Source organism: Panthera tigris, chromosome B4 (genome assembly GCF_018350195.1).
Source record: "Panthera tigris isolate Pti1 chromosome B4, P.tigris_Pti1_mat1.1, whole genome shotgun sequence".
Lineage (NCBI taxonomy): Eukaryota > Metazoa > Chordata > Mammalia > Carnivora > Felidae > Panthera > Panthera tigris.
Window position 1 is genome coordinate 28,717,859 of NC_056666.1, and position 144,179 is coordinate 28,862,037.

General features: G+C 38.8%; 1 protein-coding gene, 1 non-coding gene and 1 pseudogene across 2 annotated transcripts; 1 reads left to right on the forward strand and 2 right to left on the reverse strand.

Annotated features, from left to right (window-relative positions):
• The first annotated feature begins 1,879 nt into the window (after positions 1 to 1,879).
• LOC102972516 lies at positions 1,880 to 13,951 on the forward strand (annotated as a pseudogene).
• An 898-nt stretch (positions 13,952 to 14,849) lies between these two features.
• On the reverse strand, positions 14,850 to 14,951 carry LOC122240629. Its single transcript, XR_006220408.1, has one exon. It is a non-coding gene; the product is annotated as a U6 spliceosomal RNA (small nuclear RNA).
• A 10,260-nt stretch (positions 14,952 to 25,211) lies between these two features.
• On the reverse strand, positions 25,212 to 73,735 carry KIF5B (kinesin family member 5B). Its single transcript, XM_007092757.2, has 26 exons — positions 73,163 to 73,735; positions 65,758 to 65,845; positions 56,915 to 56,988; positions 55,648 to 55,752; positions 55,009 to 55,057; positions 54,397 to 54,452; positions 54,017 to 54,104; positions 53,730 to 53,854; positions 52,530 to 52,634; positions 52,082 to 52,227; positions 51,233 to 51,381; positions 50,596 to 50,789; positions 46,934 to 47,002; positions 44,589 to 44,795; positions 41,978 to 42,121; positions 37,459 to 37,647; positions 36,808 to 36,925; positions 36,215 to 36,276; positions 36,009 to 36,118; positions 35,147 to 35,248; positions 33,720 to 33,780; positions 33,537 to 33,608; positions 33,260 to 33,364; positions 31,754 to 31,970; positions 30,867 to 31,017; positions 25,212 to 27,435 (listed from the first exon to the last, which is right to left on the reverse strand). Exons 1-25 carry the CDS (start codon positions 73,286 to 73,288, stop codon positions 30,887 to 30,889), a joined length of 2,892 nt encoding a protein of 963 aa, XP_007092819.2. The 5' UTR covers positions 73,289 to 73,735; the 3' UTR covers positions 25,212 to 27,435; positions 30,867 to 30,886.
• Positions 73,736 to 144,179: the final 70,444 nt, after the last annotated feature.

The following is a 144,179-nucleotide window of genomic DNA, read 5'->3' on the forward strand; positions in this document are numbered from 1 at the left end:
ACACTAGCTGGTGCCTCCATCCCCAAAGAATGTCTCAACTCATCCCTGGCCCCTCTGGCAGATGCTTTAAGGTTAGCAAATGAGCGTCCTTCACATGTAATCCAGTCACCTCTCAAATTTCTATCTTTGTGCTGGTTCCTGGGATGAGTAAGTCTGCATGTGAGCCCCTCATAGGAAATATCTCAGATTCCCACAGCCCCCCAGTTTCCCCGGATATAAGCCTCTTTGATTTTCAGAGTCAATGTTTTGGGGGTCTTATCTCTCTGGTGCAGATCCTTAGGGTTGGAGTGCTTGATATGGGGCATAAACCTCTCACTTCTCAGGGAGAGACTCCAGACCTGTGAGATCCCTCCCTATTGTGTATGGGTTGCTGCATGTTGTGTGGGGAATGAAGTTTTTGGTGAGATTGTATTTCTGCCTCTCCTTCCTTTCTCAGTGTGGCCCCTTTATCCTTCATTATGGAGAGAACTGTTCAGCTAGATTTCTGTTCTCTTTTAGAGGGAATTATCCCTTTTGTAGCTATAGATTTGGTATCTGTGGGGGAAGTTGAGTTCAGTCATGGTCTTCCTTGGCCACCATCTTCAGGCTCCAGGTTTTCTCTTACAGGACAGGAAGCAGGGCCCTTTACTTGGAATTCATTGGAATTCAGTGAATACCTGGAATTCACTGTTTGTTACCAGTTAACTCATTGTATGGTACAAATTCATTCATCCTAAGCAATTCTCACTCATGTGCATAGAAAATTCCGTTTTCACACATTACATTTGGTTGAGTTTTTTTTCCTCTTCCTTATTTAACTTTCCACTCTTATAGAGAATTGTTTTAATGCTAGTTTTTATTGTTGTTGTTCAGTCCTTTGAGCTTTATAAGGAAAATTGTATGAATATACACGTGTACATACAGACATCCCTTCTCATTTCCTACAGTGCTAAAAAAAATCAACTGAGTAAGTTTAAAGATCTAATTGGCTTTTTTCAATGATTCATGAATCCCATTTAGCAAATAGAAAGGACCTCCAAGGAGCTCTACAATATGGAAGGCTTTTATAGGCAGAAGGGGGAAAAGAATGGATTGTTTCAAGCAAAGTCAAAGTCACTAGGATTACCTCACTAGTGCTGATTTGGACATTTCAGACTGACTGGTTAAGATTACATCCTAGGAGGGGCTGAAACTGCACTTAGTTTAGGTATTAACCTCTCTTGGCTTGCTGATGTGGGGTTTAGCACAAGTGGCTCCATTTTGGAAATCCTAATGTTTCTTTTTTAACATACCCAAAGTTATTGATTCCAAGGAACTGAAGTAGTGCTTGTGATGATAGATGCTCTTTGGAGAGCATATAACCAGTCTGTAGGATCTGGAGAGGAAACAAAACTGATACTCCCATCTTCTCTTCCAGAGTAGAGAACTTTGACATCCCAGGCCCTTGAGTGGGTTAGATTGCCCTGGAGCAGTTTCAAAGCTAATCTCATGCCATTACATGGAAATAGAGGGATTCTGTGCACCACCAGCTTGATTTTGCGTTGGAAAGCCAGAGTTTTTATTCTATATCCAGATAATTCCATCAAGAAATGGTTATCATATATGATTATTAGCCTACTTAAAGTAGAAAAGACTTTTATGCATAACAGCAAAGAAAGAAAACATAAAGGGGAAGACAGATTTTGCTACAAAAAAGGGAACATATTTACAAGTAAAAAATACTGTAAATAAAACTAAAAGGCAAATAAAAATATTGGAAGGTATTTGCAAACTATATGACAAAGGATGACAGAGGATTAGGGCTAATGTTTTTAAGACATGGAGAGTTCTTTCCAACTTCTATAAATAAAATTAGGTTTCTGTTTTTTCCCTTTTAGGGATAGTATCTAGAGGCATTCAAATGGTCCAGCATTTGACATACCATTGTAGGCGATTTTACAAATACAACCTCTAGCAAAACTAGGCTGCCCTGAGCCCCTGGTATTAGAATTGTTTCTCTTTAAAACAAGAAGAGTGGGGACAGTACACAAAATCCACATGTGGCATGTGCCCAGGCCAACTTCAAGGGGTTTGTGCAATGAGATCTAAAGTTTTTATGAGACTGTCTAAAACCAAAAAAACATGTCCTCCAGGCCTGTGGTGCTTCCGTGGTTGCTAAATGTCTCCAGGACAGGATCAAGAGTGCTTTTCTGATCGAGGAGCAGAAAATCATTATGAAAGTGTTGAAGGCACAAACACAGAATCAGAAAGCTAAATTAAAAAATGGACCTTTTCTGGGGCTCCTGGGTGGCTCAGTCGGTTAAGCAAACAACTTCAGCTCAGGTCATGATCTCATGGTTGGTGAGTTCAAACCCCATGTCAGGCTCTGTGCTGACAGCTCAAAGCCTGGAGCCTGCTTCAGATTCTGTCTCCATCTCTCTGCCCCTTCCTGCTCCTGCTTTGTCTCTCTGTCAAATATAAAGAAAACATTAAAAAAATTTTTTTAAATAATAAAAAATGGACCTTTTCTAAATAATAAAAAAAAGCAAAAGACTTCTAAAAAATTAAGTTTCCATTACTACTTCATGGAAAGCGGATGGGCATATTTTCACCAAGTTTGGAATGATTTCAGGGTGATTCGACCTAAAATACAGCTCATGTATTGTACAAGGAATCCATTTGGGGAAAGACCGAGGGAGATGGGCAGTCCTACTTTAGAACAGCTGAACCTGAGGTTCAAAGCAAGGCATTGGCAGTTCCTACTGCATCAGACATACTAGTGAAAGTATTAATGGTGTCAATACTAGCTAAAGCATAGAGTGTTATGAGATTGAGATAACCCACATAAAGTGCTAAACTCAATGCCTGGCACATTCCCTTATTTATTCTACTCTGAAAATGTTTATCACGTGACTGCTGTGTCCCAAGCACTCTGTTAGGTGCTGGGGATACAGCAATAAACAAAACAGACATAATCTTTACCTTCTTGGGGCTTACATTTGACTGACACATAGTAAAACATCATAAATCATAGGTAGCATTATCATATAATACAAAACGTGCAAAATTTAAAAACCAAGGTACCTTTTTTCCTACCAGGTAGATTCACAAAGGTTCTCTAATAAAGGTAATACCTAGCAGGTATTCCATCTAGGCCCTTCCCCAGAGTGTGGGAAAATAGGCCCTTTAATTGATTTCTGGGGTTGTATAAAATTGGTGCTCTTAGGAGAGCAGCTCATAATATGTATCAAAGGCCTTTACTCCCTCAATGCCACTTCTCTTGATTTATCTATTATCCTAAGGAACTATTTGTGGATTATCCAACAACTGCTACATAAGAAGGAACTTAAGAAGTTCAGAGCCTGAGCTATATGTAGCTTTGCAGGCTGGTTCTGCTTCTGCTGGCTGTGTGACCTTCACATCAATTAGTGTCCCTCAGTGTCCGTGTCATTTTAGGCACATTCTTTATAGATTCTAAGCAGCATGTTCCTCATCTGGAAAATGGTGATAATAATAGGATTTACCACACAGGGCATTGTGGGGAGTAAACGAGGAAATGCACACGAAGCACCTTAGCATATTACCTGATATATAGTAAGCCTTCAACATACTTAAGCAAAAGAGAAAAAAAAAAGTGTATGTTCAGCTCAGCATTATTTACAATAGTAAAAGGTAAAGTAAAAATTGCCTAAGTGATTAAAATACATACAGAGAAGAAATACTATGCCAACACTGAAAACCAATTGAAAAGCAGATGAATAGTTTAATGACATGGAAAATAATCACAATGTGTTGGGAGAAAAAAGTTGGTTATAAATAGTACATTCAATATAATTCCAATTTTAGAAAAAAAAAATATAGAAAGAAAATACTATAGGGGCGCCTGGGTGGCTCAGTGGGTTGAGCATCTGATTCCTGATTTCAGCTCAGGTCATGATCTCACAGTTCATGAAATAGAGCCTCACTTTGGGCTCTAGGCTGACCCCGAGGGGCCTGCTTGGGATTCTCTTTCTCTCTCTCTCTCTCTCTCTCTCTCTCTCTCTGCCCCTCCCCTGCTCACGCACGCTTTCTCTCTCAAATAAACATTAAAAAACCAATACTATATATTCCCACAATGAACATGCATTATTTCATAATGTAAACAAGTCTTACACATTATTTATAGCAGATGTATAGAGGGTTTTGGATGCCCAACATCATCCTATTTCCTTATAACATCCCAGTTTTCTTATGGGAAATAGTATTTCTTCCTCAGTGAGGGATCTCAGCAGAAGGGGAAATTTCAGCTTGCCCATCTCACATCCACCTCTCTCTTACAGAAGCCAGGAGGACTCTGACCCAGGAGGCCGTGCTACAAGAATGGTAGATCCTTTGGAGGACAGTCTCCCTGCGGTGGTAGCACTGTAGGTGCGGAAGTGGGTGGGGCTGGGACTTCTTTGACCCCCGCCCTTTCCCAAGCCTGGAACTCCTCCCCCTAGTGTGTTCATGAGCCCCTATTAGTCTTCCAATAAATCCTTTTCTGCTTACATTAGCCAGAATGTGTTTCTGTTGTTTGCAACCAAGAACCCTTACTAATGAGTTATTGTTTATAACTGGAAAAGGAATAAAGCAAGCTGCACATTAATGTAACAGCAGCTGCAGGGCTATTCTTTGCAGGAATAGTCTAAACGCAGGTGAGTTTGATAGGGATAGGAGGAAATGCTAAATGACCTGGCTGTGGTCACAGGATGCCAAATATCTGGTTGGAAACTGGAAAAACGAATTTAAAAATTTAGATGTTCCCAAATATCCAATTGTTTGACATCATGTGACAGCTGATGATTATTATTCATGGATCTTTGTGATTTGGATTGACTTAGAATTTAGAGCACTATGAGTGAAATGTTCAACTTCACTGAACAAAGAACTTAACCATGGTGATATTAACCACATGCACGAGTAGGAATGAAAGCTATCCTCTACACTGCTTTAGGAAACCATAGGCCTTTAGCTAACACGCTTTTAAAACCTGCCCCCAGAGAATGCGATGAATTACAGTTTTGTTGTTATACTTTAACAATAGCAAACACCTGCATATGTTCATCTGCATTTCATTTTGGTAGCATGACACCATCTGTTTTTAAAAGTTTTAAGCCACCTGCTATTAAAATGATTACTGCCCTTGACATGAGTAAGTTTGCTAGACAGTCACACATCCTCAGTCCTCATCTTTACAACATTTCAGGAATCTTGGCTTCTAAAATCTTTTGACTTGCCTCGATTATTTAGCCAGTTTTCTCCATCTCTCATGGAGAAAATACCCTCCAACTGTGAGTCAGACCCATGATCTGGACAAGTTTTAACACCTAGAGAACACAGTACGTTTAACAGAGAACAGTTATCTAGCTTTCTGGAAATAATTACTGTAAATACAATTTTAACTCAGTATGAAGTTTTTCATAATTTGCAATCAGTGTTGTTAAAGGCAGTAGGAGAATTACATGTCACACAATTTTACTTTAAATCAATACTTCTTGGGGTGCCTGGTGGCTCAGTTGGTTGAGTGCCAACTCTTGATTTCAGCTCAGGTCATGATCTCACAGTGCCTGGGCTCGAGCCCCACATTGGGCTCTAGACTGTCAACTCAGATTCTCTCCCTCTCTCTCTGCCCCTCCCTTGATTGCATTCTCTCTCTTTTCTCTCTCTCCCTCTGTTTCTGTCTAAATAAAAACTTTTAAAAAATCAATACTTCCCACGTTTTAGTATATGTGCTGCCAAAGCGAGCACAATACTTCCCACATTTGAAATGTGCATATGAATTATTGAAGGTTGTGTTAAGATGCAGATACAGATTCAGTGGGTGTTCTCGTTATCTGTTGGACAGCAGATCATCCCAAATTAGTGGCTTAAAACAGCCATTAAGTGATTACTCATTTATTTTGCTCACAAACCTGCAATTTGAACAGGGCCTGGTAGGGAAAGCTTGTCCCCATACATGCTTAGATGGGAAAGTTGGATACTGAGGATAACTTAACAGCTGGGAACTGAAATCATCTGAATATTTACTCACACCGTCTAGTGGTTGATGCTGTCTGTTGAATGAGACCCTAGATGAGGCTCTTGACCAGAAGCTCACATGTATCCCTTCCAAGTGTATGCGTGGCTCCCTTCGGCATAGTGGCTGGGTTTCACCAAGTGGCCCAAGAAAGCAAGGTGGAAGTGCATGGCATTTTTATGATGTAATCTCAGAAGTCACCTAGTGTCACTTCTACCATAATCTATTGGTTGAGTCAGTCCAAAAGGTATTCCCATTTTTAAGGGGAAGAGACTTTGCCCCCATCACTTGATGGGAGAAGGGTCAACTTCACAACATGTGGAATGGAACATATTGTACGGCTATATTTGGAAAACATCATCTGCACAGTAGGTCTGGTGGGGCCTGAGACTCTTCATTTCTAACTTCCAGGAAATACCAGAGCTTTTATGAATATTCTTAAAAGATGCCATGTACCTTTTTCTTATTTTGTTTTCATCTTTTTCTTACAACATTCTTTTAGCCTAATCTCATTTACTCTTCTTTCTGCTTACTTCCTGTAAAGAAGGAAGAATTCCTTCATAAAGCATTGGTTAGATAGACCTCATATGTAGAATTTTGTACCACATATTTCTTAAAGGGTACTTGACATTGTATTATATTGTATTTTATTTAATGTTTATGGCAATAAATATTTATTATTGAAAGTCACAATCTGTTTCTTAAGGGCAAAATTTGTGAATTTTAAAGCTAGTTAGTTTTAAATTAATTTATCTTTATGACATCAATTTTTTAAATCCTGGGGAAATAATTTATGTAGTCTCAAGTCATGTAGAACCATGAGCCATCCCTGTAGGGTGATAAGATAACTTTATGGGATGCCTCTCTTAAAGAATCACTGAGGTGCATTCATTGAACTAGTGACTATTGAGTACTGTTCTAGGTTCAAGGGATTGAAGATGAACAATGTTCCCGCTCCTGTGAAGCTGACTTTCTGGAGGGTAGGATTGGGAAGAACAAACTATCAACAAGTAAATAAATAAATCACTTCTCAAAGTATGGTCCATGGACTTTTGAGAATCCCCAAGACCCTTTCAGGTGTCTGTAAGATCAGTATTACACTTGGGTGAAATATCCACCCAAAGTACAAATGAACAATGTGTTTTAATATAATGGAGTGCAGAGAGTTTATTGATATGGTTTCAGATTCCATGTTGCAGTTAACCTTTCAGAAACTAATACTTGTCAAGTTTTGGTGCAGTATCAAAGAAGAATATCCAGGTATCTGAAAATGCTATGTCTGCTTTTTCCAATTGCACATCTGCAGCCAGATTATCTTCATGAACTTAAACCAAAATGAGATACTGCAACAGGGACACCTGTTAAGCTTCCGACTTCAGTTAAGCTTCCGACTTCGGCTCAGGTCATGATCTCACAGTCTGTGGGTTCGAGCCCCACATTGGGCTCTGTGCCGACAGCTCAGAGCCTGGAGCCTGCTTCGGATTCTGTGTCTCCCTCTCTCTGCCCCTCCCCTGCTCATGCTCTGTCTCTCTCTGTCTCAAAATAAAAGCATTGAAAAAAAATTTTTTGAATAATAATAAAGTAAGATACTGCAACAGATTGAATGCAGAAGCAGATATGAGAATTGAGCTTTCTGATAAGAGACCTGCTAAAGTGTAAAGCAATACCACTCTTCTTGCTTAATTTTTTTGTTCTGGAAAATATATTTTGTTTTCATATAAAATATGCTATTTATGTTTGCATACAATGAGTGTTTGCTGATGTTTAAAATCAATTAATAAATAAATGTTTTTTCACTTTTAATTTCTAATATGATAAATGTGGAGAGATGTAAGCCATATGAAGAAAAGCTTTTTGAAATACTCAGTAAAGGCAAAAGTCTCCCAGGGGGTGTTAACTCCCACATTTCCATGTTACCTCACCTGTCCTCTTGTGTGGCCACTTAGGATGTCAGAGCCCATGCCCTGTCATGTGGTCTCATCCAAGGGCAGAAGTAGCAGGAGCAGGTAAACTCTGGGCAAGTGTTTGGCCTGTTTATGTAGAGGCAGCAAGAGGATACAGCCTTGCTCTCCCAGGCCCAGGGATTGGGCCCATGTGTTGGGCCCAGATAGATGGTAGAACCACGTGCTGAGGTGAAGAGGAAGCTGAGGGTCTGAGAGGAGGCTGGTGCAGAGGGAACTCAGAAGGTGTACATCCATGTGTCCCATGTAAGTATATTGTGGCTGCCTTTTCGTGGCAGTACGTATAGGTCTACTCATTCTTTAAAACAGACGTATGACTTTATATTATTAAGGATGAATGATAAATTTTTAAACTAGTTCCCACTGCCAGGCATTTGGGTTGTTTCCAACTTTTGCTTTATAAATGATGCCAAAATGACCAGCCAATAAAATAAGCATTGAAAAAATGAACAAGACGATTGCAGTGGTGATTAGCACCTTGTAGACAGTCACCAGAATAGAAGTCTCATAAGGGTAGGGATTTTAGTGTTTTGTCCACCCTATACCCCCAGCAGTTAGAATAGGGCCTGTCATGTAGTAGATGCTTAAGAAACATTTGTGAAATGTCTGATACAAGTGATTGGGAGCAGCACTCAGGAAACACCTATATTTAAGCTCAGACCTGAATGAGGGGGAGAGAGCCAGCCTTGGGAAGGGTTGGGGTTTCTAGAGGTTTCCAGGCAGAGGGAAGAGGCTGTGCAAAGGCTGAGAGGTGGAAACGCCTTGGCATGTTTGAAAAACAGGAAGGGGGGCATCTGGGCGGTTCAGTCGGTTAAGCTTCTGACTGTGGCTCAGGTCATGATCTCATGGTCCGAGAGTTCGAGCCCGGGGTCGGGCTCTGTGCTGACATCTCAGAGCCTGGAGCCTGCTTCGGATTCTGTGTCTCCTTCTCTCTCTGCCCCTCCCCCACTTGTGCTCTGCCTCTTTCTGTCTCTCAAAAATAAATAAACATTGGTAATAATAATAATAATAATAAACCAGAAAGTTCATGGGCTGGAGGATAGTGAGCGAGGGGAGAGTGTAGGAGAGGAGGTTGGAGAAGAGGATGGGGCCAGATCCACAGGGCCTTCTCAGCACTCATGACAAGGAGTTTCACTTTTACAAGATAGCTGAAAGGCATTGTAGTTTTACCAGGAAAATGGCATGATCTGGTTTATGTTTTTAAAAGATTACTCTGACCACCTCACACTTATTAGGAATTTATAAATATATAACAAGTATTGGTGAAAATGTGGAGAAATTGAGACCCTTGTGCGCTGTCAGTGCGAATGTAAAATGGTACAGACACTATGGAAAACAGTATGACTGTTCCTCAAAAATTTAAAAATAGAATTACAGTAGGATCCAGCAATTCCACTCCTGGGTGTCTGCCCCAAAATATTGAAAGCAGGGACTTGAACACCTATTTGTAGGCCCATGTTCATAATAGCATTATTTACAATAACCGAAAGGTGGAAATAACCCAACTGCCCATCACCAGGATGGATAAACTAAGTATATGTGCATAAATGGAATATTCTTCAGCTTTGAAAAAGAAGGAAATTCTGACACATGTTACAGCGTGGATGAACCTGGAGGACATTACGCTAAGTGACATAAGTTAGGTGTAAATGGACAAATGCTGTGCGATTCCACTTATACGAGGTACTCAGAGTCATGAAACTCTTAGAGACAAAAAGTGGAGTGGTGGCTGTCAGGTGCCAGGGGAAACGGGGAATGGAGGGTTGCTTAATGGGGACAGAGTTTCAGTTTTGCAAGATGAAGAGTTCTGTGGATGGGTGGTGGGGACAGTTGCACAACAGTGGGAGTGTACTTGATGCCTGTATGCTTAAAAATGGTTAAAATGGAAAAGTGCATGTTGTGCGTATTTAACCACAATTGGGAAACAGAAACAAACAACCAAACCTTGTTCTCGATGTGTTCTGGAGAAAAGTTTGTAGAGGGGCGTGGCTGGTTGTCGTCTCCTCTTCCTGACAGAATCTATTTTCTCCTCTCTCCTTCCCAACACAGTGTGACTTAGTTTACATATCCACCCATTCTCCTAACAGCCCTAGGCCCTAGTGATCTACCCCCTTCTCCAGGGGTGGGCCTCCCTTCAGGGGAGAGCTTCCTAAAATGCAGCCAGAGTCCCTGGGGTTTCTGAGATCCTTTTCGAGGGTCTGTTGAGTTTCTCCCATTTCCGGCTACATATCTGAATGAGCCTGGATTCTTATTTATTTATTTTTAATGTTTATTTATTTTTGAGAGAAAGACAGAGAGAGAGAGAGAGAGAGAATGCAAGTGGGGGGATGGGCAGAGGGAGACACAGAATTTGAGGCAGGCTCCAGGCTCTGAGCTGTCACCCAGGTGCCCCTGAATGAGCCTGGATTTTTAAAAAATACTTCTACTGAGGCGTCTGGGTGACTCAATCGGTTAAGAGTCTGACTTCAGTTCATCTCATGATCTCACAATTTGTGAGTTGGAGCCCTACATCAGGCTTTCTGCTGTCAGAACAGAGCCTGCTTCGGATCCTCTGTCTCCCTCTCTCTCCTCTCTGTCTTCCTCTCTCTCTCAAAAATAAATATACATTTAAAAAAAAACCACTACTACTAATAGATTCCAACAGATTGAATGAATACAAAAGCATGTATGAGAATCGAGCTGTCTTATACTAAACCAAATATTAAGGTGCTTTGCAAAGATGGAAAGCAAGGCCACTGTTCTCATCAAATATGTTTACTATATGGCTAAAAGCAACTACCATATGATCCAGAAATCCCTCTTCTGGGTATAACCCACCCACCCCCGGCCTCCCCCACACACAAAATGAAATTGTCATTTCAAAGAGATACCTGCACTCCCATGTTCATGCAGCATTATTCACAAAAGCCAAGATATGGAAACAACCTCAGTGTTTATTGACAGATGAATTGATAAAGAAATGGTGATATGTACACACAATGGAATATTATTCAGCCTTAAAAAAGAAGGAAATCCTGCCACTTGTGACAACATGTATGAACTTGGAGGACACTATGCCAAGTGAAATAATCCAGACACAGAAGAAACAAAAACAAAACAAAACAAAAACAAACTATAACAAAAAAAAAAAAAAAACAAAAAACTCCTGCATGATCTCATTTGTATGTTGACTCTAAAAGAGGCAAATACATAGAAGCAGAGAGTAGAAAGGTGGTTTCTAGGGCCTAGAGGTAAGGGAAATGGGGAGATGTTGGCCAAAGGGTACAAGGTTGCAGGTATGTAGGATAAGTAAGTCTAGAGATCTAACATACAGCATGATGATTGCAGTTAATAATATTGTCTTGAATACTGGAAATTTGCTGAGAGAATAGATTTCAGGTGCTCTCATCACACACACAAATGGTAACTATGAGAGGACAAGTTTATTAATTAGCTTGATTGTAGTAATCATTTCACCACTTATATGTATGTCAAATCATCCTGTTGTACACCTTAAATACTTACAATTTTTATTTTAACAATGCTTTTGCTTTGGGGGTGCCTGGTTGGCTCAGTCGGTTAAGCATCTGGCTCTTGATTTTGGGCTCAGGTCATAGTCTCACAGTTCATGGGTCTAGGCTCTGTGTCGGGCTCTGTGCACGGCTCAGAGCCTGGAGTCTGCTTCAGATTCTGTGTGTCCCTATCTCTCTGCCCCTCCCCTCTCATGCTCTGTCTTTCTCTCAAAAATGAACATTAAAAAAATGCTTTTGCTTTGGAAAATATAACTATGTTAACTTATATTAACATTTAACGGGTTTATTGTTGCTATTTTCTTTTTAATTTTTTGTTTGGGAGAGAGCGCGACCAGGGGAGATAAATTTTTTTGAGCATCTGGGTTGGTCCCAAGATAAAAAAGTTTGAGAACCACTGGCCTGGAAGAATGCCATTCTCTTTGCTGTGGATTGGTATGGGAATGTTCATGGACTGCAGAAATGTCCAATGAGACAAGAGAAAAGTCTACTGGGAAGCTTCTAGGAAAAGCTTTTCTACTCCTAAATGTGAGCCCCAGGAAGATATTCTCTTCTTCCCCTAGGGAAATGATGTTTCCAAATTTCATGATTACAGTGATTTGATGAACATCTTTCTATGTAAAATATATTTGTTTGAGTCTTTTGGTGGAATAAATTCTTAGAACTGGAGGTACTGGATATCAGCATATACACATTTAAAATTTTAATAAATATCAATTATTGAAAACTTGTCTTCCCAAAAGTTTTTACCAATAAAAATGTCTACCAATATTTATTTAATAAGCGCTTATGTAAAGCTTTCTATGTGCTAGGCAACTATTCTAAGGCTTTTACAAATATAAGCTCACTAATAGTATATGTAAGTGCCTGTTTCTCTACCTTTGCTAAATTATTTTTTTTAATGTTTATTTATTTATTTTGAGAGAGAAAGCACGAGCAGGGGAGGGACAGAGAGAAGGGGAGAGAGAATCCCACGTAGGCTGCATGCTGTCAGCGCAGAGCCTGACGTGGAGCTTGATTCCATGAACTGTGAGATCATCACCTGAGCTGAAACCAAGAGTTGGACACTTAACTGACTGAGCCACCCAGGTTCCCTGCTAAGTTATTTATTTTTTGTCTCTGCTTATCTGATAAACAGAAAATAATTTACTATTTCAGGTTTCATATCTTTGCAGCTTATACTTAGTATGGTCAAACATTTAAAAAATATTGTCTTTAAACAGTCTACTTGTGTCCTTCATCCAGTTTCCTTTTAGGTTTCATCTTTGTTTTACTTATTGATTTCTAAGGGCTCTGTGTATATTAGGGACATTAGCCCTTTAATATCATATATGGAACAAATAAGGTTGAATCACTTATTCACAATTCCAACATCTGAAAAGCTCTGAAGTTTTTAGTAAACTTGGTGCAAACTCATTTGATAACAAAATGCAACCTCTGCTGACATAAGACTACTTTTAGCCTTTGTAAATTCCGCTTAATGGGAGTAGTGGTACATTTTGCTGAAGAAAAAAACTGATTATAAGATACTGGTCTAGACCTCACTGGTGGTGGTATTTATATACTGTGTATTATTATCTTTTCTAAATTCGTGAAACTCAAAATTCCATAAAATGTTTGTCCCCAAGGATTTCAACTAAGAGATTGTGGAGTTTATTTACACACATAATGCTTGGGGGATTTTTAGTGCCTGTGAGGTCTTCAAGTGTATATGGCCTGCCTGCTGTTGACATATGAGTTAGAAATTTAAGGGAGAGCTTAGGGTTAGAGAAGCAGATTTTGGATTTATCGACATATAGATAATGGTTGCATTAGAATCATGAAAGCCCGTAACAGAATCCATGCATTGCCAGAAGAGCAATGGGAACATCAGTGTTTAAGGGATGGATCAAGAAATGTGGAGAAGAAAGCTTGATATTGGACGGAGTAGAGGGTGTGATCATTCTGGACCGTGACCACTAGCAGTGGCCAAGCACAGCACACTTTTCTGGCTTCCTAGTTCTCAGTGGAGTTATTGTCAGATGTCAGAGTGAACTTAGACTTTTGGAGCACGTGTGTGGAGGATGGGGTAGGAAGGGCTCACGGTTGCCTCTGCGTCCAGGCTCAGGGATCTGACCTCCACATTCCTGGTAACCAAGCATCTTTCCATCAGCTTTCTTGAGAAGGATTATACATGCTTCTTCTCCCATAAAAGTTCAAGGGTCTGCTGCAGTTTTCCAGTCCCATCAGCTCTCTGTTGAGCTCAATCCTCTAGCAAGTTACTCAGACCCCAAAATGAGCAAGGTATTGCAATACTGGGTATAGGAAGAAGTTGGTCCTGGACACAGATACTGGGCCAGAGGAGACCAGAAAGGAGACCAGGCTTGTTCCTGTGTATTCTTTCAGATAGGCCACGTTGGGAACCTTGGCAGGAGCAGTTAGAAAACACTTGCTGGTGGACAGCCACTGTCAAAGATAGGACAGTTCGAAGACCTCTGGTCTGCCTCTAACCTGCCCACTGCAAAACAATCCGTAAATCATTTGCATCTGGTGTCCTGTCTAATGAGAGAAAAATCTGTTTTTCCTTTTCAGTTGAATGTTCTCAGCCTTCAAATGTGTGCCTTTTGTTCATTCTAACTCGCCTACATCTGCATAAAACAAAAGTTCATTTTCAGAGCAGTGTGGAGGGGGACTGTGCACAATTCCAGTTATTGTATAGAAAAGCTGTGTGCCTAACTTTTTATTCAGCGAGAAAATAATATATCCAAGATGTTAATGTGGGTGTTTTCTGTAGCTCACACTGGTGATGTCTTGTCTATCTCTCCAGAAACAATGAGCATTTATTTGGGATTGCTTAGATTTAGTTACGCTACTTTATTTTTTATTTCAAATGGCTGTCAACTGTTAAGTGGGTGAAAAAATGAATTAATTTCTTGGATATTTTAAATAGTTGTCATAGGTTCTAATCTTAGCTTCAGTGGACACATTTGAAAGTTCGTAATGTTAACATTAATTCATTAAGCTAATATGAAGAGCATTAAATATTCTGGTATAGATCATGACACAAATAATTCTAGTCCTGAGCTAATATCCGTGTACATTTTTCTTTAGAAAGCACTTCTTTTCCAACACTACTGAATTGTACACTTAACAATTATTAAAATGGTAAATTTTATTTTATGTGCATTTTACCACAATTTTAAAAAATTCCCTTCTAAATTTTCAAACTTTAGAAACATTTATTTCATAAAGAAGTAATTTCAATAACTTTCCATTTCAGAGAACTTGTGGATTTGTTTTTGCACATCGTCAGTGATTATAAAGGCTTAATTTAAAATGAACCCTTCAGATGTGAGATATATATATTTATCTTATATATATATTTGAACTCAGACAAACATTTTACTTAAAAATACGGAATGCTTCAAATTTTCATGTCATCTTTACACAGGGGTCATGTTCATCTTGTCTGTATTATTCCAATTTTTAGTATATGTGCTGCTGAAGCACATATAGTTGCTATATTTATATCTCCAGGAAAGGTTAGTTGGCATCAAAGAATTATAGAGCAACAAGAGATCTAAGAGTCACCTTGCGGTTTTCAAATGACAATTCTTTGTTCTACAAATGAACAAGTTAAAGTCTGTTAGGTCAAGAACCTGGGGCTAGCATCCAAAGCCATCTTCACAGCAGAGCTGTTGATGACAGAATACAGAGCTGAGCCCTGAAAAGTCAAACGTGCTGTAGAAAACTTTTTCAAAAACAGTGGTTTCCCCCCCAATCAAAATAAACAAAACTAAAAAGTGGTCCCCTGCCCCACCTCACCTCTTTCCCACTCTCCAGAAGCAGCCTTTTTCATTTTTTTCATCTCCAAATCCCTGCTACTTCTTGATTATTCATGGTTAAGCATCATCAGTTATCACTATGGAAGATGAAGAATGAACCCTTTTCATTACTACACACATACACACACACACACACACACACGCACACCCCTCCCACCACACACAAATACACCCCTCCCACCCACCCCACACTCCCCACACCCCCCACACACCCCACATACACAAACACACCCCACACCCCCACACACACATACACACCACACCCTTAACCCCTCTTCTTCTCAATAAGGTCATATCATGAATTTAATAATTCATGTTTATGAATTTAATAATCAGTGTTTATATACTGTGACAATGAAATATGCCACTCACAGCTGAGCCATGTTAAATATTATGGCAACTTTTCCTTTCTCAGGGTTCCTTTTTGAATCAGTAATTTACCTTCTTTCATGGTTCTATGTACCAATCATTTGGTTAACCTTACTCTTCAGTTATATAAATTTCCTCTCCAAATCTTTAAACGCATCAATTAATCTGTTTTATTTTGGAAACATATCTCTGGTAGCTTTCTAACTGGCCCTAATCTGGACTGGTTGCTCTTTATGTGTCACCTTGATGATTCCCTTCTTTTGTTGAACCCTTCTTTTGCATGTCCCACACCTTCTTTCTTAGTTTAATCCCTCATTTTGGTTAGCAATAGTTTCCCAGTAAAGGGTTCTAAGAAGTAAAATTTTGAGAACTTGTGTGTCTGGAAATCTTTTACTTCCTTTATATGAATTGAGATCATTTTCCCTGAGAATTTTGACGGTAGTAATACATTTTCTTGTAATTTCCAGTGTTGGTTGATGCATTCAGATTCTCAGCCCTTTGTATGAAATCTGTTGTTTTTTTAAGGTCTTCTTTGTACTGAGATATAACAATGATGTACCTTAGTGTGGGTCTATTTTTACCCATTGTGCTGTACATTAGAAACTGATGACCTTTCGTTAAACTTTCTTGAATTATTTCATTATTTCCTCTGTTCTATCTTTGTGGGATGCTTAATTATTCCCATGTGGATCTTTTTGTTCTAGTCTTCTAATTTCTTTTTTCCCCCTATTTTCCAACATTTTTGGGTACTATTTTGGTAGCAGTTTCCTCAACTTCATCTTCTAACCCTTCTATTGAGTTTTTCACTTCTATTTTCTATTTTCTTTTTTAATTTTTTAAAAATGTTATTTATTTATTTATTTTTGAGACAGAGAGAGACAGAGCATGAGCAGGGGAGGGGCAGAGAGAGAGGGAGACACAGAATCTGAAGCAGGCTCCAGGTTCTGAGCTGTCAGCACAGAGCCCGATGCGGGGCTCAAACTCATGGACTGTGAGATCATGACCTGAGCCGAAGTCGGACGTTTAACCAACTGAGCCACCCAGGCACCCCTCTTTTATTTTTTTAAACATTTTTATTTATTTTTGAGAGACAGAGCGTGAGTGGAGGAGGGGCAGAGAGAGAGGGACACACAGAATCCCAAGCAGGCTCCAGGCTCTGAGCTGTCAGCACAGAGCCTAATATGGGGCTCGAACCCACAAACCGTGAGATCATGACCTTAACCGACTGAGCCACCCATGTGCCCCTTCATTTCTATTTTCAAGATATTTTGTTTTCTGAATATTTCTTTTTTATGGTCCCTTGGTTTTTAATTTCTTTTTTAGTGGAGACAAACTTTTTTACTATTTTAAAACCTGAGAATATTAGTGGCATTTCTTTAAAATATTCTCTTCTCCCTTCATAGAGCCACTCTTTGTCATAATATTTATTTTTATTTTAATTCAATATAATTTATTGTCAAATTGGTTTCCATTCAACACCCAGTGCTCATGCCAACAGATGCTCTCCTCAATGCGCATCACCCACTTTCCCCTCTCTCCCACCCTCCATCAACCCTCAGTTTGTTCTCAGTATTTGAGTCTCTTATAGTTTGCCTCCCTCCCTGTCATAATATATTTTTTTTTTAATTCTGTTTGTTTTGATTCTTTCACCTTTTAAGGGCTTTCCTCAAATGTCTGATGATCCTTGACTGTACATATTTAAGATGGGGACGCAAAGAAGCTGACTGGAAGCAATTGGTTTGTATGAATAGGATTTGCCTGCATTTCTGAAATTGCTTCCTTGGGTACCCCCAGTATTGGCTGTCAAATGTTTCACAGAGCAATCTTCTTTTTTTTTTTTTCAATATATGAAATTTATTGTCAAATTGGTTTCCATACAACACCCAGTGCTCATCCCAAAAGGTGCTCTCCTCAATACCCATCCCCCACCCTCCCCTCCCTCCCACCCCCCATCAACCCTCAGTTTGTTCTCAGTTTTTAACAGTCTCTTATGCTTTGGCTCTCTCCCACTCTAACCTCTTTTTTTCTTTTTCCTTCCCCTCCCCCATGGGTTTCTGTTAAGTTTCTCAGGATCCACATAAGAGTGAAACCATATGGTATCTGTCTTTCTCTGTATGGCTTATTTCACTTAGCATCACACTCTCCAGTTCCATCCACGTTGCTACAAAGGGCCATATTTCATTCTTTCTCATTGCCACGTAGTATTCCATTGTGTATATAAACCACGATTTCTTTATCCATTCATCAGTTGATGGACAGTTAGGCTCTTTCCATAATTTGGCTATTGTTGAGAGTGCTGCTATAAACATTGGGGTACAAGTGCCCCTATGCATCAGTACTCCTGTATCCCTTGGGTAAATTCCTAGCAGTGCTATTGCTGGGTCATAGGGTAGGTCTATTTTGAATTTTCTGAGGAACCTCCACACTGCTTTCCAGAGTGGCTGCACCAGTTTGCATTCCCACCAACAGTGCAAGAGGGTTCCCGTTTCTCCACATCCTCTCCAGCATCTATAGTCTCCTGATTTGTTCATTTTGGCCACTCTCACAGAGCAATCTTCTAATCTCCTGGATGGAGAGTCTAAGCCTGGCTGCCAGCATTCAGGTAGCCAAGTGAGGGAATAAAGGGCTGAGGTTCTAAATACTCACATTATAAACTTTCATATTACTCTCTATATCAGTCATGGTCCAAGGGGATTAAGTATAAATGGGTACAGATAACTTTTATTTTTATTTTTTTCCAATATATGAAGTTTATTGTCAAATTGGTTTCCATACAAGACCAAGTGCTCATCCCAAAAGGTGCCCTCCTCAATACTCATCACCCGCCCTCCCCTCCCTCCCACCCCCCCATCAACCCTCAGTTTGTTCTCAGTTTTTAAGAGTCTCTTATGCTTTGGCTCTCTTCCACTCTAACCTCTTTTTTTTCCTTCCCCTCCCCCATGGGTTTGGGTACAGAGAACTTTAAAGAACAGTCTAGGGCTAAGGGAAAGTACCCAAGAATGGAACAAACTTAGAAGGGGGCTCCCTTTCCCCATGTCTGGGATTCAGATTTAATTGGTGAAGGTGATTGCAGCCCACTGAATGGTGAAGTTTGCTAGGGTTCTCAGGCTAGAACTGGACCACAGTCGCCAGGCAAGCAAGAACCATCCCTCTGGGTTGCAGTCAGGCCAAGGTTGGCAAGCGGGGAACCATGACTGGAACTGGGAAAAAGGAAACACCTCACTGGGATACAACAGGGTTGAGGCTAGCACATCCCTCCAGAGTACAGGTGAGCAGGAAATGCCTCTCCACGAGGCTGAAGGGTAGGCTCAGAGGGACTCAGGACTTTGGAAGTCTATTTGCCATCCAGAGAGGTGGTCACATGCTGCAGGGCTGCAAGCTCGCTTAGAGACTTTGTACCCTGGGGTTGAGAGCCACTGGATGTCTCCATCCAAAACCACAAACACACCACCAAAAACTGGATAGTGTTAACAAGAAAAGCAAATGAAAGCATGCCAGCTAAGAAATGAGAAAAGGAAAAATGCTTGAGGGTCCAACTCAATATTGTAGTGTAGCCAATTGTAGTAGTTTGCTAGGGCTGCCGTAATCAAGTACCACAGCCTAGTTAACTTCACAGAAACTTATGGTCTCACAGCTGTGGAGGCTGGAAGTTCAAAATCAGGGTGTTGGCAGGGTTGACTTCTTCTAAGGGCTTAGGGAGGAATCTGTGCCAGACCTCTCCTTGGCTTGTAGATCGCTGTTCCCCATGTCTCCTCACATCATCTTCCCTGTGTATCAAATTTGTCTTTTACAAGGACCCCAGCCATATTGGGTTAGAGCTACTCTGGTGACCTTTAACTTGATTACCTCTGAAAAGACCCCCATCTTCAAGTAAGGTCACATTCTAAGGTACTAGGGGTTAGGACTTTATTATAGGAATTTGGGCGGGCAGGGGGAGGAGCACAATTCAACTTCTATTAGCAATGAAGGGTGAGTTTGGGGATAAGAGGCAATAAATTGATAATTGTCATGCTCCTTACTCTTTGTTTTCAGTATGTTACCCTCCCCTCAACTCTTTGTGGTGTTTCCTAGTATAGAGACCTTGTTTTACCCCTCTAAATAAACACACAGGCTTATGCTGGGATGCTGTTGCCAAGCTGTATAGTATTGAAGAGCCCATCTGGGGATCAAACTGAAAGTCCTAAATACTTTCAACGCATCCTATATTCAAGCTCCTTCTACTGGTACCTGATGTCATATTCATGAACATTTGGGAGTTCTACAGGAGGCGAGATATTGGGTTGCTTCTTAGTAATCTTTTCACTGTTGACTTCAATGTCAGGTTTCTGGAGTCTGCTTTAGTTTCCAGAATGTTACTGCTGTATCTCTGTTTCTTACTGCTTTATAAATTATTAAACCTTTTCTCTTGGAATAATCTTAGATTTACAAAGTTGTAAAGTAATATAGGGAATTCCCTTATACCCTTTACTCAGTTTCTCCCGATGTTAACATCTTTCATCACCAATGCTTCAAAATTAAGAAACTAAGTGATACGTTACTTATTCACCAGGTTTTCCACTGATGACTTTTTGTTCCAGGATCCAATCTAGGATACCATACTGCATTTGGTTGTCAAGAATCCATAGTCTCCTGTGATTTGTTAGTTTGTCTTTCCTTGTTTTTCATGACCTTGTCACTTTGGAAAAGTACCAGTCAGGCATTCTGTAGAATGATCTTCTATTTGGTTTGATGTTTTTCTCATGATCAGATTGGGGTTAGGAGTTTTGGCGGAGAATAACAGGAAAGTGCTCTCATTACATATCAAGGGTACAGGATATCCACATGTATCATTGGTGATCACTTGGTTAAGGTAAAAAGTTCAGCGGTGACTTTCTTCTGTATGGTAGGGCCCGATGCCTGATGGTAAATGAGGCTGTTATAGAACAAGATTCACTGGGGTGGCTGGGTGGCTCAGTTGGTTGAGCCCTCCTACTTTGGCTTAGGTCATGATCTTGTGGTTTGGGGAGTATGAGCCCCACAGGGGCTCTGCTGTCAGCATGGAGCCTGCCTTGGAACCTCTGTCTCCCTCTCTCTTACTCTTCCCCTGCTTGCGTGCATGCTCTTTCTCTCAAAAATAAACATTAAAAAAGCTAAAAAAAAACCCCCAAAAACAAAAAACAAAAAACAAAACAAAACCCCACTAGAATTACTGATAGCGGTGGCGATGACAAAATTCTCCCTACCCTCTCCAATATAAAGACCAGGTGGTGATACCTAACTACCAGAAGACAGAAGGATATAATTATCATACTGTGTAGCAGGGCTGACCTGGCAGCTTAGAGGCCTGGATTCACAATTATGGATATGGCTAATAGAACACAGTATGTCTAAGGGCAACATATATGGGCAGCAAATAAGGATACTATTCAGTTTTTACCATCAGAATATTAATGATGGAAGACAACAAGGAAGCTAAGGGCAGTTGCCCTAATAAAGCCACAATACCTTTCCCAGTTAACCCAAGCCAGTTTTTCAACCCAGAACACAAAATGAACAGGTTTGGTACCCAGGAGGAAGGACCTGGCAACAACACAGCATGCACAGACTAAAACAATTCCCTATCTGACCCCAAACGGAATTCTGGCCATTTACTTAGAACTGTACACTGGAGAGAGGGATAGATATATCCAATGTTTTGAGGGGAGGCTGTTGGACACAGTCTGGGTTGGCACTGACACTCAGGGGTCTGAAGCATCATCATGGTGGGGAGAGGGGGAGGAGAACATGTACAGGCACAGTAATAAACACCAGTGTTGATCAAATTATAAATGTATGTGTTAAGTGCTCTTATACTGCATACATTCATGGACTGGAAGAACAAGTATTGTTATATCTATGCTACCCAAAGCAATCTACAAATGTAATGCAATCACTATCAAAATGCCAACAGGATTCTTCACAGAGGTAGAATAATCCTGAAATTTGTATGGAACCACAAAAGACCTTGAATAGCCAAAGCAATCTTGAAAAAACAAAACTGTTAGTAACACAATTCCAGACTTCAAATTATATTACAAAGCTGCAGTAATCAAAAGAGTATGGTACTGGCACAAAAACAGATGCACAGATCAATGGAACAAAATAGAAAACCCAGAAATAAACCCACAATTATATGGTCAATTAATCTTCAACAAAGAGGTATGCAATAGGAAAAAGACAGTCTCTTCAACAAATGGGAGTTGGGAAAATTGCAGTTACATGCAAAAGAATGAAACTGGACACAAAAATAAACTCAAAATGGATTAAGAATGTAAATGTGAGACAGGAAACCATAAAAATCCTAGAGAGAAATCCTCAGTAATTTTTCTGACATCGGCTGTAGCAACATCTTTCTAGATATGTCTCCTGAGGCAAGGGAAACAAAAACAAAAATAAACTATTGGCAACTACACCAAAATAAAAAGCTTCTGCACAGCAAAGAAAATAGTCAACAAAACTATAAGACGATCTACTGAATGGAAGAAGATATTTGTAAACGACGTATCTGATAACCAGTATCTATAAAGAACTGATACAATGCAATACTCAAAAAACAAAAAATCCAAATAAAAAAATGGGTGGAAGAAATGAACAGACATTTCTCCAAAGACTCCTATGGCCAACAGACAACACATGAAAATTTGCTCAACATCATTCATCATCAAGGAAAATGCAAATCAAAGCCACCATGAGAGATCATCTCACACCTGTCAGGATGGCTAAAATAAAAAACACAAGCAACAGGTATTGGTGGGAATGTGGAGACAAAGGAACCCTCTTGCATGGTTCATGGGAATGCAAACTATTACAGCCACTCTGGAAGACAGTATGGAGGTTCCTCAAAAAGTTAAAAATAGAACTGTCCTATGATCAGCAATTGCACTAACTGGGTATTTACTTCCAAAACACAAAAACATTCATTCAAAGGGATACATGCATCCCTGTGTTTACCGCAGCATTATTTACAATGCTCACATTATGAAAGCAGCCCAAGTGTCCAATGATAGGTGAATGGATAAAGATGTGGCACATATATATAAAAGTATATTATTCAGCCATAAAAAAGAATGAAATCTTGCCATTTGCAACATGGATGGAGCTACAGAGCATAATGCTAAGCAAAATCAGAGAAAGACAATATCATATGATTTCACTCATATGTGGACCTTAAGAAACAAAACAAACCAAGGAAAAATAAAAAAGAGCAAGAGAGACAAACCAAGAAAACAAACTCTTAACTACAGAGAAGAAACAGATGGTTACCAGAGGGGAGGTGGGTGGGGGACAGATGAAAGAGGTGATGGGATTAACGAGTACACTTATCATGATGAGCACTGGGTAATGTATAGAATTGTTTTTAAAAAAATTGTATATACTGTGGACTCAGCTTATAGGTCATTTCCTTATCTCTCCATGTGTAACCAGAATTGACATAATAAATGGCAGGGCGCCCCACATGCATCTTTGGCCTGTAGGACACAGGCTATCCCAGAGGCCAAACAGAAGCCTTTGAAACTGCTGTGCCCTCCCTTCCCACACCCACTGGCCAAAACAGTATATAACGTGCTCCTTTCAGATTATAAGCAGTTCACATTCATATGTAGCAGACAACATTCATGTACAATTTTGCTCCAGGGCCATGTTAACTCTCCTGACCTCTGTCAAATTTGAGAGTTCTGGACATCTGGTCACTCCACAGAACATATATCAACACCTTTAAGCTTATCGAAATAAATGCAACAGAAGTGGCTAGCACAGTGGAGTCCCTAAGACACACTGTACCAGTGTCCAGTGTGGGAGAGAATACGTAAGAATCGGTTTCCATTTCAATTCCTCCACAGAAGGGAAAAATGATTTGGAGGCTCACAGAGCACACTTAAAAGAAAACCAAGTAACAAAAACAAGGGAAAAGCACTACTGGTCACCACTGGAAGATAGTAGTGACATGACTGACTTTGAAACTTGCAAGGAATCATTTATCCTGTTTTTCCTCTGCAGTTCTCTACTGCAACTAACAAATGAAAGCATCATCACATATTACTGCTATTCTGTAACCCCTAATAATTGGTGGATAAAGGCACTGATCATTAATGGCAAATAATAATCCAGGAAGAGAACAGACATTATGTGCCACCTGATGGAAGAATATCAGCATCTATGAAGCAATGCTGCACCTCTCTCAACAGAAAAGCTAAACCTGATGAAGTCTGTGGATCCAGGATAAATTTATAGGAAATATAAAGGACCAAGGAGTTAGTATCAAAGGAATGTGAACAGCAAAATCTGGTAAACTACCAAACAAAGAACCTGCTTTCCTTATAAACTAATTACAGTGGGAAAAATGAGAAAGAGAAATGAAGTGGATGCTACTGCAATATATGGATTTTAATTGGATCTTGAGTCAAACAAATTGTTTATAAAATTGAATTTGTTTAGGGAATTATTCGTTTTTTTGGTGATAATGGTATCTGGTATTGTATGTTTTAAGGAGTATATACTTGAGAGAGTGTGGAAAATGGGAGAGGCAAAGAGAGAGAATCCCAAGCAGGCTCCACGTTCAGTCCAGAGCCCCATGCAGGGCTCGTTCTCATGACTGCGAGATCACGACCTGAGCCAGTATCAAGTCAGATGCTTAACAGACTGAACCAACCAGGCACCGCTTAACGAGCATGTATTTTAATATGCATAATATACTGAAATTTTATGAAGAAATGCATATATCCAGGATTGCTTTAATGTATATATGGGGGAGGGGGCACATGAGTGGGGGTTATGGATTAAACAAAATTAGCCCTGAGTTGAAAATTGTTGAGGTACTTGGACGTTCATTATTTACTGTATGCTTTTATATGTAATTAAACATTTCTATTAAAGAATTTAATATTATACACCCCGACACCCCCCCCCCCCCAACAAAAAGCCAAATCACCACTAGAACTTAAGAACAGTCTTTCTTTAGTTTTCTCCAGCTAGGCTTGAATGATCACTGAGGACCACCGAGTAAGCATTGAAAAACAAACACTTCTTACACAGGTTAATAAAACAATCAGGCTCAGATGAACAGAACCATGTAGGTAGGCTAAAGTAAAATAACATGGGTGAGACTGATTTCATTTCTGGCTCTGAAGTTTTCAGCCTACATATTTAATACCCACTGTCCAAAGAGTAAGTAATACATTAGGAAACAGAATATACATGAATATAATGACACATTAGTCACTATTCTGTCAAGACAAAAGGCCTCTTAGTCATATAAAATCAACCTAATACTTCATCAACTAAGTTTTAAGAAAGTTATTACATTTCAAAAAAATTTTCCTCTTTATTTAAACATAAAACACATTTACAGCATGCAGGTTAACTTAAAATTATATGGCGTCTTCCCAAACCAATGATCTTTGAGTGTATCTTCAAACACTGAAAATAAACCCACATACTCCACAGGTATACTCAAGACTCTTTTCTGTCACCTCATATCAAATTGAAAGTTACAAATAGTAGTTTAAGTTAGGCAAATAATTTAATTGCTCACCATGAATAAATATTATTCTTTTATTTCACTGAGTTTCTCTTCTGAACCATTTATCAATACCATTCAGAGGAACTTTGATATTGTCAAAAAAAAAAAAAAAAAAAAGACACCGCAAATTGAAATAAGCGTCAATGTTCCAGATGATCAGAAATTTTCATTTGTAAGAGTAAATGCTGTTTAATGACCTACCGTAGCAAATAGAGTTCACTGAAAACTAATTTATGAAATTCTTTGTACACTTTGTGAAAGTTTGAAATTATAAATAGAAAAGAACCATTTCAATATTAAAAAACCCTAACATTGTGTATTCTGAACCACATGCTAGTTACAATTGTTTGTTACACAGCACCAATACCCGTGATACATCTAACAAGAGTGAAACTACCATGTTCAGATAAAAGAGAAAAAAAAAATCTGCTTCATTTAAGAGTACTGCCAAAGAAGCAAGCTTTCTTTTGAAAACAAAATATAAATGTCTATGTGAATGCAGCCAAATATTTCTCCATTTAGAAAACTATCATCATAAATAGGCTATAGCACTTTTTTTTTTTTTTTTTTTTTTTTAAAGTTAACTGTATTACTTCAATCTTGCTGCACACCAAGGTTTCATCTCAATTTCTGGAGTGTTTCTTTGATCAAAAGCAACACAATCATTTTGAAGGTCGCATACTATAACAGCAAGGATTTTTGACTGTTAAAAAAATAAATAAATAAATTTATCTTTTAAATCAAAGCTATTATAAAAGTGGAAATTACAATAGTTAAATAGAAAAATAAGCCAATTATGATCTGAGTCTTCTGACTATGGCTCCAAATTTAATACAAATATCTGTGTATAAAACTTTTTCAAAAAGTTAATTCTGCCAGCCAGATCCTAACACAGAACTCTCCAACTTTCTTTACTGACTGAATAACCTTAAATCCTCATCCTCTGCAAATTTCTGCTAATATAGCTGTAGTCACCCCACGCACAGATGAAGCAAATATTGAAACCTCTTTCCTTATTACTTTTATAGCTTCTGAAAATAAACTTGACGTCGCCTAATCAGCTGAGAAGAGTGGCAAAAACAGGTACACTTAGTACTAATTACAAAATTAGGGGCTATAGCCAACACAATAATTTGAGGATTAGTGACTTGCAATTTATTATTTCTAGACTAAACAAGAAATAAATTATAGTGTATGACTTGGTGTTAACAGATTAAAAACACCTCAAGGATTTCAGACCAAAATTAATCAACGTGTTTGTAAGTCCACCATATACTTGTCCTGTTCTTCCATACTTTTTTTCAATTTTCACAGGCTATAAATTTAGAATAATTGATACAGCACTAACAATATAAAATGCTGTTTGATCGTGTAGTATCTTAATTCATTTCACTATATTAAGATGATAAATTAATCTATCCAATTCTTATATTAATTAGCCAGGCTCACCAGAATGAAGCAGGGTATTTTCATTCCATCAGGCCATATTGATTACAGAACTGGGAAGAGTCTCCAAACTCTCTTTCTTAAAGTGAGACTGCTTTTGATATAAAATATTTCTATTCAAGATAATTTAGCAACAGACATTTCATGAGAGAATTAAGTAGCATTGCTCAGTCTCAAATGCCTACTTATGCAGTTTTAAGGTTTCAGTGCTCAAACAGTAGTTTTCAGAAGCAAACTTCAGAGACGATACAAATAATTTTAACTCTGAAATCATTTCAAGGGATTTTAAAGTACAGTACTGACTGGATATATTTTGTGGGCATGTAGTGTTTTAAGTGGTAAAATTTAAGACATTTAATCTAAATGTTCCATTTTCCCTAAATAAGGAAGACATCGTAATAAGAAAAGCAAAATAAAAAGCAGTAGCAGCTAGGTAACTTAAACTGAGATTAAAAAATAAACACACACACAAAAAAAGTACAAAAAGCACAATCCTATATGGTACAGTTAGCTTGGCACAGTGAAGACTAAATTTAAGACACAAAAGACAAACTGTGTAATAAATAGGACCACAGTTGTAAACTGTCATTTTTTTCTCTCCTAAGACGCCAAAATTGCACTCTAGTTGTGTTGGGAAGCAGCAGAGTTTACAAGAAGAGTGGGTAGGAAACAGCTGTACAAGCCAGGTATAATTTATACATTAAAAAAAAGCTATAATTCTACAATTCCCAGGGGGTAGTCACTGAAAGACTCTGCTTGATATTATGTCCTCTTCATATTCAATTGCTTTCAATGCCTGAAAATAGATGAAAAACAAAATATTTTTATTTATACAAAACTTGTTTCCAAACAATCATGAAAAAGATGGAAGTAAGTTCATAAAATACACAATAGTTTAAAAACATTTTAGCCAACGGCTTAGACCACTTTCCCCCAAATTAAAAAGACTGGCAATATTAAATGATTTTATTCCTTTTCCTTTTACTTAAGTTTTAAACAGGGTAGTTTATAAGCAGTATAGTGCTTAAAAAGTCAGCCCTTTATTCTCCACAAGAGAGTTATGAATGAGCAAATGAAGGAATTACATTTTTTGGTAAAAAGAAACAAATGGTTAATAAAATGGGAGTAGACGATATCCATGACATTTTTAAGCCAAGGATCATGAACTAGCAAAGTTTTATACATGGTAGCTGGAAAAGAAAAACAAAAAGTGGGGGTTGGGGACAGGAATAGGGATATACAAGAGATACATGGAGTGGGAAAAGTGACCTTAAAATAAACAATTCCAACTGCTGTTACCTGGAGGCATCTTGTATTAAACTACCTCTTTACCTATGTGTTTAGGAAAACTCAACTTGTCGAAAGTATTATGCAAACTACAAGACCAGCCACGTAAAACTGGGTTCTAAAAGAATCACTATTAATACACTGTTGTCTTTCCCAGAAATAAATCCAGTGTCTCAAAATGTTTCTTAATAATTAAAAATTTCTCTACATATTATTTGATTTTTCAACACTTTATCACTTATGAGGCTTCTATACTCCTCAATCATGGTTTAAGACGGCAAGGCTTTAAAAATTAACAACCACTATCCTCTGGCTCAGCAATGAAACAAACCTGCAAATGACTACACTTTTCAAGTAACTTCAAGTCTTGAAACCTCATCTGGACAGGTTAGCTATCTCCCTCATGTGCTAAACTGCTGTCATTACACTGGGATCACCATTCTACTTTCAAGCTAAAACTTAGTTATATTTAAGTAAGGCCACGGTCTATCTTGTCTATGAATGATAGTGCAAAGTTTACACATGAATTCTGACAATACCCAAAAAGAATAAACTTTTATCTGTATGTATATATATGCTTTGAAAATCCCTTTGCCTACCTACACTTCCAGAAAAGGCAACTTGCATCTACTGTACAACTGTTGTGTACTAGGTAACACTTTAACTTGTAGAATTCTCAAGCATGACTTTCATTCTTGTGGCAAAGGGGCTTCAACAAGTTAATTACTCCAAATGGAGAAAAACAGAGGCCACCTCTAATTGGCAGGAAAACCACTGTTTTACTGATGCAATACGATATTAATATTAAATTAATGCAATACAATATTAATATTAAACACATTATTACTTTATGTGGTAGTCTCATTAAGAATGGTTACTTATGCCCAATCTAATAAATGCTTTCATTACAACGAATAGAGGAACAAAGCTACTTACTATACATAGAAACAAACACACCCAGAGGTGGCATATGCTCAAGAGAACTAGCCTAGTCTCTTCAGTAAATCAATGTCATTAAAAAAGGGGAGAATTTTTCTAGATTAAAAGAGACTAAGGAGGTCTAACTGAATGTAAACAGCAGTCATGGATTATACCCTGGTTTAGATAAACCAGCTATAAAAGGACTTAGGAAAAAAATAACAATTAGAGAAATATGAATATGGACTGGTATTAGACAATGTTTAAAAATATTGTTAGGTGTGATACTGTTGTGATTATAGAAAAAATGTTATGTTTACAGATACATTAGTTTTAGATCATAAACACATAATTTATTTTCATACTTAAGAAATTTAAAAGGAGTCAAAACAAGAAAGAAATTATATACAAATAAAGTAACTTGTTCAAGTTCCTAAAAGTAGAAAACTCAGGATTCAAACTTAGATGGAACTCCAATGTCTGTACTCTTCACTACGTTACTCTCTTTTAAATCCTATACTTTGTGGACAAAAAATTTTTATGAGTTATTGGGATATTTGAATCCTTCAGACTATTGCTTAATTCTCTACTCAAACTGAGAGCCATTCTTATCCAATGTGTCAAAGTAAAAATAAGCAAGATGCAAATAAGTGGACTTTAGTATTTGTCAGAAAGTGTTAATAGGTAACGTAATAATTTTAGTATTTTTAGTACCCAAAGCGTTTATACATCTGGGACTTTCTAAACAACAAAAATCTGTGTTTCTGCTAGATGATGACATACTAGGCAGCTTATTAACTAGTCAATCATGTTGTAGAAGAAAATGTTCAGAACACATTGCCAAGTTAAAGAAGGCTACAAAGAAACATGTACTAGAATAGGAGCAGTATGTTATTAGAGTATTTATCAACAGTTAGAAATTTTTAATCTAAAAACTAAAATATGTGGGCACCTGGTGGCTCAGTCAGTTTGACTTCAGCTCAGGCATGATCTCATGATTAGTGAGTTCAAGCCCCCCATTGGGCTGTCTGGTCTCAGCACAGAGCCCACTTCAAATCCTCTGTCTCCCTGTCTCTGACCATCCCCTGTTCATGCTTTTTCTCTCTCTCAAAAATAAATATTAAAAGAAAATTATAATATGTAAAGAAAACACCAGAAAGATACACACAATAAATTGTGTGGTATCTCTGGATGAAATGTATCTTCTACTTTGTGAGAATTCTTTACTCTCCTATAAGGAACAGACATTACCTGTACAACTAGAAACAAATAAAAATCACTTGCAATAGGTAAATGGAAAAGGATACAGGAATAACTCAAAAAAAAAGGGAAATATAAATGAGCCTGTAAATATATGAAAAAAATCCAACTTCTTAATAAATCAATGAGATGCTTATATTAAAACAGAAGTTTAAAAACTATTAATATTCAATACTGGCAAAGATGGAACAAAATAGACAGTATCCCTGGCTATGACGCAATTTGGCCTAGTCCTTCTAGACAGCAATGTACTAGTATGTATCAAGAACTTTAAAAATATTCATGCTTTCTTATAATTCCACTTCTGGGAATCTTCTGAAAATAATCTAAAAGGTAAGAGAACACAAAAAGATATTTCACACTTGAAATTTTCCAAACTGAAATTTCCGTATATGAAATTCGAAATGTGAGACATCTTTTTATAGTAAATATAGAAAAAGAATTAGCATGCTTAATTTAATTAAATGTCCCATAAAGGGAATAGTTATAAGCCATGGTATATCCATTAGACAAAATACAAGAGCTTTTAAAAATATTCCAGTATGTAAGGTTAAAGACGTTAGGAACACAAACTTGAATATAAAGTATGAGATCTAAACTATGATAAAAGACTAGAAGGAATTATGCCGTTACTTTTATAATCACATACATTAAAAAAAAAAAACAACCCAATATGGATATCCAAAAAAGCAGTATTTAACAACCAATGGCTGAATATTTCCATGTAGAGCTGTGACTCAAAGCCAGATATAAACTACAAACCTGTGGGTAATGTGTAGAGGTTACACTTGTTTGCCTCCTCCACCTCGAACTGCTACTGGCTGGCTGTTCTGAACAAATGCACCTCCTCCACGAATTGCACTTGGATGAGTTGGAGAAGCTGCTGGATGTTGCCCAGGACGAATAGGTTTAGCTAGTGTGAAAAACAAAAGCTGACTTTAGCATAAATCTTAACACATGACTCTTCTCTTTATTCACAACAATTCCCAAATGTGGTTTTTGTTTGCCTTTTTGTTCCTCAGAGAATTCTTCCTTTTTTTCAGTTATAGCCTTTTCTCCAGGACCTATACAATCCCTAGTCTCTTAAGAACCCAATTCCTGTATCAATAATTATTCTAAAACATGTAACATTGTTGCTAAAAGATTGCATATTCCTGCAAGTCTCTCTGCTTTAAAAATGCTCTCTACACAGGGGCGCTCAGCTGGTTAAGCTGAGGTCTCAGGTCATGATCTTGTGGTTTCTAAGTTCGAGCTCCGGGTCAGGCTCTGTGCGGACAGCTTAGAGCATGAAGCCTGCTTGGGATTCTGTGTCTCCCCCTCTCTCTGCTCCTCCCTTGCTTACACTCTGTGCCTCTCTCTCTCTCTCAAAAATAAATAAACATTAAAAAAAAAAAAATGCTCTTTTTATAGCTTCACCTCCTCCTGACCGTTTTTGCATGCTAGTCTAGTTCTTATTTATCTTTTTTTCCTGTGAATGTGGCTATTCCTCAGTTTGCTCTTCATTCTCAACAATGCCACTCTTAGGTAAGTTAGAAATAAAGACAAGTACAACCATGACAACACAGAATCTGTCAATCAGATTACGTTTTCAAGTAAATAAAAACACTCAAAGTAAGCAAGGTTAAAAGGTTTTAATGTGTTCTACTAACCAATTTGTGCAGAATGTCCTCTTCTAGCCATATTCTTTGACCTGACTGCTTCCTTTATACGATCTACTTCTTGCTGATAGCGTTTGCGATCACGAGATGCATTTTCTTTGGCTTCTTTCAGTGCTGACTCCAAAGCTTTTACCCTCTCAGCTGTAGCTCTAAGTCGCTTTTCCAACTTAGGAAGTTCACAGCGAAGATCTGCATTATCACGTACCAACTAAAAGTACATAAAGAAAATAAGGATTTTAGCTTTAACAAGATGAATTGAAGAAATATGAATGTTTCATAACTTCTCGTTGGAAAAGAAAACTACATTTTATATTAATGTTTCCATTTATCTAACAACTTAGGCAGCAATAAGCAAAGAATACATACATCCATACAGATCCATATGTGTGTCTCACAAAATATAACTTCATTTAATTTTGGGAGGGGTTGAGGGAAAGGGTTCTTTCTCCCCACTAGCCAATGACGGGAAATTGTAACATCTGGTAAATACCATGTTAAGTGTTAAAATCAAGTTTTGAAAGCAAAAAAAGGCTAAAATTCCCTTAACTTTACTCTGGTGCAAACATCAGGTCTACAATAATGAAATGTACAATTGAGTGCACTAAGAAACTTTAAAAATAATTAAGTCACATATCAAGGCACAGAAAGCAAAACAATAAAAACCCACATAGTTTAGGTAATGTGAAAGCATTATTTAAAAAAAAAAAATGAACTGCCTCATTATTTTATTTATTTCACACTCTGGGGCATTAAATGTAAAAAGACAAAAGACAAAAAAAATGTATTTGTAACTACAAAGACCTATTGAAGATTTTTAAATTACCATGGGGGTGCCTAGGGGGCTCAGTTTACTTAAGTGGCTCTTGATTTTGGCTCAGGTCATGATCTCAGTTTGTGAGTTTGAGCCCTGCATCAGGCTCTGTACTGACAGTGAAAAGCCTGCTTGGAATTCCTTCTTTTTGCCCCTCCCCTGCTCGTGCACTAAGAAAATAATAAAACACCAAAAAAAAAAATTTAAGGGGCACCTGGGTGGCTTGGTTAAGCATCTGACTTCGGCTCAGGTCATGATCTTGCAGTTCATGGATTTGAGCCTCGTATCAGGCTCTGTGCTGATAGCTCAGAGCCTGGAGCCTGCCTAGGATTCTGTGTCTCCCTCTCTCTTTGCCCCTCTCCCATTCATGCTCTCTCTCTCTCAAAAATAAACATTAAAAAAAATTTATAAAAAAATGTTTCTTAATTACCATGAATAACTGAGAAAAACTGACAAGACTTAAAATCCTAGAAAAGAAATAATACTAACCATTTTCAATGGCCTCTTGATAAAAGGGTTGTTAAAAATATTAAGTTCCCTAAAAACTACTAGTGATTTATTTATATAATTGCTTGATTAAAATAATGGAACAGCTCAGGGTATGAAAACTCCTTAGTGCTCTGAAATATATAAACACTCCTCAATTTTTTTAATTTGCAGCTACGAGAAAATACACTCTCTATTACCTGTTTGTGCACTTTAGTGAGTTGTTCAAGATTATTTTCAAGAAAGGAGATCTTCTGCTTTTGAGCAGCACTGCCTCCAGTGTCATCAGAATCAATCTCGGCACTCTAAGAAAAGAAGGTCAATGAATACTACAAAAACATTAAAGATTAAAAAAAAAAATCTAACCTTAACTACACAGAAATTGTTTTGATAATATAAAATTATTTCACTTATGAACATAAATAATCATAGTAAACACCACTTATATAAATACCCACCTCAGCATTATTTTATTACCTTTTTAACTCTGGTGGCCAAGTCCTGAACAAAGAGCTTACGCAGGTTGTGTAAAGTCTGAAGTTCTTTTGCCTTGAATTAAGAACAGCAATGTTTTTGGAATTTGGTCTTTAACTTTAGTCATAAGCCAGGGGAAACCCATTAAACATCCCACTATCTTATTTATTTTCAAGTTTTTCTTACCACTGTCTCTTCCAAACCTTTCAAGTCTTGTCTTGCTTGTTCTCGTCTATCTTGCATGACTCTAACAGAAGAATATACATAATTTTCAAGTTGAATTTCGTAAAGTCATAGTTTTATTTTCAAATAAATTTTTATGCCTTATAATTTCCTTCTAAATCTATAGTTTATTAGGAAAAAAACCCCTCTTATAGCAGAAGAGATGAAATAAAATGCAGAATTCAAAGAATAAGGAGTGGTTCTGATAGTTTAGTGCCACATAGAACACACTGCTATTTATCCAAAATAATTCCTATTAAGTGGGAATTAGAGATTATAAATTATTGAAGACTAAAACATTTTATGTATTTTATATTAGAATTATTCTAAACAAAATTATGGTTGAGATTTGCTAGTTTTTATAAAACCAACTCTTGAGTTGATCCTGATCTGTGACCATCCTAATAACAGCAGTTCCACTTACAAATCGTCTTTCATAAATTCAAGATAGGAAAAGTTATAATCATGTGTTTTGTACCTGCTCAGATTCTAGAAAAATAAGTACAGACTATATTTTTTTAGTATGTTAGGAAAAAAGTAAATGGTGAAAACCTCTGTTCAAGAGGCAAGGCTGAAACAATAATCGTCTTTTATGCAAAATCAAATCTGACAAAAATTCAATTTTTTTGGCAGACCCTGAAATCTTTGAAATGACTTAATGTCATATAAGGTATATTTTTACAATGGATCTTCAACTAATATGGTAGCACAGAAATCTGAATCTTGACTATGAGTGAAAAATACAGTATCTTGCCTTTGCTAAACTACAATAACATATGTATATTACTGCCAAGTTTTAAGGTATAAATCAATCCAAATCAGAGGTTTAAGAAAAATACCCTTTAACCTATACAAACTGAAAAATGTATTCATTGGATATAGCAAGAATAATATCTGCAATCCTCTAATTTAGTTTTTATTTTTAAAAAGTTTTTAAGTTTTAAAATTTATTTTGAGAGACAGCGTGCATACAGGGGAGGGGCAGAGAGAGGATCGATCCCAAACAGGCTCCATGCTGTCAGCACAGAGCCTAACTTGGAGTTTGATTTTACAAACTATGAGATCATGACCTGAGCTGAAATAGAGTCAGACACTTAACCAACTGAGCCACCCAGATATCCCTCTAGTTTTCATCTTATTTTATTTTTTTTAATGTTTATTTATTTTTGAGAGAGAGAGCACGCAAGCAGGGGAGGGGCAGAGAGAGAGGGAGACACAGAATCCGAAGCAGGCTTCAGGCTCTGAGCTGTTGGCACAGAGCCCGATGCGGGGCTCGAACTCATGAGCTGTGAGATCATGACCTGAGCCAAAGTTAGCCACTTAACCGACTTGACCCACCCAGGCGCCCCTCTAGTTTTTATTTTTAAACTTGAATTAAAACATTTACTCACGTAAGTTCATGTAGTTTTCTGCTCTTTTCCTGATCTGTAGCTTTCAATTTCTCATGCTCTACCCTCAGACGTTCCTGTTCTAACATCATTTTCTGGTTTTGGCTGACAAAAAAACAAACATAACACAGTATCAACAGCATTGTTTTCTGAATGGCACCATTAAAATGTTTTCATCAAATTCTTTAGTTCTATAATCTCATCACTGAAATACTCAAGACTACCTGTTATCCTGTCCTCACAGCAAAGAGAAAAGAAAGGAAGAGCACGTGGCTACTACTTTCAGTCATATAATATTTTTCATATTTTGGTTTGAAATCATGACTCTCATTCTATATTCATCAATTCCCTGAACCCTTGTCCCTAAATCAATTAGGTATTAAGATCCACATGTCAAAATTTATCATTTTTTGTTAGTCACCTCTGGTTCTTACTCAAATCATGATTTGGTTGCAGACCTCCAATTTCTATAAATTCTAGGCTATATATGCATATGGCTATGGAAATAGGGAAAACCTCTTCTAGAAAAACTAAGATGACAACAACTATTAAAAAAAACTTCTTGAATTAAAATAAAATAAAAACTTAAAAACTTCTAAACCTCACAATTTCCAATAAAGTTTTTTCTCTGTTAACAAATTTTCAAAGAGGAAGTTAATTTTTAAAAATTTCATCTGGAACTTAGAAGTTATGCTCATGAACTAAAAAAAATCTTTATCTTCAAGTCAAAATGACAGTATCAATGAAAAATGCAGGTTTCTAAAATGGACATACTGTCCATCAATAATTTATTATTGCCTCTTGCTAAACAGTCCATCTTTCTGTGTTACTTCTAATATCTTAGAGGGAAGAAAAGTTTACTTACTCTTGAAGATCAGTAATAAGTTTTTCTTTTGCCTCAACTTCATCTCTCAAACTACTAATTTGTTTTTGATGTGTTTCTCTGTGGCTCTGGATCTGCTGTTCAACAGCTTGCTAAAATTATTGGGGGAAAAGGATGTTAAGGTAAGATTAATCAACACAAGAATAACGAGTTCAAGTCATTAGAATCTAATGCTACATCAAACTTGCCTTAACTTCATTTGCAGTCTGAACTTTATTTAAGTGCTCCTTTTCCATTTCATGCACTTTCTCTGTTTGGGTAGAGAGAGAAAACAGGAGAAGAAATAAGCCTTAAAGTTCTTCCTATAAACCAAGGAGCAAATAGGTTTAATGAGGGATCTGTTGCTTAACACTACTTGACTTTATCCAAATGCCATACAGTAAATCTTGCTCTTGAAGTTCAGAACATTTTGACTCTTAGTTATATCCACTGTGTTAGTATTATGGTTACAGTTTCTTTTATTTTCTTTGCCTAATCCTGGAACAGATGGGTTAGGGAATGGTAGGGAATGAGATAGCTTTCCACCACATCCCCTATATTATGATTTATACATATATATACAACCTCATGACTTTGTGGGAAATTCCTAGATTGACCACTTCCACATTCAAACACAGTTTTGCAAAAATATGCATCAAAGCCACATTAAAAGGTATTATTTGTTTCCTATTGCAAATTACCCATATTCCTACTATTTTCTATCAGTTTGAATATAAGTTTACTACAATTATACTAAGGGAAGAATATAGACAAGAAGTCATAAAACACTGAAAGCTAATACCTTGTGCACGAAGTTGGACTAGTTCTTCACTGAGGGAATCGACAGATTCCTCTAGCTGTCTTTTCTTTTGCTCCACATTTTGAAGGTATTCAGTCAATGATTTGATTTTGGCTTCATGCTTTTGGGAAAAAATATACTGATATGAATGAAGTGCAAAAAAATCTTACACACACATTTTACAGATAAAGTTAACAGAAAGCAAGGTTTTATCTATGTATCTAAATATATATTGCAACAATAAAGAATTTAATCATTGAAATGGTCACCTGTTTAACTTATAACATTTGCACATTAAGGTACTGAAAGCTGACATATGAGATAATATTCTTACTATTCTCTCCATCTAATACTACTCTCTTTCCCTCCTTACATAATTCCTATCTTGGTGAAGGACCTCATCCATTCAGTTGCCAAAGCCAGAAAACGGATCTTGCAGTTTTGTCTACCCTAGAATTCTTCAATAGTCAAATCAGTTACAGCTTTCTAATAAATTTCTATACATGTCAGTAAACATAACCCAGTTAAATTCATTCATGTTGCTCTACTGCAGCGAACCTAGGAAAAAACTACTTGCATTACCCTTTTAATTGTTACCCAAAATAACCTATAGAAGGTCATTTTCCTTAAACTTTGTTCTATAATAATACATACTTGAGAGATACGAAGCTGGCATGCTGCTAACTCCTTTTCATTTTCTTCCATTTTTTTGTTGCTCTCAGTTTGCGTGCTTTCTAACTGTTTGCAGCGTTTTACCATTGTTTTTACTTCTGATTTCATTTTGCTAATGTAGAGCCTTGCAACAGTGAACTCTTCATCTATCATGCCAGTTCCCTCAGGCTGCTGTCAGAAGAAAAAAGAAAAATTAAAAACAATAATGGTTTTTAATGCTTGCTTGCTTGCTTTATTTATTTATTTATTTAATTAATTAATTTATTTATTTTTGAGAGATAAGAGTGAGAGCAGGAGCAAGGGAGGGGCAAAGAAAGGAGACACAGAACCAAAGCAGCCTCCAGGCTCTGAAGCAAGCAAGCAGTCAGCACAGAGCCTGATGCGGGGCTTGAACCCATGAACTGTGAGATCATGACCTGAACCAAAGTCAGATGCTCAACTGACTGAGCCACCCAGGCGCACCTAACGTTTATTTATTTTTGAGAAAGAAAGAGAGAGAGAGAGAGAGAGAGAGACAGAGAGGGAGGGAGGGAGGGAAGGAGGGAAAGAGAATGAGACTCGGAGGGAGGGGCAGAAAGAGAAAGAGACACAAAATCTGAAACAGGCTCCAGGCTCCGAGCTGTCAGCACAGAACTCCACACGGGGCTCAAACCCACAAACTGAGAGATCATGACCTATGCCAAAGACAGACGCTTAACTGAGCCACCCAGACGCCTCGCCTTCCTTATTTTGTTTTTTTAAAAAATGTTTTTAATGTTTATTCATTTTTGAGAGAGAGAGAAAGAGACAGAGACAGAGGGTGAGCAGGGGAGGGGCGGAGAGGGAGACACAGAATCCAAAGCAGCCCCAGGCTCTGAGCTGTCAGCATGGAGCCTGACGTAGGGCTCAAACCCACAGACTGTGAGATCATGACCTGAGCCAAAGTCAGAGACTTAACCAACTGAGCCTCCCAAGGAGTCCCTTGCCTTCCTTATTTTCTAAAACTTAATGTTAATACATGCTTGCAAGAGAAAAAAAAAAAAAAAATGCAACCTAAAAACAAACAAAACTGATGACACTTGCTTCTATTTTTGATTTCCTCTTCATTCCTAATCATATGTGAGTCCAAATTAAAACTTTACAAATACTGATGTGTAGGCGGCAGAGGAAAGATGACTCTTAAGCTCACCAAAAGAACTGTGGTAACTGTACATTCCTTAAGTTTCATTACAAAATTCCAGTACAATATTCAGTGTCAAAATTAAGTGGAGCTTGAAAAGGAAGAAATTAAGACTGTCTTTGTTTGCAGATAGGATTGTTTAAAAAAAAAACTCCTAAAATAAACTACCATAGTAACATTGCAGAATACACGATTAACATACCAAAGTCACTTTCCTATATACCAGCAATGAACAAGGGAACTTGAAATTAAAAACACAGTGGCACTGACATTGTAATAAAAAGAAAAAAAGAATTATTTAGGCATAAATGTAATAGAATAGGTATAAAATCAATAGGACAAAAGAAATCAATGTAGAACTGAATAAATGGAAGATATTCTATATTCATGGAAAGACTCAAGATGTCCATTCTTCCTAACTTGATCTATAGATTTAACATAATCTTCATCAAAATTCCTGCAAGTTATTTTATGGCTATCAACAAATTTGACTCTAAAGTTTAAAGGGAAAGGCAAAAGACCTTGAATTGCCAACACAACACTAAAGAACAACAAAATCAAAGAACTGACACTATCTAACCTAAAGACTTACTAAAACTACAGTAATCAAGACGGTGGGGGTACTGACAAAAGGACAGGTAACTAAAACAGAAGAGAGCCCAGGAATAGACGCACACAAATACAGTCAATTGATCTCTGACAAAGGGGCAAAGGCAATTCAATGGAGATTTTTTTTTTGAGAGCGTCAGTGAGAACACAAGAGAACAAATGCACACACATGCGTGAGAGAGAGATAATCTTAAGCAGGCTCCACACTCAGTGCAGAGCCCACATCTCTAGACCATAAGATCATGACCTGAGCCAAAATCAAGAGTCAGATACTTAACCGAATGAGCCACCCAGGTAACCTGGAGATAGATCTTCAAGACTCAGTCCTAGAAAAACTATCCATCCACATGTAATACAATGAAGCTGGACAGACCCTTTTTATCTCACAGAAAAATTAATTCTAAATGGATCATAGACCTAAATGTAAGTATAAAACCAAAAAACCTCCAGAACATAGGAGAAAATCTAGATGACCTTGGGTTTGGAGATGAGTTTTTAGATACAATACCAGAAACACAATCCTGAAAGAAAAAATTTTCAAGTTGAACGTCATTAAAATTAAAGGGAATGAAAAGATAAAGCCAGACTTGGAGAAATATTTGCAAAACACATATCTGATAAAGGACTGTTACCCAAAATATACAAAGAACTCAAGATAAGAAAACATCCCAAATGCAAATTAAAACAACACTATACATCTCAAACCAAAAAACCAATACTTGTGACACCAATACTTGTGAGGGTGTGAAGTAACAAGAACTCTCTCACTCACTGCTGGTTGGAATACAAAATGCTGTAGCCACCTTAGGAGTCTCTTACAAAGCTAACACTATCTTAACATATGATCTAGCAATCATGCTCCTAGGTATTACCCAACTGAATTGAAAAATTATGCCCACAGGAAAACGTGTACACAAGTTTATAGCAGCTTTATGTATAAGTGCCAAAGACTGGAAGTAACCCTAACAGATGAATGGATAAACAAACTAGTACGTCTATACAATGGAATATTTGGTGATATAAGAAATGAGCTATCACGTCACAAAACGACACGGAAGAACCTTAAATGCACATTGCTAAGAAAAATAAGCCAGTTTGAAAAGGACATTTACTGTCTAATTCCAACTATGTGATATTTTGGAAACAGCAAAACTGCACACATAGTGAAAAGATCACTGGCTGCTAGAGGTTCAGGGCTGAGGCATGAATAGGGTAAAAAGCACAAGGGATTTGTTAGGTAATCTACATTATTATATTGTAATGGTGGATCTGAATTATGTGTTGTCAAAATGCACAAAATTGTACAACACGAGTGAACCATAACGTAAAAAACACAAGCAGTACTTACTGGTGATGTTAAGAGGAAAAGAATTACATACAAATGACAAAAATATTGAGAATCCATACATTAAAAAAAAAAAGAAGCTATTTGCAAGGCTGACTTGTTTTCAAAATGCTATAATGGTATAGTGAAAAAAGCAGTCTGGGAGTAAGGGAACCTGTATTCTATCACTGGCTCTACCACTGAGCATAAGCCGAAATTTCTACTCTTATTTTCCCTATCTTTACCACCTTTTCATGTAAGATTAGTTGAACACAAAATGGGAAGATTTTTCTAAAAAGAAGCTGCAAATCTACAAAGCAAAATTTGAACACCATTCTAGTGTTTAGTGATATTAAGTAAATTTACTTTTCCATCCCAAAAGATTCCCACAGCTCTATCATCTCACATTAGATCACCCTAATGAATGACAGAAGCGAGTGATGAAGTGAGTGAAAAGACAAGCGAGTGAAGAGAGAGAACAAGTCAAGTCATCCAGTATTTAACAATAACATTTTTCCTCTGTTTCAATGGCATGACAATGTTAACCAATAATATATGAGGAGAATGAATCCCTGCCTCCATCAACAAACAGCAAATTTGAATAACAATTGACAAAAGGAATGTGTGTTCCATATTGCAAACTTACTCATTTCAAGCTCTTGTTAAACTGGGCTTCTTATCCTTAGTAGGCTGTCACTATCAACCCTAGTTTGTTCTCTTTGTTACAAAATTAAGCTTTAATCAAGAAGATAAAATCCAAACAAATACCTAGCGCAACATACAAATCTTGCATATTATGTGCATGTGCTTGCAGCTAAGAGTCCTAGTGTGCTTTTCTGGTCTAAGTTTTAAAACCAGGTCACTAAACGTTTTTTTTTTTACCACATGCCTAGTGCTAACATAACCAATGTTAGTACCCTAAAAAAGATTATCAGAAAAAAGGCATAAATAAAATAGGTGTGGCAAATTTTTGATAATAACTCTGAGGTTCACAGTATTATTCTCTCTACTGTTTAAAATTTTTTATAATAAAACTTAAAAAAATTAATAAGCATATCCATCTTTTATCTTTTCAAACATTTAAAACAAACCACAGGCCAATTCATTTACAAGTTTACTCCCTGAGCTAATCTTCACTGTTGTCCCAGTGACATACTTTCAAGTACTGTAACTAACATAATTCCTAAATGCAAACATACATAGTAAAGAACCAAACATGGGGTCCAAATACTTACTGAATACACTTTCTGAGTGCCCCTTATTCTTTTCTCACCTATTACCATCTACTATGCATTGCTGTTGTGCATGAGATAATGGGTATGAAAAGAAATTTACAAAAAGTTAGTAGTAAACATAAGTATGAGTGGTGTACAAATAATTATGCTTAATATTTGGTTATTATTACTTACCTTTACATCATTATTTCCTACAGCAATTCCTATTTCTGCAAGGTCTTTTAGTAAAGATGCCATCATCTCAGCTGCTCGTTTTTTTTGGTGGTTGGTCATTTCCTTAAGTTTCTGAAGTTCAGCATCTATACTTGCTAAAGTTGCCTAACATAATCCAAACAAAAGACACAGTTAAATCTATTCAATGAAATATTACTTCAAATATTGACACATCCCAAGTTTTCACCCGGTACTTACAAAAGCATTATTTTCTAGTTCCGACTTTTTTTAAGACTTTAATTTTAAGTATTCTCTACGCCCAACGTGAGGCTCAAACTCACAACAATGAGATCGAGAGTCACACACTCCACCAGCTGAGCCAGCCAGGTGCCCCTCTACTTTCAGTTTTTTGAACTAACTATTCTACTGAGTTCTGGGACAGCTCTCAGTTCAAACTTACAAAATATTTCAGACCTAATAGACTACATAAAATAGCCATATTATGCTCCATTACGAGCAGGTAGTTTGTATCATTTCACTAATTTTTGAGACTGGTAATATTTTCTGCCTAGAAATGGGAAATTTCCATATTAATTAGATTGAATTTTCTTTTACTTCCACAGTATAGCTTATATTTGGAAACAGAGTCTGAGCAAATTAATGTTAGAACTGAATTTTCTAGATGGTTTGTAGGTTTTCTTTATATACTTTCTACATACACAGTCACTGGAAAGAATCCACCTGATAATTACTACTACTACATGATATAAAGTTATTTAGGAGATAGTGATAAAATAGTATTACTGAATTTAATTACTTTAAGTTTAAAATAATAGCTAGTTTATCAACAAGAAAGTCACCACAGCTTTGAAAAGTCCAACCATTTTGGCCACTTTAAAACTAATCATTATAGCACAAGTCAGATACTGACTAAAAGTAAGTTGCACTAAAAATAAATGAGTAAAGATGCCATCATTTCAGTTTTTTGTTTCTTATGGTCATTTCCTTAAGTTTCTGAATATCAGTAGTGTACTCACCAAATTTAATATAAAATACCAGGTATCTTTCTCATAAGGTAATATGCTTTATTTTTTAATTTTTTTAATGTTTATTTATTTCTGAGAGAGAGAGAGAGAGCATGCGTGGGGGGAGGGGCAGAGAGAGAGAGACACACACACACAGAATCAGAAGCAGGCTCCAGGCTCTGACCTGTCAGCACAGAGCCTGACGTGGGGCTTGAACTCACAAACCGTGAGACCATGACCTGAGCCGAAGTCGGTCGCTCAACTGACTGAGCCACCCAGGAGCCCCAGGTAGTAAGCTTTAATGTCTAAATCACCAGGTATTTTCTCTAACAACTGAGCAGGAATATTGTATGCATATACAAAGATGCAGAATGCTATAAGGTTTCTAACTCCTATTACCAATACAGTGCTGACAGATTCAGCTTCGTAACTGGGACACAGACACAAATGTCTTAAAGACTGAAATAGGTGACCAAAGACCAACTTACAGCTTATAGAGATGTAAGAAATTCCTACTGCTCTTCCAAACGGTAATTAGGTTTGCTAATAATGCAACTCAATAAGAGCTATAAAGGCACCTTGGTTTCCATGCTGTGAAATTGTAACTTCCAGCTTAACTTTGGAGATTAGAAAGGGAAAATGAATTTATCAGGGGTATGAAAACTTTAGAAATAGTGTTGACTGCGCTCCTTTAGATAGATGAACATGGACAGGGAAGTAAGCAGTGAACACTGATCCTGAGTCCAACTCTAGATGTGGTTTCTAGACAAGAAGTTAGCATTAGCAATAATAAATCCTTAATGAGAAAGCTCATCCACGGTGATGCTGGAAGTATAGCAGTCATTATCACAGCTATCTATTATCTTCAGCATCACTCCAGGAGGGTGCCAAATCCTGTTCTATAGCAATGATGACAAACAAAGATTCTTATCTACTGTGGAATCACAAGGAAGATGTGCCAGGTGGGCTCTGCTCCAGGGGCTGGATTTGTAACAGTGAACAAAACCCAAATTATATGAAGTTATATATTTTTCTTTTTCTCAATTTACAGTTTGAACAATCATCTAATAACTTTACTAGAAGTTATTCTAGCAACTAGAAGCTAACTTATTTCCCCTTTAACATCAGAATATTAAGAATAGTCAGCAAGTCTTAAAATGGCATTTTAATTACCCATTAATAGACTTTCAGGAACTAAAAAAACAGCCTTCTTCCTTTACCTCTAAGGCTTCATATAAAGGAGGAAGTGAAGTTGAGACCCGGAATTCCTTAAGAATTGATACCATCAGTCCTGGGCTTACATAGAAAGAAGTTACTGAGATAATTTCAATTAAGAATACTTGTATTAGGGGCGCCTGGGAGACTCAGCTGGTTAAGCATCTGACTCTTTATTTCGGCTCAGGTCATGATCTCATGGTTCTTGAGACTGGCCCCCTTGCCGGGCTCCGTGCTACAGTGTGGAGCCTACTTGGGATTTATTCTCTCTCTCTCTCTCTCTCACTCTCTCTTCCCCCACCCTTCCCATGCATGCATGTTTTCTCACTCTCAAAATAACAAGCATTAAAAAAATAATAATAAAGTATTAACAAAACAAAATCATAGTTTACCGATTTCTGGTTTAGTTCATCACTAAGCAATTCATATTCCTTAGTTTTATCTTCGACTTCCTGAGACTTCTGATCATAATTGACAGCAAGCTCCTCTAAGGCTTGTAAAACTTCTTTTACTTCTTCTTTAGAGGCATCATTTTCTGCTTGAAGGCGATTCAGTTCAGCCTGCATATTATCTTGATCTCTTCTGGTCGATGCCAGAAGCTACATGGAAGAGTAAAAGTATACAGGTTTAAAAAAATCTATTTGCTTCATCATATGCTATATACAGTGAATAAAATATGGATGCAATTAGCTGTTAGTATTTATTCATTTAACAGATTTACTAACTACTATGTGCAGGCAATGTGCTAGACACTGTGGGAGACAGCAAGGAAATCAAATAACGACTCTGTCTTTGAGGAATCTAGTAGAAGAAACACAGGTACATAAATAAACGCATAAGATAGAATGTTAAGTAAGAGCCATAAAAGAGGCAACAGGACATAACACATAACAAAGTACTTGGTAGTATTTAAAACAGGAGGGTAGGTATTTCTGTAGGTTATTCACGAAGAAGGAGGCTAGAACAGGCATTTAAAAACTTTTTTTTTAATGTTTATTTTTTGAAAGCGTGCATGTGCATGCAAGTGAGGGAGCGGCAGAGAGAGAAGGAGACACAAACTGAAGCAGGCTCCAGGCTCTGAGCTGTCAGCACAGAACCAGACATGGAGCTCGAACTCACGAACCGTGAGATCATGACCTGAGCCGAAGTTGTAGGTTTAACCCACTGAGCCACCCAGATGCCCCTAGAATAGGTATCTTAGTCATGTGTAAATGAATGTAATAGAAAGGAACAGGCATATTAGATTCATGAATGGTGAGCATAGAAAAACAAGGAAATTAGTAGATGTTTAGAAGATTTCAGATTTTCTTTGGGCAACCAGGGGTGACACCTAAATTATGCCCCAGGAAAATTTAGTATCAACAAATAAAATTTGAACTGGAGAGAAATCAAGACACTAGACTGGAGAACACTGTAATCATCCAGGGTCAGTGGCTTTAAAGAAGGGGTATTTGGAAATGTGTAGGAGTATTTCTAATGGGGCAGAATGCTAATGGCACTTAGAAGTAGGGACCAGGGGTACTAAATGTCCTATAACATACAAAACAGAATAATATAATGAAAAATTATGCAAATTACTAGTGCCCCTTTTGAGAAAACATGCTATAATTTAAATAAGTGCAAAGATGACGTGACCAGGATTAAGTTGGTAGACAGTTGCTATCTTTTCCTTATTGAAGCTATACAGTTTTTCCCCACATTTCCAAAACAAACCTTACATGATGTACCATTTTTCAATTATCCTCCTGCTCTCCCAGGTAAGATAAATTGACGGTCCAAACTAGGTGACAAACTAGAGAAGAGAAACTTGAAAGAAGGCAGAAATGAATGGGTTCAATGAGGGTAGACATGGTGAGAGAGGAGTCCCAAAGGATTTCATTCACTGATATTCTCATTCCCACAATAAGTCATACCTCAAATTATGCAATTATTAAAGACAGGTCAAAGTAATTCAGAAATCAGTATTTTCCTTCTTTAATCATCCCTTTAAACTCTGTGTGTTTAAGTGACTGATAATAAAACATGCTGTTTTTTTATATTCTTTCCTTCATTTCCTTGGGGAAATACTTTCCATGAAGGGAAGGAGAGTCTGAAGTTATCCCAGTCCAGTGTAGTAAGTCTTTCTCAAAAATCAGTAAGAAATGTTTTGGGGAGAATAAGGAGATAAAACAGCACCATATTTTAAGCAAGAAAAGAAGACAGAGTTAAAAAGTCCATTAGAAATATGTTAAAGAATAATACTGAAAACTGTTATCTTCTCCCCTCCAGTTAGAACTCTAACTTAAAAAAAACCAAAAAACAAAAAACAAATTCCTAGGGGTGTCTGGGTGGCTCAGTTGGTTAAGTGTCCAATTTCAGCTCAGGTCATGATCTCAAGGTTCACAAATTCGAGCCCTGCGTTGGGCTCTGTGCTGACAGCTTGGAGCCTGGAACCTGCTTCAGATTCTGTGTCTCCCTCTCTCTCTGCCCCTCCCCCCTCACACTGTGTCTCTCTCCTTTTCAAAAATAAACATTAAAAAAAAATAATAAAAAACAAATACTTTAAGAGGAAATCAATCTTTGCTTCAACCCATATGACAGCACAGAGAGCACAACCCACAGAGAACCAGTCACATTCAAAACATTTTTAAATGGACTCTAGTATATTTTGAGATCTGTAGGTTCATCTTTTATGTTCAAATAATAATGACAAATTATAAAGCTCTCCTGAAAGCAATATGTAAAGTATTCAACTTACCTCTTCTTGATCCAACATTTGTGTCTTTAGTTTCTCTACCAACTGGCTCTGTTGATTAATTTCTTCATCCTAGAATTTTAAAGTACCAAGTTAACAAAGTAGCTCACAATCTGATTCTAATTATTTTCTAATACGAATTATAAGGTTACTATTCCCCCAATCAAGGTATTTCAAAACTGTTTCTCCAAGTCCAACATTGCTTATTTCAATCTCCTAAAAAATGTTGAAAGAGATGGAATGTCTTTCAATTAATAACACTTACCATGCAATTAAAAAAGCTTAAGCTTATACAAGTTATTCATTAAATACTTTAAATGCTAAAAAATAATAAACACGTTTAAATTTATTATTGAAAATAATGGCCATTCACTAAAAAGGAGAATTATGGGCCAGCATCACTGATGAACATGGATGCAAAAATTCTCAACAAGATATTAGCAAATCGAACTCAACTGTACATCAAAAGATTATTCACCGTGATCAAGTGGGATTTATTTCTGGGCTGCAGGGTTGGTTCAGTATTCTCAAATCAATCAATGTGATAAAAAAAAAGGATAAGAACCATATGATCCTTTCCACAGATGCAGAAAAAGCATTTGACAAAATACAGCATCTTGATAAAAACTCTCAAAAGAATAGGGAAAGAAGGAACATACTTTAACATCATAAGAGCCACATATGAAAGGCCCATAGCTAATAGCATTCTCAATGGGGAAAAACTAAGAGCTTTCCCCCTAAGATCAGGAACACAACAGGGGTGCCCACTCTCAGCAGTGTTGTTCAACACAGTACTGGAAGTCCTAGCCTCAGCAATCAGACACCAAAAAGAACAAAAGGTATCCAAATTGGCAAGGAAGAAGTCGAACTCTTACTCTTCACAGAGGACATGATAGTCTACATGGAAAACCTGAAAGACTCCACCAAAAAACTGCTAGAGTTGATACACAAATTCAGCAGTCACAGGATATAAAACCAATATATAGAAAATCTGGTGCATTTCTATACACCAGTAATGAAGCAGCAGCAAAGAGCTATCAAGAAATCAATCCCATTTACAACTGCACGAAAAACCGTAAAATACTTAGGAATAAACCTAACCATAGAGGTAAAAGATCTGTACACTGAAAACTATTTTCCACACTCACAGAAAGAAGAACAAATACTGTTAAAATGCCAATACTGCCCAAAGCAAGACACAATCAATGCAATCCCCATCAAAATAACACCAGCATTCTTCACAGAGCTAGAACAAACAATCCTAAAATTTGTATAGAACCAGAAAAGACCCCGAATAGCTGAAGTACCCTTGAAAAAGAAAACCAAAGCTGGAGGCATCAAAATCCCAGACTTTAAGCTGTATTACAAAGCTGTCATCAAGACAGTATGGTATTGGCACAAAAACAAACACAGACCAATGGAACAGAGAACCCAGAAATGGGCCCACAAATATATGGCCAACTAATCTTCAACAAAACAAGAAAGACCATCCAATGGAAAAAAGACAATCTCTTCAGCAAATGGTGCTGGATAAACTGGAGAGCAAAATGCAAAAGAATGAAACTGGACCACTTTCTTACACAATACACAAAAATAAACTCAAAATGGATGAAAGACCTAAATAAATGTAAGACAGGAAACCATCAAAATCCTACAGGAGAAAACAGGCAACAACCTCTTTGACCTCGGCCGGAGCAACTTCTTACCTGACATGTCTCTGGAGGCAAGGGAAATAAAAGCAAACATGAACTATTGGGATGTCATGAAGATAAAAAAGCTTCTGCACAGTGAAGGAAATAATCAACAAAACTAAAAGGCAAGGTATTTGCAAATGACACACTGGATAAAGGGTTAATATCTAAAATCTATAAACAACTTATCAAACTCAACACTCAAAATACAAATAATCCAGGGAAGAAATGGGCAGAAGATATGAACAGACATTTTCCCAAAGCAGACATGGAGATGGCTAAGAAACACACGAAAAGATGCTCAACATCACTGATCATCAGGGAAATACAAATCCAAACCACACTGAGATACCACCTCAACAGTCAGAGTGGCTAAAATTAACAACTCAGGAATGTTGGCAAGGATGTGGAGAAAGGGGAACCCTTTTGCACTGTCGGTTGAAATGCAAACTGGTGCAGCCACTCTGGAAAACAGTATGGAGGTTCTTCAAAAAAGTAAAAATACAACTACTCTACAACCAAACAATTGCACTACTTAGTATTTATCCAAAGGATACAAAAATGCTGATTCGAAGGAGCACATACACCTCCACACCCCCATGTTTACAGCAGTACTATCAACAATAGTCAAATTATGGAAAGAGCCCAAATGTTCACCAACTGATGAATGGATAAAGATGTGGTACACACACACACACACACACACACACACACACAATGGAATACTACTTGGTGATGAAAAAGAATGAAATTTTGCCATTTGCAACAAACTGGATAGGACTGGAGGGTATTATGCTAAGCAAAATCCATCAGTCAGAGATAGACAGATTTATGATTTCACTCGTATGTGGAATCTGACAAACTCAACAGAGGAACACAGGGGAAGGGAAAGAAAAATAGATAAAAACAGAGAGGGAGGAAAGCCATAAGAGACTCTTAAACACAGAACAAACAGAAGGCTGTTGGAGGGGAGGTGGATGGGTTAAATGGGTGATGGGCATTAAGCAGGGCACTTGTTGGGATAAGCATCAGGTGTTATATTAAGTGATGAATCATTGGGTTTTACTCCTAAACCAAGACTACACTATATGTTAACTAACTTGAATTTAAATAAGAAAGAAGGAAAGATAGATAGAAAGGCCATTCAGCTACTTCAAACTTGCCATATCTGCCTACAACACATATAAAATCCCACCTAAAAACAAAACCAGAACTACTTTCTTCTAGTCTCTTCACTGTTCTCGTTTTCCCTTTCCTATTTGCTTTGTAATTTGTTATTCTTCACACTTCTAATGGATATAATCAAAGCAGGAAAACACTATTACCACTTTATTCTGTTCCCTCTCTAATCTCTTGCATCACCTTTATTATTGAGTCCTTAGACCCCTGATTCTAAGATATCATTTCATTAAGGCTCTCCAATGACCCAATGTTCAATTTCCTTCAGAAAATTAAAGAAGAGGGGGAAAAAATTAGGTCTCATACATAGTTTCTGCACAGAAACAGAAATTGTGATTTTATATTTTTTATTAAAACAGATGACCCTCAAACAATACAAGGGTTAGGGGTGCTGACCCCTCTATGGAGTTGAAGATCCACATGTAACCTCTGACTTCCCCAAAACTTAAACTATTGGTAGTCTGCTGTTGAATACAAGGTTTACCAATAACATAGACAATTAACATATTTTTTATGTTATATGTATTATATATAGTATTTAAAGAAAATGTTATTAAAATCATAAAGAAAATACATTTATATTACTGTACTGTATCAAAAAAACCCACATCTAAGTGGACCCATGCAGTTCAAACCAGTGTTGTCTGAGCGTCAACTTTACGATTTTCAAAAGGTTAACAAATCAAGGAAAGATGTATACACAGGTCACCTGGACCCACAATATTAAAATTAGATAATAAAAATACCTGTATGTCATAACATTCTAAAACAAAATAGAATGTGAATAATACATACCTTGTCATCAAGTTGTTTGTACAATTTAGCAATTTCTTCCTCACACTTTCTTCTCTCAGCATCAGTAAAGTTTCCAGTAACTCCAATCGTAGCTGCGGGTTTATCATTGGTGATGGTAATATCCTTATCCACTGCAAAAGCTTCCAAGTTGGCTTTCTCTTTGTCAAACTGTTCATCAATAGGCACTGTCTCTCCTAAAATAAGACAACAGATAGTTAATAAACATCCACCTGTCTAAAACTAATGACAATTTTATTCAATTTCAGCAGCTCTCACCAACTTTATCTGCTCAGTCTGAGATTTAAAAAACTACAATTACTTTTCACTCACCCCCATCTTCTAAATCCAGTCACCAAATCTTGTAATTCTTATTGCTGCCACCCTAATCTAGGAAACTTGCCATCTGTGCCTTGATTGCTATAGCTCCCAAGATGGCCTTTATGCCTCTATTTATTATTTCAGGTAAAATCAGAATTTAAAAGACTAGTCATTTTTATTTGATGATCTCTAATGCTTAAAAAATAAAAATGGATACGCTTTGCTATTTTTATTTATATTCGTGTCAGTCTCAAATTTATAAAATAGTTTTACATTCATATTCAACAAACTCAAAATGACAGATTTTATAAATTATTACCATTACGCCACCGGTTGAGTTCATTTTCAAGCCACTGAATGGTGTTCCGCAGGGTCTTATTTTTTTCCTTTTCTCTTTCATACTTCTTTTTCCACTGTTCTGCAGTTAATTCTACATTTACACAAACTGTGTTCTTAATTGTTTTGGCCCTAAAAGAAGTAATTGCAGGAAAAAAGTGTGACTAAAATTAACTATTTTCAATTACTATCTATAGATCTCTGTTTTTTATATATATATGTATGGCATATATGGCTGAGTAATTTGACTGTTTAATTATCTTTAGACTAAATACAAAGACCCATAATTACTACAGTGCTTCTTCAACAAGCTAAATAAATTTGGGTCAGTCCCCAAATCTGTGAATAGCTTAAAGACAAAAAAAATTAACCACCAGAGGAGGATAAAAAAAAAAAGGGCCCATATTTTCCTAATTCTTTTGCAAGGCTGAATAAAAAAAAATTATTGTTGAAGGTCAAAAATAAAATCATCACTACTGACTTTCCTAGGTTAACCAATTCATATTATCTCATTATTTGAACCTGTCAACAGACTAACACAGAATTAGATTTGTCAAGCTTTTCTGTCATCTGACTCAAATATTTATTTTCTTTAATGTTTAAAGTTTCTCCTATAAATTTGACTGAATTTAACATTTGATTTCAATATGTACTAAAACTTAATTCAAATCTAAGCAGTTTTAAAAATGGACCTTGCTTGTATTATCTCTCAATTAAAAAGTTGTGTCATATTATCAATATGCACTGATTTGAATATCTACCTATATTTTCCTAGACTTAATAAACAAAAGACCTATCTACACTTAGACTTTGTATTTTCTTAACAACAAACCTTTGACCAAACAGGAGTGTAGATTTTGTTTCAGATTCATTGTACGATGATGGAGAGCAGCAAATTACGATAGTGGTTCTACAGTTCCCACCTAATGAATCTTGAAGAATTCTTGTCATTTTACTATCGCGATATGGAACATACGTCTACGATACAAAAACAAAAGAAACAAAGACCAATGGGTTTCTACAGAATAAAATCTGTTTATAAATACTCTAAGTAAATTACAAAGGGATTTTGGCTATTTTAACTGATAATATTATGATGGGAACTGGAACATACATACTACTATAAATTCCTAAAGACAACTAATTTACACATACTGACTTAAAAACACCAGATGCCCGCTCCACCCTGGCCCCACAAACATCCGTGCATATACATACATTGATATTTAAGTAATTCCCCATAAGATAACCATAGGGAAAGAGAAGACGTGTGTACTCACACTTCCCTCTGCCAAAGCAGAAATGACATTTCCAAGAGCAGAAAGTGACTTGTTGATGTTCTTAGCTTCATCCAGCACAGCACCTTCAGCTCCAGTTTTACTAACCTATGCATAAGATTTCAAAAGAATGAAAACAAAACTGTAAGTTTAAGAATTATTTTCTTTGAATTTTCTAAAAAGTTCAGAGGTCATCAATAACCAGCAAACAACAAAATGAAAAGCTTCATGATTTTGTCAATTATTTACTCTAAGCTATCACTACTTGAGTATTGGTCTTCTGACAAGTGTAGGTCCATGACAAGAATGTGATTAAGGAGATCCCAAATTTTATTTTTAGTTTGTGCTCTTGAAAATAACAAATTTTCAGGTACATTTCCAATTTACTATTTGTTAATCCCCTTTGCTCCATTAAAGAGGAACCTTTTAAAATTTGCTAAATCATAAGGTTGATATTCTGTTATGTACTGAATTTAAATATATAAGCAAACCTGCTTTTAAAAAAGATATAAAATACATATGTTAAAGATAGGATAAAATAGTAGATTAGCAATGTCGGCTGAAGAAACAGCCTCTCAGAATTCACAAAATTAAAGACAGGCTTTGAAGGATATGTTTAAGGCTTGAGTAAAAGGGAGTAGGTATGTCATTTTAATCAGAAGAATCAAATTAGTGAAACAGCAAAAATGGTTGCAGAGATCAATATTAAAATATTTGAACTTATTTTGATTTTCACATAAATTATAATCAGATGATAGTCCACAGCAGAGTCTGTAATAATTAAATAATCATCCAAAGGAAAGAAAATAGGTACAACCAAACCAGAAAAGACTAATGGATAGTTATCAGTTTTCACAGGGAGCCCACTGCCAATATGGATAAAATAGATACCAAAATTAGGAAAAGAATAATAAAATTGATAACAATATATGCTGAACTAATTCTCAATAAAAACATATACCCTAAGTAAAAGGTAACACCTATTGGTTGAACTGGACTATGGCACAAATGATAGTAACTTGCAACTGATTTTTCAGTTTAAGTAGTCATTGGCAATGCATCAGTGCTTTTAAACTCTCAAAAATACTACCAAATCCAATTTGATAAGTTTTCAAGATGTTAACAATGAATAATGCCTAAGTCCAAATTCAAGCTAAAGTTTATAAAAATGCTTAAATATCTACCAGAATATAAAGATTTTACCTTTTCACTACCAGCTAAATCAACCAGATAAAGTTTTCCACTCAGCTTTTGTTCCGTTTGCGTGTTCTCTTGTTTTACATTAATAAGAAATATACTGTGACTCCTAGAGCTATGTTCATTCATATCTGCAATGAAATTACACAAACAACTATAAACAAACATGGCTTTCCCTTAGTAATAATTTCTAAAGCATCACTTTACATAAAAATCTTACAATTAACCAACTTGATAAAGATATTTTAAGGCAGCTCTGTACCTTAACTCCTGTTAATAAACATTCTACTTACTTGTAACTGCTACATGTCTGTTGGATTTTCCTTCATCAATGGTATCCATAACTTCATCTGGACTACATACAAAACGCTCTGTGCATCCCTATAAAATAATTTTTTTTAATATGTCATAACCTTAAAAAATTTTCTTACAGGGTTTTTCTTAAAAAAAAAATTTTTTTTAATGTTTATTTATTTTTGAGGCAGAGAGAGGAAGACAGAATCTGAAGCAGGCACCAGGCTCTGAGCTGTCAGCAGAGCCCAACGCAGGACTTAAACTCATGAACTTTGAAATCATGACCTGAGCCGAATCAGACGCTTAACCAACTGAGCCACCTAGGCGCCCCTATTACAGGATTTTTCTAAACAAGCATTCTGTATTATTTTATAAGTACCTTTACATAGGGAACTCGGTTTTTATCTTCATGAACGGAAAGGTTGGTCTTTGAAACTGAAAAAGACAAATAAATAATATCAGCAACATTGTCCTAAACTCTAACACTAGTCATGAAATAGCTAATTCAATAGATTGTTTCCTTTCCCAAGCGGCCTAATAATAGGTAAATTTTAAAAATATGAACACATCACTATTAAAAAAGACTCTGTAGAAACAGTAGAGGAGATCTGAATAGAAACTTAATGCAGCAATATAGAATTTTAGGTCCAATGCAACCTCTACCACCCACATTTTGGAAATAACAAGCCAGAGTGGTTGCACAGTTTGCCCAAGGGCAATGTATCTAACTGACAGCAGACTAGGACTCAGACCTCTAACTACAATCCATTTCTCTAATTACTACTTAAGAAACACAAGCACCCATAAATATGTGCTTTAAATAAGTTATTCAATGTGTAAAAGAAATTCAACTAACTTTAAAAGAACTTTAAAATCGGTTTCTTGTAATTTAAGTCAATTTCATAGAAGTTACTTAGAAATGGTCTCACACCTATTTAAAAAAGTAACATGTGCTATTTTAAAATGATAAAAGAGCGAGAATTTAACTTACCATCTAACAGGTCCCTTATCTTATCCAAATAAATTTCAAAATATGAAACCTGAAGGGCAAAGAAATAAAGTAAAAAAAGATCAACTAATTAAAATTATAAAATAATTTATTAGTAGTATAATAGTATACTACTATACTACTAGTACTATACTACTACTACTACTATACTACTATTTTATGCTACTATAGTAGTATAAAATAATTTATAATTAGTTCATTAAATTTATTGGGGTTTGAGTGCCAAGCACCATCTATACCAGAGGACAGAGTTAACAACTCAGCCACAGCTCATGTTCTAACAGGAGTATCTAAATTCTCTAAACTGCTCATGTAACTAAAAAGCAATTTCTATTACATATCTCCATCTTCAATGAATTAGACTCATGAGAGCAGTAAGAACCTTTGAGTTCAGTAATAAACTCCATCATTTTACAGAGGAGACTAAGACAAAAGAGACTTTATGACCTTGTTTAAGGTCATCTAATGGCAGATTAAGAACCCTCAGTTTACTAACTCTAATGATCTTTCTACTGTAACTGTCCATAAAATAACTAAAAATATTTTTAAAACAAAAGAGCACTTATTATTTCTTGGAATAAAATTATTCTAATATAAAACAAAATACCCCAAGGATTTTACCTTAATATGAAATTCCAAATTTTCATCCATAGAATAAATGTAATTAAAAATATCTTGCACTATTCTTGGAATAATGCCCATGCCTTCTGGATCATGAAGTTTACCCTAAACAGAAAATGAGACTTTAAGTATGAATTAAAAGTAGAAACTTCCAATCTACAATTTACAGCCAATAGAGGATAGAAATTGTAATTGTTGCCATTTTATTGTGAAATGGCTCTACAAATATGTAAAAAATCCAATTCAACTATTACATATATTTGTAAATTATACATAAATACTACATGTCAACAACATGGGTTACCAACTGATCTTAGCCTTTTATTTAATCATTAGATTTAGATTGTCCATGCTTGTGAAATGAACATATTTTAAAGAAAGAGTTTTAGTCTGTTTCTTCCAATGTAAGTTCATACTGTTCCTTCAAGTCGAATCCACACAAGTGCTAGAAATGTCCTTGTTCTCCATAACTTTATGGAAACGAGTAATGTGAATTACACTAAAATACTCAGCCATTTATACAGAATGCTCAGATAAATGACAAAAGCAGATGCTTTGTAGCAGCAGCATAAGATATAGGATGTTTTCTAGAAGCAAAGTTTGGGCAGATCCACATCTTATTATAATGGCAGCACCGACAATTGTGGACACATTCCTATTAAAGAAAAGTGGCAGGGGGCGCCTGGGTGGCTCAGTCGGTTAAGCGGCCAACTTCGGCTCAGGTCATGATCTCGCAGTCCGTGAGTTCAAGCCTCCCGTCAGGCTCTGTGCTGACAGCTCAGAGCCTGGAGCCTGTTTCAGATTCTGTGTCTCCCTCTCGCTGACCTTCCCCTGTTCATGCTCTGTCTCTCTCTGTCTCAAAAATAAATAAAAACATTAAAAAAAAAAATTTTTAAAAAATAAAAAAATAAAAAAATAAAGAAAAGTGGCAGGTATTTGGAGAGGAGAACGAATTGCTCTGAATAGAAATGAAAACATAAAACATTCAAGATTTCAAATTTCCATTATAAAGAAAATTCCTGTTAATTCTAAAATGTTTATAATTGTGTGGTTATGCTGTCAAAACAAAGCTAGATATGATTTCAAATATATAATTTCAAACTCCAGAACTGATTAGATTCCAACAGTGATGTTACCTATGTATTATTCATAGGAGAGTAAGCAACAGAATAAAGCTGTTTAAACACAGTAAAATCATTTCGCAAATAATGAATGAATGCACCTCTATTCTGCAAACCACATGCAAGTACAGATTATAAAATATTACCTCCATTGTATGTGTCTTCCCAGAGGATGTTTGTCCATATGCAAATATCGTTCCATTGTATCCCTCAAGTACATCTATGAGAAAATAAGAGATTTTGTACTTCAGGGCATTTATTTTTCCCCTTAAGGAAGTTTCATGAGAAATTACTTAAGAATGTTAGAAAACACTGAAAAAATTCACATACATATTAACCCTGTTCCTCATCCATGCATAATCAAATCTGCACAATAAAATATTTGTGGGAAGAACAGTAAGGAAGGTTCAGATTTTCTTTTCACTAATATGTAAGATACCATCACAAAGTTTAGTTCATGAAAAATTTATAAAGACATTAAAGAAAAAAATAAGAATACATTAATAGTAATTTTCTTAGTAATGATCCACCTGAGTAGTTACTTTCTCTCCAGCCCAGATTACTTTCTGTGGTCAATAAAACACAAAATTTAAATTCCATTGCTTATATTCATTTCTTATATAAGTGTACATATATCTCAAATGTCATTATACCTGTATTCCAAAGACTTATGTGACCTAAAAGGAAAAAAATGTTCTGCAAATTTACACAGAGATATGAATTCACTTTTACAACTAGGACTACTGATTAGTGGTTAACTGGTGGTTAAATCTCACAAACCCATACAACAGTCTCCCTTACACAAGCTTAATAAGCCCAGTTCTAACTCAAAAATAAATTCTCAGAAAGTTCCTATGAAATTAAGTATTTTCTAGCCCTGTATGTACTCCAAAATCTACCATTAACCTTAATTTAAATATCTTTCTTTACTAGGCTGAAGGGAAAAAAAATTTAACAAGGTGACCTTTTTATTTTCAATTTTTAGGGATTTAGTTGTATTATTTTGGTGACGAAAAGGTACTAAGAGATTACACTGTATTCTAGAGGAAGCTAAAGTAAAAAGAGAAGACTGTTGGAAATAGCTGATGGCAACAGTGGTAAATCAGTAAGCAAGTCAATCCTTGTTTTTTTTTTTTTAATTGGTTATTTAAAAAAGAAAAAAAAGAACAATCCCAACATTGGGCTCAACTAACTAGATATTAACAGATTTCCTACAGAAACATTTATTAACAACAACAACAACAACAACAACAACAACAACAACAACAACAGAAGGTATTTACTCCCCTGGGAAAATTTTGAGAGATCTTCTATCACATTTAAAATGGATGGCATTGCAGTATAATTTTGAGTAAGAAATCATCTAGAGAAAAAAGTACTAGACCCTTTCCAATTCACTTCCTTTACACATAATTGTTCTCAGTATGTCTATGTCACACCCTCTGCTTAATATCTTTTAATCAAATCCAAATTTTTGATATATCTATTCATGATACGATCCAAATACCTAGCAACCACCAAAATAAATACTTAATAAATACTGGTAAGTGAACAAGTGACTTTCTCAAGATCATATTTACCAGCATGTCTACAGAATATTACAGTATTATTTGTGGTTATGTGAAACTATGTTATGTGAAGGGACCTAGGATAACAAATGTATACATTTGTATTTGGGACTTCAAGCATAACTTAAAAAATTTCGTATGATTACAGAGATTATGGAATATTCAACATTCAAATATTTATTGGACACCTGCTAGGATCTAAGCTCTGCTCTGGGTGCAAGGGATAGAACAATGACTGATTAGAGGGGATTTCTAGACATACCACATTATAACTAAAGTAAGTTTATAAACTTACTTTATAGGTAGGAAAATAATTCTTGCCTACCTTCATATCCAGCCCTGACTTTGCTTTCTCTAGTGACTTACCCCCAACAAATCTAAACATACAGAAAAAGTGAATACATTTTACAGGGAACACTCCTATAACCACTAAAATCTGATCAGTAACATTTTATAATTTTACTGTTTAATCATGTATCTATCCATCCATCTCATTTTTTAATGCATTTCAAAGTAACCTGCAGACTTCAGTACACTTTCACCTAAAATACTTCACCATGCATATATCATTAACTAGGATCCATTTTCCAGTTTCCATCCCTGAGGTAAAAAATTTATATACAATGAAATGTACCCATCCTGAGGATGAATCTTTAAAAAAATAAAAAATAATACTCATCTGTTTAAAAGTCCTGGAGAGCATACATTTGTAATCAGGTAAAATTAGGCTCTTTTTGACCTGGCTCTTGTTTGCTTTTCAGCTCCACCTCCCATCATCCTTCCTCTCACAATGCTCTTTTGGTGGTCAAAATGATCAAATCTGACAAATTCACATGGTTCAACTTCAGTCATACCATAATATATGTTGTTTCCCACATTCACGATGCTCTTCTCAGGTGGGTATGCCTTGATGCAATGTCACCTCTGCCCACAAGGCACCCCTCTTTCTCCTTCCTACTCTTTGTGCATCTTTTTTAAAAATGTTTTTATTTATTTTTGAGACAGAGACAGAGCATGAGCAGGGGGGCAGAGAGAGAGGGAGACACAGAGTCTGGAGCAGGCTCCAAGCTCTGAGCTGTCAGCACAGAGCCCGACGCAGGGCTCGAACTCACAGACCGCAAGATCATGACCTGAGCTGAAGTCGGATGCTTAACCAACTGAGCCACCCAGGCGCCCCTTTGTGCATCTTTTAAGACTAGCTTAGGCTTTACTTTTTTCTCCAACCCAACACCATAAACCACCCCAAATAAATTTGGATGAGCAGCTTATCCTATGTGTTCTTATAGCATCTACATTTAAAGATTATACTTATTACTGTATATTGCAACAGTCAATTAACTTGTCTGCCTTCCTCTATTGCAACAGTCAATTAACTTGTCTACCTTCCTCACCTGCTTGTAAACTCCTTGAAGCCAGGACTGTGTTTAACTCCTAGCACAGTGACTGGCACTTAGTAGGGACTTGAATGCTTGCTGAATAATTGTTACCATTACAAACACACAGCATCTTTCTAATGCCTCCCTCACCCTTTAAAATACACTTTTGCTGTTCTTGTGAGAAACAGAGATGGACAACTATAGACAAGTATTACTTCTTTCATACTCTGTAAAAACGAAAAATATTTAGGGGCACCTGGGTGGCTCAGTCAGATGAACATCTGACTTCGGCTCAGGCCATGATCTCCCAGTTTGTGAGTTCCAGCCCTCATCAGACTCTCTACTATCAGCTCAGAGCCCGCTTCTGATCTTGTCCCCACCTGCCCCCCCTCACTCGCGTGCTCTCTTTCTCAAAAATAAATAAAACGTTAAAAAAAGAAAGAAAGAAAAACATTTAGTAAGCAAGACAACAGCATAACACCTTCTAAAAGCCAATTCTCTCTCTGAACTTCAGGTTCCTCATCAGCAAAATGTCTGCTTAAGGAAGGCTATGAGAATTACAAGTCAGAAAATTGTTAACATCTGAGAGCATAAAATGTGCCAGGCTCCAATAATTTTTCATACATTAATGTATTCAATTCTCACAAAACCCTGTGAAAGGTACTATTTTTAGTCCTACTTTACAGGGAACAAAACTGAGGAACAGAGATATTAATTTGCCCATACTTCCACAGCTAGCAAGATAGAGCTGGGATGCAAACCCAGACAGTCCTGGCTCTAAAGACATACTCTTGACTGTATTATCAAGGAACACAGGAACTAAAATAAATATATGGGAGGCCACATCTGGAAAAATTAAAAGTAAATGAAGTGGCAAACAGTTCAGGTCAGGAAGCTCCGGTAGGAAACAGAGAAATCTATTAAGGACTGGTAAGATGACTAGCATATAGCAAGTACTGAATAAATGACAACTACTTCATACAGAGAACTGAAGAGATATCCCTCAGATTTGGAATTCACGAGAGAATACAAGTGGGTAAACCTTGCTCAAAATAAAGAAAACCTATCTACTGAATCTATAGAAAGGAAAAGGTAATAACTTTGTACATAATAAAGTTATACAAACATAAACTTGTACAGAAATTTATGAAACAATGCTTCAGTGAACCATCAGGAACCCAAAGAGTACTAGCTGCTTTCAGGTCGTCCTTGGCAGCTTGCTCATCAAATCCACATCTCAGAAGAAATAACCAATTCACCTATCATTTTGCTGACTATTGCCTACCAACAGTTTCTAACCATGGCCTTCCACCTAATTTGTGTGCCAATAACTGTCCCAAGGACAACCTGCCATGTATTTAAATTGGTTTCCTGTCCTCATACCTCACCAGGCACTCACCACCTACCTCTACCTCATCGCTCTCCTTACATCTATGTATCTATCGTTAACTCTGCCACATTCATGTTCTTGCCCAGGACAAGTCCCACTACCTACTATCAATATCCAGCCTTCTCCAAAATGGTAGACAGCATTTGGGTGAAGATAAAAGGAGCAAGTCATAGCCAGGTGATACTTTCCTAATACAAATTACAAGCTGGCAAAGAAGCTGGAGAGAGACAGTGACAGAACTTTCTACTGTAATAGTTGCTTGAAGCCTAATTTTGTAGAGTGAAAATATTGTAGACTGAGTTACCCTAAGCACAATTATGATGATTAAATTAATAAAATAATTTCCTCTCTTAGAAGACAGAGGAAGCAAACATCAGTTGATATCTGTTGTGTATTTGCTTCTTCATACCAGGCCCTGGGTGAAGTTCTTTTTCTTGAATCTTTTTTTTTAAATTAATTTATTTTGAAAGAGAGAGCAGAGCATGCAGAGGGGTAGAGAGAGAGAAGTGAGAAACCCAAGCAATCTCCACACTGTCATCATAGAGCTCAATCTGAGGCTTGATCCCATGGACTGCGTGAGATCACGACATGAGCCGAAACCAAGAGCCAGACGCTTAACCAACTGAGCCACTCAGGCGTCCCTCCAGGAATCATCTTTTTAAATATTCACAGTACCCTCATTTTACAGAACAGGAAATGGAGACTTAGAAAGGTTAGGTAACCTGTCTCTCAAAAATAAATAAATGTTAAAAAAAAAAAATTTTAAATACATATATATAAAAAAGGGGTGCCCGGGTGGCTCAGTTGGTTGGGTAGCTGACTTCAGCTCAGGTCATGATCTCACAGTCCGTGAGTTCGAGCCCCGCGTCGGGCTCTGTGCTGACAGCTCAGAGCCTGAAGCCTGCTTTGGATTCTGTGTCTCTCTCTCTCTGTTCCTCCCTGCTTGTGTTCTGTCTCTCTCAAAAATAAATAAATGTTAAAAAAAAATTTTTTTTTAAGAAAGAAAGGTTAGGTAACTTGCCAAAAGTCGCACAGCTAGAAAGTGGCAGAGCCTGGATTTCAATCTAGGTCTGTCTGATTCCAAAGACTGTGTTCTTAACATAATGCAAACAAATGAACTGCTCTTCAGAATTCAGTTCTAAACAGTAAAACAGAAATTTGCTGTGAAGTAAAAGGGATCAAATTTTGAGAACAGGAGGGAAATTTCACTAAATGAATCATGTCATCTTAAAATTGTAAGCAGTAATGAAAAAGAACAAAAGGTAATAGAAACATGTACCTCAGGACTTCAGATTACAAAGGGTTCTGAGAAAGGTAAGTATGAAACTATTATTAAGAGACTAATTAAGGATGTACAAGAGATAAAAATCACTAGAACAGCATGAGAAAAATCGAAGTCCATAATGAGTGAGTCTAATCAAAACAAAAAAGTTAAGGCCCTAAAAAGAGATTTTAAAATATTCAGAAAAAGACTAATATATGAGTAGACTTGCATAGCCCAGAGAATAAAATGTTAACAGATAATATAAGACAGAGGTATTCCCATTTTATTACCACCTTCTACACAATTATCCTCAAAATGGAACAACAAAATAAACACTGCCAAGAAAGACTTTAAGGCTGAAGTGGATAAGACATCCAGAGAATGGATTTAAATGAGCCCAGGTTACTAGTTATAGGAGAAATACATTCCATGGATAAAAACTTCACAGCCACCAAGCTAATTTTTAAAAGCCATGGGGAATGAAAAGTAACAGCAGATTACTAACTTGTAAATGTTATACTCATTTTCAAAAAGGAAAAATGATAGATTATGGGAACTACAGACAAGTACACAAAATTTCACTAAGGAAAAGCTATGGTTGAACTAAACTCATTTGCTGTCTCGATATGGTCACCCAACTGATACTCTGGGGAAACACCAGCCTCATGAACCATGACTTCATAAAAGGATCCAAATTTTTCATCAAATTTTTGTTGATATGTGACAAGCTAAGAACTAGGTAACTGTATAAGAGAATCTGAAGTCGGATGGATACCCTGTGTGATTTAATTAACTGCCAAAAACCTTATTTAGTTTTCAGAAGACTAGGCAAAGGAACACAGCCCATTAAGCCTTTATTAAAACTTATTATACTTTGAGTGGAGGGAGAGGCAGAGCATTGGGCTCAATCCCACAAATCATGAGATCATGACCTGAGCCAAAACCAAAGTTGGACGCTTAACCAGCTGAGCCACTCAGGCGCCTCCCGTTAAGCATTTTATAAATGATTTAGAGTCATATTTTTCAAACAACAACACCTATAAAAAGTTTAAAAAAAAATTCCAAGTCCCTGACATCATAACAGACTTATCAAATACGCTGACAGCCAACATATATCCCAATAAGATAACCATAAAAACAACACTCAAAATATAATCAAGAGCTAAAATAAGATGGAATCCACACTTTGAAAGCTGATAGTCAAATTTTATTTATTTTAATGTTTCTTTAGGAGAGAAGGGGGGAGGGGGAGAGAAATGGAGAGGGAGGGAGGGAGGGAGGGAGGGAGGGAGGGAGAGAGACAGACAGCGAGTGAGCAGGGAGAGGGGCAGAGAGGGAGACACATAATCAATCCAAAGCAGGCTCCAGGCTCTGAGCTGTTAGCACAGAGCCAAATGCGGGGCTCAAACTCACAAACCATGAGATCATGACCTGAGCTGAAGTCGGACACCCAACTGACTGAGCCACCCAGGCGCCCCTATAGTCAAATTTTAAAACTCCAATACTCAAGTGTGGAAGAGGGTTTAATGTTGGCCACAGGAGATGTGAAAAAGATCTGTACATTTAAATTGCCCATGAGCTTATGAATCAATAACTTAGTAGTGAATGTGGGGCACCCGGGTGGCTCAGTCGGTTAAGCATCGACTCTTGATTTCAGCTCAGGTCATGACCTCAAAGGTTCATGAGTTCAAGCCCTGCGTTGGGCTCTGTGCTGACAGTGCAGAGCTTGCCTGGGATTCTCAGTCTCCTCTCTCTGCCTCTCCCCACCGCCCCCCCCACCCCCATCAAAAATAAAGAAATAAACATTAAAAAAAAAAAAAAGCTCATGTAAAATCTTAGGCTGTACTGATTAAAAAAGTATGTTAAAATCAAAGAATGTAATGTAATTGTGTTCTATGACAGATTCATTTGGAAAATTACTTGATGCCTACAAACAAAAGAGGACACTGCCTGTTCCTCTTTGTTGTAATCATTTATAGAATCAAGTTAATTCTCCATCATTCTATGAAGATTTCAACATCCAGTCCACTGTCTCTCATCAATACTATTCCTGTTGTAATTCTTGGTGGTTCCAATGTCCATTTAGTAGATGATCCTATTAAAATACCCTGGTCTCTCAGATCCTGGGCCTAGTTTTCTCCATGATCTCTTGTCCTTTACTCCTTCAGATGTCAATTCTACAGTTATATTCTAGACCTTTTATTTAATTACTAACTACACTGTTTCCCTAAGCTCAATTAAGTATCTACCCCCTATTATTCCTTCTAGTACCCTGATTCCAACAAACCTTTGACCCCACAAAGACTATAATATATTAACCTTACCGCTTCTTGTCATGTCCCTCAAACCCATTCCTCCCACCTGTGCTCTCCTTCCCCTCACTCACCGTAGATTCCATGGTTCACTATTATCATCATTCTCTTGACTACAGCCTCAATTAATTCTCCTGCCTTTCTCTCCCTCTTTTGTACTCATCTGGTAAAACACCAACTAGGTAAATTCAACTCTTCTGGCTACTAACTTCAAGTGGGCCCTTAATGCTGCCTGGCAATACTGCCACATTTCCCTAATCCATTCACTTCTATTGCCAGACAACTTCATTCTTTTTCCTAGGAACCCCTCCCCCTCATCTTCATTCTGTGATGACTTTGCTCCCTGTATCACATACAAAATGGAATATGAAAAGATCTGCATTTTTCTTCCATCACACCTATAGACTTCTATCCAAAAACTCTACCTATTCTCCTGTTACTGGATGAATTGTCTGTGCTCCTACTTAACCCTAACCTGTCCACTTTTATACCGAATCCCATCCCCTCTATCCTAGTATTCACTGGGATATCACTCATACCCTCTCTCAACTCTAGGGTTCTATGGTTTTAGAAAATATAAACTTGGAAAATCTTAGTACAAATTAATAGTATTAACTGGAATGTACACACTTCCTCAAGCATTTTTCTGTTGAACACAAGAGAAGTCTTTGGGGAAGAAATAACAATGGAATGGAAGAATGATAGATTGCTACCATTTTCTACTATTTTTTAGAAACTTGTCTAACTATTTTGTATTCATTCTCATGCTGCTGTATTTCTATAACTGCTACCTTAGAAACTCTCCTGGGAATACCTAATAGAAATGCATCTTTTAGAATAAGTGTGTTAACACTAAAATTCTTATAATACCCTTCACTAGGTACTGTATATGAATTAGATCATGGAATTTGAGCAACAGTGTGTTTACTAATTGTATGTTATCTTTTTTATTAAACTGTCTTCTACAATTAACTAAAAAAGGGGGGGGGGCAATTAAAATGAAAAAAAAATGTTGGGTAAATGGAGAAGATCACAAACAAATTTTACTTATTGCTGGGACAACACAGCAATATATTTACCTTTAACAATCTTCTTTGCACAATCATTATATACTTGCTCTTGAGAGGTGTTTGACTGGAACACTCGGTCAAATGCATAAGGCTTGGACTGAAAAACAGAAACAAAGGTGTCAACATCACAAATTAAAGGTGAATGGACACTTCTAAGCTCCTTTAAAGATGTCATCATATATTTAACCTTTGAAATAGAGTACTTACTACTTCATGTCATAGTATCTTTGTAGAAAGGACCTTAGGGATCACTAAGTACGAATTCACTAGAATAAACTTTACAAAACCAAAAATGTCTTTGTTAGATTTCCAAGGCCTAGCACTACTATGATAGTGAAATATTGTTGAGTGAATTTTTATTTAATGAGTGTCTACTCTGGCAAGTACTGAGGCTCTATTTTCAATAGTATCATTTTGCAGACAAGAAAACTAGAATCCTGAAAGGTATAAACGGTGTTAATGACAAAACTAAAATTTAAATCCAAATCTCCTTTCAGTTCAGAGCTCCTTCCACTACTCCCATTAGGCTTTTCATTTTACTGCAACAGCTTTCCAATCATTCATTCATTTAACAAATATTTATGGAATGCCTAATATACTAGACATCTTACTAGAATGATGACCAAGATAGATACACTCTCTACTTTAATGGAGCACAAGTAATAGTGGGGCAGGCATCAGACAAATAATTAAATGACTAGATATCTGACTCATGCAATGGAGTGCTGTGACAGCATATAAAAGAAGAACCCAAGTCTGGGAGAAAGCAGAAATATAGCAGGGAATGACTCTGGAGAAGGGATGTTTAAGAACTGAAGAATAGCTCACTACCTGTCTCTTCAATACTAGTCATGGGAGGGTGAGGGTGGGAAGTAGCCTAGCTAGGTATTGGGATGCTTAAAGATCCTATGGCAGAAAGAAGCTTGTAGAATGCAGGAAGCCAAAAGAAGTTAAGTTGGAAGTTTAAGGAACAAAGATCAAATGTAAACGACAACACAATGAAAAAGGCAAATAACATCTTAGTGTTATTTTGAAAATAGTTTTGACCTTCTGGGTCCCCTGAAAGGATCTTGGGGACTCATTTAGAACACTGCTGATATTGTCTGATGAATGAGCCACAGGGATGGAATGAAAAAAATCAGTGTCCATGCAAGTCAAGGAAGAATTATCAAGGAGGGACTGATTGTGTCAAATATAGCTGTGAGGTCAAGGCAAAACTGAAAAGTATCCAATGACAAAGGTCAGACTGGAAAGAGATTTAAAAAGTATTAGAAGTAACTGAATAGAGCAGAAATCAGGCTACAGGTCTAAAAAAATTTTTTTTAAAGATGGGTAAGACCTGAACAAGTTTAAATGCTGGCAGGAACAATCTAGTAATCAAGGAGAAAAAGTAAGCATGCACAGATGAGAGGAGGGCAAGGGGATTCTAAGTATTTGAAAGGAAGCGTATGCCTGCTTTCTACCTGCTCCTAAAGGAAAGGACAGACACTGGACCCTAAAATATAAAACAATCATGACTTCCCAAACAATCCTTAACATTACAGAAGACTTCTCAGGCCTTAGCTAAAAAAAAAAAAAAAAGACCTTACTTTTTAGAAACTACATCCCACAGTCTCCTTCCCCAAAGTCTGCAATAATAGTTATAATGAAAATTACAACGAAACAGACACTCTTAAAGGGCTATCCAAAGTCATTCCTAATTCCCCTTCCCCATGCCAGTTTCCACTACATACGTTAGGAAGCTAACCACCAGATAGCCTAGTCTCCTTGCAACTAGTGGACACGTGACCCAGTTCTGGATTCTGTAAATAAAGTGATGGTCTCCTGAAGGGTCTTGGGGAAACGGTTGTTTTCTGATAAAAAGGACCATCTCAGCTGAAGCTGCCCTTTCTCCTTTCTGGAATGATGGAGCTGTAGCATCCATCTTACAAACATCATGATAAATCAATTAACTTAAGGATGACAACAGATAACAGAGTCATTAAGTAGTAGTAGTAGTAAGGGCCTATCTGCAGACTTTTTATATTTGAGAAAAATAACCTCATATTTATTTAAACCACTACTAGTTGTTTTCCTTCTGCAGCTGAAAGCATTCCTAAAGGATATACTAAGATGACCTCACTTTGGTATTCAATTAAAAGTAGGCATCTCAATGTCTGATTATTCTTTGCCTAAATGTCCTTTCACTAAGGTTCTACAAAGACATTAACATTCAATTTTACAGGTGCAACTAAAAAAAAAAAACTACTCTTTTACTGATTTTATAAGACATAATCGTGATTGAAAACAAACACATGTACAATCAAAATAACAATCCCCATCCACAGATAAACCATGCTAATTCTTCCTATGCAAAAAGAAAGTAACTTTTCCTCTGTATGTATCCAGCAAACATTTAGCACCTACCAGGTATCAGGTATCAGATATCCTAAACAATTAACAGAGTTTTAGAAATGTTATTTAGCTAGTACAGACTGTAGAGTTCAAAGAACAGAGAATAAGGCTGGGTAGAATCTTGAATACTAAGGTAAGAAGCTGTATACTAAGATCTAATGTAAGTGGTCATGCAATGTTAACTGAATTGAAATGGAGTCAGCATCTGGCATTAAAGAACTCAGACTGCAATTAGCCAAAATATACATTTAATAAAAAATGTATAAAAAATACTATGAAAACAAGAATTAAACAATGATTAATTCAAATTTTGCTTGCATGAAACAAACTAATCAACAGAAAATAGGTAATAGCATGAAGACAACTGCATCCTCCAAAGTAAGTCAAGTAATACAATTTTATTAAAGTAAACATTTCGAAAATATAAAGAAGGGTGCCTGGGTGGCTCAGTTAGTTGAGCGTCAGACTCTCAATTTCAGCTCCGGTTACTACTTCGCGGTTTGTGGGTTCAAGCCTCACATAGGGCTCTGCACTGACCGTAAGGAGTCTGTTTGGAATTCGCTACTCCCCTCCCACCCCGCCCCGCCCCTGCTCTGTCCCTATCCCACTTTCACTCTCTCAAAATAAATAAACTTTAAAAATTTTTTAAATAAAAATAAAAAATACAAAGAACAGGAGCGCCTGGGTGGCTCAGCTGGTTGAGTGTCTGATTCTTGGTTTCAACTCAGGTCAGGATCTCAGTTTCATGGGTTCAAGCCCCCTGTCGGGTTCTGCGCTGACAGTGTGGAGCCTGCTTGGGATCCTTTCTCTTTCTCTTTCTCTCTCTTTCCCTCCCTCTCCCCTGCTCACACTGTCTCTCTCAAAATAAAATAAACTTAAAAAATTATATATGTATATAAAGAACAAACACGACTAAGTTTTAAGTCATCTCCATTATCACATCAATAAAAACAGTGGTCTTAAACTTTCACTTAGTAAGAGATATACCCAAAATAATGGATAATAGTAAAACCTGCCTCAAAAGTACTTTTATACAGCTGTTTACTATAGCATTCCTTATCACAAATACGCAAACTAAAAAATAATTAAGCTAGGATTGAGTGATTTTTTTAGATGTTAGATCATTGTTAAATCAAAAATTAAGTACTTATAAGCATTAAGTTGACAAAAGTTTTATTTTAAATTCCAAAACTACACTATAATTTTGTTAAATAAGGCAAATGTTTTGATTAGAGATCAAGACCTGAAGTTACTAACTGACCATAGCTTCCTGGGATGAAAAACAAGATACATGAAACATTAAAACTTCTAATGGGTCTACAATTAAGGGACATCTCTTAATTAAAAATCTTTCAAATGAATTAAACAAAGGAATACTCACAATCTAGACATCTGTATCTTAAAAATCCTGGTTCTTTGCCTTGAAATGTACATTATATAGTCTTATTTCTATGAACCTTCAGAGATACCCCAAGTCATAAGATACATTCATATCTGACTTAGGCTTCAAGTGGACAAAACCAAATAGGAATGTTTATCTGAATTGCAACCATACCTCAGATTTGTCTTTTTTTTTTTTTTTTTTTAAGATTTTAATTTTAGGTAGTTTCTATACCCAACGTGGGGCTTGAACTCAAAATCCCAATATCAAGAGTTGCATGTTCCAGACTGAGCCAGCCAGGCACCCCATACCTCAGATTTCTTAGTGAAGTGGTTCCTGTTTGTATCTGCAGAACATCAAATCTGGTTATAAAGGACACCCTCCTAGCAGGCATATATACCTTTCTCTAAAATTTTGAGTAGTGATCCTCAGATCACATGGGATTATAGCTTATCAGATTTTCCTTAGTTTGACAATGACTGTTAGCTAAGATTCCACAACTGTACAGGTGTGATGATGACTTCTTCTCTTTTAATGTTCACTCTTAACGTAATTAGGATCAAACACCAAATCATCATTCACTTGAAAAGAGAAATCATGTTGAGCTATAAGCAAGGAACTGGACAAGATTATCTAATTAGGTTTTACTTTCCTCTAATTTCAATGAACTACAACAGCCTGTTTTTGGTTCTGACAGCCTCTACAGTATACCATATAAGGAACAATGATTAATAAAGATACTTAATGATACACATACGCATGTTCCACTTTTATGATGCATAAAGAAATAATTTTTCCTATTGACTTTTTTTTTTCCTGGAGTTTTCGGCAGGCTCATTTCAACTAAATACGGTGTTTCCCTTGTCCTCCTTTTTTTGTGGATAACAAGTTCTCTTATTTAAAGCAAATACGTTCTATTTTTATCATTTAAAGGTTTTCCTTAAATAATCCATTTATTTCATTCAATATGTGATACTTATACCTCTTTAACAAGCACTTAATTATCAAAAAAATCTGTATGAAAGTTGCAAAACACAGAGAGACACTATAGGATTACAAGATTTGCCTGCCATGGGATACTATATTAAAATCACTGATGTAACAGAAAAAAGTTTGGACAATATATTAGAAATTGAACTTCAATGAAAATGAGAATCCTTAAAAATTATCTTCTAAAGGAGCACAGATTATACCTATAATTCAGTAACATTATAAACTACTTACACTTTAAATCTTGATTTAACCAGAAGACTGTACAAAATGTGTTTAAATCATGTTTAAAATAATTTAGTTTTAAATGACGCACTGCAGCAATTCCTTCTTAAAACCATTTCTTTTGAATCAGGATCCAGTAAAATGAACAAAATAAACCAACACACGACTTTACCTAGAAATTTTTAAATTTCACTCTCTCAGCTATTCCTTATAAATTCCCAACCTTTTAAAATATAAATTCATTTAAAAAATTGAGACCTCAGAGTAACCAATGACCCAGTAAATGCAGATTAATTCTTGAAAATAATGAACTAAACCTGTCCTCTTATATTTCTTAAGGCTACAGGACTCCGTTGTATTTTTGCTTAAACTTAAAAAAAAAATGCTTACCAGTTTACTTAAAGGCCAACTGTTATTGCAGATTCACAACTCAATCACCTATTCATTATTTCTATTATCATTTAAATGTATTTACATTGTTAAGGAACATCCAAGAACTTTATTCAAAGGGAACAACCTAGAATACATGTGTGCTTCCAGTGGTAATTACTTGTTTTAACTGTCCTCATATTTTATGTCATATTTGGGCAGAAAGTTGCCTTCTCAATACATCTTGTGAATCCTAAATCCTATCATTCCAACAAATGAATCCTGGTAATACTTATAGATTTGTTTAAACACACAAAAATCTGCAGAAATGAGACATTCTTAATACAAATCAAAAAGGAAATAGCTTCAATGTGCTGAGTAATCACAAAAACTCTGAGCAACTAGTAGCCAGTTTGTCAACAACCCAGGCCCTGCAAGCCTCCTCTGATTCCACAGAAGATACCATCCTAAAGGAAAAGGATGACTACTTCTGTGCTTAACTTCTTAGTCTCACCATGATATCATTTAGTTTCTCTCATGAACTTGTTAACAAAAAGCCAGCCGGACAGTCTTTACACAGTAGTGGCTGGCAGTTGTTAGTAATCTAATGATTTGTTTGCCAAAAGCCTACCAAGCAACAAAGGGCTATGACACGACACTCATTACCTAGAGCTTAATTCTGCAAACTTTCACATAGAAACTCTTGAAGAGGTTCAGTCCTATCTCCTATGTCAATGCTTTTAATCATCAATGTCCCATCTCCTGTGATCCTTTGTTCTATTTCCAAATTAGGCTGTGCAAATATGCTAAATATGGAATGCCATTAGAGAAAAGATTAACATTAAGATTTTGTACCATGATAGCAATGTAGAAAAAAGTTCTGCCACAATCGCATTACCAAGAAAGATAAATTTAATTTTTAGTCACAATTAGGTATGTAATATTCTGCTACCCATTTTAATCTTCTTAACCTGGGAATTCTATTTCCAGAGGACCTTTTGATACCAGAGATCAGACCACAAAAAAATCAACCTTACATTCTGGTTTCCCTGACAATGATCAGCCAACTCTAGTTATGTTTTATATTTTATAGTACAAAGGACACTATTTCTCCGTCCTTAAGATGATCAAAATCAGTTTTTCTTCAAGGCAGAAGTAGAGATCTAATGCTAACAAGAAATCAATCCAGCTTACTGGTCAAATTTTAATTTTTTTTTAAAAAGCTTACCTTTATAATACAAAAAGTTAACACTCTTTGCTATGCTCTTACCCCATAAAACCCAGTAAGAGATTACAGATTTTTCTGGGCACTTACTTGACCCAATCTGATCTGCTAGATCTACTATAAAATTGAACAAATTGATCACTCCGATTTCAAAAGAAAACTCACTCTTTACAGTCCTCAATTTGTCATTTATAATAGTTAACATGAACGTTCATTCATCACTCAAAGGACGGGTGGGTGAACATTTGAGGTACAGGTATATTTGTAGTTGTTTGATAATTTTTCCTTCTCCCGTGAGGCAAACAATACGGTTCAGCAAATAGTTGTATCTTTATCTCCTATAAAACTAAGTACCTTCACTATTTAAGGTACAATAGGGCTAGTCTTAAAGCTCAACGTTCTTAGCTAAACTTTAATCTTGCACATGTTACAAATGGTACACTTGGGGTAGTCCAAAACACCAACAGCATCAGTAACTGCGCGCGCGCGCGCGCACACACACACACACACACACACACACACAGGCAAATATGCACTAAACTTACACCCCGGACAGTTCCTCCAGTGCCCCAGGTGGGGGAGTGTCCCAGACAGAGACCAGGCGCCTCCCTTCTCTGGGCACTTAAGATCGGGGTAGGGGCGATCCAGGAACAGCCATGGAGCCGCGCAGTCTCCCTCCCCAGGGTTATCTGAACCGGCAAACTCTACTGGGGGGCGGGGCTGGGGTCATCACTGCTAGCTCTCAATTCTGCACCCCGCCACTTCCCCGAACTCGGGGCCCGGCCAGGCCCGAAGGAGCTAGACTGGGGGTAGGGGCGGTGGTCACTCACCGCGATCATGACCGTGTCTTCTCCCTGAAACTTGGCGATGTACTTATCGCCGCGGTTCACCTCAGACTCATTGAGAGGTCTGAAGCGACACATCACTTTGATGTTGCACTCGGCCGGGTCCGCCATCTTCCTCGCTGCCGGGGCCGGAGACCGGGAGCCACTCCCCGCCTCTCAGTCTGGAAGGAAGCAGGCCCGAGCTGAGGACAGGGGTCGCGAAGGCCGAGAGAGTCAGCAGTCTGGCGCGTCGCCCGCCCTTCCCGCGGCGGCGGTGGCCCGGGAACCCAGACTCGAAGCGCCGGCGCCGGTAGCAGTCGCCCTGAGGCTCACTTCCGATCCATCATGGCAGCCATGGCGGCGGCGGCACGGGTGGAGAGTCTGCGGCTCCTCAGTTTCTCCCTCGTCGGCCTGGGCAGGCTGCACGGGTCCGACGGGATTCTAGACACCGGAAAAATTGCCACGTCCCTCTTCCTCGGAGACAGCAGGCCGGCCCCGCCGTCCGCCCGCCGGGCAATCTGATCGCCGGCTTACCGGCAGCGGCCCGACCACTTCAGAGGCCGAAGACCGGCGACTGAGCGGCGGGATGGGCGGTGCGCGCGGAGCACGGCGCACGCGCGGCGGGTCCCAGCCGAGATGACCAATCCGCGTCCGCGCTGGGCCGCGCCGCCGCCCTGCAGCCACTCTTCGCCCTGGGGTTGCCGATTCGAGTTTTACTGGAAGCTCTCTTATAGAAGTACCTCTGGTGGCCCCGCCGCCTGACCGGGCATTTCTCCGGCCGCAGAATTTCCCAGAGCGAAGGTAGACGCGCTTAGTTTTCTCTTCTTCAGGGGTCAAGGGATTTGTTAAAACTACCTTATGTTGTAGCTTGTTTAAATAAAATACTGTATTCCTAATAAGGAGGTGTTTGCCTTCTGTTTGGTCTGGAGATAAAATGGGTTCCTAGCCCACGTTTTTAAGAGCGCTTTCCCAGAGAAAGGAAGATTGGAAGCGAAGCGTGGGGCTTGGCTCTCTGGTTTAAGCGGTTACTCTTTACTGAGAGAGTGCGTTGGGGAGACAAGAAAGAAAAAGGACATTTCTCTTAAGGAATGCAGAAGATTGCTGAAGAAATGTGGAAGAGCAAGGTAGTTGGGGAGAAGGGCCTCAGTCAAGCGGAGGTCCCGCTTCTCCGGTAATAAATACATGGAACTCGTCCATCTCAACACTGAAGGAATGACTGACCTGAGTCTAAAGATGGTCTTAAAAGACCTGGATAAATTTGTGGATTATATGTCAGCTAAAAAGCTGAAGTGGCTTTTTAGAAAGGTGGATACCATAATGACTCTCAACTGGAAGTCTCTCTGAGGTGCTGTGAAGAACTGCAAAGACAATCAGGAACCCTTTCTCTGGTTTGTAAAAAATGAATGATTGGATTGTACAAACCTCCAGTGCTCAGTCTTCGCCCTACCATCCAAATGCCTCCAGAAATTAATCCAAACTTCAACAGACACAGCTTTGTTGATCCACAGCAATGAGGGAGAGTTCACACCTGAGGAACTCTGGGACATCTCGCCAAACAAAGGGAAAGATGGAGTTAAAGAGCTCTGGGGGAAGTGTGGCATTTAGGTAAAATTTTAATAAAACTGTGTTTCAGTAGGCTCCAAACAAAGCAGAGATGTGACCTCAGGTCTAGAGTACAAGTGGACCCAAGGTCCTGTTTCCCTGGGGACTACAAAGTTAAGATAGATGTGGAAAGTTGTCTTCAGAAACCTCTGACCCAAATCTCTGCACCTGTCTTGGAAGTCAATCAAGGCAGCTTCTCTATGTCTTAGAGCCTCGAAGAAAGAGTAGGATGTTTTATTCTTACTGATATAATTTCAAACAATGATTCTGATAGTCTATAATTTTAGAGAACAAAATTTTCAGTGAAAGAGAGCAGCAATCACTCAAAGAAGGAGGTTGTTGTGGCAGGTGGGCCACTAGTTTTCCATCTTTTTAACAGGATTTCATGACAACCCTGTCCTCAGCACTCTGCTCTTTCTCTGAGCTCATGTCTTCAACAATTGCTAGACTCTTATCTGCAACCCTGACCTTTTCACTTGTGTGACATTCCCATCCCTCTAGCAGCTTATAGGCCACCTTGTTTAGGATGCATTACCTTAACATTACATTTGACATTCTAGAGACTAATTAATTATCCTCTGCTTCCTGCCAATACTCAGTTCAACTACTCAACTTTTCCAGTTTGATTACCAGTATCAGCATTCTTCCATACTCACAGGCTATGAAAAAGTTCCAGGTACCTCTAACTCCACTGTTTACTTCATCCTTTATACATGCAGAAGAGAAATCTAGTAGTTTGTGTCTGAAGTTCCTCAACTTCCACTCCACCATTCCTTTGTGTCTTCACCTCAGTCCTGGGGAATGATTGCTCTAGAGCAGTGATTTTCAAAGTCTCCGTGGAGTAGGGGTTCCAAAAAGGTGACTCAGGTGACTCATGTGTGTGGGACGGGAAAGGAGGTTGATGGAAGGGCCAAGGAATTAAGCTCTGGAAACATCTGCTGTTTAAGGCACTTTGGTTGCAACTGTTGCCTCTTCCTTCCTCCTGCACAGCAGATTCTGGAAGCACAGGCTTTATGAAAACAAAATCCAGAAAGGGAAGTGTCTGCAAGAGCCTTCTGCTTTCAGATCTGACATACACACTTTTTCTGGGCAAGGGAGCTTAAAGAACCTGACTCTGCCTAGGAACAGGAAGGAGATAAATGCTACTTGAAAAACAAAATATTTCTAAAAAAGTGTCCTGTCACATCAGTGAGGAATAGTGGTATCAGGCAATAGGCTTTAAGAATTATTTTCATAGTGAAACTAAAGATTGACTTTTTAAAAATTGGTTAATCCCAGTTTTTCTTCCAAATATGGAAAAGACTGGCATTATTCCACATTAGCAATGAAACAGGTTTCCTTGAGGGCATAGTTTGAGACTCATTAATACAACTTTTTTCTGATGAAAATGTGAGTGGTACTTGTACCTATACAGATTGATTGAGATTTAATCTTTTTATTAATGCTAAAGTTTTAAAAAACTTTAAACAACGTTGGCACAGTAAAGACAGAGGCATTCCTTTTCTTTTCTTTTCTTTTCTTTTCTTTTCTTTTCTTTTCTCTTCTCTTCTCTTCTTTTCTTTCTTTTTTTTTTTTTTTTTTTTTTTTTTTTTTACCATGTTAAGTATAACTTTAATCCCCATTCCCCCACCTCTTCCCTTTGGTAACCATCATTTCTCTATAGTTAAGAGTTTGTTTCTTGGTTTGTGAATATCTTCCATAAAACACTAATGAAAGAAATTCATCCTCTTTGGTTAAGCTTATTCCTAGATATTTTGTTTTTGGTGTAGTTGTAAATGGAAAATGGAATTGTTTTCTTAATTTCACTTTCTGCTGCTTCATTATTAGTGTACAGGAATGCAACAGGTTTCTGTACATTGTTTTTGTATCCCACGACTTTACTGAATTCATTTATCAGTTCTAGTAGTTTTTTGGTGGAGTCTTTCAGGTTTTCTATATATAGCATCATGTCATCTTCAAATAGTGAGAGTTTTACTTCTTCCTTACCAATTTGGATGCCCTTTATTTCTTTTTGTTGTCTGGTTGCTGTGGCTAGGACTTCCAGTACTATGTTGGATAAAAGTGGTAAGAGTGGACATCCTTGTCTTATTCCTGACCTTAGGAGAAAAGCTCTCAATTTTTCTCCATTGAGTATGATGTTTGCTGTAGGATTATCACATAAGACCTTTATTACGTTGAGGTATGTTCCCTTTAGACCTACTTTGCAGAGGGTTTTTATTGTGATGGATGTTGTAATTTATCAAATGATTTTTCTGCATCTATTGAAATGATCATATGGTTTTTATCCTTTCTCTTATTGATATGATGTATCATATTGATTGTTTTACAAATATTGAACCACCCTTGCATCCTGGGAATAAATCCCACTTGATCGTGGTGTATGATTTTTCAATGTATCATTGGGTGTGTTTGCTAATATTTTTGTTGAGGATTTTTCCATCTGTATTCATGAAAGATATTGGCTTGTAGTTCTTTTTTTATGGGGTCTTTATCTGGTTTTGGTATCAGGGTGATACTGGCCTCAGAGAATGAATTCAGAAGTTTTCCTTCCTCTTGTATTTTTTGGAATAGTTTGAAAAGGATAGGAATTAAGTACCTATACAAACTTAGAACATTAAATCTCCATTGTGGAAGTTAGCCATCAAAGATGATCCTCCAACAAAGCAAGCATCCCTGGATTTAGGCCTCTCTCCTGGCCCTTTGACTTACTTGTAACCATATAACGTGGCAGAATTGTGATGCACTGCATGCTATCTAAGACTAAGTGGGAAGAAGTCTTGTAGCTTCCACTTAGATCTCTTGGAACACTCTTTCAGAGAAGTCTCAACTGCCACATAAAAAGATCAACTACGCTGCTAGAGACGCCATGTTTATGTAGGCACTCTAACCATAGTCCCAGCTTATCCCAGCCTTCCAGCTGTCCTTACCCAAGCTCCAGACTTGCAAAGGAGGCCACCTTGAACTGTCCAGACCAGTACACCCTGCAGATAAATATCAGTGAGTAATCTTAAGTGACACCCTTGGAACGGAAGAATCACCCAGCTGAGGCCTGCCCAAATTCCTCACCCACAAAATCATGAGATGTCATAAGATGGTTATTGTTTAAATATGCTCAATTTTGAAAATTTATTAATGGCAATACACAACTGGTATGAAAACCCACAACTTGGAACTTAAAATTTATCTACCAGAAACGACCCTATTAAATGTTACTTAAGCATAATATATGTACTTAGATTGGACTATATTTTAGACTAATTATAGTTAGAGAGGGCCTAAGAATGTACCATTATTTATAACATTATTACTATGAGAAAATTTGTTTATATTTAATGTGAAATGACTTTTTAAATGGGCATTTAGAATAGGAAATTACAGTATTTCTTTTTTTGAAATGTGTACAAGAGGCACCTGTTCCTTTCCATTTCTATTATCCCTTCCTAGTCCCAAGCCTTACTACCACATGCCTGGATTACTAGGACAATGCCCAGCCTCTTTTCCATTTGATTATTCAGTAAGTATGGGTTGAGCTCCCACTATCAGTCAGGCACTGAGACAGGTTCTGGGGATACAATGGTGAAAGAGACCAAACAATTCCCTTCCATATCCACTATTTTACATACAATAATTTTCACATTAAATATCCTAAAACCTTTCTTTATTACATCATTGCATTGCTCGAGAACCCACAACAACTCTCTTTTTTCTCACTTAAGCAAGTTCAAATTCTTCTGCTTAGAGTCCAAAGCCTTCTATTATCAGACCTCCCCCTATTTATGTAGGATTTTCTCACTGTTCAACATCTTACTTTCTTGATTCCTGGCAACTGGCCTTTTCACTGACCCCTTATATTTTGCTAATTTCAAAGTCTTGTGATCTCACCCTGAATTTTCCTTATGGCCACCAAACTCCATTCATCTTTCCCCAAATTCCACCTCCTGCAAATGGTTGTTCAGAATAGAATTCTTTCACAGTCAGATAGAAAACTCCTGCACTCTATTTAAGACCACAGTTTAATTCTTTAGAACATATTTTTAAAATGTTTTTATCAAAATAGCACACATCCATTGTTTAAGAATAGAATTACGGGGCGCCTGGGTGGCTTAGTCGGTTAAGCATTGGACTCTTGATTTCGGCTCAGGTCATGATCTCACAGTTCATAAGCTTGAGCCCCATGTGGGATCTGCACTGATGGTGCAGAGCCTGCTTGGGATTCTGTCTCTCTCCCTCTGTCTACCCCTCTTCTGCTGTGTACTCTCCCTCTCTCTCTCAAAATAAACAAACTTAAAAAATAATTAAAGTAGAATTACAACAATGAACCACATAAATTCTTGCTCAACCCACTCCAGTCCTCATTTCTATTCTTCAAAGCTATCACTTTAACTCTTTAACAATTTTTCTGGTATTTATCTTCATGTCCTAAATAACATAACATTCCTTTATTGCTGCTTTTTGATTTATTATTATTATTATTATTATTATTATTATTATTATTAGGTAGGTTTCACACCTAGCACAGAGCCCAGCATGAGACTTCTACTCATGACCCGCAGATCAAGACCTGAGCTGAGGTCAAGAATTGGACACTTAATTGACTCAGCCACCTGGGCGCCCCTGATTTATTATTCTTTTTAAAGGAAAATATAACTCTTTTATATCAGAGTTTATATATATTTCATTTATATTTTGCCCCTCATCTGACTCAACACACACATTTTCTTCCCCTTATCTTCCCAACATATTTCCATCACCATTTTTAGTTAATTATTGTACAGTGTTTACATTCTATCATTCACAGCTTAGCTAAATTGTGCATTATAATTATATTACCTAACTTGTATAGCTCTTTTTACCATCTTGCAGCTTCTGTTGTTGTTGTTGTTGTTGTTGTTGAGAAGTCTGATTCCTTCTGAGTCCTGATCATCTGTGTGTGATCTGCATTTTTCTTCCAGGCAGCTTTTTTAGTTTCTTTTTACCTATGCTTCTCTTGTCTTTCTTATTTTCCCTCTCTGGCTTTTGTGTGTCATGCTTATTTTTTTTAATGTTTATCTATTTATTTTGACAGCAAGAGAGAGTGAGCACAAGCAGGGGACGGGCAGAGAGAGAGGGAGAAAGAATCCCAAACAGGCTCTACACTGTCAGCACTAAGCCCAATGTGGGACTTGATCCCACAAACCCATGAGATCATGACCTGACCTGAAATCAAGAGTCAGATGCTTCACTAACTAAGCCACCCAGGTGCCCCGTGTCATGTTTATTTTTATTTTTTTATTTTTTTATTTTTTTATTTTTTTTTAAACGTTTCTTTTTTTTTTTTTAACATTTATTTATTATTGAGAGACAGAGACACAGAGAGCGAGCAGGGAAGGGGTAGAGACAGGGGGAGACACAGAATCTGAAGTAGGCTCCAGGCTCTGAGCTGTCAGCACAGAGCCAGACGCGGGGCTCGAACTCACAAACTGCAAGATCATGACCTGAGCCGAAGTCGGTCACTTAACCAACTGAGCCACCCAGGCGCCCCATGTTTATTTTTAATTGTTATGTTGGCGTGTGTGTGTGTGTGTGTGTGTACACAAATATGCGATAACATTTCTTGGATATGCTAATGTTTTTGGTATACTGATCCGAAACTGAAATAAACATATATATAAACATATATATGTTTGTATATAAGCATATATATGATTTTCTAAATTTTTATTCTCTAAATGAATGGATTTCTTTTTAATTTTTTAAATTTATTTTTGAGAGGGAGGGGAGGGGCAGAGAGAGAGGAAGAGAGAATCCCAAGCAGGCTCTGCACTGTCAGCATGGAGTCCAATGCAGGGCTTGATCTCACGAACTGTGAGATCATGACCTGAGCCAAAATCAAAAGTCAGGTGCTCAACCCACTGAGCCACTGTTTTTAGTAAGGCAACTCATCACAACTTCAGCTGTGTCTGGTGTCCCTGAATCCACAGTCTCTCTGGTTCAACTTCTTCAGAGAGTGTTTTCTTCCTTCTGTTGTGCTGAGGAATGGGGCAATCTTCTGGCACTTAGGTAGGAGGGGATTGCATTTTACTGCTCCCAACATAATCTTTCAACTAAACCTACCTATTTTCAGCTCTACCTTGCACCCCTGCCTCTTGGTGTCTACAATTCCTGAGGTTTTCTGCATTCTGTGTGAAGAATTGACTTACTTTCTGGCTTTCTGCCCTGCAAGCCTAGGTTTTAGCATTCTCCAGCCTATGTAGGCAGTTACACATTTTCAACATTTTGCTGAAATCCTGTTTGCTGATGATCTTTCAAGTTTTCTTTCCACTTGTAGCTTTAGGACTTTTGTATTTCTTTACTGTTATTTTAGTGGAATGTCAGGGGGATCAAAGATAAATGTCAATATTCAACTTGCCATACTTAATTAGCCAGTCTAGCTGTTTAAATATGTTTAACCCCAAGAATATAATAAATTCTTTGAGGACAGTAAGTGTGACTCATTTTCTTCAACAATGTTTAGCTCAGTGCTCAGGATCTCATAAGTGCTAATAAATCCTATACTGATTGAAATTGAAATTCAATGAGTAACTATTAATTATGGTTGCTCTGCTCAAGAGATGGTGTAGGATACAAATGTGGATCATTTCTCAATGAGGAGGTCCTAGTCTAGTGGAGGAGTTAAAATAAACATAAATCACAGGGATAGGTCCTTTAAAAGTAGTGCCATGAGAGCATAAAGAATGGATATTTTGGAGAAACTTCCTGACATTTTGGAGATGAGATCAGGGATGACAGTCAAGATCTTGCCCCAAATCTGCCTCTCACATGCAAAACACTGGGTTGGATGTACCATGGTTTGACCAGGTACATTCCGGTCATGTCTTCAATGCCCAAGGTTTCATTCTTATTCTTATTCTTATTCTTATTCTTATTCATTCTTATTCTTATTTCTAATATTAACAATTACATATAATAATATATATGTCATATATATAAATACTAAATATATATTATGTTAACTATAATCATTATAAGGAGAATGCCCATAACTGAGAAAGTAGAAACTGAAGACCTTCCTATTTATTCATGTATTTACTATGATTTGGCAAGCTTGTTAATTCTTTTTTTTTAAACTGGACTTATATATATTCTACAATTTGTAATTTTTTCAGACTCCTTTTTAAATAAACATATATACAACCATGTTTATATTTTTAGGAATAAGCAGACTGATGCACAGGAAAACCAGCAAGAATTTTACTGCAGCCAGTCCATTTGCTCAAAACAAATTAATACAGTAATCATCTACAATGACATAAAAGTAGTTATTTTTTAAGTCTACCAAAAACTTTTGCCATATGTCTTAGGTTGGGTTTGACAGGAAAAAGTCTCGAAGGCAGAGATTTGCTTGCAGGAGGTTCGTTGGGGTGTGCTCTCAGCAACACCACCTACAAGAAAATGAGTGAAGCAGCATTAAGCAGAGGAATGGCAGTGTGATGTGTTGTTGCCTCCAATGATTTTGTGGGAAAGCTCTGGAACAGGGATGGCCCATCAAAGTCATTCTAATACGGATAAAAAGCTGGTCATTGGATGTTGGCTACCCCTGGGGAGGGGGCCTGATTTTAGGTGAGGCAGCTCCCTTCCGTGGAAGACGATTCCCAGGGAGACTGGGAGTCAACCACCAGCCTTCATCATAAATGGGGGATTTGGGAGCTTGGCTGACACATCACGAAATCCACCATACCACTATTGCAGAGCACTTAGCAAGTCTATACTGTGTATTCCTGCAAAGACTTGATTTGTAATAGTAAGAACTTCAGTCTATGTTCTTCCTTCCACTGCTGTTTCCTTTACCAAAAATAAAATTGGAAGCAAATGCCTGAATAACTGAATTGAAAGGCAGACAAGTTAAAATTCATTTTTAGTGAACACTTACCCAGAAGTTCAGGTACTTCCTTCCAGCTTTTCTAACAGAGAGCCATAATAAACTCTTTCTAAGTGTGTGTCCTAATGCTGATGAACCTTTGAAAGCTTGAACCTGGATGTGCGTCACCACTGCCCACCTGCCTTTTGACTCTATTCATTACTATCAATCCACAAGATTTGAAGTCAGGACAAAGCTTATTTACAAAGTAATGAATAATTTTCTCTTATTTTGGAGGAGCTTAAGTATTATTGGCAATATAATTGTTAGCAATATGGTCTGATATTTTACCATAGGCATCTTAGGTATAGACAGGATTAAGGTAGGAGACTCTTGGGCCCTGGCTCAGTAGGTTAAGCACCCAACTCTTGATTTCAGCTCAGGTCCTGATCTCACGGTGGAGTCGGGCTCTGTGCTGGGGATGGAGCCTGCTTAAGATTCTCTCTCTCCCACTGCCCTTCCCCCACCACTTGAACACAGGAGCACTCTCTTTCTCAAATAAATGAATAATAAATAAAATGATAATAATAATAAAATAAACTAAAGTGGGAGACCCTTTTAGTTAAGAAGGTGAGCTTTCTCTCATCCTAATCCTGATCCTATTGTAACGTCCATTCCAGGTAAGCCTTCTGCAAGAAAGTACTACTTTAATCAGGATAACTACAGCCCCGCCTTTGGGTTTCAGCTGCACAAAAATGCAACATAATCAAGTTATTTACTATGTCAAAGCTGTATAAACACAACTGTTATAAGGGTTGTGGTCTTTTTCAAGATCCTGGAACTGCGAATATATCACTTATGGATAGTAATTAAATAGTGCTGGATCTCATCTGCTGGGTGAACCTATTAGGCATCGAACCTTCTATTCGCAGCATTAGAATGGATGTAATTGCTCGATGTCTCTAAAAGTGGTTTGTATGCAGCACATTTGCAGCTGATAGATCTGATGTTCAGGAAAACAAAGAGCTGGCTTTACTATTGATGAGTGGGGGAACCACTAGAAAGAAAATGTGTTGTTATAATTGAGAAAAATTGAAGATCAGTGGACAAGTTTTATTTGGGTTATTTCCCTGACTTTTAAGATTTGGTAGACTTATAAAAGTGTTAGACTCTGCTAGAATGTAAACACTATATTTGTGATAAAATGGAATCATATACACTTTGATTGATTTAGCAAGTCGAAATGGAAACTCTAGGTAGGGTATCTATAATTCACAGGCAGCTTTTCCATTTTATCATTGGTATGCTGAGAATAAGCAAATGATTTGCCAGCATCAGAGTACAATGTGTGTCCTGACTACAAAATCTTCAAATCAATATAGGAAAGTAGTTCAGAGTACCTTTTGCCAAATTTCACTCACTGTAAAATAACTTGCTGTCTGTTTTCAGGACTATAAGGAAAATGTGAGATCTAGCTAAGCTTACAATAGAATTCTTTGCTATCTCTTTATACACATACATATTCACATACATATATGCAACATATGTACACACATCTATGATACACATATCTGTGATATATACTTTGTATATATATAATCTGTAACTTTCATATTAAATCATTTATGTCTGCATTGTTATTTCCTCCTTGCTCCCCTCAACCCAAATCCTATTCGCCTGTCCCACTTATAATACCCTTAGGAAGAATAAATAGCCACAAGTTCTGTTCCTGCAAGTCTTTTTTTTTTTTTTTAAGTTTATGTATTTATTCTGAGAGAGAGAGAGAGAGCATGCGTGTGTGGGAGAGCTCTGGAGTGCAGGAGTGGAGGGACAGTGTGAGAGCAGGGACAGGGAGGGGTAGGGGGGAGATGAGAGTGAGAGGTGGGAGGGTGAAAGTGGAGGGGAGGGAGTGTGGGGGTGGAGGGTGCATAAGTGGGGGAGAGGCAGAAAGAGAGAGAGAGGGAGAGAGAGAATCCCAAGCAGGCTCTGCACTGGCAGCCCAGAGCCTGACACGGGCTCAAACTCATGAAACTCACGACCTGAGCCAGAATCAAGAGTCAGACACCCCTGTTTTTGGAAAAACATGTTGATTAACTTTTTAGTAAAGATACTGTTTTGTAATAAAAAGATCCAAGAGGGGTCCTGGGCAGCTCAGTCAATTAAGTGTTCGACTTTGGCTCAGGTCATGATCTCTTCATACATGAGATCTAGCCCTGCACTGGGCTCTGTCCTGATGGCATGGAGCTTGCTTTGGATTCTGTCTCCTTCTCTCTCTGCCCCTCCCCCACGTGTTATCTCTCTCTCTCTCTCTCTCTCTCAAAAATAAATAAACTTTAAAAAATGATTCTAGAAAATGAGCTATACTGTCCTCACTAATGTTTCCAACATTTGTCTTCATTGTGAGGGTTACATTGTTGCAAATTATTTCTTTCAGATAATGTTTCTTTCTTAAATATGGTTTTGCTTCTTCTGTCCTTGAAAATTATTGATTATTCATGAAGATTTATATAAACAAGGTATATTCTTGCTTAAACTAAGATCAAAGTACCTGGCACATAATAAGTATTCAATAAAAGTTAATTATTGTTAATAAAAATACTGGCCTTCCATACAGGATGGAGGCTTAGACTATTCATGTTTTGGCATAAAGGGAAGTGAGCTCTTGCAAGGCTGACACAGTAGGCATATCTCAGTTATAGATTACTACAGAACACTATTGCCTTGGGTAATTATTGTGGTTATTAAGTTTTCCAGAGAAACGAATGCTAACTAGCAGGAAATTATTGGTTGAGGATTCCTACTTGAGATTAAGCAGGTGGACAAAGGAAAGCTTTGAGAGGTGGACAGGAGGCAGGGAGGCAGAGGATTACGGGAGAAGTATGGACCATCTCTGATTTCTCACTCTTCCAGTTCCCAGTATGTCCTCTGCTTTCTTCACTCAGATGTTCGATCTTTCCCCCTCAAAAATCTCTCCTCGGTAGAGGTGTACACTTAGTCACAGGAAGGTACAAACTACTGACAGAAGTATTAACCCCTGCCAGGGGCATTAACATTTTAACTGGGCTTTGGTTTTAATTTAGCCCCTCTAGAGCTGCCTGCAAGTGGTTAGGCAGGTAACATAAATGAGCAAAACAGCATGGTCCTAGACAACAGGGTCTGGTGGGGGCTGTGCAAAAATTCAATTAAAAAATGTTTGTTTATTTAGTTTTTGAGAGAGAGAGAGAGAGAGTGAGCAAGCTGGAGAGGGGCAGAGAGTAGGAGAGAGAAATCCCAAGCAGGCTCCGCGCTTTCAGCGCAGAGCCCAACACGGGGCTTGAACTCATGAACTGTAAGATCATGACCTAAGTGGAAACCAAGAGTCGGAGGCTCAACGACTGAGCCACCCGGGCACCCAAAAAAATTCGATTTTTAAAAAATCACTTGCTAAACAAAACATATTGGAGGATCAGATTCAGCCTGTAAACTGCTGGTTTATAACTCATGAGTTAAAGAAAATCTAAATGTGAAATTATAATCATTATCCAGTGGAAGGTTGAAAATAGTAATATACGTAGGGCCTTTTTTAATTTGTTTTTTAGAGGAAGCACCCAAGGGGTAGCAAAAACAAAGAGCACTTTTTCCAGGCACACACACATGGTTCCTAGGTGGTTCTCTACTCTTTTTTTTTTTAATTTTTTAAACATCTATTTATTTTGAGAGAAAGAGACAGAGCATGAGTGGGAGAGGGTCAGCGAGAGAGGGAGACACAGAACTGGAAGCAGGCTCCAGGCTCTGAGCTTTCAGCACAGAGCCTGATGCGGGGCTGGAACTCACGAACAGTGGGATCATGACCTAAGCCAAAGTCAGGTGCTTAACCGAGTGAGCTACCCAGGCGCCCTGTCTCTCTACTCTTAATCAGTGGAAAAGCCCACGTTTGCAGGTCTATGTACCTCTGGTTTCAAATTCCTGTTGGGTGTAGCCACTTACTTGCTGTAGAACCTTGAAGCTCTGTAGTTTACACATCTGTTTAATGAGAAAGATTCTTTAACATTTTTAAAAATGTTTTATTTATTTTTGAGACAGACAGACAGAGAGACAGAATATGAACAGGGAAGGGGCAGAGAGAGAGGGAGACACAGAGCTGAAGCAGGCTCCAAACAGGCTCTGAGCTATCAGCACAGAGCCGGACACGGGGCTTGAACTCACAAACCACGAGATCATGACCTGAGTCGAAGTCGGAAGCTTAACTGATTGAGCCACCCAGGTGCCCCAATCAGAATGATTCTTACCCTTTGGGCTGGTGAGAGGGTTCACTGAGATAACACACAAAATCCCTGCCTCATTATGTAGTAACAAACACATTTAATCAATGGGTGTTTATTGATTCCTAAACCTGTCAGTGACCATGGCAAATAATGCAGACATTTCCCCTTCTAGTGAGGAATAAAGGCTTTAAAACAAATACTTCAATAAATAAGCATCCAGTAAATATTAGAGCCATTCCAGGTTCATATAATAAGTGGTCCCCTCAATCATGTGTGTGCACAGATACATTTTATTTGTCACCACATGTGAATGAAAATAAGCTCCATTTCCCTTGGGATGTTTCATTCATACAGTGTCATCTATTAAAAAAAATAATTTCTGTGGTTATTATTAAAGTCTGCTCCAGTGTGGGAAATGCCTTCATTTACCCCCAAATCACATAAATAAGACTGTAGTCAAGACAAACCAATCAAGGAATAATTATAGTACTTCAAGTAAGAATAGTGCACAGTGCTACCCACTATGGGGGATACAGAGAAGTGTGAACTCAATGACCTTCAGTTATCAGGTGTTTTTAAAAATAACCTGTTATTGGGGCACCGGGGTGGCTCAGTTGGTTGAGTGTCTTGCTTCGGCTCAGGTCATGATCTTGGGGTTCGTGAGTTCGAGCCCCACATTGGGTTCTCTCTGCGGTCAGCCCAGAGCCCACATCAGATCCTCTCTCCCCGTCTCTCTCTGCCCCTCCTCTGCTCACTTGCACGCTCTTTCTCTCTCAAAAATAAATGAACATTAAAAAAATAAATAACCTGTTATTAATGTCTGACTTGGGCACGTTTTGGTTTTCTTTTCCCTGAACGTAGATATGAGATGTGTTATTGATCTGGAGGTTGATATGCAATGTGCTATTAATCTCTGAGCTTTGTGGTCTATAGATTTTATTTTATTTATTTTTTGTGGTCTATAAATTTTAAAATGGAAGGCTACGTGATAGCTAATACTGCTATATTTTAGGTAACTATCACCTTCCATAGCATAAACAAATATTATAACCAAGGACAATATTAAGACCTAAACATCAATTGCAGTGAACTCTAACAGGAAGAGAAGTGTCCTGATACCTGCCAGCAGCCCATTTGTGACATCTCTCCAAGCTCCTAGGATTTTCTTAACTTTTTTGGAGTCAATTCTTCTCTGTAAAGCAAGGATGATGTCCTCTCCTTCTCAGGGGCTGGGAGAAAAGAGAAAACGGGTGTGAGCACTAGCTGTTTAAATTGCCATTGCTGTTCTCCAGTGCAGTTTGAAATCATCCATCTCAACCCACTAGCTCTTTGTTCAGACTCTAGCTTGTTCTTCTTGCCTGGGCTTCTGCAATTGCCTTGGTGCTGATCTCATCCCCAAAACATTCTCTATCCTGCTGCTAAAGTGATTTTCCACAACCACTTATACAACAACTTAAGAGACTTTTAACATCTTTCCATTACCTTTGTCTCTTTTATGAAGGTATTATTTACATACAATGGAATTCACACATTTTAAGGTGTTTGATGAATTTTCTTAATGGTGTACAATTCTGTAGCCACCACCATAATAGTCCCTCTACCCCCCACCAACTGCCCCTTTGCAGGTGAGTCTCTCTCCCAAACCCCCCTCCTAGGCAACTACTGATGGCATTCCTGCCACTAGAGCGTCTTAGAATTTTATATATTGCTTCCCATTCTTTTTTAAAAATTAAACTTCAAGGGTGCCTGGGTGGTTTGGTCAGTTGAGCGTCAGACTCTTGGTTTCAGCTCAGGTTGTGATCTCGACATCTGTGGGATCAAGCCCTGTGTCAGGCTCTGCACTGAGGGCACCGAGCCTGCTTGGGACTCTCTCTCTCTCCCTCTCTCTCTGCTCCTCCTCCATTTGCACCCTCTCTCTGTCTCTCTGTCTCTCTCAAAATAAATAAAAAAATTAAACTTCAAAGTTTTAGATTTACAGAAAAATTGTGAAGTTAATGCAAAATGCTTTTGTGAATCCCACACCCGTTGCCCATTTTTCCCTACGGCTAACATCTATCATTAATATGGTATTTTGATTACACTTAGCAAACAAATATTGACACATTATTATCAACTAAAGTCCAAGCCTTATTCGGATATTCTTAGTTTTTACCTAATATCCTTTTTTCCCCTGGGATTTCATCTGGATACTACTTTACAGTTAATCATCATATTTCCTTAGTCTCCTCTTGCCTGTGACAATTCCTCAGACTTTCTTTGTTTGGGGGGGACCTTGGCAGTTCTTCCCTTTTAAAAAAATTTCAGGTGAATCTTAATTTTAATTATGGTCTATCAAGCCTCTAATAGCGTGCTAGTGCTGTTATAACAACATACCACAGACTGGGTGGCTTGAACAACAGAAATTTATTTTATCACGGTCTGGAGACTAGAAGTCCAGGATCAAGGTGTGAACAGAACGGGTTTCTTCTGAGGCCTCTCTCCTTGGCTTGCAGATGGTCACTTTCTCAACATATCTTCACATGGTCTTTCCTCTGAGGGTGCACATCTCTGATGTCTCTCTGTGTGCCAAATTTTCTCTTCTTATAAGGACACCAGTCAGATTAGATTAGGATCCACTCTAATGGCCTCATTTTAACTTACTCACCTCTCTAGAGACGCAATCTCCAAATACCATCACATTCTAAGGTATGGGACTGAGGCTTCATGTGTGAATTTGAGACTCTGCCTCTAGCATTACCTGGTGGTCTTATCTTTTACGCCACCTCTAGGCATGGCCCACATCCCCCCTCCCCTTCCCAGCAGTCATCTCCAAGTGCCCCATGTTTTAGCAGCTTTTCCATCATCTTAGAGACCAATAAAGCTGATCTAGGGGGAAAATACATCACTTGTGCCCTGCTACCACCACTAATCAGTGATGTGGTGTCACATAGGACAGCTTAAGAAATGGCGTTGTTTAGGGGAGCTTGGGTGGCTCCGTTGGTTAAGTGGCCAGTTCTTGATTTTGGCTCATGTCATGATCTCTTGGTTTGTGGGATCCAGCCTCATGTCAAGCTCTATGCTGACAACTTGGAGCCTGCTTGGGACTCTCTCTCACTCCCTCTCTCTCTGCCCCTCCCCTGCTCATGCTCTCTCTCTCTCTCTCTCTCAAAATAAATAAATAAACATGAAAAAATGACTTTGTTTATGTCTTTGTAAGAAGAGAAATTTCTGTATATGGAATTGCCATTCTTCTTGGTTGCCAAGCCCTGAAAATGTAACCACCTATCCCCTTGAAAGTGTAACTTCCCAGTCTGCCTTCAGAGCAGAGAGAATAGGAAGTTGTGTGGGAAGTAGGAAGCAGGGAAGATCCAGCACTGTCCAGGAGTGGGTGAAGCCCACAGTGGGAGATCAGGGTAGTGACGTAACCACGGTTACACATTTTCACTGCCACACATACTCTGGCAACCGCATTCCCTGCTGAAGTGTCATCAAAGTTTCATCCTTTAGAGGAGGGGCTGGGAAGGGTAGATTCCCAGTTCTCCCTGTGACTCATCCCTGGCAGCCCACCTCAGGGCAACTGTCCCAGGTGTCTCATAGGAATTCCATCCTGACCAAGCCATTGGCTGCTTTCACAGCACAAGGGTCATGTCAGGCAGAAAGCATTTCTCTTTATTTTTTTGCAAGTTTTATTGAGAAATAACTGATGTACATCACTGCATAAGTTTAAGGCATACAGCATGACAGTTTGATTTACGTGTATTGTGAGATGATGACCACAACAGATTCAGGGAACATATAGATACTGTAAAAAGAAAAGAAAGGAAAACAATAAAGGGGAAAATTTTCTCTTTGTGTTGAGAACGCTTGGGATCACCTTTCTTAACTTTCCTATATGTCGCACAGCAGTAGTGGCTACAGTCGTCATGCTCTACAGTACATCCCTAAGTTCTTAGTTGTCTTACAACCGGAAGTTTCTACCTTTGACCACCTTCCTCTAATTCCCCCAAATCCCAACCCCAGCTTTACTCTTTAATTCATTAGTCCTTCGGTGCAGAAGCACAATCCCAGATCTGCTTCTCATATCTTCCTTCACTCAATTATGTTTGTCTGTGTGCACAAGTAAAATATATGTCCCTCTAAGTAGTACAGTGGTGTTCTCAGTACAGCTGGTGTAGTAATGCTGGCCCAGGGAACACCCAGGGCTGGAAATGTAATTTGGGGGGTTGGATTCCACAAGAGGTGGGGGGAAAAACAGAGAATATATGGAGCAAAGAGCAGAAAGTTGAAGGTTGCAACTTCCAAACTCTATTTGTTTAAGAAACTATCTTCCTGGTTGCCTCAGACTTATGGCATTGAATGTAAACGTTAAGCTTTACTGGGGGAAAAAGGAGTTGGAAATTTGGTATAATGCAGTAACTGTTACAATGGTGTGTGTAGTAAAATGTATTCAAGGGTGACTTTTCTGAGGCTCTTTGAACCGTTGTGTTTTTCTGTCAAACATGGTTTGTGATGGGTTTTGCTCTCAAAGAACATTTTTAAACAGTTGCTTCTTTTAAATAAAAACTTAAATGACAATTTGCAATTGGTAGAATGAAGAAGTGTGTTTCAGTACTACAGAAGACTATCAACTGGATACAAATTTCTGTGATTTTGTTTCTTGATATTTTGACTCTTTGAAATGTATATAGGCAGTCCTCACTTTGCACAGTAGGGCAGGACTGTAAAAATGACTGCGTAAGTTGGAAACATGCAAAACAATCTTAACTATTAGTGGGAAAAAATGACAATTGTTCTATGACCTTTAAATACTTTCTCAAAACGTTAAAAACTCTGTCAGTTATAAAGGCATAGAAAAACAAACAAACACACAAACAAACAAACCTGGGGTGCCTGGTTGACTCACTTGGTAGAGCATGTGACTCTTGATCTCCGGATTGTGAGTTCAAGCCCCATGCCGGGCATACAGCCTACTTTAAATAAATAAGTAAATAAAAATTAAAAAATTAAAAAATAGTAGAACTGACATTTAGTACATTATAAGTTAACACATTAGAAACATTAAAGATTAATGTGTTTAATTTCTTTGTAAAAAAGCTATCAATAATTTGGATAGCGCTTGCCTTCTTCTTGTCATGTAACTTGCAATATGGAAAAAGCAACTTTTATATGCCTTAGTGAATTGTCACATTCCTAAGTTTCCGACATTTATCTTTTGTGCTTTCAATATGGTGTAGTGTCTCCGTGAGTTCCTTTAGTGTGAATTTTTTGCCAACCTCACTTCCTCTGGGATATCTTCATCCTTTCCCATCATGACCGCTTTCCCCGTTTATGCCGATAAGTTGCCTTCACTGAATTCCTCTGGCTGTACCTCTAGAGGTGTCCACGGGAGCAGAGACACCATTCCCACTGTTAGTTCTTCTAGAACTCATGTGTTCTGTTCAAGTTTCCCTGTTAGCTTTATCACTATTTGCTTCTTTGCTGCATTCTCATCTCTGTTGGCCAATTCCTTCTTTCTGTTACCCATTTTTGTGAAATGTCACGTGAGTTTATTGCTGGGAGACAAAAAGTCTACACAACTTCACACTTTGCTGTTTGTGCAAGAACTGAATAGCAGACGTGCAACGGCCAATAACTGGTAGACCTGGAAAGAAGTGATGTGTTGGATGCCGATTGTATTGCACATCTGTTATTTACATAGAGATTTGTGGACTGAAGGCCTAGGAGCAATTACTGAATGCAATTACTCCATACTGTCGAGTGTATGGTAACTGAAATTTGAACTACTGGTGGAGAACTAGTGTTGTTTACCTAAACCATGGTAACTGAAATTCAGGCACACAGGAACTATACAAAGTGGGGACTGCTTGCATATACTACTATTGGAAAACCTTCCTCTTAGACACAAGTTATATTTAGGCACTTCATTGGAAGCTTCAGACTGAAATGTTAAGCACTGTGGCATTGGAGGGTAAATGGATGCCATATGAGGAAAGGAAGCTCTAAAATGGTAGGGATTAGGCAGATCCTAATATGTTGCTGGATGCTCTGGAAACAATTGAAATAATGAAGATCTACTCTATGGAACTGCCATCAGTAATCATTGTTATTGACCCAGCTGTCTTTCTAGTATTTGCCTGAGAATCAAAGACTGTGACATGCACGGGAATATCCAAAATATTGGTAATGCCAGAATAGTGGAAAGTGCTTAACATCAGAACACTCTGCATTTAAGGAGCTATTTCTAGAATCTTGTTTGTTCTGTTAATTTAATGAATGAATGATATAGAATCCCCAATGGAATGGTGATAATTCTCCCTTTTCCAGGGGTGAGGTTTAAATAATCAATTTAAAAAAATACTCCAAGATCTCAGTGGTGATTGGAAATTTTCTTTAGGAGATACGATGAACTTCAAAGCCACTAATTTCTCAAGGTCATTTTCTAGGTTGATTCTGAGGATCACCCAGGTAGGAAGAATCTGGAAATAAAATCTAAATCCTTTTTTAAGAACTTAGGTCTATTTCATCTTGAGAAATCCTTGACAGCTTTGCTGAATCTTCCTTGCTCTATACAGTGGTCTAAGATGCCGCTGCCCAGCATTCTTTCTTCCGCCTTCACTTGGGGTCAGATTTGCGGGGCTGGTGAGTTCTCCCCAGATTTCCCTAGTTCCCCTCGTCCTGCCTCCACTTTCCCTCACAGCATCATTTTCCTTAATAAAAACCTCGCACATTTTAATCCCATTTTGGCCTGTGCTGCTCAGTGCATCTGGACCGACACATCTTCCGACGGCATTTCTATTTCTATTCTCTTAGTTTTCCATGGGCATATGTCAGCTCATTATAAAATATGGAAAGAATGTGAAGATAATGGAATTTCAACCATCTGGAAGAATTTTACTCTAATCATAAAGGATTTAAAGCATGCATTCTCTTTAGAAAATACTGTACAAATATAAAAAGACAAGTATTTTTTTTTAAAGACAAATATAAAAAGACAGTTGGGTCCTTGGGGATTTGGGAGACATGAGGTTGAGTAGTCCTTTTTTTAGTGGTTCTCATACTTTGCTGGTATCAAAATTATATATGTGTGTTTAATGCAGATAACTGATTCCTCTCCTCCCCAAGAGCTACCAAAACAATCTCCAGAGATGGGGCCCAGGCACAGTTCTTTATAGAACTTCTTTTTTTTTTTTTTGAAGATTTTGTTTTTCAGTAATCTCTACACCCAATGTGGGGCCCAAACCTACAACTCCAAGATCAAGAGTCATGCAATCCACTGACTGAGCCAGCCTGGTGCCCCTTATAGAACTTCTTCATGATTCTAGTTTATACCACAGTTTGAGAACACCACTGCCCTGTTGCTCCAGAAGTTGTTTTCCTGGGAGTAATAATAATTCAAAAGCTTCTTAGCTTTTGTATTGTGCCTCCTTATTCTTGTTTCACCTGATTCTTTGTAACCTGAGATTTAAAAAAAAATGTTTTATTTAATTTTGAGAGAGCACATGTGGGGGAGAGGCAGAAAGAGAGGGACAGAGGATCTGAAGGGTCTGTATGCTGACAGCAGTGAGCCTGATGTGGGGCTTGAACTCAAGAACTGTGAGATCATGACCTGAGCCAAAGTCAGATGCTCAACCAACTGAGCCATCCAGGCACCCCTGTAACCTGAGATTTTTAAGACAGCTGAAGTATGGAAAAACTTGGTTTCTCATGACTCATTTGTCCTCAAAAGTCCATATATACATCTAATTGTCTTAAATGCAAAGGTAAATAAGTATGAAGAATCACACTTTTATTTATCTATGTCTTCAGATTTCACAAACATTTCTACATCAGATTTTCCTAAGGTGACACTTACATCATGTATTTTGAAATAGTTCATGCATACTACTGGTGTTTTACTGTGAACATATCATGTTCTAGAGAAACAGCTATTCTGGGTTCTAGAAATCGGCTAGTTCATATCTCTTCATGGAGATTGCCACACTCAGGGTCTTTATAGATGTGGAAGAGAAGAGATGAGTTCTAGCCAGTTTCTGTGTTGACTGTTAGATCTAAGTGGATGAATGGCAAGACCTCCAGACCACAGATTGTCCTTGAGTAGGAAGAATGGAAAATCACCAACTCAGTAAATAAGAAGCAACAATTTTCCACCAACATTTCCTTCTAACTTGAGAAAAACCATATTTTGCACACAAATATTCCTAAATTTAAAATCTTTTAGGTTACTCAAATGTAGTGTATATTTCCTTTTTTTTTAAGTATGAGTTCTCACATTTAGTCTTTCAATGAGAGGTACAGTTTTTAGTGTATTTGTAAGTTTTTTTTAAGTAATTCACAATGGCTTGATCCCTTTTAGATGGTAAACATCCATGATACTATTACTATTACTGCAAAGTAACCTGCCATAAACAAATCTCTGGTTATGACACTCTTCTGCTCAACAACCTTCTATGGTTTCTTGTTGCCTTAGGTCAATCATGAATCCCTCACTGTGGTATTTTACATCCTCTGCAGTATATTCTCAATGACCTTTGCTCCCTCCGTTCTCCTACATGTACCCCATTGGACCTGTTTTCTGTTTCCAAATGTTCTGTGGCTTCCCACATCCACACCTCTGTACCCTCCATGTGGAATGTCCTTTCCAGCATCTCACTCCACTGATTCTACAAGTACAAGTTATGTGATCCCCATAGTTTCTGTATGACACTTTCTGGCACTTTATTGCAATATGCCCTATAGAAGCATATAGTGAGTATTTGTCATACTGAGTTGTATTAAATTGAAAGTTATTTGAGATCAGCAATCATTTCTTATCCATCCTTTAGGGTGCAGGGACCAGCACACGTCATTACCCAGTTTGTTCAGTTAACTTCACTTGATCTTAGCCAAAAGGCCGAGAAGCGATTCAGTTAACTTAAAATAACTTCAAACAAAGCCTCCAACCAGTGGTGATAAAATCAACAAATGCCTTGAGACTCTTTATTTAAGAAAAGTATCAATTCTTAAAAAGTATCTGGTTATTGAGAACGATGACTCTAAATTTATTATTAGGGTAGTTGGGTGCAAAAACAAACAAAAAAAGAAGACCCATTCTTTTGAGTACCTACTGTATCCTGGGTATTATTATGTCTTTCATATAATTCATTCATTTAACAAATATTTACTGAGTACCATCAGCACTGTGCTAGGAGATGGAAAACAAAGATAAAAAGTCACGATTCCTGTTCTAAAGGACATTACTGTCTAACGTACTGTCAGTACATCAATGAATTCAGCATAGCATGATAGTTGATAGAGATAGATACATGAAGTGCTTTGAAAACACAGAAACTAGGTAGATAAATTCAATGGTGTAGGCAGCCAATTCTTTTCAGAGGAAAAAAAATTTTTTTGAGAATGAGAGAGAATGAGAGAGAGAGAGAGAGCAAGCTGGGGAGAAGGGGGAAAGAGAGAGAGAGAGAGAGAGAGAGAGAGAGAGACTCTTAAGCAGGCTCCATGTTCAATGCAGAGCCTAATTATGGACTTGATCTCATGATCCTGGGATCATGACCTGACCCCAAACCAAGAGTTGGATGCTCAACTGACTGAGCCACACAGGTGTCCTTCCAGAGGATATATTCTTGAGGTGAACTTTGAAACAAAAGAAGTCAGCTGGATAAAGAGGTGGGAAGAGCATTCCAGAGAGAGGGAACAGTATGTACAAAGGCACGGTGACATGAAACAGCACAATGTACGGAGAGTGTATGTAGGCTACAGCAGGAAATGAGCTGCAGAACTAGGCAAGGGCCAGGGTATGAAAGGGTTGGGAATGAGCTTAGGCTATTCTGAAAGCTAGGAGAAATCTTTGAAGGCAGGAGAGCGATGTGATCAGATTTGCCTTTTAGAAAGATATCACTGGCAATGATTTGGAGGATGCATCGGAAGGAAGACAGGTAGACTAGTTAGAGTGGACTAGTTAGGATGCTCTTGGAGTCATCTTGGAGGGAAGTGATGAGACACAAATAGGGCTGTAGGAATGGAGAACAGAAAAGCAATGAGAGAGAGGAAGAGTAGAATCTATGAAGTTTGCAAATTGTTTAGATGCAGAAGGGGGTTAAGAATGAGGGATCTGGGATTATTCCCAGAATTCTGCCTTGGATAATGGTGCAAATTATAAAGATAGAAAATGCAATCAGTGCTGAGACCAGAGTGAGGAAATGAGGCATATGTCTCAAGCGTAAATTAAGAGGGATTCACAAAAATTCAGTTAAGGAAATAAATAATAATATACTTTAATACACCATTTTTTAAAGACTTTTTAAAAATGTTTATTTATTTTATTTATTTTGAGGGGTGGGTGTGAGGCAGAGAGAGGGAGAGAGAGAATCTCAAGCAGGCTCTGCACTGTCAGCACAGAGCTCGACTCGGGGCTCAATCTTGCGAACCATGAGATCATGACCTGAGCCGAACCCAAGAGTCAGACACTTAATGTACTGGGCTACGCAAACACCCCTGCACTATTTTAAAAATCAAAATTAATGCAAAGAAATCTACAATGTAACAAATATCAACATTTTTAAGTAAAGAAAGGTTCCGATTCTGTGCTTATGTAACCATCTTATTCTACTTCATCCTAATCCTGGCCCTGAATACAACATCCGTACTAAGAAAGGTATTGTTAGGCATTTTCACTGAGAAAACTATGACCCAGAAAAGTAAAATACTTAGCTGAAGGTCACACAGCCAAATGCCAGAAGCCAGAGGCCCAACTCAGCTGTGTTGGACCACATGGTGGTGCCTCCCCTCTACCACAGGATCCTTGCAGAGCTGAGACATCCTGCGGGCAGTGCTGTGAGTACCTGTGTTATGTTTCCTTTATTTGTTTTCACTTTTAGCAGATAGTGACTGTGTTAATAAGGAGAGATGTCCCAAAACCCCATTGTCTTAGAGTTGAGTTTAGCAATAAAAAAGTAATTATTACAAGATACAACAGAGAGGTAATATTACAAGCTACCAAGAAAAAAGAAAATGTTTAGGAGCCAGTCTGGATTCAAATAACAAGCATCAAATCTTGACATTTCTGAAACTGTGGGATCAGCAAATACAGAATTGATTAACTGAAATTACAACCCAAAGTTTTAGTATACACGCATTAAGGATAGTCAGTTGGAATCAATCCAGTTGGAATGAGTGAAGAATTCTCTCAGCTTCCACTTTGCTGCTAAACCTCAGGGGCAACTATGGGAAAAAAGTAATCTTTCCTAAAGGTAGAGATTTTGAGTTCTTGATTCCAGACATGAGAAAAGTCTAGAGATTTTGAGTTCTTTTTTTAAAAAAAAAAAGTATTTATTTAAATTCAAGTTAGTTAAACAGTGTAGTATTGGTTTCAGGAGTAGAACCCAGTGATTCATCACTTACCTACAACACCCAGTGTTCATCCCAAGTGCCCTCCTTAAACCCCTATTTAGCTCATCCCCCTACCAACCTCCCCTCCAGAAACCCTCAGTTTGTTCTCTGTGTTTAAGAATCTCTCATGGTTTGCCTCTGTCTCTATTTTTATCTTATTTTTCCTTCCCTTCCCCTATGTTCATCTGTTGTGTTTCTTAAATTCCACATATGAGTGAAATCATATGAGATTTGTCTTTCTCTGACTGACTTATTTCACTTAGCAAAATACACTCTAGTTCCATCCACGTTGTTGCAAGTGGCAAAATTTAATTCTTTTTGATTGCCAAGTAATATTCCATTGAGTATATATACCATGTCTTCTTTATCCATTTGTCAGTTGATGGACATTTGGGCTCTTTCATAATTTGGCTATTGAGTTCTTAATTCAGACATGAGGCCTGCCAATGACTTCAATACAGAGCTTCTCTTTGAAGACTATTACAAAAGAACCCATTTTAAGTGGATCTTAGTAACAAAATTCCCTGTGCTGACAATGGCCCTCTCTGTGTCCTAGACGGACCACAATTTTCAGACCATGAAATGATAGCTTTGCACCACTGCAAAGTTCTGCATAAGGTACAGAATGTCACTAGATGTGCATTTTTCGTATTTGTCTTCTCTTGTAAAGTTAATCCACTATATTGCACTAATGGGTTATTGCTGTGAATTAGTTGTATTTTTGTTTTTCATGATAGCTGTTGCTTCCCAAAGTTAATATAAAAACAACTTCTATCATCAGGGAAATGCAAATCAAAACCATGGTGAGATATCACCTCACACCTGTCAGAATGGCTAACATAAAAAACACAAGAGGGGCGCCTGGGTGGCTCAGTCGGTTAAGCAACTGACTTCGGCTCAGGGCATGATCTCACGGTTTGTGGGTTCGAGCCTCATGTCGGGCTCTGTGCTGACAGCTCAGAGCCTGGAGCCTGCTTTGGATTCTGTGTCTCCCTCTCTCTCTTCCCCTCCCCCACTTGTGCTCTGTCTCTCTCTCTCTCAAAAAAAAAAAAAAATGTAAAAAAAAAAAATTAAAAAAAAACACAAGAAACAACAAGTGTTGGTGAGGATGTGGACTGTGCACCATTGGTGGGAATGAAAATGGGGGCATCCACCATGGAAAACAGTATGGAGGTTCCTTAGAAAGTTAGAAATAGACTTACCATAGGATTCAGTAACTTTCCTACTGGGTATTTACCCCCAAAATATGAAAACACTAATTTGGAAAGATATATGCACTCCTATGTTTATTGCAGCATTATTAACAATAGATAGCTAAGATATGAAAGCAATCCAGGTGTCCATCAGTAGATGAATAGATAAACAAGAGGTGGTATATATACACAATGGAATATTACTCAGCCATAAAAAAGAATGAAATCTTGCCATTTGCAACAACATGGATGGATCTAGAAGGTATAACGTTAAGTGAAAAAAGTCAGTCAGAGAAAGACAAATACCTTATGATTTCACTCACATGTGGAATTTAAGAAACAAAACAAATGAATGAAGAAAAAAAGAGATGAATAAAAAACCAGACTCTTAACTATAGAGAATAAACTGGTGGTTGCCAGAGGGGAAGTGGGTGGGGAATTGGGGAAATAGGAGAAGGGGATTAAGAGTCCACGTATCATGACGAAAACTGAGAATTGAATTGAATTGTAGAATTATTGAATCACGGTACTGTACACCTGAAACTAATATAACACTGTACATTAACCAGACTGGAGTTTTAAGAGCTAAAAATAACTTATTGTTGACTTGCCTGCTTAAGCCAACAAATCAAACACTGTTAGTGCAGTGTTTTCCCACATAGACACGCAGTTTTTTTTAAATTTTTTTTAATGTTTACTTATTATTGAGAGACACAGAGACACAGAGCGTGAGCAGGGGAGGGGTAGAGAGAGGGGGAGACACAGAATCCGAAGCAGGCTCCAGGCTCTGAGCTGTCAACACAAATTCCGACGCGGAGCTTGAACTCACGAACCATGAGATCATGACCTGAGCCGAAGTCGGTTGCCTACCAACTGAGCCACCCAGGCGCCCCAGACATGCAGTTTTTGAAGCACAGCAGAAGCAAAAGTCTGCAGAGGCACTGTGACTTAATTTCTGGAAATTATGTTAAACAATCTCATAAAAATCTAAGACATGTAATATATTAACGTATGCTTAATGGTTAATGCCATTAGAATCAAATGATACAAGATAATTGTAATGTAGTTATCTAACCTGACCAGTTGTTAAAATGTTTAGTTGATACACAGTGTTATTAGTCTCAGGTGCACAACATAGTGATTTGACAAGTTTATACAATATGCTCTGTTCACCACAAGTGGAGCTACCATTTGTCATCATACGTTGCTTAGAATATCTTAAAATAGCTTTGAACTGGAAAAATTCTGCCTTTGGAGTTAAGATTACAAGGTGTGAACACTTTTCAGTATATTTTGAGCCAATCTAGCCATTCATTTTGGACTAAGACCTTCTTTCTTATCAGAGAGAGTTTCTCTTCCTTCAAGTACACTTGTAAATTTGTTTTTTTATGAAATATTTTAGCACAGAAGAATGTATGGAGTATAATGTTATAAACATCTCTTTACCCACAAGCCTACATAATAAATCTGGTACAAGGAAGGCCTTCTGTTCCCCTGCCCCAGTGCATTACCACCTCCCTGATTAAGCATTGTCATTAGTCCAGGCTATTCCTGCCACATGTCACCTCTCCTAATGTTTACACTCTTTAATGCTTTGGGACATGGAAAGGAATATTCACAACTATTTATACTTTGTTTAATGCTCAGGTTGTTAAACTCATATACCTTAGTAAGTATCACTGAAAACTAAAACTTCTTTTGAGCATTTAAAAAACAATTAATTAGGGGCACCTTTGTGGCTCAGTCAGTTGAGCACCCAATGCCAAACATTGTTGGTTCAAGCCCTGCATCCGGCTCTGTGCTGAATGTGGAGCCTGCTTGAAATTCTGTTTGTCTGTCTCTCTCTCTCTTGATCTCCCTTTTCCCTTCTCCCCTGCTCGTGTGCTCTCTCTCTCTCTAAAATAAAATTTTAAAAATCAAGTTAATTAATTCCCTTAAACAATTTAAATGATTACAGGTATATGTACTAGTATTGATGATTTTTAAAAACATTTGAAATCCTTTGAACAGTTGATAAAACATACACAAGTGATTATAAAGTGTATTATCACACTCAGATTATTTCTGAGATATCATCAAAATGGCCCTACCATATTTCTTCATTTTCCCCTGAACTTGTTTTTATACTGTTTGGGGGTTACAGCTATTCTTATTTCAATATCTTTCTAAGGTTTTCATTACATTATTTGGATACTTTCCCAGGATTGCAGTGATCTTACCAGATCCAAAAGAATATTCCCGGACTGGACCATTTATAAGATGGAGCTGATCAACTAAATTTTGGTCAGAGCACAGGATCTGATGTGAGTCAGACCTGAGTGAGTCTGTGGGCAATAGGGCAGAAGTTCCTGTGTACAGTCAAGCTCCATTTATCAGTTCCATTTATTAGTAAAACTGTTCAAGATCATTTTTAGCATATGTTTTAGGTGTTTTGTTTTTTGTTTTTACAATTTGGTATCTTTCTTCAAAATGATTTATTTTTAAACTCCTGGCTGGCTAGTATGAAATAACATGTTTTCCATTTTGATAGGTCCACTTCATCTGTTACCATTATTAAAACCATTTTTATTCCTTTTTGGTATTTCATTATAACTAGTAGGGCCATCAAGAGGTTTAATTACCTAGAAGCATAGTTAGCTTTCTTTTAGGACATTTGGTTCATTTTTCACTGTTGAACCCTTTTTTGCTGTCTTATGTATGACTATCTGTAGTGATTACATGTTAAACCCTTTCTTCCCTGTTTTTATGTGTGGCCACCAGAAATGTCCTGTACTTTGTACTGTGTCCACAATTTCTGGGACTTGCCACTAGCTTGTATTCACTATTTTCACTCACATGGATAGAGTGTGATGGTAATGTCCATACTTTATAAATAGGCATAAATTTAATGAAAGAAAGAAAGGGTCAACTGAGTGGCTCAGTTAGTTGAGCATTTGACTCTTGATTTCAGCTCAGGTCATGATCCCAGGGTTATGGGATCAAGCCCCATGCTGGGGTCTGTGGTGGGCGTGGAGCCTGCTTAAGATTCCCCTGTCTCTCCCTCTGCCCCACTTCTCTGCTTGCACGTGCTCTCTCACTCTCTCCCTCTCTCTCTAAAATAAAAAAAAGAAAGAAAACACACATACTTTTATTTATTAAAATCAATACAAATAAAATATTTCCTCACACTCACTTGTGTACGTACCACAATGACCTTTTGTATAATTTTATGTTAATGTTTCTTTTGGGGTATCGTAAAGTCATGGCCTTTCCTAGATTCAACTTGTCCTAATTATATTAACAATAACATTTATTGTTCGCTGAGGCTCTATTTTACAGCAGGAGACTGTTCAAGCAAGTTGCTTTGCCCTTTAGCCCTGTTTCTGGCTTCCTTAGAGACATTTTTGCTTTTTGGCAAGATGTGATCTTCTAAAACCATCCTGGTTTTTCTTGTCCCAAGACATGGAATCTGGTACCCTCTAGGAGTCCTTTCACTTTCTGGTAGAGAATAGTGTTAGGGACCAAAAATTGTAATGAGCAAAAGTGTTGCTGTTGCGGTGGGAGCAAATTTAATAGTGATCAAGCTAGAAAATTATGGCTTTTTAAAAAAATTTTTTTTAATGTTTATTTATTTTTGAGACAGAGAGAGACAGAGCATGAATGGGGGAGGGGCAGAGAGAGAGGGAGACACAGTATCGGAAGCAGGCTCCAGGCTCTGAGCCATCAGCCCAGAGCCCGACGCGGGGCTTGAATTCACGAACCGTGAGATGGTGGCCTGAGCTGAAGTCGGATGCTCAACCGACTGAGCCACCCAGGCGCCCCAAATTATGGCTTTTTTTAAAAGCCAAAGTTCATATTGAGTCTTCCATTATAACATAGTTTGTGACTGTTCTCTCCTTTTCCAACAGTAGGGAGTTTCATCAATGTCTAGCTGAGAAAAGCCACTTCTTATAGCAAGAAGAAAAAATCTCATTCTAACTGCTAAAAATTCTATTCACTAAATCCACCCCTAGGAAACATTAGCTCCTCCAAGATGACACATTTTGACTTACTATTCTATTTAATAGAGCCAGTATATAACTGAAGCATTCTGTGATCTCTGAGGCTGAAGATCATCTCCAAATCAGGAGTGCTGTCAAAGTTGCAATAATCATGCTTTAATTATTTTCACTCTGTTTCGAGGGCGCTGGGAGCACAGGCAGCAAAGATTTTAACTTGCTCAAAGAGGATTCTGCTTCATTTAAGTACTTAGTGTCGTAACAATTTGGGGTTTCTTAATCATCCTAAAGGCTGAATGCTCTGAGTCATTCAATTGTTTCTTTCATGGCATTAAAAATTGAACACTTCCATTTTTAGAGTAAGCAATTTACTTTCATTGGAATTTCTTGGGTAGTCTCCAAATATTCAGACAAAGAGACTTATCAGAGATCACAGTCACATTCTATACTTGACCTCTCCATTTCTGTGAGTTGACCAGAGTGGGAGTTCTACTCAGTTTTACAGCACACATTAATTGAGTTTTGATAATACATGCCACCCAAAGACATATAAAAAAACATTCATTTTGGAATGAAAATCATTGGTTTCTTTCCTGTAAGCACCTTCCAAAAGCTAGACTAGTCTTTCAGAGCCAAGAGTTCAGGTCCACACTACACTTCTTCTAAGAGGACCAGTCCAACTCCTGTGCTCCATGGGGATGTGGACAGTCCTAGAGCTGACTCATGGTTTGAATCTGGCCTAAGAGAGATCAACAGTGGCCCTGATTGTGTGTTTGTTATGTGGTGGGGGAAGAAGAGGGGAGAGATGGAGAGTAAGGAGGGAAGTCAGGAAGTAATAGTGCCACCGACTTCCAGATCTGGCTCTAGGATGCCTCCTTTGACAACTTTGAAATTGACTCAGAACCCCAAGGCAAGAGCACCAGGAAGGGCTGGTGTGCATAAGCTGATCTGTGGCTCATCTCACTTCATTCTACTCTACATCAGCCCAAGCAGCTGCTCTCACTACGACTGTGTCTTTCCTAGGATTGAGTACTGTGACTACCTGGGATACAATTCCGTGTGTTGGAAGTCTTTAGGTAGCAATCAGGAAAACAATTATTTCTGACATCAAAGGTAATCATGTTTGGTGATCATAAACAAGTTTCAGCATTTAATCTTTTGGTATCTCCAGATTATAACCTTTCTTCATTTATTCATTTACTGATTCATTCATTTGGCAAAATATTTACCAAGATCTTTATGTATACATAGCCATAGTAAAGAAGCTAAGAGATTATGAGAGAAAAATGTGCTTTGCTCATAGACAACTGCAGGCATTATATAGCATGATGGATCTGCAATTTAGGACAAGTTTTGGAAATGACACTATGAATTTGAAGTTAATTGGAATAAAACATCAGGTGCAGAAGATTAGCCATCCATAGAAGATATTCAACCGGGATGATATGAATGTATCAGTCTCTCCTGACATATCAGCTATCACTGCAACTGTACTGTATGACTTGGAAAGCATAATATGAGGTTATGTTATAATGCTATCATGTATTAGTATTAGTGTCTGGGGGAAAAGATCAGAAAAGAAAGTATTTGCCAGTGCATCTCGAGTACTATCCAGGGAATAGGAAATAACAGCCAGTATTCATTACCTAGAAGGAAATATCTAGGCAGAGAAGGCTAATAACATTTGCATAGCACTTTAGTTTACAAAGTGCCTCCATGTACATTATCTCTTTCAACACTCACAATTGCCCCATGAACTCAGTGTCAATATCATTCCTGTTATATCGAGGAGGAAATAGTCTGGGAGGCTAAGTGACTTTCCAAGGTCACACTGCCAGTGATGGGCAGGACTGAGCGAACTGACTTTAAGGTGAGTATACTCACCTTAAATATAATTGACATACAGTGTTATATTCATTTTGGGTGTACAACATATTGATTTGAAAATTCTATGCGTTACTCATTGCTCACCATGATAAATGTAGTTTCCATCTATCACCATATAACATTATTACAATATTATTAACTATCTTCCCTGTGCTGTGTTTTTTAGCTCTGTGATTTATTTATTTATTAAAAAAAATTTTAATGTTTATTTATTTTTGAAGGAGAGAGAGAGAGGGGGGGGGGAGGGGCAGAGAGAGAGGGAGACACAGAATCTGAAGCAGGCTCCAGCTCTAAGCTGTGAGCACAGAGCCTGACGTGGGGCTTGAACTCACGAACCGTGAGATCATGACCTGAGCCAAAGTCGGACACCCAACCAACTGAGCCACCCAGGAGCCCCTGTGATTTATTTATTTTATAACTGGAAGTTTGTATCTCTTAGTCTCCTGCACCTATTTTGCCCATCCCCCCCCCCCCCCCCCGGCAGCCACCAGTTCTATGTATTTATGAGCTGTTTCTGTTTCTTTGTTTTCATTTGCTTTGTTTTTTGGATTCTACATGTAAGTCAAATCATATAATATTTGCCTTTCTCTGTCTGAGTTAAAAAAGAATGAGTTCTTGCCATTTGTGACAACATGGATGGACCCAGAACGTATCATCAAGTCATCTTTCTGATCAGTAATTTGGCCTCTTGAAAGATCATTGCACTCAGGATGGGCTTCATGGGTGTGCAACCCATGCAACAGGGCTCTCTGTGCTAGGTCTTTCTCTTGATTTAAAATTTTACTGTCACTGTCAAGCTTTACTGTAGTAAATTTTTGAATAGTTTTTGAACAAGTGGCCTGGTATTTTTAGTTTTCACTAGACCCTGCAAATTCTGTAGCTGGTCCTGACTGCACGATAATGGCTACCAGCTCAGCATGGGTCTCTGGGGAATCAACCAGTACCTTGGGAGTTTGAAGGGTATATGGGATTCAGAAATTAGGACAGGAGAGGATGTGGAAGACATTCTTGCTGGAGGAGAAACTTTGGGAAAGGAAGAGTGATGGAAGAGTGGGAAAGGACGAGGCATGGTCTCAGGGTTATCACTTGCAAGCTTGCTCCCTTTGGTTCATACCAAAATACCAGTGATTAAAGAGTTATCACAGCAGGTCTGTATGCTTATTCCTTACATGTCTCCAAAGGAGCCATAATAGACCCTTGGCCAACACCTAGGAATGTGGCCCCTGGAATCTTTTTTATGTTAATGATTGATAATTTTGTTATATACATTCGGAGCAATGGGTCACGCTGTGCTGGCTGGTCAAATTGTTTTGTGCAAATCTCAAGAGTGATGATGTGCATCTGTGTTAATTGTTGGAGTCTTGATTTTGGTTGCCATGGCTGGTTGTGTAGTAGAATGTATCTAGGTGATACATAGATACCTGTAAAAGCCTCAGATTCTGAGACTCAAATGGACTTCCTTAGGCAGAGACATTCCATCTATATCCCAGATAGATCTACCAGAGAGAAAATGCTCCTGTATGGACTTAGATGGGGAAGGACATTGGAAAACAGTGCTGAACCTCTCTGGACTCCACTGATGCACATCTATTTCTTGCTGCTTTTGCTCAGTATACTTTGCTGTAATAAATTTTAGCCATAAGTATAACCTGCCATTGAGTCTTGTGAATCCTTTTGGCAAATCACCAAACAAAACACAGTCTACTTTCTGTGATATTTCCGTGCTATTTTCTGCTTTTTTAGTATTCAGAATTATGTGCTTTTATGGAATATCCTTTTAATGGTAAACTCCAGTCCCAATAAAGCCTTTTCCTTAAGGCCCTTTCTAAATTTTGAAAATTGTTCCTTTTACTAAAGATTTTGGAGAATCTTGTTGAATTTGAAATGGTTTAAAAGGCTAAACAACAACAACAACAACAACAACAACAACAATAACAACAACAAAAAACTTATATGATCCAGATGCCATTTGACCATTTGGAGAGTATCTTTCATTTTGGAGACATGTGCACTTGCTAAAATAGACTTGGAACAGTTCACAGAGCACATGCCTTTGTGTCCTCTTGGATTGATTACTGCCATTCTTTTTTCTCCAGCATTCCAGAGGTACTGACTCATAGATTACAAGTGTTTCAAAACTCCATCACATGCATCCCTGCCAACCACAGCTCAATTTTTATATCTTTGCAAAAACTTGGCCTATAATGAGGTCTTAGGTTTATTTTATAATCCATTTAGCTCAAAATAACCATAGTTAAGTTTCCTTTACATAGCATTTGTCTGTGTATGTACTTAGCTCTTAACAGTATTGGTTAAGACTTATATAGTGAAAAAACTTAAATGCAAAGGTAGAAAATGTCAGAAAAACTTACTTTTTAAGTCTTGAAATTTAATTTCTTTCATTCTATTTCTCCTGGCCATCAAGGATGTTCTTGTTTATATTATTCATATAGTTTTTAATTAAAATCTTTTATTGAGTATTAAAATATAGCTATATATGTATATATAGTTAGAGTCTTACTTTGCAGATTCCTGTTTTCTAATCAGTTGATTATAATGACAACTTTCTATAAACTAAGTATAATCTTTATATTTTTATCATCACGTTTGTATAAAACAAGCATTATTTCTCTTGATCTTTCAGCCAACTGAGGATTCAGACATTATGAGAGATGAAGGAAATTGTCACTGTTGTGTTGTCATTCACTGGAGAAGTTGAAGCTCATCCTGCTATCTCAAAGCTCAAAAATCCTCAACAGTTATCAATTTTTAACTGAATCAAGTTTAAACTTTGCTATGCTTTTTAAAAATGCTTTTTAATATTCTTTGTCATCTGGCCCCATTCAAGTCCTTGACTTCATTACTTACCATTTACTGACCTGGATATTTAGCTCCTCATTGTGTTTAGAAATATCCTGAGTATATGGGAATGCAAACTGGTGCAGCCACTCTGGAGAACGGTATGGAGGTTTCTCAAAAAGTTAAAAATAGAACTACCCTATGATCCAGCAATTGCATTACTAGGTATTAACCCAAAGGATACAAAAATACAGATTCAAAGGGACACATGCACCCCGATGTTTATAGCAGCATTAGCAACAATAGGCAAATTGGGGAAAGAGCCCAAATGTCCATCGACAGATGAATGGATAAAGAGGATGTGGTATATATACATACACTGGAATATTTAAAAAAATTTTTTAATGTTTATTTCTTTTTGAGAGAGAGAGAGAGAGAGAGAGAGAGAGACGCAGAATTCAAAGCAGTCTTCAGGATCTGAGCTGTTAGCACAAAGCCAGATGCAGGGCTCAAACTCACAAACTGCGAGATCATGACCTGAGCCAAAGTTGAACGCTTAACCAACTGAGCCACCTAGGTGCCCTGACATACAATAGAATATTACCAGCCAGCAAAAGGAAGGAAATCTTGCCATTTGCAGCAACATGAATGGAACTAGAGTGTATTATGCTAAGTGAAATAAGTCAGAGAAAGACAAATATCCTATTATTTTACTCATATGTGGAATTTAAGAAACAAAACAGATGAACATATGGGAGGGGGGAAAAGAGAAAGGAAAAAAAAAACATGAGATCTTAAAGATAGCAAACAAACTGAGAGTTGGTTGGTGGAGGGATGTGGGTGGGATGGGCTAGATGGGTGATTGGTGTTAAGGAGGGCACCTGTTGCAATGAGCCCCGGATGTTGTATGTAAGTGACAGATCACTGCATTCTACTCCTGAAACAAATATTACATTGTATGTTAACCAACTAGAATTTAAATAAAAATTTTTAAAGAAATATGCTGAGTATATAGTAGTGTTTAATAAATGCATGCTTATTGATGGATTTAAAGATAAAAACAAGATGTTCCCGCAGACAATCATCAATAAGAAAATTTTGAAAAAAAAAATAAGATGAAACTTTGAAGCCATTATAAAAAATATTTATAAGAATAATTGGATAAAGTTGAACTTTGACTAAATATTGAATTTTAAGAGATTATTGTTACTATTTTTAGGTGTGATAATGATACTGTATTTATGTTAAAAGAAATCTCTGTGTTTGGACTGAATTATGTCTCTCCCCCCAAATCCATATATAGAAGCTCTAACTTCCATCGGACTGTATTTGCACATGGGGTCCTTAAGGAGGTAATTAAGATTAAAGGAGATCATAAGGGTGGTGTCCTAAGTCGATAGAACTGGTGTCTATATAAGAAGAAGAAGAGACATAGGAGTACATCAGAGAAAAGGTCATGTGAGGACCCAGTGAGAAGCCAGCTACCTGCCAGTCAGGAAGAAAGGTCTTACTGGAAACCAGCCCTCCAGCATCTTAATCTTGGACTTTCAGCCTCCAGAACTGCAAGAAAATAATTCCTGTTCAAGCTATTCAGTCTGTGGCATTCTGTATGGCAGCCTAAGCAGACTAACTATCTTGTTTTTTTAAAAGTTTTTTTAAACATTTATATATTATTGAGAGACAGAGAGAGACAGAGCATGAGCATGGGAGGGGCAGAGAGAGGGGGAGACACAGAATCCAAAGTAGGTTCCAGGCTCTGAGCTGTCAGCACAGAGCCCAACGCGGGACTCGAACTCACAAACTGCGAGACCATGACCCAAGCCAAAGTCAGATGCTTAACCGACTGAGCCACCCAGTCATCCCCTAACTACCTTGTTTTAAAGATCTAACTATCTATCTATCATCATCTATCTAATGATGTGATGTCTGGAATTTGCTTCAAAGTGATTTTTGGAGCCATTGGCAGTTCTTGAACCTCAGTGGTTAGCTGTTAACTATACTGTTCTTTCTACTTGTGTTTATCTTTGGAAGTTTTCATTTGAAATGTTTCTAAATTTTAGAAAAATGGAAAACTAAAAACAAAACCTCGTGACTAAGGAGAGGTTGTAATTGCTATCAGGCCAATGGCATATGGTAGAGGTAGGGAGTTGGGCTGGAAAGATTTCAGGGCTTTGGGGCTTCAGGAACTTTTAGAACTTACCTGCCTCTAGGAGTTCCTTTTCTCAGTAAATCTCCAGCATATCTTTTATAGGCTTTTTCCCTATTTCTATCCAACCAATTATGAGACAGAATGGAACTGGCCTGGCATATCAGTAAAATAGTTCAATACTTGAGAGGTAGGTCAGAAAAGCCATTTTACAAAAAAAAAAAATTCTTTGCTCTATTCTGTCAATCATGCTTGAAGTTCCCTGAACTATAGTAATGAATACCAATTAATGTGCTGCCCTCAGTAAAAATTACACACACCTATACAGGCACAATGACACATAGAATAACTTGTTTCTCCCCAGTGGGCACAAAAATATTCTTGTCCCGTTTGTATAGTTGGTTGCTTCACTACATGTTCCACTTCCGGACAAACTGATCATAGTTTCTAGAGGATTCTTCCCTTCTCTAAATGTTCAAATTCCCCAACTTATTAGGAACTGAGCATCCCCTCTACACACACACACACACACACACACACACAGCTGCTTCCACTCCCACCAGAGGTAAATTGGAGACTCAACAGTCCCTCCGGCCACCCTGCTCTTTGTCACACTGCTTTCTGAAGCCTCACCATGTCACAGCTGAAGGCTCACCTACCACATCATTCAATCTAAAGAATGGGTTTACAAGTGATTTTTATTTTGCTTGTCTGTACTTTCTAATATTTTCTTTAATAAGCATATTTTTATCATGAAAGAAAAAGTCAATATGAAACAAATTTGAAGCAAATAAATAAACATAAAAGTCACAGGTTCTCATGGGTCTGAGCAGGTGCCAAGGTGGGGATTCCTTGGCGGAATCGGACATCTGGGGAAAAATGTTTATAAAGTATGTTAGGAGGACACTAAATGCAAATGTCATCTATGTGGATATTGTTGAGCCAGGTATAGACAAATGACTCCACTACTATTTACAGACAAGATTGGTAAAATGTTAATAAAGATAACCCCATGTTCATGTGATGTTTGATCTCTCTTAAACTACAAATAATTTTGTTATGATATGATCACTCCAATAGAAAGTTCTCTTTCTTGTTTTGTGTCTACGATGGTCTTTTTTCCCATGAAGGTAATGACCTATATGAAGTTTAAAGTCTTTCACATCCGTCAACGTAGCTTTCTTAGGCAGATCTTAAAAAGAAAACAGAGGTTTCCAGAAATGCGGTGTGAAGTACTCTTGAGCTATGCTTGGTAAGTGAAGCTTTCCATAAAACTTCTCTTTATAAATAAGTTATAACTATATAGAAAATGAAATTGCTTATTGATGAAAGAGAATACAAAGTCCAGCTACTGATGGTGTCAAAATTCATATTCTGAATTGCTTCTTACCTAAAGCAAAAATAAAACAAAGAATTAAAGTTTGATAAACTTCCTCAGGCAACTTTACACATGGAATCTCTTTCAAGTCAAGTTTTCAAGTTTCATTAAAAAAAAAAAAAGAATCTTGCTTTGCCTTTTTAAATGCATTCTTTTTTTCTATTTAAACCTAGTGTTTTGGCTTTTAAATTCAATTCCATGGACCATGAAAGAGACTGGAGGCCCGGAATTGTTTATCAAGTGGATCAGGAAACTTTTCCTTTTTGTTCTTTTCTAAATAGCTGCAGATTGTGATTTAACCAAACTGAAAACACACACACACACACATTCCACCAAATTAAAACATAAAATTTCCTTCACTGCAGGTTTGTTTATATTGTGCTTACATACTATCTTCAAAGTGCCATAATATTCAAAGTGCTGTCTTAGAGATAAAATGCATTTTAACTTGAGTTGTTAAACACAAAACAACACAGGATGATCTGGGCATTGGTTGTCAGGAGCAAAGAGGTAACTTTTGTTCCCACCACAGAGGCGCCACCCCCTGGGTGAGGCATTCAGTGCCATGGACCCCTGGGAACCAACAGTACCTAGGCCACTGGGGGTGCACCAACAGGGAATGGCACAATGGCATTGGGCAGGGAAACTACTGGTCCCTACCTACAGTACAGTCTTCAGTACAGGGAACAATAGTGATTGCAGCTCAAAGCAGAAGGTGGCATGCCCAGGGAGTCCTTGAGCAGGACCAAAAGAAAGAGAATAATATAGGGCTGTCTTTGTTCATTAATCTTTTAAGCTTATGGGAACTCGGTGTGATCCTGTTGGAAGGCTGGTCTCTGGGTAGGAGTGTGTGGAAAGTTGCACAGAATGAAGAGGACAGAACACAGCAGTTTGCAGTCATGCAGAAGCACAGATGATGAGAAGATTTTGAATCAAAGGCTGGAGCTCGATTGTCTTACTTTGTTTCTTCCTAGAAAGCCACAGGTCACACGTGCACGCGCGCGCGCGCACACGCATTTCAGAAGAACTTTTGCCAAACTCTTTGAAGTTTGACAAAGAGGGAGGTGGCTCTTGATCAAGCTGGGATCAAACTGTGCCTTGAAGGCGTCAAACTGGAAGCCACTTCAAACCAAACTTGGAAGGAAGAGCAAAACTTGGTGCTTAGATATTTAACATGAGGGAGAACATTGAAAAGAAAGTAAAACACTACTGCGTCTATTCAATGTTACTTGGATTCATTACTTTATCTCTTCTTCTGTCTAGAAATACGGACTGACATGTCATTATGATGAGGGACAGAAGCAGAAAAAGGTTCACCTTTATCCCAGAAGGCTGACCTATAGTCTGCATAGTTTTGATAAGGATCAAATAGGTGCTGCTTGCTATATTCTTACAGGGTCTCATGACTGCCTGTATAGCTCAGCGATTGTTAATATCAAACTGAATGATAAGCTCCAGGGAAATCTTGCAAAAGTAGTTTTATGAGTAGAAATTTGAAGAGGACATTTATGATCTAACACTGCCTGCACATCCCCTTGCCTTTGAGCACTAAGCATATAAACACCAGCTTCATAGAGCATAGAGCCCCTTTCTGCCTACGGGTCCTGTCCCTGTGTTACTTAAATAACTCACTAAGTTACACTGTAAAAAGTCTCAAAAGTTCTTTCTTTCTCTCTTTCTTTTTTAAGATTTTATTTTTTTAAGGCAATCTCTACACCTGACATGGGGTCAAACTCACAACCCCAAGATCAGGAGTTGCATGCTCTACTGGCTGAGCCAGTCAGAATTCTTTCTTGACTGCTGCACTCAAGTGATCCCACAACAATCATAGCTGCCTCCTTGTTTGATTTAAAATAATGATACGACACAAACTCTTTGTGGCAATCCCTAGACCTGTCAATGTCATGATAATTTGTGTGAGGTGTCCTGGGGGGTTTGACAGTCCACCTTGTGAAGAACTAACCTGCTGGGTACATACTTATTAAGCCCCTACTAGGTGCCCAGGCTGGAGAGAAATCTAAAAGATTAAGGTTGTGATTAAGGTAGGATTCAGGGCCTGGGTGAGAGAAGGAAGGACCCAGATATACATTCAGCAGGAACAAGATGGTGCTGACAGCATTTCAGAGGCTAGATCATTCCTTCTTGAGACCCAGCCTCACCTCTGTCTTTGGGCTCCATAAGACACTTTAATGTCCTTGAATAACCTCCCCTGTTTGCTTTAGCTAGTCTGAACTGGGGACCTATCACTCCAACCAAAAGAATCCTGACTAAACCAGTACCATTGTTTCTTCTCCTTAATCAACAGTCAAATCTAGTTGTGATGGCTTTTTCCTTCTGTTTTTTCCTCTTAAAGCACATTTCAAATATATTATGCTAGCTAGAGAATAACAATGATCACTCAATCCCTCGGCCAATGGGAATGCAGAGGGACAAATAACTATAATATGAAAAGGGTGGGCAGTACATAGAAAAGCTCTTAGCTTTGGGGTTGACATACAGACAAGAACACCCTCTGAAGCACGTGCTTGGGTATGGCTTCCTAACTTCAGAGATGTCCTGGGACTCTAACAAAAAACTATTTAGTTGCATTAAGAACTATCCTGTCTTCTAAACTACTGTATAGTACCATTCTCTCTCCCCATCTACTCCCCCCACCCAACCCCCAGGAATTCTCAACAAAGGCTGTGTCTCAAGGACACTTGAGACAAAGGTCTATTCATCAATTTAATGGAAAAGGCAACTATCGAGGCATTTGCATGAGTAAAGAAAATAATTGTATGAGTTTTTAATATTTCAAATCTGTTTGTGGTGCTAGTAGATGCAATCTCATTGATGTCCCTTAGTTCTCAAACTTGAAGAATTTAAGAACATGCTTTTATATCCTCACCTCTCAGCTATTGTGTATTTCAATATCTGTCATTTTCAACTTGATCCCATTAATTTATAGTAGTGAATTAAACAATTTTTTAAGTGATCATAATTTTTTCTCTTCTTTCTTCTTTTTTTTTAATCTTTATTTATTTATTTTTTTTTGAGAGAGACAGAGACAGAGACAGGGTTGGGGGAAGGGAGAGGGAGGCACAGAATCCAAAGCAGGCCCCAGGCTCCGAGCTGTCAGCGCAGAGCCCGACGCGGGGCTCGAACTCACAAGCTGTGAGACCATGACTTGAGCTGAAGTCAGACGCTCAACCGACTGAGCCACCCAGGCACCCCATCTTCTTTATTCTTTATGGTTTCATTATTTATCAAGGCCACATTCTGGTTTCTTATTCCTCAATTCCTGCATTTCCTAAGGCCTTGACTATTTATCTGCTTTTATTTGCTGCTGAAGAGGAACAGGATATGCTATCCCAAAATACGCCATTTGGGCACATTGATTATTTTGAATTAAAGTTATTTAATAAAAGTCAGTGGAAGGACACTCTGACACTCTTTTGTCCCCCTAAAAGCAGGAAATAAATCTTCTATGTGTATCAGGAGGATGGAAGGCATCCTTATCAGATATAGAGAATTTAAGGACAAGAAGGCTATGTGAACAAATCTTGTTATTTTTTCACTAGTTTACTACCCTAAGCACAAACATCTTTGTCTTGTCAATTCTTTACAAATGTATTGTTTCTTTCTCTAAACGTATAAAAGCTGCCTGCTTTGGTTACTTCTTTGAGTTTCATATCTTTGCAGGGTTCCCAGACATATGAAATTAAATTTGTTTTTCTCCTGTCAATCTGTCTTATGTCAATTCCATGATTATACACTTTTGTAAATATGTTTTACTAAGAACACAACTCACAAGGTTCAACTCCAAAGGTGCTATGTAAAACCACCATAGGTTCAGCCCAATTTTTTCCCAGGCTGATGGTCAAGGCCATATCATTAAACATGAACAAAACATTACCCAGCACTTTCTCTGAAAGGCAATTAATAAGATAAAAGGGACATGCAGCTTCAAACCACCCAGAAGTGCTTGGTTGAGATCTTGATGACCCAGCTCTGCCTGTTTCAGATCCAATCATCAACTCCTAGATCCCTGCATTACTCCTGAGTTTATGATCCATATATGTACTTCTCTGTCTCTTCTGGGCAGATGTTCTGCTGTGGGTCCAGGTACCACTGAAGAGCCAGAGCTAGCCTGTCCACGGCCAATAGGCGCACAGTAAAAGCTTTGCTGAAGGTTTTCTTTCAGGAGCTCTCACCTTGGTGGCCTTGTGTGCCCAGACTGCTTTTACCTGAATGAATTCTCATTGCAAACTAGACTCTTAGCCTCTCCTATTCTCCTACAACACCCAATATTGGCTTGACTTTCCAGCCATCAGCCTTACATCGTGAATTCCCATTGACATTTCTTTCTCTCCTCCTTCTTGTGGTAACCACCCTGGCTTTTCTAAGTGATTGGTGTGTGGTTTTCAATCACTTATGTTCCTTATATGTTCATTGATTCATATATGAAGGCTGTCTCCAGATATCATTCTAAATTGCCTCGGGGAAGGAAACTTCTATGTGTTCTTTATGCCTTTCTGTCACATCTTGCACAGGACTGGGTACATTTTGATGACTAATTATGAGGACACATCTCTCCAGTGGAAGAAGATATGGGGTAAACAAAGGACAAAAGAAAAACTTTAAAAAGCTGTTAAGAAACAGAGGTAGCTAGAAAGGAAAAATAGGGGAGAGAGGAGGTGACAAGAAGAGAAAAGAGAAAAATACTCCTTTATACCTTGATCCACTGGCATTCTTTCTCATCTGAGAGTTAATTTTGAATCTATTAGGTGCTGTGTCATAATAAAATGTCTAACGTTTATACGTTTTATAGTCCATTGTTGAAGGCATTTCATGTACACCCACTTTAATTTCTATGTGAATGTTGATTGTAAAGGTCCCCTTTTCACTATTCTCTATGGCAGGAAAGGTCCCCCTTTCATTATTCTCTACACATTTTGGTAGCATGATATAGCGGCATATATCAGATAGTCTCTTGATATATCTTATCTCTATAATATTTTTTAAAATGTAATGTGGATATAGAAAGTATTTTCTATTGTCATGAAATGAAGGATAAGCATTATATCCTTAATTGTTATCAAATTCTAGTTGATATTTGTTGCAATGAGTTTCTCATAATTATAGTTATATTATTATATAATCAATATACAGCCAGAGCTAATATAATAGCTCTTTATGTTGTACCTATCTGTTGCCTATGGTTCCAAATATTCACATGCTAAAAATGCAAAGTGTTAGAAAAAAATCCCAAATATCATTTCTCAAATCAGTACAGCAACTTGGAGATGATTGAAGTTGATTTCTTACATGTAATATCAAATGCAGTTAATAACATTGACGCATTTTTCACCAAGATGTAGTGAAAAAGGAGGCTGGCTTCCTCTTCATATCAATGTGAAAGCACCAGGCCCTGGCTTCTATTCAAAATCCAGCTCTGTGCTCTGGATCAGACTCAGTTATTTGTCACTGATATGGGTGTAAGTCTCATCACTATTTATCCAGGATGTTTGACACGTCCACCTCATCCAAGAAAGCACTTGTAGAAATCAAAGACTATTTGGAATGACTGTGAAGAAAGCAAAGGACTTGATTATAATTTTCAACCTGACAAAATTCTTTACTAAACATTCCAAGTTCTTATATGATTATTTTTCAATACAATCAGATAAAGATCTTTTTACCTATTTAAGTTCATTCAACTTTCCATTGTTTAAGTTCAGACAATGTCTATTTCTATGATATATATGGATATGAAGGGCTCACCCTGATAATATGCAAGCAAAACAACTAAGAAGTGAAAATTTTGAAACGGAGGACATCACTGAATTAATCACTAATGAAATACCTTCTTTTTATTTTTTTCTTTCCCAACATGCAGGTAGTAAACAGTTCTAGCTCCAGGTTCACAGGCAAGAGAAGGAAGTCGATCAGACAGCTCTACCAGGAAGTTCATCTGCAAATAAGAAAGTTATTTTACTAACATTTACATGTGCCAGAGTATATCCTTTTATTTTCTGGGTGTGTAGATGGATTGGGTAGAGCTATATACTTTTTTTTTTGCTCAGTCTCCATTGTCATCTAAGATATAATGTAGTCCTGAACATAGTTTTGTTTGTGACTCTAACGAGGATCCACGACTTTGACCTTCTGGGCATTTGGGTCTGGAGCTGTGCTGTCCAATACTATAGTCACTAACCCCATGTGGTTATTTACACTTCAATTAAATAAAAACTTCAGTTTCCAAGAGCCACATTTCAAATGTTCCATGATCACATGTGGTGAGTGACTAGTAGCTACTGAATAGACAGTGCAGATTTCCACCATCACAGGGGGTTCTATGGGACTGGATCTTCGGTACTCAGAGTTTGTGAACCAGCATCTGTAGCATCACCCAGGAGATTGTTAGAAATGCAGACTCTCAGTTACCTCCAGATCTCCTGAGTCATAATCTGCATTTTAGTGAGACTCCCAGGTGACTTATGTACCATTCAAGTTTGAAGTGTACTGGTCTACACCAGGAAGGAACATGGCCCCAGGTTTAGAAGGAGAGACCTGTATCCAGGTTGGGCTTCAAAGGTGCAGAGTCACTATTTCTTTGCTATGGCTCATTAAAGCTAAGAAAAACACAAGGTTGCTTCCAGCCATAATTTAACAATCAGCGTCTGCACCAATTGGTTGATCCATGCATGTCTTTCTCTTGACACCCTCATAAAAAAATAGCCAAATTTTATTAAGCTTTAATTCTGAACCATGCAGGTGCTTTGTATGTTTTTATTCATTAATCTTCACAAACAACCCTCTAGGTGACTCCTATTATCAATCTTATTTTACAAATGAGGATTCTGAGATGCGAAGAATGGAAGTAAGCTAATGAAATTCAATGAAATTCAACCCAGCAGTGCCCAAGTAAGAGGCTCTCTTTAGGCTGCTGGCAGTTCCTGGAAAGTGCCAACTTTGGGGGTTGCTCACCAGGTGCTCTGAGCTTCCAAGCTAGTAGTGTGCGAAGAATCACTTGTTTGTTGTGTGCTCCTCCTGGTTCCACTTACCTCCCTATGAGGCACCACAGTTCAGGTTTGCTGGAACCTACTTAGAACAGATGGCCTGGCAGAGCACCATGTTTCCTTCCTATTTGTTTAGCTCATCCCATGGCTCAACTCTCTTCCCCCAGATCCCCAGGAAGAATCGAAGAAAGAGAGGAGCAGTTAAAACTCTGGCCAGAATCCTAATGCAACCTGTCCACCCAGGGAATGCAGGCCCCGCCTAGAACAGCAACAAAAGAATCAGCTGTTTCCTGCCCTACCTAAGTGGTTCAGAGTGAGTCATCACTTTCCCTGCCCCAACTAAGGCGTGGTGTCCCCAGTCCCATAGAGAATGCTCATGCCCCCGGCTGTTAGGTCTGGAAAGCCATCTATTTCAGGGTCTCCTTTGAATCACATGAATTAAAAATGACTGCACTTAAAGCCCCAAAGTGCTCACAAACAGACCTGAAATTAACTCTGTTGGGCCTCCTGCAGACACCAAACTACATTAAGCATTAAGCCCAACAAGAAGATTCCAGGCTTGCCGCTCAGATGTCTAGAGAAGCATATGAGTGAAGCCAGCCGTGTCAGGATCAACCTTGTGTGGTTATTCCAAATGTCCAATTTTGTGACATATTGCTTGGAACAACATGACACACCACCAAGGACACCTTTTAGTTCTTCCTTTTTGCTCATTTTAAGTAGTAAATGCTAAATTCTGGAAGGACAGAGATTGTGTATCTGTACCATGATGGGTGTCCAGCAGAGAACTCTGCGTGTAAGTAGATACTCAATAGATATTTATTAAGGGAAGAAACGCAAATGAACATGGACTCCAATGATCAATCACTATTACTAAGCAGTAGCCAAGAAGAGCAGCAAGATTCTTTGTTGTTCTCTAGGACGCTTCTCCAATGCACTTAAAGTATTTTATAAACTTTCAGATAATAAATGTTTGCACTAGTATTATTGGATAACTGGAAAGGCTTATGTTGAGTGAGGATATGATTTGGCTACAAAACCTGGCTGAACTAAAGTCAATCTTTCTTATTCTCACCTTGAAGCTCTATTGCCTGGGAGGACCTGGGAGGTAAGAAGAAAAAAGAGTATCATAACTAGTCACTGAGGGGGACCCAAGAGAAGAAAATTGGACTCGTTCTGTGTCTGCAGAATTTCTCAGGGGGCAAATGCAAAGCCACAGGCCAGGGACTCTGGTGCTCTACGGCCTGCTGCATTTTCCTAAGGGACCCTAGAAAGGAAGAAGGACTGGGAAATGGCAGTGAAATAAACAAATGAAAATAAGAAGCCACTTTGGAGGGGCATATGCTAGGCTAGGCTCCGTGGCGTTCATCTCCTTCCGGACAGAGCCCTAGAGCACCAGTGAGTGGATCTAGACAAGAGCACTTATCTTAAATATTTGCCAACAACTTCATACTCGTGGGGAGCTGAGAGGAAATATTTTAGGGAGGAGACCATTACATCATGCTCGCTTTTGCTGTCCTAGCTCTGAGTGCTTCGCCCTTTATTGTTACCCAGCATTCTGCAAACACCCACGATTAGCTTTTTCCTTCAAGCCAGTGAGATGGAATAAATGGATTCCTTTATGTTCAAATAGGACTCTGATCCTTAAACGACCTCATTAAAGAACCAGTGTTTTTGAGAGCCATTGTGTTTAATGGGTCATCATGTAAAGGCAGACTTTCCCAAAACCCTCCTGGAGAAAGCCATCTGCACCTTGCATGAGCAAGATGTCATCAGTACAGACTCGGGGGAAGTGACTATGAATGAGGTCTGTGACAGAGACAACTGGAGGACTTTCCACCTCCAAGAGAGGGCAGGTCTTTGCATGATGGCTTATAGATGACTTGGAACTTTTATTTTGTCTATGTATTGAAAGTAGTAAGAGTGTAAATGATAATGATGATAATAAGAGAAAGCACCATACATAGCACTCCACTTTTTCCAAAGCCCTGAAGGTTACAGCATTGCCTTCTTTCTTTAACCCCAGGAGGAATCAGTCTCCTCTTTTGTGTCCTTATAGAACTTGTCTCTAACTGGGATAAAGGAAAGAGCACTATGTTTAAATCAAAAGTCCTGAGTTTGATTCCTGATCTATTACAAGCTGTGGGACTTTGAGCAAAATATTTATTTTCTAAGCCTTAATTTAGTCATCTGTAAAATAAAGATAATCATACAATTTATCTCAAAGAATCATTATGAGATCTCAAGTGAGAAGTTAGGCTTTTAACAAAGACTTTTTAAAAAACTTTTATTTATTTATTTTGAGAGAGAAAGAGATAGAGAATGAGCAGGGAAGGGCAGAGAGAGAAGGAGACAGAGGATCTCAAGCAGGCTTTGCACTGCCAGTGCGGATGGAGCCCGACTCGGAGCTCAAACTCATGAACCATGAGATCATGACCTGAGCCGAAATCAGATGCATAACTGACTGAGCCACCTAGGTGCCCCTCAACAAATACCTGATGAGAGAATTAATTATACTGTGTCATAATTAATCGGTCACATGCCCCAACTGGAATGTAACCTTCTTGCCGTGATGGAACAGGTCTTACTCATCTTTGTATCGCTGACACCTAGCAAGTGCCCAGCCCATTACAGGTGCTGAATAAATGCTATTGAATAAATGAATGAATGAACCACGTAACTCATGTCTCTGCTAAAGCAACTAGGCAGCCCAGTGTTGTCAAGTGCTCTGCTGAACTGGAGAGAGCTGGACTACCAGGTGTTGGAGTAGCCGATTAAGACGACAAGCCAACAAGCAATAACAGTCAAGCCTTTGATTGCTGCCTAGCATGAGCAGCAAGAAGCTAGGTTGGGAAATGTGCTGGTTCCTCCTGTTCATTTTCCCCATGGAATAGAACCAAGTAAGGGTCTGATGTATCAGCGCAGATGGGGAAATTGTCTCCCTACTGAGGGAGCCCTGAGCAAAAGACTCCTGGACCCAGGCTTATGGACCCAGGGCTGGGCTGAGGGTAGGGGAACAAAGAGAGGAGGACTGGAGTGGAAAAGTACTGAATACCAAGTCAGCATAGAGAAAAAATGTCTTCGAGTTTTCTCCTCCCTTTCCCTATAAGGAGGTCTTGGCAGAGTCTCCTGAGGAAGGACTCTGCCAAAGCCTCCCTGATAAAGAGGCCTTCAGATGGATGTGCCTGGGCTAGGAATGCGGATGTATGTAAGAGCAAGGCTGGCAGGGGACCCGAGGCCCTGACTGCAACTCCTTTCTGTGTGTGGGAGGGCAGGTTCCCCCCTTGAGGACTGGCAGGTGGAACCTTAGTAATCGCAGGTGGTCAGGCCTGAAAATCACATGTAGCTCTTTGGCCTTATCCCATATGTTACACCTAACAGGTAAAGTAGCTGGAGACACAGAGACTTCAAATGACTTGTTGGGATGCCTGGGTGGCTCCCTTGCTTAAGCCTCTAACTCTTGATTTTGGCCCAGGTCATGATCTTAGAGTTTGTGAGTTCGACCCTCAAATCCGGCTCTGTGCTGATGTCTCAGAGCCTGCTTGGGATTCTCTCTCCCTCTCTGCCCCTCTCCCACTCGTGCTCCCTCTCTCTCTTTCTCTCTCAAAATAAATAGATAGACTTAAAAGAATTGTTTAAAAAAATGACTTGTCTAAGTTCACTTGGATTGGTTTGGTAGATGCAGAGCTGGGATCAGAACCGAGGTCTTCTGATTCTATCCTGAGTATTTCGCACCACACGAGAAGTGGCCAAGTGAACACACGGAGCCCCTGATATTATGGGAAGTTGCTCTTCTGCTTTGGCAAGTCATCAGACCTGGCCAGAACGAGTTGTCAACTTCCAAGGCAGAATTCTGACCCCATGATCTTTGCCCCTTGGTGTTACACCTGTGACTGTACTATATCACATTGCAGATGGGACTTTGCAGATATAATTAAGGTTATTAATCAGCTGACCATAACAGAAGGAGATAATCCTGGGTTATCTGGTGAGCCTAATGTAATCCCATGAACTTTTAGTACAAGAGGAAAGCAGAAGTCAGAGAAATGCAGCAGAAGGGGAAGTCAGAGAAATCTGAAGCATGAGAAGGACTGGATGCCCTGGTGAAGGTGGACAGAGTCGTGGGCCAATGAAGCAGGTGATGTCTGGAAGCTGGAAATCCCTGCAGCTGACAGCTAGTGAAGACTCCAAGATTTCAGTCCTGTGACTGCATGAGAAGGAACTAAATTCTTCCAATAACATGAATGAGCCTGGAAGTAAATTCTTCCCTAGAGCCTCCAGGAGAGCCCAGGCAGGTTAACCCCTTGTTGCAGCCTTGCGAGACACTAAGCAAAGTATATGTTTAAGTCCACCTGAACATGCGACCTACAGAAACTGTGAGATAATACACGAACATAGTTTGAAGCCAGTAAGTTTGTGGTGACTTGTTACAGCAGCAACAGGAAACTAACACAAGGGGCACCCAGGTGGCTCAGTCGGTTGAGCATCTCACGGTTCATGAGTTTGAGCCCTGGGTCCAGCTCTCTGCTGTCAGCACAGAACCCACTCCTGATCTCTGTCCCCACCTCTCTCTGCCCCTCCCCTACTCACACATGTGCACTTTCTCTCTCTCTCTGTCAAAATAAAACAAACTTAAAACACACACACACACACACACACACACACACACAAGTCCCATCTTGCCCACTCTTTCTCATCATCTCATTGCTGCTACTCCAGACCTGGCAACCACTCCCTGAGTCAACAGGCCCGTTTTGGTACTCTGGAAAATGCTGTTGCTAGGCCCAGACCAGACATTCCTGAGTGCAGCCCAAAGTTCATTTTAAGCTTGTGGGTTAGGAAGGCATTGGGACTATTTCTCTGATGCTCAGTGATGGTATCTTTATCTCTTCTGTCTCTCTGTGACAAACTCAGTGGAAATCTTTCAGGTCAAGGAACTAAGGCTGCCAGCTAAAACACAGGATACCCTGTTAAATTTGAATTTCAGTTTAGAAAAACCCACAAATAACTTTGCAGTATGTCCCAAATATTGCACAGGACATACTCATATACTAAAAAATATAAAATATAAAGTATACATATATAACAAAGTATTTTTTAATGTTTATTTATTTGAGAGAGAGAGAGACAGAGCTCGAGAGGGGAAGGGCCAGAGAGAGAGGGAGACACAGATGCCGAAGCAGTCTCCAGGCTCTGAGCTGTCAGCGCAGAGCCAGATGCGGGGCTCGAACTCACCAACGGCGAGACCATGACCTGAGCTGAAGTCGGAGGCTTAACTGACTGAGCCACCCAGGCACCCCTAAAGTATACATAAATAGATAGATGATGGATATAGATGATATAGATAGATATAGATATAGACATAGATATAGATATAGATATAGATATAGATATAGATATAGATATAGATATAGAGATATAGATGATATAGATATAGGCTTTAAAGTCTGGCAGCCCCACCAGGAACAGACATTAAAAATTAGAGTTTTCGGGGCGCCTGGGTGTCTCAGTCAGTTATGCGTCCGACTTCGGCTCAGATCATGATCTCACAGTTCGGGTTTGAGCCCTATGTTGGGCTCTGTGCTGACTGCTCGGAGCCTGGAACCTGCTTTGGATTCTGTCTTCCTCTCTCTCTGCTCCTCCCCTGCTCACGCTCTGTCTCTCTCTCTCTCAAAAATAAATAAACATTTTAAAAAATTAGAGTTCTTGAGAGTAAGCAGAACTGACCAGGACAGCAGTAAGTCATGACCTAAATTTGGCCTGGCTTCCCTCTTCTAGGATGAGTGCCCTTTTGTTCCTGCCACCACCAAATCTGATATGAGGAAAGGATTTTATGTCAGATGCTTACACGTCAGTGGGAATTTTTGTCAGCAGGAGGTGTGTGCGTCTTCAAACCTATATTCTAAAGTGGAATGAAAGACCTTGCCTCCTGTTAGAAGTAAGTTTGGGTTTCACTGAGCAGGTGGGGTGATAAACCTCAATCTGAGTTCCTTCCCAAGGCAGGAGGACAGGGGTAAGATGTGGGCTTAGATTCAGCCATATCTGTCTCTAGATCCTGTTTTTGCTGTCCTCTGCTTTGTGATTTGGAGTAAATTATTATTTGTCTGCATATTTGTCCTCACCTGTAGTACATTTACCTTCAGGTTGATTATGAGGATTGAATTAGTCTATACACATGAAGTATCTAGCACATAGTAGATGCTCAGTAAATATTATTTATCTTTTTCTGAGCTCTGACCTAGTAGCCATAAGTTTATTCTATATATAGGCAAGGATGACCATTTCGTCTAAAGCCACCTATAGGCATCTAAATATTAGCATGTAGTGTTAGAGAAGGAAAAATTAACTAATAATATATCCATACAAACCATTTATTGGACACTTACTATAATAATGGTTGAATACACTTATAAAGGACATATCATATAATGATAGTTCTGGATGATTTATACATATTAATTCACTGAACACCCACAACAACCTTATGAGGAGACATTTATTATCACTTCCTCCCCATTTTGGATGAGGAAATGGAGGCTCTGAAAGATCAAATAACTTGCTCTAGTTCACCTGGTTAATAAATGGTAGTAACAGATTTTTTGACGCAGGTAATTGAGTCCAGAGTCCCCGCCATTAAATATCTCACTCTACTGCTTTCTGTGTGCCTGGTCACTAATCTGTGTCCTTACCTCATTTAATCTTCCCAGCAAACCCTGAAGTAGGGATTTCTATAATCTTTCCCATTTTACAGCTTGGCCAGCAGTTCACTGGTAGTGGAGCCCATCTCGGAGAACAATCAGATGGTATTTAAGTATGCAAAACATTTGAATCTTAATGTTTTTATGTTTGGCTTCATTAAATTGTGAATGTTTCATCCCAGAGAGGGAGGACCTCCCAGGATTGACACAATTTGGCACAAGAATGTTCCCCTGCTCAAAATGATCCCCTGGGGTCTCAGAAAAGTTCCACCCAACCCCTCGGGAGGAACCTGCTTTCTGGTTTTTCATTGAAGCCCTCTTCTCAGCATGCAGAGTGATCACCCCTGAAATAGAATCCCAGTGGGGAGGCTTTGTCCAACACCTCTGATGCAGCACTCTCTGTGTTTTTGGTTTTTTTTTTTGGTGACAAGTGAATCAAGTTTCCATTAAAAACACTGATGCCAAAAGGGAGGGAGAAAAAAGCTCCAGCACCACTTTGGAGGGTGATTCTTTGTCTTCATTCTGGAGCCCAGAATGGAAACTTGGCAGCTCCACCTGAAAGATGAGAGCACATCAGGCAGCTGCATAGCTAGGAGATAAAAACCACAAAACGGGGAGCAACTCGTTTAATCGGAACTATGGATGGGTGGGTGGTTGCGGTGGGGGAAGGCAAGAGGCAAGAACCTTGCCTGAATGCAGGCCTCAGTCTTTCAGGGTGGGAATTGTATTGCCTAATCGTGACGTCATTCTAGCCATTCCCACGCCGTTGGCCTACTTTTGAAATTACTTAGCGATGGGTGCTGAAGCCAAATTTGAAATAAATTACTCTATGACTCAGACTGTTAGTCTCTGTTTTGATAACCCACATCAAGCCACTGGAACTTTAGCTTATATTTTGCATGAAAATATAATATATTGCGATGGGCTCCTTAATTAACCTCCCACCTCAAGAAAATGCCAATTTTATCCAGGCAAAAAAGCAGATTCACTTGCACTTGGGAAAAAAAGCTAGAATTCCTCTTCATCAGGAGGCTTTGGAGAAGTTAAGAATGCTGTCTCTACCAGGGCACCTGGGTGGCTTAGCTGGTTAAGCATCCACCTCTTGATATCGGCTCAGGTCATGACCTCAGTGAGATTGAGCTCCACATCAGGTTCTGTGCTGAGGGGGCAGAGCCTACTTGGGATTCTCTCTTTCCCTCTCTCTCTCTCTCTGCCCCTCCCTTGCTTGCCTGTGCATGCACACACTCTCTCAAAATAAATAAATAAATAAACATTAAAAAAAAAAAAAGAATGCAGTCTCTAGAGTCAGAGCCATGTTTGAACAGTGGCTTTGTGCCCTAGTGTCCTCTTCTGTAGGTGGCTACTAATAACCCACTTCATGGGGGTGTTGCCTCAAAAGCTCTAGCATGGTGCTCTGTAGGCACTCAACAAATGCAGACAAATTGTTATTTATGTTCGTATTTGTAAATACATAGTTCAGAGCAAAGAAACAAAAATGAAGAGAAAGTCACTGACCCTGCTGGTTACTATATCATATAGATATGGTGCTTTATAGCTCCCTGTTCATAATGAAGCCCCTCACACCTGGCAGGTTCAAGGAAGTGAGTAGAGCTCTTCTACCAAGACATTTAACGGGAGATATGCGGGCTGGGAACACACACCCAGTGTCCTCACAGAGGATGATGGGATCTCAGTCCAGGAGCATTTGCCTTCTGTTATACAAATAAGTGTGTGACGCAAGTATTAAACTTGAGCTAACACCAGAGAGCCTTCAAGTGTTTCCTTCAATGACAAAGGGCTTGCATGATACCACCCCACCCCATTCAGTTTCTTCCTTTCGTTATTGTTTCTCTGCCTGTATTTCTCTCATTTCTGAGCTGTTTTTCTCATTCAGCTTTGGGTTATCTGAACGTTGGTCCATGAAGCGAAAACTGTTTCCTACGGTTTTCACCTTGTTTTTCCTCTAACTACAAATTTAGTCATTCGTGTTTATCATCTGCCCTCAAATTGCTAAGGTTTCTGAATGCAAAAGGTGATTTGAATTTTCACAAAAGGTTTTCAAAACTTCAGGAAGGTCTTTTGACTCTTATCTCAAACACAGCCCTGAAAGCTCTTTGAGTTCACCTGCTGGGTGTGGAGTAGCTTTGGCCAAGAGCTATGATTTGCCAGCCATGATGTTTACAGTCCTAACTCTTTTAGGTAAAGTTTTATGTTTCCTTCAATGGGGAAATGTCTTCTGCAGCTATAGCACAATATCAAAAACGGGAAATTTACATTGGTACAAAGTGTGTGTGTATGTGTAATCCTATGTCATTTTACCACATGTATAGATTCATGTAACCATCACTGCAATCAAGATTTAGAACTGTTCCACCATTTCAAAAATCTCTCTTGTGCCACCTCTGTGTAATATATAATTTACCATAGTCTACTGGTACTGGCGTCAAGATTTTACCCCTTTGAGTAAACTATACAAACCATATCTCCATTTACATTCTTTATATATATATATATATAGAGAGAGAGAGAGAGAGAGAGAGAGAGAACCACATCAGAGAGTGTTACTTTTCTTTTAACTGTGAAACATAATTTAGAAAATTGCAGGGAAGGAAATTTACCCATATTTTACTCTTTCTATTTTTTCCCCTCATACTCCAAGATTTTTTCTTTTACTGCTTCCTTTCTGTTTAGAGAACATTCTTTAGCCACCCTTTTAGAGCAGGTCTGCTAGTTGAAAATTCATACTTTTCTTTCATCTGAGGATGTCTTGATTCTCTTTCATTCCTGAAGGATAGTTTCATTGGATATAGAATTCTGGCTTGACAGCCCCTTTCTTTCAGCACTTGAAAAATGCTGTGCCAGTGTCTTCTGGGCGCCATGGTTGCCGATGAGAAATCTGCTGTTGTTGAAATTGTTTTTCTCTTAGACTTGAGAGGGAAAGATGGTGGTAGAGTCAGAGGACCCGAGGCTCATCTCATTCCATGAATACAACTAGATTACTATCAAATCATCCTAAATACTCCAGAAATCGACCTGAAGTCTGACAGAACAAACCCCACAACTAAAGGGAGAGAAGAAGTCACATTGAAGAAGGTAGGAAGTGAAGAGACATGGTTTGGGAGAGAAATGGACAATGGCAGCTGTGGTGGGGAGGGAGCCTTAGTCACAGAGAAGGGACAGAGTAGTCAGAGTAGGCACATGGGGGAACCCATACCAGGAAGAGGAATCCCCATAGCAATTGGTTTGAAAGCAAGAGGGGCTGAATTTCATGAGTTCTTGCAACCAGTGGGGTTCTGAAGGTCAGCTTCCTTGGCTCTGGGAGAGCTTGGAGGACACTGGGGTTGCTTTAGGACAGAAGGCAGGCCAACAACCCATGGACATATAGCATGGAAATAGCAATCTGAAGAGCATCTGGGGCACACAGTGGGGAGATTATTTGTTCATCTCAGATGGCATCCCAGAGAGATAGCACTCATGGACAGACCCCTCTGGGAACAAAGGAACTAGCCAGTGCCATTTCCCTCTCCTGTCCCTGAGCATAAGCACAAGACCACCTGTGGGAAACAGCACAACACCAGACACTCAATACCTAATTAGCTTACACCAAGCCCTGCCTTCCCTCCCCTGCATTCCTGTGGAACGACCCCTCCAGGTCACAGTTACCTCAGTCCCAGCGCGGTGGTGGACACCCCCCCTCCCTCTCCCCCCCCCCCCCCCCCCCCCCGCCAAAAGACTGGTCCAAACCCTTAAACCCTTTCCAGCACCACATCTCCTGACCTGGGAGTTTTATGAGCCCTCATCTTTGGTGGCAGCAGTGACAGGTCTTATTTCACAAGCAGATTTAAAATGTATCACATTCAGGCCAGGGACTGAACACTGCCCACAACAGGCAAAGAGAGCCTCTGCAGATGACTGGCCTGAAGGATAAAATGGCCAGGACACAACAGCAGAGTGCACACAGCACACTGGGGACACTCCCGGAAGTGCCAGGCCCTGGAGAACAGGGGACACTATACAAGCGAGGGCACTACAGGACCTCTTCTTCATAAAGTCATTACCCTCAAGAACAGGAGACATAGCTGACTTTTCTAACACAGAGATATAGGCACAGAGACTTAGAAAAAATGAGAAGACAGAGGAGTTTGACCCAAATTAAAGAACAGGACAAAGCCATGGCCAGAGATCTAGGTGAAATGGATTTATGTAACAGGCCTGATGGAGAGTTTGAAGCAGTGATTATAAGGATGCTCACTGGACTTGAGAAGAGAGTAGAAGACGGGAGTGAGACTCTTAACACAGAGATAAGGAATAACATAGCAGAGATAAAGGGCTCTAAATGAAATGAGAAACATGTTTGATAACAACAGGAGGGAAGAAGAAACGGAGGAATGAATTAATGGCCTACAAGACAGAGTAATGGACAGTAATAAAGCTGAACAAAAGACAGAAAAAAGAATTATCTAAAACAAGAATAGACTTAAGGAACTCAGTGACTCCATCAAACATAATCACATTGTTTTTCTCCTATAGGTAAGGTGTTATCTCTCTTTCCTTGCTTTCAATTTTTTCCCCCTTGTCTTTAGTTTACATAAGTTTGACTGATATGTCTTGGTGTGGATTTCTTTGGGGTTTTTCTGTTTGGGATCCCTCAGATTTTTGAATCTGTAGGTTTATGTCTTTTGCCAAATTTCAGGAAATTTTAGTAATTATTTTTTCAATACTTTTTCAGCCTCATACTTTTTCTCTTCTCTTGGGACTTTGATGACACAAATATTTTGGTATCTTCCCCCAGGTCTCTGAGGCTGTGTTCATTCTGTTTTTAATCCATTTTGTCCCTGTTGTTCAGAGTGGGTAATTTCCATTGTTCTACCTTCCAGTTCCTGGATTCTTTCCTTTGTCACTCTATTCTACTGATAAACCATCCAAAGAGTTTTTCATTTTCATTATTCTATTTTCAGTTCTAAAATTTCCATTTTGTTCTTCTTTATAGCTTCTGTTTCTTTGCTCAGACTTTCTATTCTTTCATTTGTTTAGAGTGAGTGTGCAACTGCTTATTGAAGCATTTTTATGATGGCTGTTTTAAAATCCTTGCCAGATAATTCTAATGTCTGTGTTATTCTGGTGTTGGCATATGTTGCCTGTCTTTTCTCATTCAACTTGAGATTTTCCTGGTTCTTGACACAAGAGTGATTTTCACTCGAAACCTGTACATTTTGAGTATTATGTTGGGGAACTCTGGATCTTATTTAAATCTTTTGTTTCAGCAGACCACTCTGACACTGCTCTGACAACAAAGGGTGGGCTCACCCTCATTGCCATGTAAGGATTGAAGTTTGGGTTTCTTATTGTGCCTCCCTTGACACCTGGGAGACAGGGACTCCTTGTTACTGCAAAGAGTGAGATGTAGGCCCCCCTCTAGGCCACCAATGAGACCACCCTGATGGGAGGCACAGGGATGGCTTTTTTTGCTCCACTTATATCTCTTGATGAGACCATGGAGGGTGGTCTTGTTACCTCTGGACAGTGGGGAAAATCTTAATTCTCCAATAGGTTTCCTCGGCCACTCCCAGTAGATGCTTCATTACTATCGACCTGAGAAGGGTGGCAGCCTAGGCTCCCTACTCTCTTTGCTGGTGGGAGTGAAGGTAGAGCCATCCATAGCTTTCTCTGTGGTGTTTGCCTGAAAGAGAGTGGCCATCTGAAAGTTATCTGTTTTTCTAGGCTATCCCTTTCCTGGTCCTTTGGGGAGAAAAACAGGCTTTTCTTGAATTTGGGTGTTTTTTTCTTTCTGTTCTTATTGGTGTTTCCATGTTGCCAGTTTTTCCAGCACCAAGCCTGGGATAATGAGGCAAAAAAGAAAACCCAGGGAACTCATTCCTTGTCATTCTTCATGTCCAGAGGTCCCTGACTGCCTTCTTATCTTTACCTTTCAGAGTCTTTACATGTTTCACATGTAATGTCTGGGGTGTTAGCTGTACTCGGTGAGAAGAATAGGGAAAAGTATGTCCACCCCATCTTTCTGGAAGAGTCCTGCATTTGTTTTCAAAACTATATTAATCCTTTTGGGAACATGAAAGGCTATACGTAGATAAACTGTAGATGTCCTTCAAGTCCCAGCTCAAATGATATCTTCTTTGTGGAGACTTCCCTTCACATTCCTCACACATCTTTGTGATCATTGAACTCTATTCCTGCGTCCATCATAGCAGTGGTATTGTGCTGTTTGTGCCTGTCTCTGTGTGCCTTCACAGAAAACAGGCTGAACTCAGATTTGCTATGTATTTTTAAATGAGTGGATCCAAAGATAGGATTTTTAAATACAAATTAACAATCTAGAATTCAAGTTGCAAGCTGTGCACTTTTAGGGGTTAAGATTTTTACAGAAACTTTTTCAGATACTTACGCCACATTTTATTGCCTTGACTGTTAGCCATTTTCAATCATGCAATTCAAACTTATCCTTGAATCTGACCAAACAGGTTACACCTTGTCTTATCTAAACATTAATATAATGTACACCAGTTGGGGAAAAAAATCTTTCCTAATGTTCAAACAAATCCCCAATGCTCAATAGACTTGACGCTCCAGGTGCTTTTTTCATGTTTATATCTCCAGCTTCTAGCACGGTAGAGAATGCATGGAAGGTGAAGGAATTCTAACTGGTAGTTTTAATTTTCTCTGAGAAGGCAAGATCAGTTACTGAGAGAGGTCATATGGAGTAAGCATCTTGAAAGAGAGGTGATGGTTTGGAACCCCTAATTTAAAAAATAGACTAATGTGTGTAGGGTTGGGGAAATGTAGGAGAAAGGGGCCTGGGGCCATTTATAGATTTTTGACTTGAATGACCAGAGGGTAAGTCATTATCCAAAATAGTGAATATACGAGGGAAGCTCTTAGGGAAATGTGAGTTCTGCTAGGGACATGTTGATTTTGAGGAATGTGTAGGACCTTCAGGTGAAACTATCTGGTGGGCAGTTGCTTACACTATGCTGGTGCCATCACCTGGAGGCACATGGTTGGAACGGTTAGCTGTGTGTGCCTTTGAAATTACCCAGAAGAATGTGTTGAATGAGAATATATGACCAAAGATGGAACTCTAGGAAATGCTAACATTTAAGGGTAGGTGTCTGAAAAGAGACCTAAAGAGAGACTGAGAAGCAGTGGCCAGAAAAAAGGGATCGAAACCAAGAGTGCTGCAGAATCCAAAGAGGCTAGAATTTCAAGGAGATAATAGATAATGATATTAAATGATGCACAGAAGTGAAAGAAGATGTAGACAGCAAAGGGAATGACTGAATTTGCAACTGGAATGTCAGGGAGATGGTTGAGTCAGAAGACAGAGTGTAGTGGATTGAGAAGAGAATGGCAGAGGAGGAAATGGACACATGAGAGAAAGCTACTCACTGGAAAAGCTTATCTCTGAAAGAAGACAAGTGATTAAGGGATATAGAGGAACAAAGGAGGAATATGAAAATAAATTCACCCCTCATTAGTAACCCTTATATTCTTAGTATAGAAAATTTAAAACATGCATTTGGGACATTAAAATATGAACTGCTTTATATAATCCCTTCTCTCCTACATTATCACTATTAACATTTTGGTATATATGATATGGTCTTTTTAAAACCAGGAACATACTTCTTAAAATGGTAATATTTAATGTAGGCTACTTTTTGTGTTTCCATATATCATGAATATATACTGTCCTAACTACTTTTTCTACAATGCCGTCTTGAATGGCAATGGAGAGTGTTCCATTATACGTCTATATAATTTTTATTTTAAAAATATCTCCTATTATTGGACATTATGGTTTTATAATTTTTCAATATTATAAATAGCACTCACGTGGTTCTCTTTATTACTATGTCTCTGAGCCCAAGCATGATAAATTCTAGAAGTAAAATTACAGAATCAAAATTTATTCAGGGGCACCTGGGTGGGTCAGTCGATTGAGTGTCTGACTTCAGCTCAGGTTATGATCTCAAGGTTCGTGGGTTCCAGCCCTAGTCAGGCTCTGTGCTGACAGTGCGGATCCTGCTTTGGATTCTCTATTTCCCTCTTTCTCTGCCCCTCCCTGCTCACACACACTTTCCCTCTCTCTCTTTCTCTCTCTCTCTCTCAAAAATAAATAAATATTAAAAAATGTTTAAACTTCAAAATTTATGCAAAAGGCTAAGTCTTTTGAAATGTATTGCAAAATGCTTGTTGAATGTATTATTGTTGTTATTTTTATTTTAATCAACGTACACGGCCATCAGCAGTTCATGAGAGAATGTATTCCTGCTAAGAACAGAGGGATGTGAACATTTTTTTTATGTTCACATCCCTCTGTTCTTAGCAGGAATACATGGAAGAAGCCAGTCTAGAGGGAAAAGTTGAAACTATAGACAAAGGTTGGTGATGTCCTTGAGGGGATGGGAGGATATGGGATCCAGAACATAATGAATGTAGAAAGTGGGGAGGGGACACTTTTACAGAGATGAGAAGGAAGGAGAAAATATGGGTTCAGAGGAGTAGTACCTGCAGGTACAGGGAGGCAGGACATTGAGAGAGATGTCCCTTGACACTCTCAAGTTGTCTCTGTGAAGTAGAAGACAGACTCTCTTGAGAGATAAGAAGGCAGGGATGGATATGATTCTGAGAACATTTTGAATATCCAGTGAGCAGTGCATGTGAGGAGTGTATGGCCAACATACATAAAAGGATTGTCAGAATGTTCTAAGGGCACATCCAAGGTTAGAAATCACAAATGTATAGTGGTGCCGATCTATCGAGTGAGAACTTCAACCTGAAACTGCCCCATGGCTGAGTTCTTCCTGCCATTTAGATCTGTGTCAAATATCACATTCTTAGAAAGACCTTCTCTAATCAAATTATCTAAGAAAGCAAACTTTCTGTGCCTCCAATCACTCTATTCCATTATCAAAGTTCTTATCACTGTCTGAAAGTTTCTTGTTCATTTATTTACTGTTACTCATTTATTTTATTTGTCCCCCAGTAGAGCGTAAGCCCCATGAGCAGACACTTGTTTATGGTATTTATCACTATACTCTCAATACACAAGGCAATGCCTGTTACATTTATGGACTCTCTAAAAATATTGCTGTCTGACTACATAAATGGGTTAACACATAAGAACATAAAAGCATTTGTTTGTGAGGGAATAGGGTTTCCTGAAGAAACAAGGTGAAGGCAAGGGTCATTGGAGAGGAAATACAGAGCAGAATGGGGACGAGACTATGTGGGAAGAGAGAGGAAGTGGGAGATGACATCTAAGGTGGTGGCCAGGGACAGGATGGTGCAAGATTGGCCTCGAGGATTGGGAGCAGTAGAGATTCGGGCCCAGTGAGGGAAGCCTGGACACCCTGGGAAGAGCTGCTTGGTGCTCAGATGAGGATTGCCTGAGAAGGGGATGTCCATACTGAGACAGGTGATTGGTGTGATAGGTCCCTGCGATTCATCTTTAAATTGCCACACAAGGTCTTTCTCTTCTTGCATATTCCTGGGCAGAAATATGTACCCTACGTGAAGGGGTGAAGCTGCCCTTAGAGTTCCCCTCGAGGCCACCAAAAAGAGTCCATTAGAGAGCTAGTGATAAATGCAACACATGGTTTTGAGCTGGCTGAGCTGCTTCTGTGTGAATCCATTTATGTGCACAAGGACTTTTGTTTTGTAGCCCTGAGAGGAAGGACAGTTTTGCATAATCCCAGGAGATGGTAGGAAGTGGAGGAAGAGGGAGAGAGCCATTGTACTCACTCCCTTTTTTGTCCCTTGGACTGTGCTCAGGAGGTTAGAAATGGATGGAATTGTTTCTTATGAGATTCAGGGCAGAGGGCAATGGTGAGAAGATGATGAAATTGGGCTTAAGGGTTCTGTCAGATCCCAGGCAGAAGCAGGGCTGTATAGGACGTGAGGAAACAAGGATAGCTGAAGATGTCAAGTTTTTCAGCCTTGGTGATGAGGTAGTGGAAGGGTGGTAAACTTTTCCACCCAACTAGCCCAGTTTGCCATTTGCCTCACTGCAGAAAGCCCAGTCTGCTGGGCTCCCTTCTCCCAATATTTCTGAGAGTCTATGATGAGTCCATATGTGTTGGAAATGTTCTTTTTTGGTTGTTGCTTCCACCCTGAGCCCCCTTCCCTGTCTCTTTGCCGTCGGTCCTTGCTAACTTTGTCACTGTGCTGCTGTCACCATGCTCTTGAGTGCTGGACAGGCATGACTCTGAAGTATAGCTAACTCCAGGTTGTCATGGTAACACAACTTGACTGAAGGCTTGAGACCGAAAGGAAATACAATGCAGAAAACAAAACCTCAAAATCCAGTATCGGACATCACTGCTCCTAGAAACTGTGAGTGAGCTTTCTCTCAGGAAGTCTCCAACTGACTGCTGCTTTCTGTAGCCCCCAGCCTCCAGGAAGCCCCAGAGCATAAGTCCCCTGCCCAGAGCCCTGGATCCCACCCTCATTTTCTGCAGAAGGATAATTGAAGGTGGGATATCACTCAGCCTCCACACAGGGTGTCGGGTGGTTGTGTGTGGCCCAGGTGGGGCAGGCATAAGGGCTGATCATATATTTCTCCCAGTCTGAATCACTAGTCCTATGTAACACCAGGTGTGGAATTCCAGCCGTTCGGTGTTGCCGGCTCCGCCCTAAGCCCAGTCCAGTGTCGGCAAGTTCCTTCTTTCTCCTTCAGTTGAGATGAAAAGAAGAATATGCCTGGTGAGGTCTCATCTCATGATGTCCTGAAAGCAAATACTTGAGCAAAAAAGTCTCATAGACACACGCACACACACATGCACACACACACACTTTTCAAAAAAAAAAAAAATCCAATACTTTTCAGGAACGGTCCAGTCAAAATACATATTTTACAAAATATCAGCAAAATTATAGTGCTGCTAAAGATCCACCCAACTGACATAGTTGAAAATATTTAATTAACGTCTCAGTCTGAAACATCTTCGTTTGATTTACTTTATTGATTTGAGGTTTCCACAATGAGACAAGAGTTGTCCTTATTTGAAACAAAGGGAAGGCCTCCTTGAAGCCCAGAGAGAGTTTCTACACCTGGTTCCCAACTCTCATACAGGTATTTTCCAGCTTCAACAATGGCAAGATAGAGACTCCACCTCCAGCAGTGGGCAGAAGCTCCCGGTGGTTTCAAATAGCAATTTGGGGGTGCCTGAGTGGCTCAGTCAGTTGAGTGTCCAACTCTTGATTTCAGCTCCAGTCATGATCCCAGCATCATGAGATGGAGCCCTGACATGGGCTGCACACTGGGCATGAAACATGCTTGCGATTCTCCCTCTTTCTTCCTTTCTGCCCCTCTCCTCCCCACCCCCCCCCCACATTCTCTCTCTCTATCTAAAATAAAATTTAAAAAATTAAAATAATTAACAGTTTGTGCTATGAAAACTGTGTTTCAGGACAGGGAGGTGGACATTTCCCCCACCTCTTCATGAAAGTCAAGTCAAATCTAATACTCCCAAGGATTGGAAATTTGGCAGCACCCAGAGATAGCATCCTGGGTATGGCTTGCGGCCTTCTTAGGAGGGCAGCGGTGGTGGTGAGGCTTCTCCCCAAAAGGGTGTGGGCTGCAGCTGTGGACCCATGGGAACCAGAAAGGAGGGACAGAGCGAACACTGTGGCGACTGCAGCTAACAGAACATTTGTGGACACGTGGGAAGCACCCTGACCTCTATAAATCCTCGGGGAGGGGAAGAGTAGATCTGAGGTAAAACCATTTTCTATGATCAAGCCAATGGAGAACTGTGATGTGTGAAGCTGAGCATCAGCATAAAATGTGACTTCTGTTTATAGTTACAGGTGGTGGAAATGTAGTTACAGGTAGTTACAGTCTGTTTAATGAACAGACTGTTTAATGAACAGACTTTGAGATGCAGAACACACAAGTTGAAAAGCCAAGCAAAGTACGGTAGCAGTGAGTATAAGGGAACAATGAGCAGTTTAGGTAAGGAGTAATAGCATAGAAAGAACTTCAGAGATTATCTTGCCCAGCCCTTCTCAAATTTAGTGTGTATATCTCTGCAACTTTGTAGAAATGCAGATTTCTGGGTCTCAGCTCCAAACTGAAGACCTACTGCAATGAGTCTGGCATGGGGCCCAGGAATCTGCATTTCAAGAGAAGCATTCTTTGCTGAGTAATTTCTATTTGCCATTTGAGACCTATTGTTCATCCTTCTCCATTCAACTAGGCTGACAGTTATGGAGTGAATCAACTGGGCTTCCTTGTGCTTTGGAATCCAGTTGGGTTCAATGAATGGGAAGCACTGGCAGGAAATGAGGGGGTGTGATATTAACCCCCCTTGCCCTCTTCCCTGCTGGCTTCCGGTTGGCAGCAGCTGAGCTCCTCTACCAAAGGCTGAGTCTCCTACAGCACTCTCTCCAGGTCCCGCTTGTCCTTCCTTTCCCAATTCCTTCAAGTCCAAGGGAGCTTGGTGTCCAGGCTGCACCCCAACCAATGAAGTCAGAATCTGTAGGAGGGGGCACTGGGCACCCTTACTTTAAAGCTTCCCCGTGAGATTCTAATTTGCAGTCAACATTGAGAACAACTGCTTAGATTAGGAGATTTTGTGAAAGAGCAGGTGCTAACTCAGTATGTTCAGGGTGGGGCCTGAAATACTGCATTTCTAGCAAGATCTCCAGGTGACTTGTATACACATTAGATCTTGAAAAGCACCATTCTTGACCTTCGCTTCTCTTAGAAGGAGTGAAATCCAGAGAGATAAAGTGACTTGCCTGAGAATGCACATGACTAGAATCCAAGTTTCCCAAGACCAAAGTCAAAAGCGGGCAACAGAGATGACCCTGAGAGATAGCAGTGCAGAGTCAGAAAAATAATACCAGTGGGAGCTTGGTGTTCTACTAAAGACTCGCTCTAAATGGGTCACTCCACAGGATATACACATACAACCCCTGGATACATGAGCCCCAAGGAAAAAGGAACTTTTCTGAGGCCTCATAGTAGCAGGTGCAGACAGCAGCTGCCAGGACAGCTCTCCTTTGGGAGCATTTGTGGAGGGAGAGAGAACAGACCAGAAAGTGTCAATCAGCTCTCCTGGAGACTGTGTCCCAGGAGTCCTGGAGTGAGAAGTTCTGCAACACTTAGATCATCAGAAATGTGCTGACTTTGTCACATCGTTGGAACCAACCTTTGGGCAGGAAATGACAGGTTCTTTTCTTGTGATTCGCCAGTTTCCCAAGGCTTTGGTTTTCTATTAACCGTGTAGAACCTCTTAGCAGACAGTTCCTGTGGTAAGTTGTCAGCAAGAATGGCAAGCATAATTCCCCTCCTTAAATCCATACTCTTGGGTAGTATAGGGGAGGGGAAAGTCTTTTTCCTTCTATCTTTCTGGGTTCTTTGCGGGGGCTCTATAACACAAGACAATTCACAAGAAAAACAAACAAGTTTATTAACATGTATATTTCATATACACATGGGAGAAACTCAGAGATGAGTAACTCAAACAGGTGGCTAGAACTTAGGCTTATATAACATCAGAACAAAAATAATAAACTTTCAGAGAAGTGACAACACAAAACAAAAAGACTGGGAGTTTCTCGGGCAGCAAGTTATGAAAAGGCAAATATATAGGACACCAAAGGAAGGTAAGGTCTAGCCAGTAAAGTTATAGACAGTCTTCTCATGCCCTCTCTGGGATGATAAGGGGCTAGGGTTGTCGGTGATTGACTTCTGTACAAATTTATGTCTTGCTTTTAGGCAAATAGGGGGAGGGCAGAGAGGCTTCTCTTGTATCTGCTTCCACTCAATTGCCTTGAGATGAAAATGTCAAAGTTGAATGTTTGGGGCTAGCAAATTCTGCTCCCCCTCAGTAGCCATTTCTCATACTGACTCTGAGCTTGATCGTGTGTCTTGCTTTGGGAAAGAAAAGTTAATGTGGCAGAAGTGCAAGCAGAAACTTGAAAAGGACCTGCACATTGGGCCTTGTGCTCTCTTGCTGCTCTTTGGAACCCTGTGAACACCATGTGAAAAAAACCAGGGCAGCCTCCTGGAGGAGGGCCCACACAGAGCAGACAAGATGTCCCTGCTGAGGCCCTCCTGCCCCCAGACCAAACAGCCTGCCAAGTGGCAGTGAGTGAGACCAGCTGACCAAAAATGCATGTAGGAGTCCAATAGATATGAGCTGAGCCAGCCCAGAGCAGGGGGACCACCCAGCAGGCCTCACTCTGAGTCAAATGATTATTAGTTTAAACCACTGAGTTTTGGTGTGTTATACAACAAAAAGCTGATGGATCCGCCTCCAAACACAACAGCTGAGCCTAAAATATTATAAACCCCTTGAGGGCAGGGCATGATTCTTACAGCACTGTTGGTGGTGGCAAAATACGGGAAACAGCAAATGCTCCTGTTGTGCCATATCATGGAGTACCGTGCACCGGGGCCACTAAAAGGAATCATTAGATCAGCGTATGTATATACATATATGGTGAATATTAAAACACACACTCACACATATTTTGGTCAAATAATGACAAAAATCTCATGTAGATATTTTTATATGATTATGCAAACAGAGAAAAATATGAAGAGACACACAATCACAGGTGGTAGAGATACGGGCAGGAGTGGGGGAGGGTAACTAAAGAGAACAAAAGAAAAAAGAATGCATTTAAATATGTATGCATCCAAATATATATGATCTTACTTATACAAGAGTATACATATTCATTGATGCCTAAACATTTCCTGAGGTGATAGTTTCTAAAATGTTCATAAGAGAACCAAACATCTCCGGTGCTAGGATTTCAGCTGGATATTTTTTTTTCTCCTTTACACTCTTAGGAATTGTTCAAATTTTACATGGAGTATGTGGTACTTAAATAATTAATAGAGCTCTTTTCCTTGTTGCAGAAAAAAAAAAGTACACTAAACCTAGGGCAGTGGTACCCGTTGGTTTGTGTGCAATAGAAACACCTGGGGTATTTAAAAATACACATTTCTGGGTCCCACTCCATACATACTGAATGTGGACATCTGGGCATGGGGCTGTGGAATCTGCATTACAAAAATTCCCCTGGTGAGCCTAACCAAACTAAAATGTAAGGACCTCTTGGTCAAAGTTCTCCAGAATGAATAATCAGCACTACTTACTAAAAAGTCACCCACACTTGAGGGGCGCCTGGGTGGCTCAGTCAGCTGAGTGTCCGACTTCGGCTCAGGTCATAATCGCATGGTTTGTGAGTTCGAGCCCCTCGACAGGCTCTGTGCTGACAACTCGGAGCCTGGAGCCTGCTTCGGATTCTGTGTCTCCTCTCCCTGCCCCTCCCCAACTTGTGCTCTGTCTCTCTATGTCTTTAAAAAAATAAAATAAATGTAAAAAAAAATTATAAAAAAAGTAAGTCACCCACACGTGAACTGGCTAATCTGGAAAGTCATGAATAGCAAAGGCAGCTGATGGACACTTAATCTGTTCAAGTTCCATGTTCAAGGTCGTATGTAATCAACTGTGTCTTGCACTTCTCCTTTTTGACTTCCGATTTCCAGTTTCCTCCCACATCCAGGTGTCTAATCTCTGTTCACTCACGGCTCCTCCATGACCAGGGACTGTGTCCTTCTGGGTTCCTTTCTCAGGGACATCTTCCAGGCCCCTGCCCTGTAACCTTTCCATGAACCATTTGCAGTAGATGCTCAGGGCACCAAGATCTACCCTTTAAGAGACCCTGAGTTTTTTTCCACTTCAAAAAAATGGAGGGGCACCTGGGCTCAGTTGTTAAGTGTCTGACTTTGGCTCAGGTCATGATCTCTCAGTTTGTGACTTTGAGCCCAGTGTCAGGCTCTCTGCTGTCAGGGTGGAGCCCACTTCGGATCCCCCGTTCCCATGTCTCTCTCTGCCCTTGCCCCACTTGTGCTGTCTCTCTCTCTCTCTCTAAAAAAGAGACTCTGATTTTTTTCTATATCTTATCATGTAGTCATTGTAGGGGCACTTTCCCCAGATGGTTTGGGTTGCCAACAGAAGGATAAACCTAGAGAGATGGCAGGTAAGCAGACGGAGGATTGAGGGTCATGCACGTAGCCAGCTATGTTATTGGGCACAATACTGAGCCTGGGTGTGATCTTCATTCTATGACTTTGTGTCTAGTGTTTTTCTATTTGGATAGCACAAAAAGAGATTTGAAGGGCTGTAAGCTGTTACACTGGCAGTAATTCACTTTTTATTATAAACTTTTTTAAAAAGTTTATATATTTTGAGAGAGAGTGACTGGGGAAGGAGCAGAGAGGGAGGGAGGAATAGAATCCCAAGCAGGCTCTGAGCAGAGCCTGATGTGGGGCTCGAACTCACAAATCATGAGATCATGACCTGAGTCAAAAATCAAGAGTCAGACGCTTAACCAACCGAGTCACCCAGGCACCCTTGTAATTTACTTTTAAAACACAAGAAGAGGGGTGCCTGGGTGGCTCAGTTGGTTAAGTGTCCGACTTCAGCTCAGATCATGGTCTCACAGCTTGTGGGTTCGAGCCTCACGTGGGGCTCTGTGCTAACAGCTCAGAGCCTGGAGCCTGCTTCAGATTCTGTATTTTTCTCTCTCTGTTCCTCCTCCGCTCTCTCCTCTCTCTCTCTTTCTCTCAATAATGAACATTAAAAAAAAAATTAAAAGGAAATTTTAAACATAAAAAGAGATTTGAAAGGCTGTAAGCTGTTATATGGTCTGCAATTTACTTTTAAGTACTTAAGCAAAGGTGTTTGTGTGTGTGTGTGTGTGTGTGTGTGTGTGTAAATTGTGGTCTTCCCATTCTTAACTGGGGTTTCAATTTAGGGGTGTTTAGTTGGCATTTGAAAAACTATTCCAGGGGCGCCTGGGTGGCGCAGTCGGTTAAGCGTCCGACTTCAGCCAGGTCACGATCTCGCGGTCTGTGAGTTCGAGCCCCGCGTCAGGCTCTGGGCTGATGGCTCGGAGCCTGGAGCTTGTTTCCGATTCTGTGTCTCCCTCTCTCTCTGCCCCTTCCCCGTTCATGCTCTGTCTCTCTCTGTCCCAAAAATAAATAAAAAACGTTGAAAAAAAAAATTAAAAAAAAAGAAAAACTATTCCATATTGGAGCCCATATTCCAGAGAGGGAAAACTCTGGGCCTTTCAGTTAGCCTTATCTCAGATCATCACCAAGGATTTAACCATTAGCTTTACTGATTTTACACTGGTGAAATGGCAGGGGCTTAAGCTGTGTGAACAAGCTTTAAACATTGTTACATTGTTGTGATCCTCCTACCCCTGCAAGCCTGCTGTCTGTATACTTTGAAATGGTGCCCAAGTCCTGGGTCCTGGCTTCCAGAGGAGTCTCTCACCCAGTCCTGACCACGTCTGCTGAATCCTGCTGCGAGGACATTGTTGAGTGCACCTTAAGCAAACCTTTCATGCAAGATCCTTGATGGCAGGCTGGAGAGAGCAAAGAGGTGCCATTTCATGGAACTTACAGAACAGGCTCTACAACTATTATTTGCCAGCTTGCTAGTAAATATCTGGAGGTGTGACAGAGTTCTCTTGAGACTTGCTTTCATTTGTAACAAACTGCCCAAAAGAGAGGTAGTTTCATGTAACAAACCTACTTACCTTGTGGTGACCCATATCCATTCATCCTTAAAAGGACTCAATAATTGTGGGTGACCAAATTGGCTTAGGCAGGCCACATCAGAAACGATCTCAAAAATTTTTCTTTTAGACTTGCCCCCCACTCCAACAGAACTGGATCAGCCCTGAGGGAACCTCCTGGGCAAGAGCTGGATGCTGCAACAAGCATCAGCCCTCTGTCCCCACTCCCCCATCTCCTCCCCTACCTAAACCCACAGCTGCAATGCTATCCCCTGGGCTTGCTGGGAGAGAACATGAGGCCACCTGTGCAAGGTCAACTATCTTGATCAGAAAAAAAAGCAGACACTGGAACAAAATTTCAAAAGAGTTCCACATCATACTTCCATGACATGCAAGAAAGTCAAAGGACCTCAACTGGGTTCAAAAGGCATTCCCGAATTTGCATGGTGGGGTCAGGGGCTTGGGTGAGTGGACAGGTTCTAGAATGAATAGGGTTTCATGAAATTTGAAGGAAAATGTGGGTCAACCTGCTTATCTAAATAATATAATTAATTACTAAGATATGTTGTGTGCTTGCTATGTGCTGGGAAATGTGCCAAGTACTTTAAATGGATTATTTAATTCAATCCTCCCAGCAAGTGAATGAGGTATGTATTATTACCACCTCTCTTGATAGGGAAGGAAGCTGAGTGGGTCAGTCAGTTGCCCAAGGTCACAGAGATAGTACGTAGAGGAATAAGGACTCAAATGCAGGCGTTTCTGGTGTCAGAGCCTAAGCGTTTAATTACTGCTTTTGAAGGAACTGAAATCATAGGTGTGTGGAGAGCTGAAGTAAGCCAAAGTCCTTGGAGACTTTCATCAGCAAAACCATCGCAGAACCTTGCCTAAAACCTGTTTCTGTGAGGTCCTGTCACTTGCCTGAGTCATGGGGGATGAGGGCACAGCTGGGACCCTAGCCACTGAAGAAACCATTACTGATTTGCATGTCTTTTTTTTTGCTGTCTTTCTTGGGGAGGAGGTGGTGAGGGATGTTGCGACTCTTCCATTGATAACTGGGAGGCCAAGGATGCGGCTGTCCCAGGGGCATTTGTTTGTCCTTGAGGAAGCCAATCCCCAAGACTGAAGTAGAGAGAGAGGAAGGTCAGAGAGAGAGACACTGAGGAAAATGAAGGGCTGTGAAGTGAGGTAGAAGGGACTGTGCCCAGCACATGGAGCCCTCTCTCATCCTGCTTTCATTCTCATAAGTTCATACTTGGTGATATAAATCCCAAATTGACCTTTGAAGCCCTTCATTCTGACCCCTTCACTTATTCAGTGACACCCTTACCAAAC

Bases quoted from the DNA above. Each gene is read 5' to 3' on its own strand.
- KIF5B (XM_007092757.2), bottom strand. From the start codon at position 73,288: ATGGCGGACCCGGCCGAGTGCAACATCAAAGTGATGTGTCGCTTCAGA. The intron at 51,382-52,081 runs GTTTGTTGTTAA...TACTTCTTTTAG, and splicing joins ACACTCCTGTTTGGTCAAAG to GGCCAAAACAATTAAGAACA. The intron at 50,790-51,232 runs GTAATAATTTAT...GTCTTATTTTAG, and splicing joins ACTCAACCGGTGGCGTAATG to GAGAGACAGTGCCTATTGAT.